The sequence below is a fragment of the Eschrichtius robustus genome, chromosome X (assembly GCF_028021215.1).
Source record: "Eschrichtius robustus isolate mEscRob2 chromosome X, mEscRob2.pri, whole genome shotgun sequence".
NCBI lineage: Eukaryota > Metazoa > Chordata > Mammalia > Artiodactyla > Eschrichtiidae > Eschrichtius > Eschrichtius robustus.
In genome coordinates, this window is record NC_090845.1 from 102,429,985 (window position 1) to 102,566,549 (window position 136,565).

General features: G+C 38.9%; 2 protein-coding genes and 1 pseudogene across 4 annotated transcripts in view; 1 reads left to right on the plus strand and 2 right to left on the minus strand.

Annotated features, from left to right (window-relative positions):
* The first annotated feature begins 348 nt into the window (after positions 1-348).
* Positions 349-89,308, plus strand: PLS3 (plastin 3). 3 transcript variants are annotated; one of them, XM_068532561.1, is made up of 16 exons: positions 349-458; positions 40,762-40,842; positions 58,135-58,298; positions 65,601-65,730; positions 66,525-66,657; positions 68,794-68,875; positions 69,911-70,076; positions 71,949-72,091; positions 74,548-74,643; positions 80,268-80,463; positions 81,540-81,618; positions 82,421-82,535; positions 82,724-82,857; positions 83,513-83,636; positions 83,857-83,981; positions 85,399-89,308. In XM_068532561.1, exons 2-16 carry the CDS (start codon positions 40,770-40,772, stop codon positions 85,529-85,531), a joined length of 1,893 nt encoding a protein of 630 aa, XP_068388662.1. In that variant the 5' UTR covers positions 349-458; positions 40,762-40,769; the 3' UTR covers positions 85,532-89,308. The 3 variants fall into 3 exon arrangements, with proteins under 3 accessions (XP_068388662.1, XP_068388663.1, XP_068388664.1); XM_068532562.1 differs by lacking the exon at positions 349-458 and adding an exon at positions 958-1,114; XM_068532563.1 differs by lacking the exon at positions 349-458 and adding an exon at positions 25,650-25,706.
* LOC137756411 (ferritin light chain pseudogene) lies at positions 20,207-20,649 on the minus strand (annotated as a pseudogene).
* Positions 89,309-119,282: 29,974 nt separating the features above from the next.
* LOC137757347 (uncharacterized) overlaps positions 119,283-136,565 on the minus strand; it is a 108,443-nt gene continuing 91,160 nt past the window's right edge. The window contains exons 8-9 of the mRNA XM_068534065.1: positions 128,639-128,754; positions 119,283-119,506 (exon numbers count right to left, since the gene is read on the minus strand). Coding sequence (XP_068390166.1) covers positions 119,499-119,506; positions 128,639-128,754 — 124 coding nt within the window. The 3' untranslated portion in view covers positions 119,283-119,498. The remainder of the gene's footprint in view (positions 119,507-128,638; positions 128,755-136,565) is intronic.

Consider the following 136,565-nt stretch of genomic DNA (forward strand, 5'->3'; position numbering starts at 1 on the left):
TAAATAGGGGCTTGGTGACGTTCAAACTCTCGCTCCAACATTCTCATCTCTTCGTTTATTCCACACGATTTTTTGGAACGTGGTCCCCGAGCCAGGCTGTGAGGACTTCTAATCTCTTCATAGCCAGGGAGGGGAAGAAACGAGAGCGGAGGACCAATCTCCGCTCCCAGCCGCTGAGTTACACTCCCCATCCCTCCAGGGCGCCCATCCCGGTGCCTATTCTCCCAACTCCCCACCCAGTTGATGTGACAGGTGCGTGGCCCAATCCGCTTCCTGGTTCCCAGCCGACGGCTAGCACCACCGGAGCCAATGGCGGCGGCCGAGGGGCGGAGGGGGCTGGCAGGAGGGGCGGGAGCGCTGGCTTTAGAACCACAGCCGCAAAAATTCCGAGCGGCAGAAGTTGTCTGAGTGCGTCGGTTGGAGGCTGTCTGGCCAGATCCGGTACTCTGCGACTTTATGTAAGTGCTCTGCAGGCGCGGGAGGGCACGAGGGGAGCGGGATCCCTGGGCGTGGGCATGAGTGGGTCCAGGAGAGAGCATCTCCGGGAACCTCGGCAGGAACGTGCCTGGCACGGGAGGCGGGGGACTGAGAGGGAGGCTGCAGAAATTTCTGTCCTAGACCTTGGGCGCCAAAGCGATCGTTCGCATCAAGGACGGGTGGGAGTGACCGAGTGTTCCCCACGACCACCGCCCGCCGCAAACACGTTTTCTGCTCTTCACTGGAGAGATGGTGCTTTCTCACTAGTTGCTCTTAACTTGTTGCCAAACTTGGGCTGGAGTCCTTGACGCCAGCCCTTGCCCTTCTCCCCTTCCGTGGCGGCGGCCCCGAAGTGGAAACCAAGCGCCTAACTTCCCTCTGTCGTCCTTCTTCAGCTACTGCCACCCTCCTCCCCCCTCCTCCGCCGGCTCCGGACTCAGGAAATCCCGGAGCCGGTCGCCGGCGACGCCTCCAGCCCCCGCTCGCCCTCCTCGGGTGACCTCACGGGCTCACCCCGGCCCCCGGGCTCCACGGGGTGCGGTGGCCCAGGGAAGGAACGAGGCTCCGGTTGCCTGCCTGCCGCCTGCTTCCCTTGCCATTAGCGAGCGAATCGCTATCGCACCGCGTCTCCCTATGAGTAAGCACTTTTTTCCTTTCTGTAGCAGGACATCTCCGGGCCATTAGGGCAGGACCTTTCCGTTCTCCTCTCCCCAGATCCCGCGCCGCCCGTCTTCTCCCTTCTCAGCTCCTCTGGCTCTGCAGCCTCGAGCGCGCGGTCGGGGCAGCGGCCGCCCAGCACCTCCCGGGGCTCCTCGGGAGGCAGAGCCGAAGGGGCGGGGGGCGAGGGCAACATCCCCCTCCTCCCACAGAGCTGCACTTGCCGGTGTTTACTTTTCCCCACTCGCAGTACTTAGCGGTCTAATGAGAGGCCGGGGGACGCCGACCACCCCCGCCCGGGCTTCTCGCCAGTCCCAGAGTTGCCGCCGCCGCTGCTGCTACTTGCTCTAATGTGCTGGCGGCTCCAACGGCCAGGCTCCAGGGCAGAAGATCCCAACCTGGGAGGTGGAGCGGGCTTAATGCATTCTGACATTTCCTGTACGCGACGCAAATTCTTGCTCCACACGCGATCTGCACAACATGCCGGGTGGTACTCAAGGTTGAGTTTAAAACTAACTGGGTTGGAGAGCCTCGCCGTTTAGGATCAGATAGACGGGATGCTCGGGGTGCCCGACCTGTTACCAGGGATGGGGGGTGGGGAAGAGAGCCTGGCTGGCTGCACAGTAGGTAGAAAACCTAGGTGAAATTAAAAACTACTGAGAGGTAAGCGCACACTCCGCTTTACAAGATGTCACAGTGTATTTGGGAGCTTAAACTTGATCCTGAAGATCCAATTTACAGTGAATTCCAACATAGTGGCCGAAGCCCCACATATGTCAATTGGCATCACGTGCCCCAAGTCTCTGATGCCCCTAGGGTAATGGTCACATGACTTCTTTTGACTTTAAAACTGGAATGTAATGGCTGAAGTTCATTTTCCCAAAACTACCGTGACAAAAAAGGGGAGGGGGCGGTGTGAACTAGCCTCTACTCAAGGGAGTTCTACTTGGATTTGGATGAGGGGAACAGAAAGGGAATTTGGTGCTCAGATTTTATCCAAAATAAAAAACAGAAGCTGTTTTTAAAATAAGGGCTTGAAATATGTTTGTGCTGGGGTATATATCTCCCCTGTGGCCCTTCAATCTAGTTATGGCTTTTCTAAATTTTAAAAATATCTTACTAATTATTTTCTAGAAAAACCGTCCATTTATTCATGCCCTATTTCATTCCTAAATGATAGATTTGAAGCCATATCCCATTAGATAGTGTTTTTAAAAAATTAGGCTTTGTCCATGTCCCTGGGTCTGGCCTATATTCCGGTTGAACTGTTCTCTATATTAGGCATCTGCTTGAAGGTGGTGGATAATCTCTTGGCTAAAATTAACCATCAGTTATTGTGGTTTGGAATTAATTGGATCAGAAATCAGGCAGGAAAACAGTGGACACTAAATTTAAGAAACCGAGCTAGTTGGGTTTTTACCTGTCAGTATTTTAGTAGAATAATGAGAGGCCACAGAAACAACTCCCATAATGACCAATACCCACCCAAGTGGCCCAAGTTAAGGTTGCTTTTGGAAAAACGTGGCAGTTTTTGCTATTCAGATTATATATTGCAGAGTGTAGAAATGGGCAGAGGAATCTCTGAGGTTGAGAGTTTAAAAGCTTTACTTATTTACAAAAATGGATCCAGTTGATACGTATTCAGTCTTGAAAACAACTAGGGCAGCTAAAAAGGAAACTGGGAATATTTAAGAGATTTTGGCTTTTGTATGCTTCAGCCAAAAATCCTTGTCTACTTACGGCAGCAACCTCTGAATGACTTGAGCACGACATTTTCATGCTGTGCATGGGTTTCTGAGCCTAAAAACTAGAACAACTTTAAAGCACATAGTTCTGACCACAAGGCTAGCCTTGCCTCACAGATTAGCTGGAAGTGGACTCAAACTGCACCTGAGTTAATTGGAGTTAACTACACTGGTAGATAGACCCCCCTAGTGGAAGAGAGGTGATAATATAATTTTAGATGGAACTCCTAACAAATATTTAACCTTAAAAAAAGAAGAGCACAACTATCCAACGAGGTTAAAGTGGTAGGGAGAGAAGTTCTTTTTAAGATAGTATTAACTCGTGTCAAAACAGGATTCTCCCTAGGCTCTACAACCACAGTCTTTCATTGTCTCGGTATGTCCACTCATTTACAACTACTGACTTCATTTTTTAGTCATATGATCTAATGAACCCAGGCTTTCATTAAAATTAGAGGATTATGAGTCTACTTCTTAATTTCTACAATTAGATCTAGAAAGTTATCAAACTCTTTACCTGGGGTGGGAGAGCCAAATAAATTATGCTCTGCCTTGATTTAACACAGACAATCTACACTGAGGTCCAAGGTCTCTAGTCTAGTCTGAGGCCATCATTTAGAGTCAATTGCTAAAAATGTCTAGGCTTAATGCATTTTGGGTAGAAGGATTAATTATGACTAGTGAGTAATATTTGGGTTGAGATTAAGTCTCTTCTACAAATGGTTACAAGCACATTAGACTTGACTGTGACTGTTTATACTGGCAGAATGTCAATATCCAGGGCACTATTAGGAACCCCATGAAATTTTGCTCCTAGGCAAACAACGTGACTGTTACAGAAAAGAAGGGGGTAGAAACTTGGCCGTGGTGCTTGAGCACTAAGGAGATTCTTTATGGTGAAACTGATGACAAAAGGAAGAAAATTCACTTGCCATTTTTCCATATTCTGTTTTAAGCATTTCTACTTACCTTTCCAAGAAATTTACTGACATAATATTCTTAGCACATATGATAAATTCATGAATTTGCTATTGCTATAATCTAGGTGGAATGAATATGCCAAACTGTTTGTTTTTGCTGTTTAGTACAGATTCCAAAAGTAGCTGGTATAAAATTGAAAACGAACATCTATCAGTACATGAAAACTTGGGTAACTGTTTTTGGAATCATTTCGTACTTGCTCATGCTCTTTTGGTGAAAAGTAATCCAGAGGGGGAAAGTTTAATCTGTGAAAATAATAAAACTCAGTTTAGAAGAAAACAGCTAGATCATGTTTTGAGTCTATAATTATTCTAGAGCGTGATGCACCGTATGATGTACGTTCATTGTGTTGGAGGTTTCAAACGTTTTTTGGATACATTATACTGTTGGAAGGTCTTTTAGATACCAGTGGTCACGACTAGCTGTTTTTAGTGATGAGAGAGAGCTTTGATTAAAATTATGACCTAGAAATATAAAAAACTGTCTGATCATGAAATGTCAGTCTCAGGAGAAGATCTGATAATACTTGGGCCAATGGTAGTTATGGAGGTGAGACAGTTTCCAAAAATTCAATATGCTTAATTAATAACACTGAATTTGCCCTATTCTTAGCACTTGAAAGACAAATATTGGTGAGTATAAACTGTTTTAGGGATGAAAAAGCATTGCTGTTAAATGAAAATTACAATGCTAAGGGGGACGTATGTTGGACTTGCTTCAGAAGAACTAGATTCTAGGCATGGCTCTGACACTGACTCATAGTTTGACCTTGAGAAAGTCACTTAAGATTATTATATTGATAACTAACATTGAGTACATACATGTGCCAGACACCACGCATTTTCTCATTTATAAAATGAGGGCATGGCTCAAGGATTTTGGTCTGCTGGGATTTCTTTTTCTTTTATAAGATATATCTTTTATATAGATATAGTCTGGCTTATTTCAGTTATATTTATCAGTTGATTTTTTTCCAATTTTAATGCAACTATATTGAACCAAGCTAAATACCTTGTAGGCAAATTGGTGACTATCCAGGAAGATGGTCACCAGTGGCTTATTCCGTGAGTAATGTTATTTCTTTAAAATATAGAGGTACCATTTATATCATTCCTTATCAAGGATTTTTGGCACATTAAACTTACTGATTTTATATTATGACAAAGCTTAATTTCTCTTAACAGTCTAGAAATTTGTTTGATGATAAGGAGGTAGTGTTGTTTATTGGAAAAGGCATTGAGTGTGGACTCCAGGATCTTTTAGGCCTCTACAGTTTGCACAGACAGGCCATCTTCAGTAAATCATGGAAGTTCTCTGTTTTCATATCTGGATTTTACTTTATTTGTAAGCCATCTGTTTTCAATCTGTATATTTCACAGGCATGCTGAAAGGATAAATGAGCTATGTAAGCCTTGGCTCTTCAGCAGACAGGTGCTATATAAATTCAAAGTACTGTAGTAGTATATCATAGAAACACTAAAGCTTTAATAAGAGTTTACAGAAATGGTAGAATTCTCATCACTTAAGTCTTGCCACATTTTTACTTGTCTGTAAATGTTCTCCAGCCATCCACTTTTACAAGCTAAGAAGAAATAAAGCCAGACATAATGTAATGAAAAATAAGAGAAATGGTTGATAACAAGAGAATAAAACCCTATATGTGTAATACTTTCTTATATTTTTTTCCCTCAAATATTGTGCCAAGTAGCCTGTAAAAGCCATTAATGTGGTGGTTGTTTTTTTTTTTTAACCTTTCCCAAGTAACTACTGAGCAGTATTTTGGCGTTCATTGGTAATGGTTACAAAATACTTTGGCTTATCATACTTCATTCTTAGTTTTGTGATTGCCCGTAATAGGAGGTTTTGTGTAAAATTACGCATGAAAAATCAAATGTTTCTCCTTATAATTGCACTCTAAATTGCATATGCAGGTATGGAAAAGTGCATAATGGAGGAGATAAACTTATGTTTAAGTGGTGTGCCATCATTAACACAGAAAAGGTGAGAAGTTAATGCAGGTCTTCATCTGAAAAACAAACATGTTGGGCTAGATGACTTCTGAGGGGTCATTTACTTTTCTTTTCTTTTTTTTTTTTTTTTTTTGGCTGCATCGGGTCTTCGTTGCTGTGCGCGGGCTTTCTCTAGTTGCAGCGAGCAGGGGCTACTCTTCGTTGCAGTGCGCAGGCTTCAGTAGTTGTGGCACGTAGGCTCAGTAGTCGTGGTTCGCAGGCTCTAGAGCACAGGCTCAGTAGTTGTGGCGCACGGGCTCAGTTGCTCCGTGGCATGTGGGATCTTCCCGGACCAGGGCTCGAACCCGTGTCCCCTGCATTGGCAGGCGGATTCTTAACCACTGCGCCACCAGGGAAGCCGCTGAGGGTCATTTTCAACCCCCACCCTCAAAACTATTAACTTGGAATTAATTTTCACTGTCTGTTGTCATCTTGACAATTACATGATTGTTCTTTAACTCTGTCATTCTTTGTGTTATTATGCATTTTTATTTTGTTAAAATTATGTTTGCTAACATTTGTTAAAATAGCATTTGTGAAGTGAGAGTACTTAATGAAAATGGAATAAGCAGAAAGCCTTGAGTTAAAGGACTTTTGAAATAACCTGATATCCTATGACTAGTTCTGAAGAGAAGTTTCTCTTTGCTAAAAGAAATCATTTTCTTTTATAAGATCTGATCTCTTATTTCTACCATCTCTGTTTTAAAAGATTAAATAGCAAATCATTTTTTTGTAATCTTGTAACCCATATATTGAAAATACAACTCTGATTCTCTTAAGCTGTTTTAAATTTGTATGTATATATAATACTTGTTTACATAAAAAGTATATATATAAAATTTTTACTTTCTATAAAATAGAATTTGAGAGGGCAGCATAATAGCTTTGAATATTCATATTATTGCATTCTACATTATATGCTCTAATTACATAGTGTTGCTCTCAGATTGACATTCTGCTATTGACACTGAATAATACATTGTCCTTTATAGATGAATGTAATTTTTAAGCTTTTTTTCCTGTATTTCTTTACTTGCTTGCATATTCCCATTTTTGCCATTTCTTATTGTTGTTTTTGACATCTTGGTGATTGTATTTCAGGTGAGGGAGAATTACCATTTAAGATTGTTTTCTCAGAGGTGAAAATGATAAGACATGATTCCTAGGGTATATCCTATTGCTATAATAGTCAATAGGTATATTTAGTTAATCTGCCGGAAAAGTGTCTTAAGCAGTGTGTACTTAGGATATTTTTTAATCAGTTTACTTTGGAATAAAAAAATACAAGACCACTTTAAAAATATGAGAAGAAAACAAAAGGGTTTATAAAGAAGAAAAATAAAAATTACTCATAATTGTACCACCTGTTCATATTTTTTCATGTTTCCTGTGTAGAACGTTAGATATTTTTAAAATTGGGATCATACTGTATATACTGTTTGTATCCCATTCTTTTAACTTATATTTTGAACATGTTTTAGTGTAATCAGATATTTTTGAAAATATTTAAAATTACTGCATGATATTCTATATAATGGATATTTCATAATTTATTTCACTAATTCCAGGTTGTTGGAAGTTTTTGTTCTTTCCATATCTTATAGATAACGCTTCAGTGAACACCCTGGGGCAAAAACCATTTCATGACTCTGATTATTTCTTTGAGATAAATATTTAGAAGAGAAATTGCAAAGATTTTTGTTTTAAAGATGAATTCCTTTGACAATCTCTGAAATTTAAACATTGGTGTAAGCAAAAAGAGCCTTGATTTCAAACAGCAGCACTCAAAAAAAAAAAAGCCATTCTTTATATAGTGTTTCGTATGGAGCTGGTTTAGGTAAAGTATATGTCTTGGAAATATTTTGGTTTCCTCTGATCTAGTTAGCAGGTGCAAAGGAGGATGAAGTAGAATCCTGTGGGGTGTACAATCATAGGAAGTTCTATTTTTTGAAACAGAACTGTTAATTGGGGAAGGGAGACAGGTTTGTATTTAATTAGCCTTTAGATTTCAGATTGCTGTAAAACTCAGTTCAAGTACAGAAAGCTTACTTGTGACCATAAACTTTCAGTATCATGAAGAGACTTTTAATCCTGAAGTTGGTTAAATGGCTGTATATATATAAAGATATATATTTATATATTCTTTTTCAGCTTCTTTGCCATTATAGGTTATTACAAGATATTGAGTGTAGTTCCCTGCGCTATACAGTAGGTCCTTGTTGGTTATCTATTTTATATATAGAGTGTGTATATGTTAATCCCAAGCTTCTAATTTAACCCCCCCTTCCCCTTTGGTAAGCATAAGTTTTTTTTCTATATCTGTGGAGTTACCATATTACCCAGCAATCCCACTCCTGGGCATATATCCGGAAAAGACGAAAACCCTAATTTGAAAAGATACATGCACCCCAATGTTCATAGCAGCTCTATATACAATAGCCAAGGCATGGAAGCTACCTAAATGTCCATCAGCAGATGAATGGATAAAGAAGATGTGGTACATATACACAAGGGAATATTACTCAGCCATAAAAAAGAATGAAATAATGCCATTTGCAGCAATATGGATGGACCTAGAGGTTATCATACTGAGTGAAGTAAGTCAGACAAAGACAAATGTCATATATCACTTATATGTGCAATCTAAAAAAATGATACAAATGAATTTATTTACAAAACAGAAATAGACTCACGGACATAGAAATGGCTGTGTTTGTTGATAGGCTTTTTTATCTCAGGCTGTCAGTCTCTTGAAGTACAGCCACGCCTCGGAGATACTTCAGTTGGTTCCAGACTATCGCAATAAAGTGAGTCACATCAATTTTTTTGGCTTCCCAGTGCATATAAAAGTTATGTTTACACTATACTGTAGTCTATTAAGTGTGTGATAGCATTACATCTAAAAACATGTACATAATTAAAAATACTTTATTGTTTAAAAAATGCCAATTATCATCTGAGGCTCCAGTGTGCCCTAGTAACGTCGAAGATCACTGATCACCAATCATTATAACAAATATAATGATAATGAAAAAGTTTGAAATGTGGTGAGAATTACCAAAATGTGACACATTTCCACATATTGGAAAATGGTGCCAGTAGACTCACTTGATGCAGCGTTAGCACAAACCTTCAATTTGTAGAAAGTTCAATATCTGGAAAGCGCAATAAAATGATGTGTACCTGTATGTTGACAATACTCAATAAACTCAAAGTTTTATGTTTCATTCAGGTTGCTTAAATAACTAAACGGAGATCCAATAGTGGTAAAACTGGTGCCACCAGTTAATTTGTGCCTGGTTTCAGTATATGGTGAATCCCCAAATTACATCACTTAACAAATATTTTGTATATTTAAATGGCTCATTGTACACTGCATATCTCTCTCTAAACTTATCCCATGCTGCTTCACAGACCCTTCCTGGATGTCTGTCTCCTTACGCCAGTTCACTGGTGGCACTAAGGACCATGTTGGTCCGGGCATCCCATGATGACCCGGAAGTGATGTAGAAAGTTTTGTCTGACTGGACAACTCGTTCTTATCACCTCCTTTTTTTGTTCTCAGAGGGATCATGTACATGCTATATTTCATAGTCAGAATGGATTTTAGCATAAAATATGGGTTCCCATGGTTTTGCTATTTTATATCTCCGTGACATTGGGGAAGTTCCTTAATTCCTCTAAACCTCAATTTCACTATCTATAAAATGGGGATAATATCACTTGTTTTCAGTGTTGTCTTTAAAATTAAAGGAGAACATTTATAAAGAAACTGGCGTATATTAGGTGCTCAATCAGTGTTCGCATTTACAGGTCAATTAATGTTGCCTTAGGTGATCTTTATCAGGTATCTGTAGCTACCTCTTCATTTTCCTCTAATTTAAACTTTTTTTTCCTTTAAGTATCACCATTGAAGATAAATAAGATAGTTTATTTTTTCTGTTTTATTTAATGGTATTGTGAAAATATGACTTTCCAATGCTTTTCATTATGAATGTGGAGGATTTTAACAATGTTTCAGGTTGAAGAAGCCTCTTGGCTTAGCTAAGAAACCCCTTTACCATTAATGTATCCTTTTATGAGGATATTCCATCCAACAGTCTAAATTCACCCTCAAAGGAAAATTGGAAACGTGACTCTTTTAATACATGACAGACACCATTATAAAGTCACTGCCACTAACAAATTTAGCTTAGAGCAGGGTGAAAGGTAATAGGTAATGTTGATGCCTGTTTTTGGGGGGAGGAAAAAAAAGCTTCAAGTTCTTCAGTGTTTCTACAATAGTAGAAATAGTATAAACATGAATGTTTAAAAGTTTACCTTTGAAAAAATAGGAGAAAAGAGAAAATAAGTTAGTGAAAACTTAAAATGCTGGGGAAGGCAGAGAGTTATAAATTAAATCCGTATCTTTCCGAGATGACATGTAGCCTTTAGACGTGGGTGAATCCAAAACATATTAATTTTAAATTTACGATGCCCATTATTTCCTCTAGTGGAAGTTTTCAAAAGCAAAAACCAGGAAATGATGAAGGACATTGACACATTCAACAAATATTTTGAGCAGTTTGTGGGTCTCCAGTTTAAAGCTACAGTTGAATCAGTTTTGCAAGTGGTTATGAATAATTAAAATTTTATATTTTGTCTTATGATAATTAAAAAACAAATATAGCCAAATTACCATGCAGTATAGATAACCAAAAAGTAATACTGATAGATTTACATGTTTAAAGATATAAGCCAACCCATACATTTGGTATCTTATCCTAAATCAAAGTTTTCCAGCATTAGTTGGGCCCCCAGCCCCGCGAAAAATAAAAGCAAACTAGAATATATTTATAGGTGCAAGCAGAAGGTGGCAAACTTCTCTAACCAGAGAAGGTTTGTGTAAAGATGAAGGAAGGATTGCTGTGTCAAGTACCTTGAAATGTGTAAAGATTATATAAAAGGTGGCCTATAAGGCATTTATAAAGAGATGTAACCCTCAGGAAAACTTTAAAATGTGCCCAGAGTTCTCAAGTATATATTGAGATAGTACAAACTATAGATGGAGTAATAGCCAAAGATAGTAACATGGACAATGCCTTAATTAGTCTATTTGTGGAATGGCTTCATCATTCAACTAAAATAAGTTTAATGAAGACTGTTAGGTGCTAGGCCTACAAAGATGGTAAGATACTCCTGCAGTCTGGAAGAAAAAACATAATATTGGATTTCATGAAACCTAAAAATATTCTTACATGTAGAAAAGGAACTTAAATATGGCCTTTTTTCTCAACATAAAATAATTTCTAAATTTAAACCTTGTGTGAACAAAGACATTCATGTATAACCCAATATAATCAAATCTAAACTAAGAACAAATCAAATTTAAACATTGTTATTTCTTTGCAATAATTATTGCATCCTAAAAAAAGTGCCCACCATGAGTTAATTTTACTTAAATAGAACATTGCTCAGCCTATAAATGAAGGTCAGCAGACACCAGTGTCTTGGAATAAAATAGCCCTTTGGCAAGAAAATGAGCCACACCCCATTTAGTTTTTACAAAAATAAAATTCCTTCCAGCTTTACTAAATTGTAGATGTTGTGCACAGCGTGTACTTCTGCAGTAGTTGGTTCTGCAGCTGTGGAAATATCCATGTATGTAGAAGCCCTAAAAAACATTGATTCGCCATTACTTGCACATGCAGCTCTCATACTTTCTGTAGTACAGCATTAGACTCACTGTCGCGGCCTCTCTTGTTGCGGAGCACAGGCTCCAGACGCGCAGGCTCAGTAGTTGTGGCGCACGGGCTTAGTTGCTCCGCGGCATGTGGGATCTTCCCAGACCAGGGCTCGAACCCGTGTCCCCTGCATTAGCAGGCAGATTCTCAACCACTGCGCCACCAGGGAAGCCCCTACCATAGTTTTTTTACCCATTCACACATTGAAGGACATCTGGGCCATTTCTCGTTTTGGCTGCTACAAATAAAGCTGCTACAAATATTTGTGTACAGGTTTTTCTGTGATTGTAAATTTTCATTTCTCTGGGATTAATGCCCAAAAAATGCAATCTCTGGGTCATATGAGAGTTGCATATTTAATTTTATAAGAAACTATCAAAATGTTTTTCTGTAGTGACTTGTACCATTTAATCTCCTACCAGCAACGTATGAGCGACCCAGTTTTTCTACATCCTTGCTAGCACTTAGTATTGTCACATTTTTATTCTAGCTATTCTGATAGGTGTGTAGTGATATCCCATTTTTGTTTCATTTTGCATTTCCCAGTGGTTAATGATGCTGAGCATCTTTTTATGTGTTTGTTTCCCATCTGTATATCCTCTTTGGTGAAATATCTGTTCATGTCTTTTGCCTATTTTCCAGTTGGATTGTTTTTTAATGTTGAGTTTTGAGAGGTCTTTATATATTCTAGATAACAATCCTTTGTCAGATATGTGGTATACAGCTATTTTCTCCTAGTCTGTAGCTTGTCTTTCCATCCTCCAAGCAAGGTCTTTCACAGAACAAAAGTATTATTTTGACAAGGCCAAGCTGATCAATGTTTCCTTTTATGGATTGTCTTTTTGGTGTCATGTCCAAGGCCCCTTCACCAAACATGGTTCCTGATGAATTTTTCAAAAAATTTTTTCTAAAGTTTTATGGTGTTATGTTTCACATTTAAGTCTGTGGCCCATTTTGAGTTAATTTTGGTGTAAATCTTTATACAAAATTACACAAAATGAGGTCTAGGTCAGAGTTCTTATTTTTTCCCCCTATGGTTGTCCAGTTGCTGTAGCACCATTCCTCCACTGATGAGCTTTTGCACGCTTATCAAAAATCAGTTGAGCTTATTTGTGTAGGTCTATTTCTGGGTTCTCTGGCCTGTTCCATTGTTCTGCATGTGTTGCTCTGTAACCACACTATCATGATTGCTGTAGCTACAAGAAATGACTTAACACCAGGCAGAGTGAGTCCACCCAGTCTATTTTTCAATAAGTTTTACCTGTTCTAAGACCTGTTTCTTTCCACATAAATTTTTAGAATAAGCTGGTCTATGACCACAAAAAACTGTGCTGTCAATAGGAATTACATTAATAAATTAGAATTTTGAGATTGCATATGTAATGTTAATTAAGTTAAAAATGATAATTCCATTAAGGAAGACAATTTAATTTCTTCTGTAGTCTCGTGCTAGGTCTTATTTTCTAAAGTGGTGCCTACTTTTATGATTTTTAAATCACTGAACAAATATTAATTGGTCATTTCTCTTCAGATAAAACTTGGATATCTTTTTTTTAATTACCAATATTGAAACTTTTCTTGATTTAGGTATATAACTTTCAAGTTCTAAATCACTGATATGTTTTTGAATTTTAAAATTATTTGAAGAGTTCTTTCCAGACTTTTTAAAGACTCCCCCCACCCCGCACCTTAGATTTCTCTTTGCAAGACTCCTAAACCTACTGCCTTAAGTATGGTTTACCTCTTCTGTTGTTTCAAACAAATGCATTAACCCACATAGCAAAACACAATATGCCACTAAATCATTGGGATTTAGGGTATTGGAGTTTAGGATGTGTTTGTTAGTCATGAATAGTAAATCAAAACATTTTAAATGAAAACTTTTGTGCATTCTCATGCTTTGATCTTTGATTCTGAAAAATAAAATCTTAAAAATTACAGAAAGAATCTGGTAAACCTCTTAATTTAAAAAGGGCACTTGGAAACTTACTATTAGGGATTAAAAAAAGAGAAGAGGACTGTTAAACTGATTAGGGCTGAAGAAGAAAGGAACAGAAAATGTCACCTTGTTTGGGTGCGGGAAAAGTGAATGAGATCATGCTTTCATTTCTGTCTTGCTTTCTCAAGATAAAGCTTTTCCACCCTTCTTTCTGCTTCATGATTCAGGGTGGAAGCACCAAAAAAACTTGGCTCTCTTTCCCATCCTGTTTATATTCTAAATTGGCTTTTATTGTTTTAATAAATATGTCACTGGCAGCCTGTAACATTCTGAATATGGCATTAAGTGGTTACACTCAGAAAGCAGGAATTTGAAAATCACAGTCCAGTTATACTACCTTAAACACAATTAACAGAATTACTTCTCAATAAGGAAAACTTACCTAAGTTATAGCATGTGGCTCATATAATTTTAGTATAATTATTACAGTGAAATTTACTACCACTAAGCATTGTGTACAGAGTTCTGAAAGGACAAAAGTGTGATCCAAGAATAGTAAGCCAAGATGTCATTCAAAAATGAAGGTACTAGGCAGTTCCCATGAATATAAAAGAACTCGTAGAAAAGAGAAATACTCGAAAGTGAAATTCAGCCAATTAAAAAATAGGACAAAATTAAGATTTTAAGAATAGAGCCTTGGTAAAAGGATGTATGATGATCACTGAATCCATTTAAATACAGAATTAATACTGAAAAAAAATTTACTACCACTAATATCAGTGATTTGTTTCTTCCCCATCTACTCCTAACTTTGTTTAGGTTAATAGTCACAGCTACAGCAAAACCTATCCTGTGGTGGAAAAAAAGTGTAATTTAAGGAAGAATGCAGTATAATGGTACTCATCAAACAGATACTCCAACTTCTTTCTTCACATATAGCTTATCTGCATTTTTGTATTTGGTCTAATGAGAGACTTTTAAAAGCTCATTCTCTAAAGCAGTGAATTCTCAGAGCCAGTGAGCCTACCATAGTCTACCCCATCAAAAGAACCCTGCTAATGGCTTAGCCAATTTCTGAGGTAAGAGTACCAGGGAGAGGGATAAACTGGGAGAAGGAAGAAGTTGCTCTTGCATGGATGACTTTTTGCTAACAATATGATTTTTAGCAAGCGAAGGCCACAAAAGTTGTTTGATTTGTGGCAGAATTAATTATGAGACTTTTTAGCTGTACCAGGTTAACAGATTGCCAAATAGAATACTGAGCAAGCAAGACTGGTCAGTTACAATTCAGTGTCTAGAAATCTGAGCCAGCATTAGTGTTATGTTTATGGATTCAACTCCATCCTCAGAGAAATACAATCAGGGTATCAGCAAAAATAAGAGTTATGGGGTATCTCCCAGACATTTGAATAGAAAGGGCACATAACACTGTGTGAGACCACAGTATTTTTGCAGCCAATCTTAAGGATAAATCTACATTGTATTCAGGATGCTGTGTTGGGCCAAAACTTAACAATGACCATTATGTGTAGAAAATAGCAACCATTGTTGTTGCGTTAAACTCTCTCTGGAGATTAAAAAACATTTTTAATTAACCTAATAAAACCCCAATGGCAACATAACCAAAGAAATTAACATAACCAGAGAAGAATGGGTAGAAGCAGAAAACCTAGTGCAATTGTTGAGTTATCCTGGCAAAGGAACCCTGAACTATGTGAAGCTGTTGACTGTTTACTGTTTGTCTAAAAAAGCAACTCCAAAAGTATACACATACACACAAACACACACACATTTGGATTTTTCAGCTAGATCTTTAAGCGGGCTGTTTCATGACAAACTCCCAAAGAAATGGAATTAATTTGTGGTGTGGTTTTTTTTTTTTGTTTTTTTAAATTTATTTATTTATTTTTGGCTGCGTTGGGTCTTCGTTGCTGCACGTGGGCTTTCTCTAGTTGCGGCGAGCGGGGGCTACTCTTTGTCGCGGTGCCCGGGCTTCTCATTGTGGTGGTGTCTCTTGTTGGGGAGCACGGGCTGTAGGCGCGTGGGCTTCAGTAGTTGTGGCTCGCGGGCTCAGTAGTTGTGGCTCACGGGCTCTAGAGCGCAGGCTCAGTAGCTGTAGCGCACGGGCTTAGTTGCTCTGCGGCAGGTGGGATCTTCCCGGACCAGGGCTCGAACCCGTGTGCTCTGCATTGGCAGGCAGATTCTTAACCACTGCGCCGCCAGGGAAGTTCCTGGGGTGTGTTTTGAAAGTGTTTATATATATATGTGCCTGCAAGAATTACACGGAAGAATTAGACGGACAGAGTACTTGGTGATTCTTGAAGTGAATATTGGCAACCTTAAAGATGTTTTATTAGACAACAAGGCAACAGTTTTCCTCTGTCTTCACAATAATAGCAGAAGTCAGAAAATATTCCACATGCAAATATATCTGAACCTCTTCATGAATGCATTTAACACTTTGAAGTGATGGCAACATCTGGTAACAAGTAGAAACCAGCATCTTATAAAAACTGCGGCTTCATGTTACCACTTCATCTGAATTAGTCATTTAAGGGAGTTTTATAAGTCTTCCTAAAAACTGACAAGGTTAATCTTGGACTAGGGCAGACAGGCAGGAAATGCTGAAGCGGCTGTTTCTTTTGAAGGTTTTGTGATTCCTTGTGAGGTCAAAAAGTAGTCGTTTTAAAGTTAAGAAAGCTAAAGCATTGAGATCTTGACAGCTTAAGTGCGATTTTTCTTTTTTGTGTGTGTGGCAATTTTGAAGGAAAACTTGATAAAATTCAGAGTTCTTTATACCTTCCATTCCACTTTTCTCTGAAATGCCTTTATTTTCGGAAAGTGGAGAATTAGAAAATCATTCAGCTGCCAAATATGATCATGGATTCGGTGCCACTAGAAAGATATAACCTACCGTTTCTTTGGCTGGATTACCTCTTTGGAATCACCCTATTTTGTAGGGTTACCCAATGGGACAAGAGTAGATGTCTTTTATGTTTATTTATGTGATTTGCATTAAAAGTGCTAAAAGTTTATTCTTTATTATGTAATAAACCACTATAGCACATGACAGTGAGTTTAATTCCTTTAGCATGCAATGTTATTATCACAAATTTATTTAACAGATACTTTTTTTCATTTGAAAGTAAATATTTGTTCCTGAATTTTTTTCTTCCATTTTGTTGAGACATAATTGGCGTACAGCATTAAGGTGTACAGTATAATGATTAGACTTACATACATCATGAAATGATTATCACAGTAAGTTTAGTGAATATCCATCATCTCATATAGATACAAAATAAAAGAGAAAGAAAAAAATTTTTTTCCTTGTGATGAGGACTCTTAGGATTTGCTCTCTTAACTTTCATATATAACATACAGCAGTGTTAATTTCTCATATTGTACATTACATCCCTAGTACTTATTTATCTTACAGCTGGAAGTTTGTACCTTTTGATTGCTTTCATCCAATCCCCCCGCCCCCACCCTCCTTAACAGATACTTATTGCCTGCCTACTGTGTGCCAGGCACTGTTCTAGATGCTTGAGATAGATTGGTGAAAAGACAAATCACTGCCCTCATAGAGCTTAATAAATATTAAAGATGAAAACAATGGAGCAATTTTAAATCCTTTAATCTATCACTCAGCTTTTAAAGACCTACATTGAATGAGTTTTGAGAACTCTTGCACATTTTACCTGAAGTTTGAATAGGGAAAAATAGATAATTTGTTTGGAATATATGGCAATAAGCTGGAAGATGATAGTTAAAGTAAATGTTTGATTTTTTTGATTCTCACTTTTATTTTTCATTTATCAGTGTTATAATTAGACCCCTTGAGTAACTGAGGAATGTTACTGACTTAACTTGTGGATTTATTCTTTAGGATGGTCTTAATTTATATGGGGGGGGGGGCGGGCGGTGTGAATGGACATAGTAGCCCTGAAAATTAAAATATGGAATCTGTAACTGCTGTCTTCTTTCATTGGAAGAATTATAGAATACTTAATGTATTTAATGTTCACCATGGAAAGTGAATGTATTGCTCAGTTATTTTTGCCTATGTGAGTAGTACAAGAGCTGACTCAAAGGAGATGACATGATGGTTCCTGTCCTGAAGTAAAATAAGATGATGGGGTTGTGGTGGAAAAATGATGTGGTCATGCCCATATTTGCTCACATCTCTTGTTGGTTTCCTTTTATAGAGGAAAACCAAAGAGAGTCTCATTTCTTATTTTTTAAGTTTCCTTTTTGTATTTTCTTTTCATGCCATTTTCCTTTTTTTTTTTCCTTAAAATTGCATTATCCTGATTTGCAGTTCAGTTGGCTCAAGCTGAGCTTTGTAATAGTATAAGTACCCCTTAGAATGGTCATAGTGGAGGCATTATACCCATTTTAGGGAATCAATTACATATATGGACACAGACACTCTGAGCTCCTTGAATGTAAAAGGCATATTTCATAAATCTTTCTATTTCCTGATGCCATCTAAGTACAGTGCCTTTTACAGAGTGGATGTTCATTCAGTGTTCGTGTAATGAATGAATATGAGCCAGGAATTTTATTTTTGCTTTCCAAAATACAAAATACTTTTTTCTAAGCTCATGGAATTTTTAAAAGCTTATTTTTATGGAAAATTTCGAACATATAAAGTAAAATAGCATAAGGAACCCCCCCACAGTTTCAATAGTTTATCAATATTTGATGTTCTTATATTTCATCTTTCCTCTCCCCTTTTTTGTTGTTTGGGATTTGCTTTCAAATAACCCGCATATTATTTTACACATAAATACTATAGTTCACTTCATTTTTAATATTTTAAAATAGTAATAATTCTGCATTTCATACAGAGTCTAACTTTCAAAACCTTTCTTTTCTAGTATCAGAGAAGGAAACTCTTACTGATTATCAGAAGAAAAATCTGATTTGCTACATATGAACTGGATATTTTTAAGTAGTTTTATAACAAATATATTGTCTTTCTTAATCTTTTAAAAAATGTATTAAAAGTTTCTAAAAACTACACTATCATGATAAATTCCCATCTCATGGACATGAACCTGATTCTGCAAAATGTTCTTTGGAGTAGATAACCTGTAGATTGGTCCCCTCAGAATTGATATTAATCAATTAATTTTTCTTTTCACAGTTCAACAGAACAGAACTCACGTTAAAACCTATTCTGGTAATTGCATTCTTAGTTTCGAAATTTCTTGTTAAAAGCCTATGGACCTTATGTTTTTTGTCTGTCTAAAATTAGATGACTCCATCATAAATATTACCAAATAAAGCACCAGTTCTCAATAGAGAAGTATGCCACATAGTCCCTTGGAGATCAAAATTACTTGTATAATAACACTAAGATGTTCTTTGCTTTTTCACTGTACTGACAGAAGCAATGGTGGGTAAAACTGCTAGTGCCTTAGCCCCACACTGTATTAGTAGTCTTTGTATTCAACACCATACCCTTCCTGTTAGAAAAAGACCTATAACATGCAGTTCATTAATGAATGTCCTTGATTAAGCAGGAAAAATTAATTTTATTAAATCTCAACTCTTGGGTATACATCTTTTCAATATTATGTGTGATGAAATGGGAAGTACATAAAAAACATTTCTGCTGCATATGGATTTACAGTGATTGTCTTGAGGAAAAGCACTTGTGCAGTTTTTTGATTTGCAAGCTAAACTAGCTGCACTTTTAGAAAATAGAAAACCATTTTTACTTGAAAGAGCAAATGACGTATTAACTGATAATTCAGACCTGAATATTTGGCAGATATGTTATCAAAAGTGAATCAAGTGTGCTAGTCACTGCAAGGAAAACGGCTGAGGGTATTTGTTGCCAATGATAAAGTTAGAGATTTCAAGCAAAAATTCAAATTCTTGAAAACTTGCGTCAGCCACCATGCATCAATACTTAGACTTTTCTACTGAGGTTGGTGGTGTTTTTAATGGAAGTGATTTGTTAGATATTGTAAAATGAAGTGTGACAACAGAGCTGTACTAGTCAAACAATATTGTTCCATATGATCAGTGCATGATGTTCTGAAATCAAGCATGGGTAAAAGGTCCATTTAAAGTGCAAGATAGACCAATGGATTTTAACGTAACAGAGTATGAAAACGTCATTGATCTGATATCAGATTCCACACTGCAACAACTATTTAAGAAACTAGCACTTACCCAGTTTTGGCGTGGTATTATAAAGAAGAATATCCATAATTATCCGAAAAGGCTCCTAAAATACTTCCTTTTTCCAAACAACGTATCTGTGGGAGGCCATGTTTTCTTCATATACTTGAATCAAAACAACATATTGCAACAGACAATGCAGAAGCAGATATGAAAATCCAGCTGTCACTGTATTTAGTTAAACAAAGATGTAAACAATATACTCTTCTATTTTTTTTTTTTTCCTGCAAAAACCTTTGTTTCCATTTGGCCCACGGCTTAGGTTAGGGCCCCAGGGTGGTCAAAAAGCTGCCTAGTGGCTGCAGAGAGGGGCTCAGGCAGAAGCCCTGACACCGGAGGGATGCAGAGGGGCCCCTCAAAGGCCGCTGGGCTCCAGAGGCCCCCGTCGTACTTGAGGGTGAGCCTTTGGAAGAGCTACTGGCTCAGCCCCCCACTCCAACCCCGGCGGCAGCCTGCGCCAGTGGGAGGTGGGGTCAGTCAGGTGGTCGCCATCTGCTTGATGAGTTTCAGCTGCTCCTCCAGGAAGCGGCTCTCCAGGAAGTCATGGGTGGGTGTCTGTGCGGCCAGAGCCCAGGGGTGCAGGTCCACAAGGGCCTGGCTCAGGTTCTTCTCCAGGGCCGTGGCAGCTTCCTTATTGTCCAGAGTTTTACCCCATTCATCTTGGGACGGCTTCTGCGCTCCTGGAAGAGGGCACAGCCGCTTTGCTGGTTTTGCATCTTCAAGAGACGCTGGGCGCCCTTGCCCTTCTCCATGGCGGACTCACAAAAGAAGTGGCCCACGCTCTCCAGAGCCACATCCTCGCGGGAGAAATAGAAGCCCAGAGGGAGGTAGGTGTAGGAGGGCCCAGATGCAGGTTGACCCCTGTGGTTGACGGCTGCCCCCACCTGGGTGGAATAATTCTGACAAATCTGGGAGCTCATGGTTGATCAGCAGTAAGGAGCTAAGCTCCGAAAAAACGGTGTTGGCTGGTTTCGGAGGCCGAGGACGGCAGAGTGGTTGGTTCCTAAGGATGCGACAGGAAAAGAGGTTCCAGGGTGATTGGAGGCTGGAAAAGGGGGCGTCCCTGGGTCTGTTCCATTCAAACACTGTTGAAGCAAGAGACATCCGGAGGAGCGAGGCGTGCCCTGCCTCTTCCCATTAAATTTTTTTAAAATATAGTTTTCATTTTTAAATGTTATTTATATTAGCATGAGGTGGGTTTAGTTTTTTTTTTTTTAATAAATTTATTTATTTATTTATTTTTGGGTGTGTTGGGTCTTCGTTTCTGTGCGAGGGCTTTCTCTAGTTGCGGCGAGTGGGGGCCACTCTTCATCGCGGTGCGCGGGCCTCTCACTATCGCGGCCTCTCTTGTTGCGGAGCACAGGCTCCAGACGTGCAGGCTCAGTAGTTGTGGCTCACGGGCCTAGTTGCTCCGCGGCATGTGGGATCTTCCCAGACCGGGGCTCGAACCCGTGTCCCCTGCATTGGCAGGCAGATTCTCAACCACTGCGCCACCAGGGAAGCCCGGGTTTAGTTTTGTTTTAAATAAATATCTTTAAAATGTCCTAGTTGTAATTTCTAATATGATAAAGACACTGATCTAACCCACATATCAAAAAGCTTTTTGGGGTCCTCAGGTCCTGAGGCCAAAAAGTTTAGGAGCTGCTGGGTTAGTTGGGTTTTTTTGTTTGTTTCTTTTCCTTCCCTATCCTTTTTTTGAATGAGAGACCCTCAGGATAGGAAGGTGTAGAGCATATGAGTTATTTCTTTGTATGATTTTATTAGCTATGAACAGAACACAGATGTCTCCCCCCCAGTTTCATTGAGACATAATTGACACATAACATTGTATTAGTTTAAGGTGTACAACGAGATGGTTTAATATATGTATGTATTGTGAAATGATTAATACAATAAGTCTAGTTAACATCCACCACCCCACGGTTACTTTTTTATTCTTGTGATGAGAACTTGTAAGATTTACTCTCTTAGCAACTTTGAAATATGCAGTTCAGTGTTGTTAACTGTATATAGTCACCACAGATGTCTTCCAAATCACTTCCTTATCCCATGTGTAGTTCAACTGATAATTTTTGGAGGGCCCATGCTTTAAATCCTTCTATTTATTTCAGCCTTTTGTTTTAGGGCATTAGGACAAGGTATATAATTTAATATATAATAAGACATCCTGTTTTAAAAGGTTGATTACTTTGTTATGTAAAAACAGAGCTCACAAATATTTACTGTTGGGGAGACAGCCCTTGGAATATTGAAATTAAAATGTTCTTGTGGCTTATTTACCCGCCCCCCCCAATCATCACGTAAACCAGATCTACTTGATTGTTAAAACTGACACAGCCACGCAACAGGAAGTTTGTGTACCTAATACTGTTCCTGGCATAAATTTCCCAAACTTTCCAATATAGACCAAAATTACAGTAGCAATATCCTCCGTGTTAATTTGGTACCTGTTTTATGTTAGATCCCTTTGCTTTGATGTTTCACTCACTGTGAGTGTTATTTGTTTGTTTACTTTATATGTCATGAAGATGGGTAAAATCCTGTTCCATTAAAGGATGATAGATCAGTGTTATTGAGGTGTGGCATTAAGCACAGTGGGAGAGGCCTCCATTGTACGTGTCACACATGGAAAGAATATAACCCGTACTGGGTGTGGTGGGGAGGGGATGATGTTTGAATGAAAGTTACAAGAGACTTTAAAAATACTATGCCTAGGTCTTGTGTCCTAACTGCAGATTACACCCATACGTCTATGAAATTCTCATGCAGCTTTGGGTGTGCCTCTTTCCTTCCTTCCCACCCTGAAGGGTGTATGTGTCCACAGGTGCGTGTGTGAACTTTTAACTTTATGGATTTGTTTGTAACATTTGAGAGAGAGTGAGAGCTTGTGCACTTTACGTGTACAGATAAAACATAGGTTGGTTTCTATTGACTTTCCCCAGCATTCATCATGATGAATTTGGAATGTAAAAGTTGTTTTCATTCCGTGGCCTGCTTATAAAAATGTGCAATGGATTACATAACCCTTGCCACCATCTTCTGTTCCCAAAGCAATTTTCATTACCCATAGGAAAAACAGAGATGCTGTTCACACACATACTCACACACATGCACATACACAAACGCCAATACCCCCCCTTGGCCCTGCACACCTGCACATATGTCATATGATGAGACATTTAGAAGGTTACAGAATGGGCCGCAGGCCGAAACTGGCTGAACTACTGATGTGATACAACAGTCTTTTAGGAAATGTCCTGGTATTTACTAGGTAGAAGATGTCCATTTTTAAAGGGAGTATCCATTCCTAGAACTTTCACCACAATATTTTGCAGTTGAAGTGAATTCTATCATGTTATGGTGAATGGACTTTAAAATCAACAACTGGGTGTTGACAGATTTCACTGTGATCAAAGATTAGCCTTAGAGTTCAGAAAGCTAGAAAGCATATACATTCCAGATGACCAAGAAAGGGAAAGACAAGGAAGCTGTTTCTGGGTAGCATGATCATTGAGGAAGTTAATTTTTTAAAATTTTTGTCTGCATTGGGTCTTCGTTGCGGCGAGCGGGGGCTACCCTTTGTTGCGGTGAGCGGGGGCTACCCTTTGTTGCGGTGTATGGGCTTCTCATTGCCGTGGCTTCTCTTGTTGCGGAGCACAGGCTCTAGGCACGCGGGCTTCAGTAGTTGTGGCACGCGGGCTCAGTAGTTGTGGCTCGCGGGCTCTAGAGTGCAGGATCAGTAGTTGTGGCGCACGGGCTTAGTTGCTCCACGGCATGTGGGATCTTCCCGGACCAGGGCTCAAACCTGTGTCCCCTGCATTGGCAGGCGGATTCTTAACCACTGCGCCACCAGGGAAGCGCGAGGAAGTTAATTTAATAGCACTTGGGACAGACCCATCTAAGTGTTGTGAAGTGACAAGTGTGGCTAAAGAAAAGTAAGGCTGGGGAAACTCAACATTGCTGGCCTGTCACTGATACTGCCTTCTTACCGGAGGCAATTGCCTGTGCCCCAGTTTTCCCTGGAAATGCATGATAATACATACACATATACCCTTTCTTCCAGTTAGCTCAAGGTGCTTGAGTGTTCCTTACTACCCCACATATTCCCTGACTGGCCACAGGCAGCTAGGGCTATGCTTGTTTCACAGATGGTGAAACTGAGACTCGGGAAAGTTGAAGAGGCTTCACATAGTGAGTCAGCAATGAAAACAGGTGGAAAAACACGTCCTCTGACTCCTGACGCTCTATTCCTTCTGTTCGGGATTGTGTTGCCTTTTGATGGTTCACGCAGTTTTTGTGATTGATGAAATAAAGTGCTTCCATTAAGGAGACGAAATGTAATCCAGTGTCTGCTAATGGTGGTTAGTGATGAGGACAGGAGAACACTCTGCCTCCTGATGTGGGCTGTCCTGATCCTTTTTACAGGTGACTGCAATGTGAGTCGCCTCCTTATTCTGAGATTTCAATGTTAGCATAAAACGCTTCACTTTGTTTTATATTATTTATAAAGGACTGGAGGATCTATTATCTCACTTTCATACTTATTAGGTAGGTAGAGCAGATTAGGTGGGTAGAGCAGATGGTATTATGCATATTATATCCCAGACAGATTATAACAATGGCCGCCACTTACTGAGCACCTTGCTGGAGCCAGACCCTCTTATGCATTTATCTCACTTAATCATCATCGCAACCCTCTGAAGTATGTGGAATTAGTTCCACTTTTATAGATAGGAACCTGGGGCTCAGAGAAGCTAAGTGATGTGTTCAAGGTCACACAGACTTGAAGTCAGTCAGATTCCTAAGACCCTGATGCTCCCATTGCACTCCATTTCCTTTCAAATGATTGACTTGCCCTATGTCAGTATTAGAAATGGTCTCCTGAGCCTAGCACAGTACTCCTATTGATTTATTGTTCTCTCCCATAAAGGGCGAGAACTCAGCTAACCAGTTGCTTCATTTAACAATTAACTGATTAGAGTTGCTAGACCAGTTAAAAAACAAATTTCAATAATAAGAATATAGCAGTTATCACATACCTAGTGCTTAGAATTTGCCAGGCTATGATCTAAAATTTGAATGCACATTAAATCATTTAAGCATCACAACAATGTACAAAATAGTTATCATTATGTGATGTAGTTACTATTATCATCCCTGGATGAGAAAACAGGCACAAGAGCTTAAGCAGTTTGTCCAAAGACAACCTAGAAAATTGTGGAGACAGGATTTGAACCCAGTCTGGCTCCAGAACTCTAAACTACTCAGCAGTACTGCCTCTCAATAGAAAACTCAGTTCAGCAAGTATTGGCTTCGTTCCTGTATGCTAGGCTGGTAGAAAATATAGTTCCTACACTTAACAGCTTATGTATTCAACAGAAAACAAGATATAGATATTCACAGTTAATGCTCTGACACCTAGCATATGGAGTGTAAGTGTTGTATGAAGACGTGAGTAAGTATGGATCGAGATGAATAATAGAACGTAAGTGGTCTGGGACAGTTAATTTGCCTTTCTAAGTAATGCACTTTCCTATGGACGAGTGACTTGGCCTCTGGGGAGAAGCTGGTTCCATGTGTTCTAAAATAAGCAGGTTACTTGGCTAATGTTCAAACTTTAAATAGGTATGTGGGTTGTAGCTATTTGACCTGAACCAACTTTAAATTCCCTTGTGTTCTTGCATGATTTCAGTGGAGCTGGAATGAAAAAATTCACTTTTCTCTAAATGTTGTGAAGTTCGAATTTGTTAATACTTGGCAAAATACTGTGAGGCTGACAGGAAGGGAATTTGTAAGTATTGTATCATTGCTGTGTCAGGGTGCTCTCTCTCTCTAGCAGGAAGTGTTATGACTTGCTCTCTAAAGTTGCAATTGTAAGAAGAATGTTGGGTTTCCAGATTGGCGTTCTGGGCGTGGGAGGTTCCTTCTGTTTAGTGCTGCGAGAAAGAAACAACAGGTTTGCTCTCATCCCAGAAGGGTAACGATTTTAATATTATTTCGTTAGGCTCTAACTTTTATATTATGGAATATTTAAGCAGAAATTTACTTTAAACATCTTGAAATCCTTATTATGTGTTTGGGTAGTTACACATTTGGAGACGCTTTCTAAATCTTATGTATTCAAGTAGAAGCAAATTTGTTTTCAGAGAAAATTTTGAAGCTTAGAATCTGACTTGTTCTCTCTCTATATATTGTCTTTATTTGGGGAATATTTTAGGGACTTTGTACTTTTTAAAAATTGGTTTTGTAATCCTAATTATATAGCTGTATCTATCAAGTCAGATGCCAAAGGTTTAAATGACAGAAACTCTTACTTTATATCTGGGGGATGGGGCGAAGGGGAACGGAATTTCAAATACTTTTGATCCCTGTTAAATGGTTTTTCAAAATTCTGTGAAATAGAAGTTGAGGGTAGCTGTTATGACAGAATATGGCAAGCCGATTGATATTCTACTCTTACAAAATAACTTATGACAAACAGTTGTCCTGGTGTTTATTCATACTTTCCAAAATACATGAAAATCATTGGTGATGAGATTTTGGTGGTGTTACTGTAATATGGTAGTGATAGTGATTTCTGATGCTCACAAACTCACCAGAGTTTTCTATCACATAGTGATCATATGTTTTATTTCTCCTATTTCAATATAGCTGATTATAGAAATCTCGACTCCGAATCAAGGGTAACCTCTCAAATTAGTTGTACTTAACTACACCTGTATGAGGTAAAAAGTGAAGTATGAAACAAAAGAGTCTAGTTTTCTCAATTAACAAGTACCATATTTGAGAACATATAAGCAGGGTATGTTACACTGCAGGAGGCCATTTTAGTGACTAATAGATAAACTTCCAGCTTAGCTCAAAGTCTAAGCTGAAACTTTATCTCTAGTGATTTCTGAGTTGTACATCATAATATTTTTGTCTTGAGTTAACTGGTCTGATCTTGCCTTGTGAGAGATATGTACCTGAAGGTTGCCCTTGGCTTCTGTGTTATTTTTCACAGGAAAGGAGAATGGAAATACTCCTCAGGTGTGAAGGTTAATTAATTTCATTAGCAGCAGATATGTTTTTTTCATAAATTATTCAGATTATTTTTGGAAAGTGTCAGAGTTTACTTAGGAAATAAAGGGATTGGACCTTTTAAAAGAAGAATGTGCTATTTCAATCCAAGGAGTTAATACTTCTTAGCTTTGTAAAGATGGGGAAGCAGAGGTATAACTTTGTTGTGTCTTTGGGTTTGATATAGTATTCTTCATAACAGGAAAGGGGGCTTTTAGAATATGGTTAAGATGTATATTAAATATCTACAAAACTCTTGTCTAGCAAGAATTTAAAGAATGTCTTCAGTCTGACTTAATTGATGTGAATGTTTCTATGGGAAAAATTATTAACTTATTTTACAATAGCCATTGCTTAAAGATCTTATCTTTATTAAGACAAAAAGAGGAAAGTAAACTTTTACTTAAAATGGAAGTATTTGATATTCCTGCAGGAAATGACACAGGATTGGACACCCTTTGGGGTTTAAGTGACTCATAGATATTGGTACTTGAAAAAAAGATCAATTAGAATCTAGCTTATGCTAGATCCTAGAACAGAATAGAGGTGTTTCCAGGAAATGAACTCATTTAATAGCTAAGTAGGGTGAAATCACTCATGGGATGTCTGGGGTTTGCTTTACAATAATTCAGGAGGTGGGGGGGGAGAGAGAGGGGTGGGGGAGAGGGAGAGGGGGAAGGGGAGTCGAGAAGGGAAGGAGGGAGGAAGCAGGGGAAAAGAAGAAAGAGGACAGGAAGAGAGAATCAGTGGGGAAATCCTGATAAATCTGATAAATGTAGAATCTGGATGATGGGATTATGGGTGTTTGCTGTACCATTTTCTCTTTTGTATACATTGAAAATTTTCATAATAAAAAGTTTAAGTACAGCTTTAGTTTGCAGCAATTTACATTTATTTCTAAATGATACATTTATCTATAAATTGCAGGTTTGTCAAAACATGATGTGTGCGTGATGTATATTATTGTGAAGGTGAAATGTGCTGCTTGATTGACAAAATTGTTGCCAAGTAAAAACTGTTTCTTAAAGAAAAAAAAAAAACTTTGTTTGACTTTCAGCTAAATTCAAAGAACAGGTTGCAAACATCTTGAAGAGTTTTGTAGTATCTTGAAGTATTAAAGAGCAGTAGATAGTTAAAGCATGCCAGCAGGCCAAGTGCCTGTGAAGAATGTGGGAACATTATTATGTCTTGACTATTTTGTTCCCAGCTTTCTCTATATCGTATGCATGTTGAAAACCACGCGTGACAACTACTTAGCCTGCAGTATGTTTAAGTCTGTTCACTTTCCCTACTTATGAACATCAGTTCATTCAACAAACATTTAGTAGGGGCTTATTGTGAGCCAAGATACAAAGTCATATAAGGTACCAGCCCTGCTTTCAAGGAGCTCACAGCCTAGCGGAGGAGATAGAGAGGTAGATGGTCGGACACGCTGGGGGGTGGGGAGCTACCGGAATTGGGGAAGGGGCGTCACTGGTTAGCAGCCAGAACCCTATGCTGCATCTCCTTTAAAACAACACAGACAGAACATCTGAGGTGGTTTAATTGGTTGTAGGTATTAGGGAAGTAGGAAGAGGGCTAAGATAGCTTAGTTTAACTCTGTGCTCATTACTTGGCAAATAACAGCCGCCTCTGCCCCCTTGCCCTTCTTAATAAACCTTCACCCTCTCTCATGCATCCATGGGCATTGTTGGAGCAGCATACACGCAGGAGATAGCAATCCCTTCTTCACATTAAATATAGTGAGCTAATGTTTAAGTCTCCTTAATGTTTTTGGGTACATCCAAAGCAAAATTGCGCTTATAGGCAGGCAGCTACTTGGGGTTGGATAAGAGGGAGAGTTAGCCTTCAGTCACTGATAGAAACTTCCAGAGTTCATTGCTCAATTGATTTGGAATTTGAAACGTATTTTGTCATGTAAATAGTAAGTAAGGTTTTTTAGGTCATTTCACAAATGTCCCTGAAATGGTATGCCATGTTACCAAAATGATATGTTTTTGTGTTCCTATTATTTTAATCTAAATGAATTGTAGAAGCATAGTTGCTAAATGTATCCAGATGTGTGTTCCATCAGCCAGCTGCTTTATTCTCTAGTCCCGAATCCTGTACAGCCTAACAGCATGTATAACAATGCCTCATGGGAAAATACTGTCTGTTCTATTGGGGGTTATCTATCAATGTCCTCTGTGTAGTTTTACCAATTTGCAGCTGAAATGTCAAGTAGAATTACCAGAGGATCTAGGCCTGAAAAACAACCTCGTTAAGTAAAGTGTGTTCTACGTGTTGAATGTTGCTTTCATCACAGAAGTCTGCTCTCCACGTTGACTATAACGAACAATTTTTAATAATGCTGAGGTGCTGGAATAATAAACAGTAAACTCCTTCACCACTTCTTCTGTCTGCTTTTACCTTTCCTAAACTTTCAGGACTAGAAACCTGTGACACAGGTGAGACCAGTTAGAGTTTGACTCACTTGTGACTTTCAGAGCAACAGATCATTAAATTGAGAAAGAGGCATATAACCTCTTAAACTATTACAGTTGGTCCTTTACCAAGATTCCATTAAAGTTTTCTAAAAGTAAGCAAACAAAACTCCAAGCTGCTTGCCCCTGGAGAAAAATCAGCTGTAAGGTAAAAAACTAATCACTAAAAAAACTAGGAGTACCACAGTGATGGCTTATGTATGAAAAAAGAAATCCTAAACTCAAAATCAAATCGTCACATTGATACTTGAGTGTTTGCTTACATTTGTACTAAGTTATTAGCACTGATACAAGGGGAATGGTTGTTTACAGTAGTTAGCATGTAAGAGGCTGAAATTAAGGGATATTAAATACAGGGAAGCAGAAACATGTCATATATAGGAATGAATGTGCCACAAGAGAAGGTCAGCATTCATGTCCTTCTTTTTAAAAAGTATGGCCTGTTTTATTGTCAGTACTCACTTAACACCAGTATTTTGAAGAAAGAACTTTTAGAACTCTATAATATATAGTATCTACTGAACCCGTTGCCAATATTCTATATATTTTACACAGTTACAATTTTGGTGATTGCAGTTCAAGGATTAAGTGAATCCCTCCTTTAAGTAATAAAAACAAATTAGCTGAAAGGAACTGCATTTTCTGGCAACCGTCCATATTTCTCAATATGCTGGTCACATTTGTTAGGAGGTTTTTTTGTTTTTGTTGTTTCGTTTTTTGGCTGTGCCATGCAGCATGCGGGATCTTAGTTCCCTGATTAGGGATCGAACCGGTGCCCCCTGCAGTGGAAGCACAGAGTCCTAACCACTGGACTGCCAGGGAATTCCTGGTTAGGAGTTTTTAAATTATCTTCCATAGGGTATAATAGGCATGGGCCTTCTTTCCACAAAGCAGTGTGTAGCCTCTTTGTTTTTATTTTTACGGTAAGAGTAATTAATTACCTTTTCTCTCACATACTCTTTATTTTTTTAAATTTTACATTTGCTGCACAGCTCTTTGTCTTGGGCAAAGTCACTCAACTACCCTAGGCTCTTGTTTCTTCCCTAATATAATTTCAGTAATCATTGAATATTGGGCATGTTGCAGATTATCACCACCCTCAAAACATTGCAGTCAACTGGAATATTTTTTGAGCCATACCTCTGTACCCAGCATCCAGCAATGGATTATCATTGTGGGAGTATCCGAGAGGAAGACGAAGTTTAGACTCTGTTCTTGAGAAACAAACAATCTTGAAATAAGACTTGCAGAGCAAGTAATTAGACAAGTATTTGTGTGCTGTTGGTGAAAGAATGGTTGTCTTTGGTTGGGGAAGATTATTCTCTTGGACCAAGTTTGAGGATCTGTGTGGAGGAGGCAGATGAACTGAATCTAGTAGGGATGATGGATGTCCCAGCCAGGCTGTACTCACATCCACTTATATAACTATAGGAGGAAGTCTATAATTAAATTGCTAAATTTTGTGGCAAGATTCTAAATCCTGTGGGAGTTGAAGAGAAAGATCAGCAGGGGTGTGGAGTCACTGGGCAATGTGGTTTGGGAGAGGATGAGGCTTCTGCTGAAACTTGAAGGACGAGTAGGATTTGGATAAGAAGATAAGAGGAGTAAAGCGGACGGCGTTATAAGTGTGAAAGGTAGATACAGAGAGAGGGAGTTCTTACTAGCAGGGAGGGAAAGAGGTAGTGGGGGCAGGGTAAAAGATGCTGATGTAGGAGTTAATAGGACGGGTATCGTTCAGGAGGATGGTTGTGATCAAAAAGCTAATTCTGAGCGTTGTTGAAAGGTTAAACTGGTTAAATGTGACTAGGAGGAACACTAGAGGACCAGGAATACCAGGCAAAGTTTAGACCAGCTGTTTAGGCATAAGAAATTATAGCTTCCTGAAATGGGACTGACATGATCAAAATGGTTGTGGGTACTAGATGTGGACCTTTTTTGATTCAAGATATTTACTGAGAATGCATTGTCTCTGCGTAAAGTGCTGTGGTGAATACAGAGATGAGTAAGCTGTGTTTCTACTTTAATAAGTTTATAGTCTGTGGGGAGATAAATTCATTCCCTAAGCCGTGGTTGAGGAAGCTATGCAGTACAGCATAACGATTGAGAATGCTGACTTTGGTGTCAGGTGGAGTTGGGTTTGAGACCTGGCTCTACCCCTCTCTAGCCGTGTGACTTTGGGCAAGTTACTCAACTTCTCTAATCCTGTTTGCTTTTCTGTAAAATGGAAATAACAATATTACGTGGTTCATAGAGTTTTGCTGAGAAATAACTTACATAATGTATATAAAGCATTTAGCACAGTCCATGTAAACAATTGGTCCTCCAAGAATGTTAGCTGCTATAGTATAAACTTACAATGATATGTTATTATATTAATTAGTTATATTACCTACTCTGTAGGCACAGTGAGAGGGGCTGGGAATATGAAGATGAATGGGAAACGGTCCCTTCCATCCCATCAAAGAGCTTATGTATAGTAGTATTAAATGCTATCCTTGTGGTGACTATATTTTCCCATTCAAAAATTAGTACATATGGTCTGACAGTAAGATATTTAAAATTGGAGCTGTCTGAAAGGATCCAGCACTGGCTGTAACAGAAGAAAGCATGCAGTTCTGTGAGAGTCCTGGGAACAGAGAATTTTTCTCTCAGGTGGGGACAGACACTCCAAAGAGACTTTCTCAAAGATGCTTTTGAAAAGTACATAGGAGACAGGTGAAGAGCATTCCACTGGAGAGAAGCACAGAGGAGAAGGAACAGAGGTGGGAAAATACATGGCCTGTTTGGGGAATAGGGTGTGAAAAGAGTGTGATTCCAGGGTGTGCAGTGCGTGTAATGGGAAAAAACATTGGAAAGATAGACAGGCATCAATACAGAAAAGTGTAGGGCTTAGGATCTTGTGCTTAAAAGTTGGGACTTGCTTTCGTAGGAAGTATACCTTTGATCTGCTCTTCAGGAGGTTAGCAACGTAGAGATTACATTGGAGGGAGACAGGACCATAGATAGATCAGCTAAAAGGCCTTTGGAAAAGGCCAGGCATGAGGTGATAAAGGGGTATGATAGAAGAATCCAGAGAGCTTAGTGATTTATTTCAATCTCCCTTTGTTTCTTGTGGCCAAACTTCTCAAATTTGTAAACCTGGAGACTGAGGAAAGTAGGGAAGTTGAAAAGGAGACCTGATTTGACAGGAGAGATATTTGAAAAGGGGAGAAATAATGTGGCGATAAGTTCAAATGTAGACACTTAGACTCTCCTGACTGGAATTTTCCTCACTGACCTTCCCTCTCCCTTGGCCAGAGGGTCAAGTCCAGATTTTGAGTGTGGCCCTTCTAAATTAGACCCTGACCTTCTGCTCCAATTGTGTCTCTCTCAAACCCTAGGCACAGTGCTCCAACCACACTATCTTTCTACAGCTCTAGAATATCATCTTCCTCTAGAATATCATCTTCTCTCTGCCTGGAATGCCTTTACCAGTGATATCTGTCTGAGGAAGCCCTACTTATGTTTTAAGATAAAGTTCAAAAGTCACCTTCTCTGGAAAACTTTTCCTGAAGCCCACCACTGTCACCCCACCACTCAGTGAATAGCATGATGGCATTAATATTATGTCTTTGTTTTTCCATCTTTCTCCCCACTGGACAGTAAGGTCTTTGAGGGGAGCCTTTGGGTCCTAAATCTCTATATCTGCAGCACCCAGCACAGTGCCTGGTACATATTAAGCCTTCAATTAAGTCTTGAATATAAATGAATAAGTGGGTGAATATGATAGGCATTCAAGTTGAAATCTTCTCAAGTCATTTGGAAACGTGGCACTAGAGCTTGAGTAATCATAGTGAGAGTGGGTGAGCTTTAGCTCAGCGTGTTGCACGCCCATCTGACCTGGAGACTAGTGCTGTTGACTTACCTACTAGTGACGAGGCAGGGTGGCAGTTTCTGTTGGTACAGGTAGGTATGTGAAGTGTGGCTGCTCCAAAGCGCTGCCTGTTTTGGACAGAGGAAGGTGACAAATACACAAATACAAATAATGTATTCTTCCATGTTTTGTCCACCCTCTCTTCTTCATGATTCGAGCTTACCAGCTTAAGTGTGTGTGGCCAAATCTCTGATTTTAAGTCATCAGCCTCACTTTACCAATTCTGTTTACCTGGCATACAAGTGGCTGGATAATGTCTATGGTGAATATGCCCTGCTTTTATCTTTTAGTTCCTCTCAACTTCAAGAAAAAAATATAAAATTCGTAATCAACTCTTGATTATCCATGGTTAAGTTTCCCATTGTGTGCCCTGCTTCCTGACCAGCATGGTTCTGAATGACACAGATTAGTAAATAGATTATTTAGTCAGCAGCATTCCTAAAGTGAATCGCCTTAGGGGATGAAAACAGACACCCCCCTCCCCTTTCCTCATCTCCATCAAATACCTTTTAGAATTTGAGTAATAGTTTCAGGTAGGTAGTTGTAGGTACATCTTTCTCAGCAAAGATTTGTGTTGAGGGTTTAAGTATAGTTAAAGGAGCCAGTGGAGTGGTTTCATAATTGCTGTATTGTTAGTCAAACTCTGTAATTAGGGATGACTTCATAGGCATAAGATTCCTCTATGGGTGACGCCCTGAGTTCAGACCCAGTTGTACACCATATCCTTTTATGACAAAACAAACAAACAAGGTTTTGTTTGCTTTTCTTTCATTCCCTTATTTGAAAATCTGTTTTCCTGTGTCTCAGATGTTTAGGGAGAGGGTTTGCTTTTCTCCTGATGCTTTCCCTTTATAGCGAAGGCAGGCATAGGAGCTAGGGAGGAAACAGAATTTGGGACAGATCAAAGTGCTCTGCAGATGAGAGAATTCAGAAAAATGCAGAGACCCTGGAAACTTTTACTTTTGATTGGTATTTCATTTGGCTAAATTTAAATGGAGGGAAAATATATTTCTTTTCTTTCTTTCTTTCTTTTTTTTTTTAATATCGGTGCCTGCTCTCTCCATGTAAATAAAGTTCACTTTTGTGGGAAGACAGACTGGGGAAAAGGACACGTTTCAACATATTTCAAAAGTCAGACTTTCTTTTTACCTACCAATCACATACTGTGAAATTGAGGTTAAACTTTTATTCAGCAATAATATTTACTTTTTACCTCTTCACCTTTTATTTTGCATTGCTTATAAAAAAATGTGCAAAGTAGGAGGAATGTGACAATATTGACAAGCTGTCAGCTGTTTTTTTAAGTGGTCCTGATAAAAAGTAAAAATTGTATTTAAAAAAAAAATCTCCTGGCCGTTCTTCAAGTTGTGTTTAGAAACTGGTCTTAGGCAGGAGCCAAACTGAGTCATGGGTAAAAAATGGCTGACAGATTTTTGTTAGTCCCATCCTTCTTAAATTACTTCGACTTAAAGGCTTATAATTTTTATATATGAAGGAGATCTATTATACTCTGTAGTCAATAATTATAGGGCAAATGACATAACTTTTCGTACATTCCATTTAAAAGGTTTAGTAGAACTTATGCCTTATATTTATATAGCCTCTCACAATTACTTAGGCATTGATTTGTTCACCATTTTCTTTCATTAAGGATTTGAAGTTGCTGTATAATACTTTATAGTTTACAGAGTGCCTTCACATGCCATCTTTAATCTTCACGAGGACCCGAGGGAAGTAGTTATTATGGCTATTTTCAAAAGAGGAAACTGAGACTTAGCAGGATTAAATAAACTTGCTCATAGACATGTGCTAGGAAGTAGCAGAGCCGGGGAACTAATTGATGTCTTCTGATTCCACATCTCACAGTCTTCCTGTCATAACATACTGCATTTTGGGTGGGGAACAGCAGTTTGCCGCAAGTGTTCAGGATTGAATCAACGTGTCTTTAGGGCAATAATGATGTCAGATCATCTATTTTGCTTCCTAAACCCCAGTCTGGGATGTTTTACTTGCTTTGAGAGAAAAAATTCAATGAATGCCTGATAAAGAGGGATAGAGCTTTCAGTAATTTTAATTTGCAAGTTTTCTAAAAATCTGATGTTCCTGGGAGTCTTCCCTAAAGTATTTAAATGTGATATTTTCTCCCAAGATAGTATTTAATTGATTGATTTCCTTAAAGATTCCATCAAGTACCTTTGAGTAGTCTTAAGGACAAAGTTTTTTTATTCATAGTGGGAAAAAAAGTCTGCATTAAATAGCTAATTTAAATATTGTGATTTTTGTCAACTGAAGTGTATATTGTGAGCCTTTTAAACTTTACGTTGGATTTCTTAGTTTTAGCTCAGGTGCTTCAGGGTAGCATTTATTTATTTACTTTCAAATAATTGTAAATAAATGAAATTGAACTTATTCAAGTGAGAGACTCCTAAATTAAACTATTTTGTTATCCTGGATCAAACAAATGTTGTTTTGGGAATATAGGTGTGTTGCAATTCCTTTTTACTCTTACTCAGTTGTGCCTCTTCATGTCTCCTGTAGATGAAAAATCTGAGTTATAGGTGTAAAAGGGGACACTTTAAGCTTTCACTATGATAATTAGACGGGAAAAAGAAATTAGAAAACTTGAAAGTATATTTTGGGGACTTCCCTAGTGGTCCAGTGGTTAAGACTCCACTGCTCCCAATGCAGGGGGCCCAGGTTTGATCCCTGGTCGGGGAACTAGAGCCCGCATGCCGCAACTAAGACCCAGTGCAGATATATAAACAAAGAAAGAAAGAACAGAAAGTGTATTTTGGGTTTTTTAAATGCTGCATTGTGTTAATATTTTTTTAAGTAAACAGGTGCCTCGAAATCATTTCTGTGAGATCTGTGTATTTCCTAATTTTGCACGAAGAACAAAAGTACTACTTTCTTGGCCTGCCTGAGATGGAATTAATAATCCTTAAGGCCTCCAGAGTCTTTCTCCTTCTCTACCTTTTATTACAACCACTAATTCAGTTTATGTCAAAGTATAATTATCTACATTTTTTTGTCTCCCCCAGATTGTAGATTCCTTGAGGGCAGGAACTAGGCATATAACAGACGCCTGGGTAAATTGTGTGAGGGTAGAGGTGTGTGTTGGGGGAGGTGTATAAAAAGAGGGAAGAGATTTCTACCCTGTTCAGCCCCACTGCTTGCAAAGGGGAGAAGTGGGAGGGAAGGATTGAGTCAGAACCCACTGTTCAGCAGGGATAAAGGGTGCGGTGGGGCGGGGGTTATGTCCAGAACCATCTTTGTCTAATTTTCTCTTTTATAGAAGTGATATAGTAGTATGAGAATAAAATCGTCTTTAAAAAAAAAAAAAAAAGACTAACTAATTTAGATTATTATTGACTCACGAATTGCCCAAACTGGAAAGGACCCTTAGAAGTAAAGGAGAGGGGCTTCCCTGGTGGCGCAGTGGTTAAGACTCTGCCTGCCAATGCAGGAGACACGGGTTCGAGCCCTGGCCTGGGAAGATCCCACGTGCCGCGGAGCAACTAAGCCCGTGCGCCACAGCTACTGAGCCTGCGCTCTAGAGCCTTCGAGCCGCAGCTACTGAAGCCCGTGAGCCTAGAGCCCATGCTCCGCAATAAGAGAAGCCACTGCAATGAGAAGCCCATACACCGCAACAAAGAGTGGCCCCCGATTGCCGACAACGAGAGGAAGTCTGCGCACAGCAACGAAGACCCAACGCAGCCAAAAATAAATAAATACATTTATTTAAAAAAAAAAAGAAGTAAAGGAGAGGCCACATGTTTTGGATTTTCTGAGACAGTCTCACTTTCAAACTTTCTGTGCCATTGTTCTGTGTGGTATTATTACGGGAGATGGGCAATAATTTCGTATTGAAAACATCATTACTTAAAATATACATGAAGAAAATTGGAGTAAATCCTATATAGTATTTTTGTAATGAGAGGTGTTGAACACCATGTTAATAAAATATAGAATATTTTTTTTTGGCCGTGCCGCGGGGCATGTGGGATCTTAGTTCCCCAACCAGGGATCAAATCTGCAGCCCCTGCCGTGGAAGCGCAGAGTCTTAACCACTGGACCGCCAGGGAAGTCCCTAGAATACTTTTTAAAAGTACTGTCATCACGTTGCAGCTTAACTTATGCAAAATCACTTTTTACTCTTAATCTTTAAAATGTCTGCCTTCGTATCCAACTGAAGGTCTTTACCTTATAAATCCCGAGACTGCTCTGAAAGGTGTTTTTATTCAACCTTCTACTGAGAAGTTGTCCCTCTTTAGTGACATTTTAACACCATAGGTAAGAAAAGTTTATGAACAGGCAAGTTCTGTTTTATGTTTTTAAAAAGTCTGTTTTTATTTAATTTTTTAAAAATATGAGTCATTATAAATGTGTGTTACATTATGGTGGAAACTTAGCTAATAGTACCATATGGTCATTTTAAAACTTCCCAGGATTTGAGAAACCTGAGTTTGAATTCCAGGTCCATGGTCTCTCTGAGCCTAGGTTATCTCTAATAAGAGAAAAGGGAGTAAGAATATTTACCTCAAAAGGCTGTTATGAGGGTTCAGGGAATTAGTAGGAATATGAATTTGTCTAATGTAGGGCTTGACACAAGTTGTTGAATGGATGAATTTATGAAAATACTATTTTATTGAGTGCCTTACTACCTTCCTGGGACTGTGATAAGTTCTAGAAGTGACAACTGTGGGTGTGCAGAAGACAGATGTGGCCCAGCTCTCTCTTGAGCGTCTCTGTACTAAGTATTAGTCATCGTGGCAAAAAAGATGAGTTGGCGAGTAATTTTTTAACTTTTAATAAAGATGTCTAAAAGGGGGAATTCCTTGGTGGTCCAGTGGTTAGGGCTGCATGCTTCCACTGCAGGGGGCACGGGTTCAATTCCTGGTCTGGAAACTAAGATCCCGCATGCCGCGGTGCGGCCATAAATAAAGAAGTAAATAAATAAATCCCACAAATACATATGAAAGGCTATTCAAAAATTATTTTTGAAATGTCTAAAAGGGGTAAATATAAGATCTCTAATTTGCATTTCACATAGTTTGTGAAATTTTACACAGACTACTTTTTTGAAAAGGCGACACATTCAGAACAGTGAAGCTATTCTGTATGATACTATAATGGTGTCAAAATGCGTAATATGTATTACAATGGCAAGAGTGAGCCTAATGTAAACTGTGGACTTTAGGTAACAATGATGTATCAAAGAAGGTTCATCAATTGTAACAAATGTACCCCTCTGATGGAGGATGTTCATAATGAGGGAGGCGGTGCGAGTGTGAGGGCAGGGGGTATGTGGGAACTGAATTCTCTGTGCTTTTTGCTCAATTTTGCCGTGAACTATTCTAAAAAGTAAAGTTCTTTAAAAAGATTTAAAAGACAGAAAAAAAACAAAGCCAAAAAAAAAAAGGACAACACATAATCATTTTCATTTCCTTCTGTCTAAAAATTGTTAATAGGTTGGTATGTGGGAATTTTCCATTGTGGTACAGACCTCCTTTCTCTGTTGCAGGGCTCAGTCAAGTTTTTCTGTAAAGGTCCACATCATGAATATTGTACGCCAAGAGGCAAAATCAGAATATTACATTATTAATATCAAGGGTTTAAATATTATTTCCACAAATTTTTACTGACAAAAGTCAAAATATAATAAATATTTGAGTACTTTGTTTGGTAATACAACTCTACTGATGAGAAGAATGGAATTTTTTTTTCCCCCCTGGGGTAACATTTCACTTAATTGAGGTTCAAACATTTGACAGCAAATGTTTATCTGTAAAAACCATACTTAGCTTGGGGACGGTACAGAAATAAGCAGTGGTCCAGATTTGGCCAACAGGCCATAGTTTGCCAAGCCCTGACTATTGGTTAAATAGGTAAAATAGGGCCAAATCAGAAAGAGTATAAACTCAAATAATATTAATAAGTTGTGTACACAAAGATGTGTTGATTAGCCTGCTCTTGTGTGTGTGTTTCTGTATCAAAGCCAAAAATAATTTGTTTTAGTTGACTCCTCCTTTAATGGGGATGATTGATAGCTGTTTTTATGCTATCTGAAAATCAGTTTTTTCACAGTGAAAGATTTTTAAATGGCTTAACGGAAAAAATGGTGATATATGGAAATGGTGATATATAAATGGAAAAAATGGTGATAACTATGTGAGGTGATAGATGTGTTAACTTTTATTGTGGTAATCATTTTACAATATATATGTATATCAAATCATTATGATATACACCTTAAACTTACACAGTATTATATGTCACATATCTCAATAAAGATGGGAAAAATGGAAATAGCCAGTAAGATAGATACATAAATGCTAAATGAAAAAGTTAGGGTTTTTTTAACATTTATTCATTCATTTATTTATTTACTGGCCACACCACATGGCATTCGGGATATTAGTTCCCCAATCAGGGATCGAACCCGTGCCCCCTGAAGTGGAAGCGTGGAGTCCTAACTACTGGACCGCCAGGGAAGCCCCCAAAAAGTTATATTTTACACAAATCTTTGGTCACATAATTTTGACTTAGTTTTGGCACATATAACCAAGAATTTCTGTCATTGCTCGGTACCTTCCCCTTCCTTACATTCTTTGAACGTAATGTAAGATTTTGTCCTTGAAAGAAAGATTCACAAGTATTTTTTTCTGAATAACTTTTGGTAAATGATAAGTTCTCATTTGTTTGTTTTCTTTATTATGGCTGTAGCTAGAAATATGGGGACCTATTCAGATGTTTTTAGTAGTTTGCATTTCTAGAAAGTCTAAATTATCCCTAAAATCAGAGTTTGCAGGAGTGCTTATAATCATCACAAAATTTTTTTAAGTCTTAAAAAATGTTTTTCTTCCAGTTTCATTGAGATATAATTGACATACAGCACTGTATAAAGTTTAAGGTGAACAGCAAAATGATTTGATTTCTATACATCATGAAATAATTATCATAATAAATTTAGTAAACATGCATTATCTCATATAGATACAAAATAAAATAGAAAAAAATTGTTTTCCTTGTGATGAGAACTCTTAGGATTTCCTCTCAACAACTTTCATGTATAACACACAGCAGTTTTAATTATATTTGTCGTGTTGTACATTACATCCCTAGTACTTATTTATCTTATCGCTGGAAGTTTGTACCTTTTGATCACCTTCATCCAATTCCCCCTCCCCTTACCTCTGCCTCTGGTAACCGCAAATCTGATCTCTTTTTCTATGAGTTTGTTTTTGAAGTATAATTGACCCACAGCACTGTTAGTTCCTGTTACTCAACATGGTGATTCGATACTTCTGTACATTTCAAACTGATCACCATGATAAGTCTAGTTGTCATGTGTCACCACACAAAGATATTACATAGTTATTAACTATGTTCCCCACACTGTACATTTCATACCTGTGACTTATTTATTTTCCAATTTATAATTGGAAGTTTGTACCTCTTAAGCTCCCTCACATTTCTTTCCTCCCCCTCCCCCCTCCCCTCTGGCAACTACCTGTTCTCTGTATCTATGACTCTGTTTCTGTTTAAAGTCTTAAACCCTTCTGGTTTCTCTTTAGATCTTTAAATGGATGAGATGGCTACCACTCAGATTTCCAAAGATGAGCTTGATGAACTCAAAGAGGCCTTTGCAAAAGTCGGTAAGTGTTTTTTGTAGAGTAACTATAGTAAAGCAATCTTTATTTGGTACTAATCAAAGTTATTTCTCTGAAAAGTTATATGAATGGTTAATCATGAAACTTAGGGCAAGGTAGTTAAAACCAATGGAATAAAGTTTTAGAAGCTACACTTTAAACTGTGTTATTGCTAATTATATCTAGTATCTGATATGGTCAAAGGTTTTTAGTCCAGGGTCCCAGTCTTTAACTGGGGGCTGCTGTGGCTCCTGAAATTTTTAGACAAATTTTGTGTTGTTATCGTATTTTGTGTATCATATTTTTCTGAGGAGAGGATTTGGAGCTTTCACCATATTCTTAAAGGGCCAGGTGACCCCTGAAGATGTTAAGAACCATTAGATGATGTTTTACCTTTCCCTAATTAGCGTGGCTTTCCTGCCTTTTTCATGGATCTTATGTGCCTTTGGAGAATGCACACTGTTCGACCTTCTTAAATTGAATTAGCATCAGTATAAGATGGGAGGGATTAGCATGCCACTTGGTTTATCCTTAAACATCACATAACATGTCTTCGAATTCAGCAGCTATGGAAGCAATTTATAGTATTTACATTCCAAATTTCAGTGCTCAGGTCAAGTCAGTGAAGATAATGAGAAAACAAGGTAAGACCTGATTATTGATGTGTGTGCTCACATGAGTCAACATGTGCTTTGAGAGGGAGACTAATACTATTTGGTATCTCCTTGATTAAAGGGTATGAAGTTAAATCAAAATGATTTGTTATTTAAATCAGAATCTACTCTTTGACCTGTGTTGGGAACCCCATCAGTGAAAAGTGAGGAAATACACATCCCTATTCCCATACATTTATGAGCAACATTTTCTATGAAGTCATTTAGTAATAACAACATGCCTTGGGAAAAATAATGACTCCCCCAGCCAGCGTGACTATTCATAATCCCATCAGAATTCTAACTAGGAAAAAATAAGTCCTGGATCTAACACTATTGTGTGTGTGTGTGTGTGTGTGTGTGTGTGTGTGTACGAAAAAAAGGCAGTCAATTAACTTGGCATATATATCACTTACTGGAAGAAGTGTGCTACTCAGTTGAATATAGATTGATCATGAAAAAACAGCAGGTGAATTCTTGGCTGCAAGACTTTTTAAATCACATTATTCTGTAGAAATTGTTCTTATCATAATTGTTTCCTTCAAGCCTTCTGTTTTATTTATATTCATCTTTCAGTGTTTGGGACAGCCTGATTTGTTTTTTTTATGAATAGGATTTTGGGGTGGGGACCTTATTGCTATTGCTTAACCTGCAAGGCCTCACCTCCTCAAATCAATGTTTATTGTTGAATACAAGCCTTGTTCTCATGTGCAGCATCTTGGAAATATTTGTGTGCAATATTTTTTAAAAATTAAAGCTAATTTGAATATGGCTTACCTGATGGCACTGGGATACTTTTATCAGTAAAAGAGCTTAATTGCTCTTTTAAAGCTTAATGATATAAAGAGGGTTGACCAGTTATCTCCAAGGAGGAAACAGGGCTAAATTGAACTGAGAGATCAATTAGAGCTTGGACTGCAAGAAAGGGTCATTGTGGAACTACTGTCTTACTTTAAATCATACATCTTGGAGGGTTTAGGGTAGGCAAACACCTTCCCAAAGGCGGGAGATTGAGCCGTGTGTCTTATCGAAGCCCTACCAGGCATGTATTTCTATGATATGTAGACTCTTATTACTCTATATGCTGTAAATAGGGATTCTGGAGTCCAAAATTTCTGTCTGTTCCACATATTATTATTTTGTATTCCCCCTCAGTATCTAGCTTACTGTTGCACACGTTAGGTTTTCAATACATAAATAGTTAATTGATTGAATTCCAAGGAATTATAGGTAGTCTTTTCATGTACTGGGACTTTGTCATTATCACAAGCGGTCTTTGTTATGAAGATTTTCATCATGGCGGAATTTATTCTGAAGGCTTTGGCCATTACAATGTAACACATAAAATTTATATTTTTCAGCATATTTTTAATATGCTTGTGTATAGTCTGTCTTTTAGAAAAGTGTTTAAAGACCCAGCTGAATCTTTTGATTTTCCTTTAAAATATTTGTAGTTTTTAGTTATTCTTATTTGCAGAGCCCTTAGGCAACTGTCAAAGGTGTTATGGAAATCCTTTTTTTTTTTTCATTCAGGGAAACTTGATTTTAAAAGCAAGCTCTATAACCTATTTTCCTGACAGTTCTTTCTTATGGGGAGGGGAGGGGAGGGAGGACTACTTTGTCTCAGTTCAATTGTGACACAGTATGGAAATCATTATATGATTTTTCCCATCTATTAAAAATAATAGCCTTGATTATCTCTTTAGAAATTCAGCAAAATAATAGTGTGTGGAGAAAATCTCTGTAATTACCACTAATCATGGGTTTTGTTCAATCAATTAATAGTGCTTTGAAACTCTCTTTACTAGCAATAAAAATCGAGTATTAAGATTTACAATTCTCCTTTCACTCACTTTCTGCACCTGCTTAGTGTTAAGTTCCAAGCAGTATATTTTCATTTAATTATTTTCGTTTTCTCAACATTTGTTTCCAGTATTTTCCACTGGGATAGCAGAAGCCTTGGCTCTCATTTTTTCCTACCTCATAATGTTTCTGTTTTAATTTAAAATGCTGCAATGCTGTATAAGTTCATTCTAAAGAAGAATAAATAAAACTTTTCAGAACACTTAGGAAGTAAATATTTTACCAAGGAGAAAATGTCTTTTACACTCTGGGACTTTAATCTTGTTATGGAAGCTAAAGGTCATTTGAATGATGCCTTGTCATAAAGATAAATTCATGTAATGTAGATCTTCTCAGATTGTCTTTAGTCCTGCAAACGCTTTTTTCTCTCCTAAGCAATAGCCGCTCAGGTTTTTTTTTCCAAACAGGAATTCAGCACTTTTGAAATAAAATAATGGGGTTTCATAAATGACTAGGAAGAGTGTGGGTATATTCCTTTGAGGCTGCCCACCAAACTAAGACAAAAATTTTTGGTTATGGTGATTGTAGCTGTACCAGATTTTCTCATCTCAGGAAGTTGAGTTATTTCAAATTACTTGATATTCTCTAGTATATAAAAACCACATCAGGATGATGCCACAAAAAGCATGGTGGTTTCTTTTAATTTACTTTTAGTATTCAATAAGACGGCACCAGTGCATATTTGTTTAATTATGGCTTAAAAAATTAAAACTACAGCCCAACCAAAAAAAAAAATAAACCAGTGCTCTTTCACTGTGCCATCTGGTTAATTATTGATGGAATATTAGAAATGAAGGTCTCAGGATAGTCTGAAAACCATGTTTTGACTGTGTGGAAGATAGGAGCACAGATTGGGGGTGTGCGAGAATGCGCTCGTGTGGGTGTGTGTATTTTTTAAGTGGGGAAGTGGCAGCAGGTGGAAAATGATGGCCAAACTGCTGGAAGTTTTGAGTTGGAAAACAATTGATAGACAGCATTTTTGATTGCCTGGTCTCAGACCTCTAACCTTGTCCAGCCTTCAGCTGTAATTGACCTCCACCTTTGGGGATCCACTATTAGGATGAACTCTTTGGTAGCGACCTCTATTCTATCCTTAGCTGGGACTCATTAAACTGCCTCTTATATGTATTCGCTGGAATGAGCTACCTCAAAAGGTATAAGCTGTGAAAGGCAAAACCCGTGTTTAAGCATCTGGAGATGTTTAGCAGCTGCCTTTTCTAAAGTTTTAATGCCTAATGAAAGCTCGACTTTATTGCTTAGATCTGAGGGTGGAATATAATATAAATTCTTCTGCACAAGTCTTTTGGCTGAGTCTTTTAAATTAATATTTTGTGTGCTTTCATAGGCAATCAGGATCGTGTGTGTGTGTGTGTTTAAATCCATTATTGTTAAATATATAGATTCCTTTTGTCATTTTTTTAGTGCAAAAAATTTGTGGAATATATTGGTTAAACTAAATGGAACTTTTAAACACAGCTTTTCTGAAAGGATGTGCATCTGCACTTGATTGGTTTTCTTCTTTAAGTCCTAATGAGTACTGTCCGTAGTGGGTTTGTAAAGAGGTTGCATATGTGTTGCAGATGAGGACACACATACGTGACCTGTTTATAAAGAAAGACACTAGATTTAACAGATTCAAGGATGAATAAAGCAACACACAGTTACACACAAAACCCAGGGGTCAAGGGAAATCCCGGTCTTTCTCACTGTCAGATTTATAAGACAAAGTAGCACCCCCAAAAGATGCATTTGAAGTGATAGATTGTACCACATACCACCTGGACATGGGCAGTGTAAAACAGCAGCTAAAATCAAAACCACTTGAATTCTGGCTCAGCTTTCTCCAGACAAGTACTTAAAATAGCTTAAATAACAGGATGCAAGGGGAGGGAAAACATTTCCTTTTAAGGATATGCATTCTTGGTGTGATCCAAACTTCTGCAGGAACATGGCTGTATAATAAGTTTATTTACTTTAAGGTTACTTGGGGGGAGGGTTTTGGGAGAGTTAACTGGCATCTAAAATAATACTTGGTAAGATAGCATAATGAGGTTTCTTTCAAAACAATGCAGATGTGAACCTACATGTGTCATCATAGAGACAGACAGACAGAGAGGATCTGTTGTTAAAAACATTTGGTTCCTTTCTGATGAATTCAGCAGCCAGTTTGAAAGATACTGAGACACTGGCATCTCTGGTACAGCACTGGGAGTGTCTTAGTGATTTTTTTTTTCAAGTATAGCTATCTTTCTTTAAAAATAGAACACTTGATCCATTTCTTGAAGTTCAGCTCTGGACTCCATGCGGGAACTTTGTTCATTGGGTAGGTGGAGTTTCTTCTTTTTGCCTGCAGCCCGTCAGTGTCTGCCCACACTGACCATATTTTCTGAACCTGACAGTTGAGACCTGTGTTTGCAGAAACATTGAGAATGCTGTAGATAATACAGGCTGTATGATAATATCTACTTTATCGGGTGGTCGAAAATATGATGCTGGAACAGAAGAGTCTTCGAAATGCAGAACCTGTTCCACCCCACACCAATCTGTAGTTAACAAGGAAGGGGCAAATGAGCCAGAAGGGGCAAATGAGCCAGAAAGGGCCTTCAGAATACTGGCAGCTTTAATGAGAAAATAAAGGACTGCCATCATGCCAGGAGGTTGTGATTTCCAGCTGTTAAAACTGCTTTCAATCTAGAGCTGTGTTTTGGGGTCCATTTGTTATTAAATTCTCATGTTTATGTCAAAACTCAGAATAGGAAAAGTTCACCATCAAACATAGTCTCGAGCTCCTGGTTAATAACGTCACTGAAGAGGGGGAAGCTTTCTAAAATGCCTTTGTGCTGTCACATATTCTAGCCTTCCGAAGCGCAGCACATTAGATCTCTGATATTGTTTAAGGGTGTGTGTGTGTGTGTGTGTGTGTGTGTGTGTGTGTGTGTGTGTGTGTGTGTGTGTGTGTGTGTGTGTGTGTTTTGGCTGGGGATTGGAAATAAAATTAGCATAAAACTCTTTTAAAATAATTGCACCCTGTTTTGTCTTTCAAGTACTTTAGCAGCTGGGAGATTTTCCAAAATTAATTGCAAGCTGCCTTTTTAGGCTCCCTCTGCCTTATTGAAATTAAAATTGTTTTCTTCAAAAGGTATGATTTAGGGACTCTAAGAAAACCTTGCAGTAATTTACTAGTACTAACACTAAAATGCCTTTGATCTCGGGAGGTATTACAAGCCAGATCTGCTGTTAAAAATATGGAGAAACAGAGTAGATAAAACTTTACAAATATGTAAAAGTAGATGACACATGGTCAATGATTCTTTTCCCATATCAGGAAAGATACAGGAAAGAGATTCAAAGTGACTCCAAATTTTTATAAGTATTTTGAAGCCACAGTTTCAAGTAAGAGCCACAGATTCTGTCTGATTAATTCTGTTATCTTTGGTGTCTAGCGCTGTGCCTGCCACAGAGTAGGTACTCAGTTTGCTCTGGAGGTTGACTCCTGCTATACAAATGCACAGGTATTTCTTAATAAAGTCAAAGCAGGTTTCTACATTTAGAATGAGAGAGAGGTCCTGACCTGACAGCCATCACTGGTAGTCTACTTGGAGACTCCTTGGTGGGTGTGTTCACTTAGAAAACCAAATTACAGATGTGAAGGCTGCTGGGTGGGGACAGAATTAGAACAAAGGGAATGAGATTGAATGTTATTTAAGAGATATTTCTGTCCTCAGGGTTTCCTGATGAATTGCCATTCAGTTTTTCAGTGCTATTTCTGCATTTTTTGGTCATTGTTGTTTGCTTAGTTCTGTTTTTTAAATGCTCATTAGATTAGAGCATTCTTTTCCTGGTTTAATACTTGAGGATCCTAATAAGAACCTACTGTATGGCACAGGGAACTCTACTCAATACTCTGTAATGAGTACTGTGACCTATATGGGAACAGAATCTAAAAAAGGGTGGATATATGTATATGTATAACTGATTCACTTTGCTGTACAGCAGAAACTAATACATCATTGTAAAGCAACTGTACTCCAATAAAAATTAACTAAAAAATACTTGAGGATCAATGATTCTACAAAAATTATTTTTCCCTCTGCTTATTCTATGCAAGGTACTGTGCTACATATTGGGGTGGGAGATAAAAAGGTTTAGAAGAATCTTCATCAAGAGATTTACAGTCTCATAAGATTGTCAGGTAATGACAAATTCTTATTCCTCCAACCGCCCTTTAAAACGTTCCTGTCCATTACTAAAAGCATCTGTTACTACTACACTTACTTCAAAATGGTATTTCCACATATGGTTATTTTATGTTAGTTATATTTTAGGGTGGCTACTTCCTGGCATCTTTTAATCACATCAGTGAGCTTCTAATTAATGCTCAAGAGAGGTTATTTCAGAGAGGGTGCACACAAGTGGTAGTTCCCTCATTGCCTGTACCTCTCTTCTACCTAAAGCAAAGAAACTGCCAGATAGACTAGACTCTCAGGGCCTTTATTAGTTTCATGTAGCCCTGAATTCATTATAGTTCTCCAATATTTATTTTTAAACATCTCTACCTTCCACTTCTGTTGTATCCCTGAGAATACAAAAAGAACAACACTCTAGCTCTAAACTGGAGTAAATAACATGCTTAAATTTTGCTCAGATATGTCATTTCAGAAGTCAGAGAAAAGTAGAATACATTTAAAAATATCTTTCTATCAGAAATTGCTGGCGTGGAAACAGTTTTTTTTTTTTTAATTTAATTTTCTTCTTGGTAACTCATTTTTTTTAACATCTTTATTGGAGTATAATTGCTTTACAATGGTGTGTTAGTTTCTGCTTTATAACAAAGTGAATCAGCTATACATATATCCCCATATCTCCTCCCTCTTGCGTCTCCCTCCCACCCTCCCTATGCCACCCCTCTAGGTGGTCGCAAAGCACCGAGCTGATCTCCCTGTGCTATGCGGCTGCTTCCCACTAGCTATCTATTTTACGTTTGGTAGTGTATTTACGTCCATGCCACTCTCTCACTTCGTCCCAGCTTACTCTTCCCCCTCCCCGTGTCCTCAAATCCATTCTCTACGTCTGCGTCTTTATTCCTGTCCTGCCCCTAGGTTCTTCAGAACCATTTCTTTTTTTTAAATTCCATGTATATGTGTTAGCATACAAGACTTGTTTTTCTCTTTCTGACTTACTTCACTCAGTATGACAGTCTCTACGTCCATCCACCTCACTACAAATAACTCAATTTCGTTTCTTTTTATGGCTGAGTAATATTCCATTGTATATATGTGCCACATCTTCTTTATCCATTCATCTGTCGATGGACACTTAGGTTGCTTCCATGTCCTGGCTGTTGTAAATAGAGCTGCAGTGAACATTTTGGTACATGACTCTTTTTGAATTATGGTTTTCTCAGGGTATATGCCCAGTAGTGGGATTGCTGGGTCGTATGGTAGTTCTATTTTTAGTTTTTTAAGGAACCTCCATACTGTTCTCCATAGTGGCTGTATCAATTTACATTCCCACCAACAGTGCAAGAGGGTTCCCTTTTCTCCACATCCTCTCCAACATTTATTGTTTGTAGAGTTTTTGATGATGGCCATTCTGACTGGTGTGAGGTGATACCTCATTGTGGTTTTGATTTGCATTTCTCTAATGGTTAATGATGTTGAGCATTCCTTCATGTGTTTGTTGGCAATCTGTATATCTTCCTTGGAGAAATGTCTATTTAGGTCTTCTGCCCATTTTTGGATTGGGTTGTTTGTTTTTTTGATATGGAGCTGCATGAGCTGCTTGGAAATTTTGGAGATTAATCCTTTGTCAGTTACTTCATTTGCAAATATTTTCTCCCATTCTGTGGGTTGTCTTTTCGTCTTGTTTATGGTTTCCTTTGCTGTGCAAAAGCTTTTAAGTTTCATTAGGTCCCGTTGATTTATTTTTGTTTTTATTTCCATTTCTCTAGGAGGTGGGTCAAAAAGGATCTTGCTGTGATTTATGTCATAGTGTTCTGCCTATATTTTCCTCTAAGAGTTTGATAGTGTCTGGCTTTACATTTAGGTCTTTAATCCATTTTGAGTTTATTTTTGTGTGTGGTGTTAGGGAGTGTCTAATTTCATTCTTTTACATGTACCTGTCCAGTTTTCCCAGCACCACTTATTGAAGAGGCTGTCTTTTCTCCATTGTATATTCTTGCCTCCTTCCTCAAAGGTAAGATGACCATATGTGCATGGGTTTATCTCTGAGCTTTCTGTCCTGTTCCATTGATCTATATTTCTGTTTTTGTGCCAGTACCATACTGTCTTGATTACTGTAGCTTTGTAGTACAGTCCGAAGTCTGGAAGCCTGATTCCTCCAGCTCCGTTTTTCTTTCTCAAGATTACTGTGGCTATTTGGGGTCTTTTGTGTTTCCATACAAATTGTGCGATTTTTTCTTCTAGTTCTGTGAAAAATGCCATTGGTAGTTTGATAGGGATTGCATAGAATCTGTAGATTGTTTTGGGTAGTAGAGTCATTTTCACAATGTTGGTTCTTCCAATCCGAGAACATGGTGTATCTCTCCATCTGTTTGTATCATCTTTAATTTCTTTCATCAGTGTCTTATAGTTTTCTGCATACAGGTCTTTTGTCTCCTTAGGTAGGTTTATTCCTAGGTATTTTATTCTTTTTGTTGCAATGGTATATGGCAGTGTTTCCTTAATTTCTCTTTCAGATTTTTCATCATTAGGGTATAGGAATGCAAGAGATTTCTGTGCCTTAATTTTGTATCCTGCTACTTTACCAAATTCATTGATTTGCTCTAGTAGTTTTCTGGTAGCATCTTTAGGATTCTCTATGTATACTATCATGTCATCTGCAAACAGTGACAGCTTTACTTCTTCTTTTCCAATTTGGATTCCCTTTATTTCTTTTTCTTCTCTGATTGCTGTGGCTAAAACTTCCAAAACTATGTTGAATAATAATGGTGAGAGTGGGCAACCTTGTCTTGTTCCTGATCTTAGTGGAAAAGGTTTCAGTTTTTCACCATTGAGAATGATGTTGGCTGTGGGTTTGTCATATATGCCCTTTATTATGTTGAGGAAAGTTCCCTCTATGCCTACTTTCTGGAGGGTTTTTATCATAAATGGGTGTTGAATTTTGTCGAAAGCTTTTTCTGCATCTATTGAGATGATCATATGCTTTTTATCCTTCAATTTATTAATATGGTATATCACATTGATTGATTTGCGTATATTGAAGAATCCTTGCATTCCTGGGATAAACCCCACTTGATCATGGTGTATGATCCTTTGAATGTGCTGTTGGATTCTGTTTGCTAGTATTTTGTTGAGGATTTTTGCATCTGTGTTCAACAGTGATATTGGCCTGTAGTTTTCTTTCTTTGTGACATCTTTGTCTGGTTTTGGTATCAGACTGATGGTGGCCTTGTAGAATGAGTTTGGGAGTGTTCCTCCCTCTGCTATGTTTTGGGCGAGTTTGAGAAGAATAGGTGTTAGCTCTTCTCTAAATGTTTGATAGAATTCTCCTGTGAAGCCGTCTGGTCCTGGGCTTTTGTTGTTGGAAGATTTTTAATCACAGTCTCAGTTTCAGTGCTTGTGATTGGACTGTTCATATTTTCTATTTCTTTCTGGTTCAGTCTCAGAAGGTTGTGCTTTTCTAAGAATGTGTCCATTTCTTCCAGGTTGTCCATTTTATTGGCATAGAGTTGCTTGTAGTAATCTCTCATGAGCCTTTGTATTTCTGCAGTGTCAGTTGTTACTTCTCCTTTTCATTTCTAATTCTGTTGATTTTAGTCTTCTCCCTTTTTTTCTTGATGAGTCTGGCTAATGGTTTATCAATTTTGTTTATCTTCTCAAAGAACCAGCTTTTAGTTTTATTGATATTTGCTATTGTTTCCTTCATTTCTTTTTCATTTATTTCTGATCTGATCTTTATGATTTCATTCCTTCTGCTAACTTTCGTATTTTTTGTTCTTCTTTCTCTAATGGCTTTAGCTGTAAGGTTAGGTTGTTTATTTGAGATGTTTTTTGTTTCGAGGTAGGATTGTATTGCTATAACCTTCCCTCTTAGAACTGCTTTTGCTGCATCTCATAGGTTTTGGGTCGTCGTGTTTTCATTGTCATTTGTTTCTAGGTATTTTTTGATTTCCTCTTTGATTTCTTCAGTGATCTCTTGGTTATTAAGTAGTGTATTGTTTAGCTTCCATGTGTTTGTATTTTTTACAGATTTTTTCCTGCAATTGATATCTAGTCTCATAGCGTTGTGGTTGGAAAAGATGCTTGATACGATTTCAGTTTTCTTAAATTTACCAAGACTTGATTTGTGACCCAAGTTATGATCTATCCTGGAGAATGTTCCCTGAGCACTTGAGAAGAAGGTGTATTCTGTTGTTTTTGGATGGAATGTCCTAAAAATATCAATTAAGTCCATCTTGTTTAATGTACCATTTAAAGCTTGTGTTTCCTTATTTATTTTCATTTTGGATGATCTGTCCATTGGTGAAAGTGGGGTATTAAAATCCCCCACTATGATTGTGTTAATGTCAATTTCCCCTTTTATGGATGTTAGTATTTGCCTTATGTATTGAGGTGCTCCTATGTTGGGTGCATAAATATTTACAATTGTTATACCTTCTTCTTGGATTGATCCCTTGATCATTATGTAGTGTCCTTCTTTGTCTCTTGTAATAGTCTTTATTTTAAAGTCTATTTGTCTGATATGAGAATTGCTGCTCCAGCTTCCTTTTGATTTCCATTTGCATGGAATATCTTTTTCCATCCCCTCACTTTCAGTCTGTATGTGTCCCTAGGTCTGAAGTGGGTCTCTTGTAGACAGCATATATATGCGTCTTGTTTTTGTATCCAATCAGCCAGTCTGTGTCTTTTGATTGGAGCATTTAATCCATTTACATTTAAGGTAATTATCAATACATATGTTCCTATTACCATTTTCTTAATTGTTTTGGGTTTGTTATTGTAGGTCTTTTCCTTCTCCTGTGTTTCCTGCCTAGAGAAGTTCCTTTAGCATTTGTTGTAGAGCTGGTTTGGTGGTGCTGAATTCTCTTAGTTTTTGCTTGTCTGTAAAGGTTTTAATTTCTCCATCGAATCTGAATGAGATCCTTGATGCGTAGAGTAATCTTGGTTGTAGGTTTTTCCCTTTCATCACTTTAAATATGTCCTGCCACTCCCTTCTGGCTTGCAGAGTTTCTGCTGAAAGATCAGCTGTTAACCTTATGGGGGATTCCCTTGTATGTTATTTGTTGTTTTTCCCTTGCTGCTTTGAATATTTTTTCTTTGTATTGAATTTTTCATAGTTTCATTAATACGTGTCTTGGCGTGTTTCTCCTTGGATTTATCCTGTATGGGACTCTCTGTGCTTCCTGGACTTGATTAACTATTTCCTTTCCCATATTAGGGAAGTTTTCAATATAATCTCTTCAAATATTTTCTCAGTCCGTTTCTTTTTCTCTTCTTCTTCTGGGACCCCTATAATTCGAATGTTGGTGCATTTAGTGTTGTCCGAGAGGTCTCTGAGACTGTCCTCTATTCTTTTCATCCTTTTTTCTTTATTCTGCTCTGCAGTAGTTATTTTCACTATTTTATCTTCCAGGTTACTTATCCGTTCTTCTGCCTCAGTTATTCTGCTATTGATTCCTTCTAGAGAATTCTTCATTTCACTTATTGTGCTGGTCATCATTGTTTGTTTGCTCTTTAGTTCTTCTAGGTCCTTGTTAAACGTTTCTTGTATTTTCTCCATTCTATTTCCAAGATTTTGGATCATCTTTACTATCATTACTCTGAATTCTTTTTCAGTAGACTGCCTACTTCCTCTTCATTAGTTTGGTCTGGTGGGTGTTTACCTTGCTCCTTCATCTGCTGTGTGTTTCTCTGTCTTCTCATTTTGCTTAACTTACTGTTTGGGGTCTCCTTTTCGCAGGCTGCAGGTTTGTAGTTCCCATTGTTTTTGGTGTCTGTCCCCAGTGGCTAAGGTTGGTTCAGTGGGTTGTGTAGGCTTCCTGGTGGAGGGGACTAGTGCCTGTGTTCTGGTGGATGAGGCTGGATCTTGTCTTTTTGGTGGGCAGGATCGCGTTTGCTGGTGTGTTTTGGGGTGTCTGTGACCTTATTATGATTTTAGGTAGCCTCTCTGCTAATGGGTGAGGTTGTGTTCCTGTCTTGCTAGTTGTTTGGCATAGGGTGTCCAGCACTGTAGCTTACTGGTCGTTGAGTGGAGCTGGGTCTTAGCATTGATATGGAGATCTCTGGGAGGGCTTTCGCCTTTTGATATTACGTGGAGCCGGGAGGTCTCTGGTGGACCAATGTCCTGAACTCGGCTCTCCCACCTCAGAGGCATAGGCCTGACACCTGGTCGGAGCACCAAGACCCTGTCAGCCACACAGCTCAGAAAAAAAGGGAGAAAAAAAGAAAGAAAGAAAAAAATAAAATAAAGTTATTAAAATAAAAAATAATTATTAAAAATTTTAAAAAATTAAAAAGTAATAAAAAAAGAAAAAAAAAAGAAAGAAAGAAGAGAGCACCCAAACCAAAAAACAAATCCACCAATGATAACAAGTGCTAAAAGCTATACTTAAAAAAAAAAAAACAATACGGACATACAGTACCCTAGGACAAATGGTAAAAGCAAAGCTATACAGACAAAATCACACAAAGAAGCATACACATACACACTCACAAAAAGAGAAAATATAAACACACACACATATATATATATATGTAAAGGAAGAGAGCAACCAAATCAGTAAATAAATATATATATTTCACTGCTCTCAAAGTCCACTGACTCAATTTTGGGATGATTCGTTGTCTATTCATGTATGCCGCAGATGCAGGGTACATCAAGTTGACTGTGGAGATTTAATCCACTGCTCCTGAGGCTGCTGGGAGAGATTTCCCTTTCTCTTCTTTGTTCGCACAGCTCCTGAGGTTCAGCTTTGGATTTGGCCCTGCCTCTGCGTGCAGGTGGCCTGAGGGCGTCTGTTCTTCACTCAGACAGGATGGGGTTAAAGTAGCAGCTGATTAGGGGGCTCTGGTTCACTCAGGCCGGGGGGAGGGAGGGGTACGGAATGCGGGGAGAGCCTGCGGCGGCAGAGGCCAGCGTGACATTGCAACAGCCTGAAGCACGCGGTGTGTTCTCCAGGGGAAGTTGTTCCTGGATCACGGGACCCTGGCAGTGGCGGGCTGCACAGGCTCCCGGGAGGGGCGGTGTGGATAGTGACCTGTGCTTGTTCATAGGCTTCTTGGTGGCTGCAGGAGCAGCCTTAGCGTCTCATGCCCATCTCTGGGGTCCACGCTGATAGCCGCGGCTCGCACCCGTCTCTGGAGCTCATTTTGGTGGCACTCTGTATCCCCTCTCCTCGTGCACCCTGACACAATGGTCTCTTGCCTCTTAGGCAGGTCCAGACTTTTTCCCGGACTCCCTCCCAGCTAGCTGTGGCGCACTAGCCCCCTTCAGGCTGTGTTCACGCAGCCAACCCCAGTCCTCTCCCTGGGATCTGACCTCCGAAGCCCGAGCCTCAGCTCCCAGCCCCCGCCCGCCCGGGCGGGTGAGCAGACAGGCCTCTCAGGCTGGTGAGTGCTGGTCGGCACTGATCCTCTGTGCGGGAATCTCTCTGCTTTGCCCTCCACACTCCTGTTGCTGCGCTCTCCTCCGTGGCTCCAAAGCTCCCCCACTCCCATCCCTGCCAGTGAGGGGGCTTCCTAGTGTGCAGAAATTTTTCCTCCTTCACAGCTCCCTCCCCGTGGTGCAGGTCCCGTCCCTATTCTCTTGTCTCTGGTTTTTCTTTTTTCTTTTGCCCTACCCAGGTACGTGGGGAGTTTCTTGCCTTTTGGGAAGTCTGAGGTCTTCTGCCAGCGTTCAGTAGGTGTTCTGTAGGAGTTGTTCCACATGTAGATGTATTTCTGATGTATTTGTGGGGAGGAAGGTGATCTCCATGGCTTACTCTTCTGCCATCTTGTAGGTCTCTCAGAAAGAGTTTTGATAGTTGCAAGGAATAAGCTATCTCCTTTTCTAAAGATATCATAAAATGAAGGAATATAGTATTTAGATACTGAGGTATAGTAGTGATCAGAATGTTATTGCTCTGTATTTTTCCTGTGTATGATGGTTTTTATCTCCAGTTTTTTGAGCTAAAAGGGGACCTTAGAGATCATTTGATCTAAAGCCCTCCTTTTACAGATGAGAAAACTAAGATCTGGAGAGATGACTTGGGCAAATTAGTAGCCAAGATGAAATTAGATCCGGTGTCCTATTAATCTCTCTTGTGTCCCTTCATCTATGCTGTGTATCTTTCACTTTGTCACACTTAACTCTGTAGTACTGAGCTCTCTTTTAACTTTTTAAAGAAAATGGGAGAAATAGACTGGTATATGCATAGGAGAAGGTGTATTGAAACCCAAGAATTTCACTCATCAAAAATTGCTAAAATCCTGCCACAGTGCCACGTGGATTACTTTGTTCTTTTTAGCAGCTGCAGATGTTGTTGCTGGATTGATTTCTGCATATAAACACTTTACTAATCAAGTGTTTGATGTATGGCCTTTTATAAGTTCAAAGCAAAAAAACTTGAAGATGTGCCCTAGGGGAATCAAGTGCTTTACCTCAAAGGAAATATTAGTGCTTTTCAGAAGTGTTGGGTAGTTTGGTGATGATGCTTTAAAAGTATAGATATTTTAATTGATAGATTAAAAATATGGTAATCTATGTTTAAGAATATTTGACTCTAAAATCATATACTTCATTAAAAGTAAACATAACAATATCATTAGCTTTCAATGTATTGGTTTCATACAGGGCATTTAATATTTTGAATAAGAGCTTTTATGATCAGTTTCCTGACCTCATCTCTCATTTTCTCCTTTGCTCACTCTGCTGAAGTCATACTGGATCTTTGCCGTCCCCAAAACACACCAGACACTCTTCCACATCAGAGACTTGGCATTTGCTGTTTGCTCTACCTAAAACTCCCCCCCCCCCCGATAGCCATATGATGTGCTTTCTTACCTCACATAAGTCTTCATTCAAATATAACCTCATCAAAGTGGCTGTCCTTGAGCATTCTATGTAAATAGCACCCCCACCACCACCCACATCCCCACCTGTCACTATAATGCAGGGTTCCTCAACTTCAACGTTGACATATCGGGCCGCACAGTTCTGTGGAAGGGGGGTCATATGCATTGTAGGATATTTAGCTGCATCTTCCCCACCCCCAGCTGTGTGTGCTAATCAAAAATGTCTCCAGACATTTCTGAATATTCCCTGGGGGGCAAAATAGCCCCTAGTCTAACCCCTAACCCCTCTTTATTTTTCTTCATAGCACTTACGCCATATTACATTATGTTTATAATCATACCTTATGTTATATGTTATTTGCTTATTAGTTGTCATTAGAATGTGAGCTTTTGTACAGCAAGACTTTCTTTCATTGATTGCAGTATCCCCAATCCCAGGAACAGTATCTGGTACAGTTTTTGGGTTTTTTTTTTTTAATAATTTTGCTTGTGGCCTTTTTTTTTCAAGTTTATTTATTTTATTTATTTATTTTTGGCTGTGTTGGGTCTTCGTTTCTGTGCAAGGGCTTTCTCTAGTTGCGGCAAGCGGGGGCCGCTCTTCATCGCGGTGTGCGGGCCTCTCACTATCGCGGCCTCTCTTGTTGTGGAGCACAGGCTCCAGACGTGCAGGCTCAGTAGTTGTGGCTCACGGGCCTAGTTGCTCCGCGGCATGTGGGATCTTCCCAGACCGGGGCTCGAACCCGTGTCCCCTGCATTGGCAGGCAGATTCTCAACCACTGCGCCACCAGGGAAGCCCTCTGGTACAGTTTTTAAGCAGTAATATATCAAATACATTAACTTCATAGTACATTTTCTTGAATGGTGTTGTGGTCATCTTGAGTCATTTCTCTATTCAGATTGCTTCCCTTTATTATAATTAAATTTATATATGAAAATCAGTGGAGGACCTAAGGAATAAAAAGCATTTTTGAACAACAAGTATTTGAGATTGCTGTTGAAAGTCCAACTTTCTTTACTAAAAAAATATACCCAAGTGATTATAACCCTCAGGACATTAGCCCTCTTTTCCAATAAATTAACTTTTCGTCATTGATCAGGTTTTTTTCCCATTTTTAACAGTTTCAGAATAAGCCTCATTAGCACTTAGATACAGTGTTAAGTTATGAAAGCACAAAAATTTAGAAGTTATTTATACATTTGCATTACTCATGACTGCATTTATTTTTATGAACTCCATATTTGTTTTGGCTTAACGTTTATTTACATTAACTCTTGAAAAAATTGGCACTGAAGATGGTATTGTAATTTCAGGTGTGCTGTGTAATATAATCAGCATTAATTCATAAACTGTTCTATTAGACTAAGGGGAGAATAAGGGGCATAAAACTTCTAAATAGCTACAGTAGAAATTGTTTTATACCATGGCAGTGTTTTATTGGTGTATAATCTATTAATTCTTTAATTTTTAAAGTCCTGTCAGCTTTATGATTTAATAATAATTTTGTTAAACAACTATGCTTTCTTAATATTAGGGATGCTATTTTTAAGTAAAGCTACTTATACACTGTTTAGAACATAAAAAAACATGATGTAAACCATGCCCTTTTCGGTTAAAATTTGCATTTCCCTTTCAAACAGCCTTAGGTACCAAACAATAAGAAAGAAAAACATTGTATTTAGGTGAGCTTATGAACTGAGCCTAAAATGAAGAAAAATACTCTAATAGGTTAATTTGTTTCCATTTTTGCTTGGTCTCCCTTTTTACAAAGATCTCAAGAGCAATGGATTCATCTGTGACTATGAACTTCATGAGCTTTTCAAGGAAGCTAATATGCCATTACCGGGATATAAAGTGAGAGAAATTATTCAAAAACTCATGCTGGATGGTGACAGGTATAAAGATGGGAAGATAAGTTTTGACGAATTTGTTTATGTAAGTATGTGAAAACCTACCATTATTAGAAGTGATGATTGCTCCTTTGTCTTGTGGGGTCTTTTAGTAGTAAGTCCTATTAAGTTCCTAAATATATCATAGTAGTACTGTTATAACTAATAAAATTTCTCTCATCCCACCCACTACATTTAGTTCATTCTTTTAGCCATTAGAATATCTTAACAAAAGAATCAAGAAAAGAACACTGACAGAATCAAAGATATAACGCTCTGCTCACTGTGTAAGGTGAACAGTCTCCTTTGGGGGCATCAATAAAGGGCATTTTTCAAGGTGTGGAATGACATCCTCGAAGTGCTTTTTCTATCGGGAACAGTGTACTCCCAAATTTTAATGATACACCCTGACTCACAGTCTTGGACGCTTCCTGAGTTGAACTTTCTGATAAAAAGATGTTTGCTACTCTTGTGGTAGTAGTATTTAACTGTACCGTTTTCCCTAGGATGATGATTTTGATAATTAAAAGTTAGAAGCACATCTTTTCGGTCCATTGGAAGAGGCACTTAAAATTCTTCTTGCTTCTCTAGTATCATCAAATACTCTTCAAGGTTAGGGGCTGATTTCTTAATTCTTCTACCCCCAAGCACCTAGTGTTCCATACTCAGTGCTTAGAGAGTGTATGTGTGGTACTCACTATTGAAGCCTAATGCTTTTAGCTGCTAGCTAGCAGGGTCAAGATTTTTCTAGACATATGGCATTTTCCATCCATATTCATTAACAAAGTATTTGAGATATATATTAAAGAATAGCTGTTGCCTCTCCCCTCAATTAAGAACACTTAAGATTTTATTGTTTTTATTTATTATTCATTTAAGGCTGAGTTTGACTAGATCGAATTTGGCATTCCTTACATATATTGCAGATAGGTAATTAGTGCCTAATACTTATCACAAACTTCTTAGCGCTCCTATCCTTTTCCACGGTTTGTTTTTGCCCCAAGACACCTGAAATGATAGCATATACTCCCATCAGTAACCATAGCTCAGTAAAGGAGGTGAAATTCTGATATGTTTTTTCCGATTAGAATTAACCCCTTTAGAACACCTTGAGAGTTCCAGAAGCAAACTGACTAAGTAATGGTGTCTACTCAACTGATAGCATTTGCCTGGGGGTGGGGCGGGGCAGGGCGTGGCTGGGAGGAGGGGAGTGTTACTTTTTTTAAAATGTAGACATATTTCATAACTATAATGCTATAGTTCTTGCCATCTTCTCTTGAAATACTGATCTCCTCCCCACCATTTTTTGTCTCCAGTTATTGCCAAAGCCTTTTGTTTCGAATCCTATGTTCAATAGTAAGTTGCAATTGACTTGCAGTATGAGCGCTTGCATGTCCTCTGATGTATAACTTGCCTCCCTTGTAACTGCATGTTTAATTGTGAGTTTAAAGCAGCTTACAGTGGTAGATAACTATGATCACTTATTTTTGATATAATTTTCTGCTCAGAATTTTTTAATCTACTAGGAAGAACAGACTTAAATAATCAAGATTTGCAGTGTGCCAGTATTTTTGAGGACACAGTTATGAAATTGTCTTTGAGAAAAATCATCTTAGGGAAATATTTAATTTTGTATATTTTGGAACGTTGCTGATTCCACACAGCTGTTTGTGGCTTTTAAGTGAAGGCTGTGATTACCCTAGTATTTTCTTAAAAAGTGAATAACAGGCATAATAATTTTGGCATCACCAGGGATTTTTTTAAAAAATAAAATACTAATGAGGACCTTGTTGGTTAAAATGTATATTTTAGAATTGGAAGAAATCAATATGTTTATACTCCTTCATTTTTCAAATTAAAAAAAAAAGCCTGGGTTCCTGAAAAAGGAAGTGACTTGCCCAACATTACACAGGGGACTAGTGGCTTTTTCCGGTTACCTCCCTTCTATTCAAGAAATTTGAAATCTGAAGGACGGTAAAATAACCCAGCTGAAGTTTCAGAATGATACCACCATGACTGTGCTGAAAGAAAGATGGGTATGTAACCAACCAAATGTCTGTCCGCTCCCATCTGCCTTGTCATCAATGAAACATCTTACAAATTGTCAGACAAAATATGGGTAGATCCTAGTTATCTGAGAAAGAGGAAGCACATTATTCCTGTCAGGGATTAACATAAGGAAATAGAAATAAACATGTTCTTGCATGTTAGATTTTTGGTTTTTATTTTAAATTGCTACTTAAGAGGTGTTAATTGCAAACCAGGCTACAAACAACATGTTTATATTAATTTTGGAGAATATATATATATGGCAGAAGAGAGCCCCCAAATTATATGTAAACTTCACGTGTTAAAATTAAATATATTAACTGATCTTATTTCTTCTACGTATTTCAAAACTAAATTACTGGATTTTTATACTTCCGCGGTAATAGTGGGGCTTTTTTACTTCATCTGTAAAAAGACTGGTATGGCGATGAGTTCTTTCAGCAGAGAAATCTGCATTAAACTCTTTTTTTTTTTTTTTAAATGTAGATTTGTCAGATTCTTCCGGCAGGTCTAACAATTTTTTTTTTAAGACTTTATTTTTTTATTTTTTTTATTAACCCATTAACTTTTTAATTAATTAATTTATTTATTTATTTTATTTTTGGCTGTGTTGGGTCTTCGTTTTTTCTGTGCGAGGGCTTTCTCTAGTTGCGGCAAGCGGGGGCCACTCTTCATCATGGTGCGCGGGCCTCTCACTATCGCGGCCTCTCTTGTTGCGGAGCACAGGCTCCAGACGCGCAGGCTCAGTAATTGTGGCTCACGGGCCCAGTCGCTCCGCGGCATGTGGGATCTTCCCAGACCAGGGCTCGAACCCGTGTCCCCTAGCATTAGCAGGCAGACTCTCAACCACTGCGCCACCAGGGAAGCCCTGCATTAAACTCTTATTTTCACAGTGAGAACCTTGCTCTTACATAATGGGAATAAGTTATTGACCTGTTTTAGAACTTTTACTAATATTACCGACCTCATAGGATTAAGTAACTTCATATAAGTAAAGTGCTTAGAACCATACCCGGTATATAGCAAATGCTATACAGGTGTTAGTTGTTGGTAGTTATTTCTATTTATTACAAAGGCAGTGTTCTTTTCCTATTATTACTAAGTTTAGGCCTACAACAGATTCCCCGAAAAGTAAAAATTCAAACTGCTGCGTTGGAAACAAGCCTCAAACACTGGAAGCCAGTCAGTATTTTTTTGCAATTCATTCTAAAATCTTTCCTTCTTAAGTCCTGTGCCTCTGCGTTGCTTTGGTTTGGCCACTAGTGCTGATCTAGGAAGGTGATGACACTTTTGAAAGGAATAAGAAACGTATACGTTTCATAAAAGAGACTGGAAAAGATGTATAGAACCAGAGTGAACAGTGTACACCAGGAGTTTGTTCACACATGATAAAAGCAAGTCCCTCATCATGGAGGGAAAACAGCATGAAACAGCGAGCTCATTAGTATCACCACGGGCAGCTTTGAAAAGATTCATTGACAACTCTCCAGCACAGTAGTTGGCCTGGTGCTATCTCTGATTTCAGAGATTCTTGTTAAGCCAAGGCTTATACTCAAATTGCTTTATCATCCACTCGAGTGATTTCTTTACTAAAGTAGAAAATAAAATGCAAATTCTCACGTAGTGAATCAATTTAACAGATACATAAATCTTCAACTATCACTTATGTTTTAACATTTTTTTAAATCTAAAGAACAGAGGAAAATACTATGAAACTGAAAATTTGAGCCTGGCTGGAAGAATTTATTTTAAAATATTTAGAAAAGGAAGGTCATGTAACTTTTGTAAGACAATTGAAAATTAACTCATTTAATTGCAACTTTGCATTCAACATGTTATTCCCAAGCATCAAGAGTTTAAGTAGAGCTATGTAAGTAATTGCGTTAGAATATTGTACAGTAGACATTCTTCTTTAAAAGTTATTATTATTTGTATTATTCTTCTTTTCCATGATGTTTACAAAGTTTTTCAGCTGAAATAGTGATCATGGAAACAACCTAATTTTTAGAAGCTAATGATCCTTAAGGCAAAAATAGTCGTGATAAGAAAAATAACTTTGCATATGTCATTCTGAGGGCAGTAGCTTTGAGGCAATCACATTTTGGAGATTTTTGTCGTTCCAGTGATTTATGGTATCTCGGTCAGGAGAAGCACACATTTTATATTTTAATTTACTACACAGTGTTATCTAAATGAAGTAAAGTTCAGAGTGAGGTAGAATAGTAAATATTGTTTTTTCACTGAGCAGATACATATAGTTATCAAAGAGGGAGCTGTGGGAACAAAATGCATCACAGTTAAGATGCTACATTCCCAAGTAACCATTTTGTTGTCTAATCTTGGCTTGGAAGGTAAGGTAAATTAAATGAAATTACAGGTGGAATCAGAGTGTGAGTAAAAATAATTTTAATAATTTGAAATTACCCAGGGTACATGAGTCAGTTCCACACTGTTGATACTTAACAGGAGTCAGTATAATGGCCAGAGAGGAGGAAGAGTGATTTCATTGGTTGTGTGTAATATTTAGAGTAGTCAGTGTGTGTGTGTCTATATACATATACAGACATAGACGCGCGCACACACATTCTGAGTCTACCTCTGAAATTACAGGTATAGCACAAAATCACAGCTATGGAAATTGAGTAAGCTTGATTTTGTAAAACTTACTGCTTACTAACTATTTTCCTAAATAAAATTGGGTTTATAAGTCCAAGGAAGACCAGGATTTCAGGACGGTAACAGGAAAAGATGACTTTGTGATGGGGCTACAGCAACTTTCCTACCAGTTAGAAAGAGTCTGTCTCGACAACCCTCAGAATGGGAGAAAATATTTGCAAATGAAGCAACTGACAAAGGATTAATCTCCAAAATTTACAAGCCACTCATGCAGCTCCATATCAAAAAAACAAACAACCCCATCCAAAAATGGGCAGAAGACCTAAATAGACATTTCTCCAAAGAAGATGTACAGATTGCCAACAAACACATGAAAGAATGCTCAACATCATTAATCATTATAGAAATGCAAATAAAACTACAATGAGATATCATCTCACACCGGTCAGAATGGCCATCATCAAAAAATCTAGAAACAATAAATGCTGGAGAGGGTGTGGAGAAAAGGGAACCCTCTTGCACTGTTGGTGGGAATGTATATTGATACAGCCACTATGGAGAACAGTATGGAGGTTCCTTAAAAAACTAAAACTAGAACTACCATACGACCCAGCAATCCCACTACTGGGCATATACCCTGAGAAAACCATAATTCAAAAAGAGTCATGTACCACAATATTCACTGCAGCTCTATTTACAATAGCCAGGACATGGAAGCAACCTAAGTGTCCATCATCGGATGAATGGATAAAGAAGATGTGGCACATATATACAATGGAATATTACTCAGCCATAAAAAGAAACGAAATGGAGGTATTTGTAGTGAGGTGGATGGAGTTAGAGTCTGTCATACAGAGTGAAGTAAGTCAGAAAGAGAAAAACAAATACAGTATGCTAACATATATATGGAATCTAAGGAAAAAAAAAAGGTCATGAAGAATCTAGGGGCAAGACGGGAATAAAGACACAGACCTACTAGAGAATGGACTTGAGGATATGGGGAGGGGGAGGGGTAAGATGTGACAGGGTGAGAGAGTGGCATGGACATATATACACTACCAAACGTAAAATAGATAGCCAGTGGGAAGCAACCGCATAGCACAGGGAGATCAGCTCTGTGCTTTGTGACCACCTAGAGGGGTGGGATAGGGAGGGTGGGAGGGAGGGAGATGCAAGAGGGAAGAGATATGGGAACATACGTATATGTATAACTGATTCACTTTGTTATAAAGCAGAAACTAACACACTATTGTAAAGCAATTATATTCCAATAAAGATGTTAAAAAAAAAAAAAGAGTCTGTCTCAGTTGATTAATTACAAAAAGACGCTCTCCTGGAGAGACTAAATGTAAAACGGCACTCCTCTTTCTGCCTGCCACAGTCTTGCACAAGACACCAGGCCTGCTTAGGGGAGCATGGGCTGGATTTCAGCTTCTACTCATGCCTGCTCTCATAGACACAGCCTGAACTGCTAAATACGGTGACCCTGTTCTATGACCTTCAAACATAGGCTACCCCTCCTGAGGTGTGTTTGTGAGTATGTACTTGTCAGTAATGCTAAAGGCCTTTGGGTTATCTTCTGTTTGCTCAGCAACTTTTCCATTAGGGCCGTAAGTTTCTTTCGATAGGTCTATTGTGTTCTAAACACCTTTTAAAGAAGTTTTTATGAAAATGCTACATCTTGCTCTTGTTTTTCTGGCGGTGGCTAATTTAGCCATGCACATTGGTAGCTCAGGAACAAATTGGAGGTTAGGTAAGTTTCAGTATTTCAGACATGTATGGGCAGACCTTTGGAATGTCCAGTCATTCAGTCAAGCGGTTAGAGTAGGGTATGAAATTTGCTTTGTTACTGCCTGCTTTTGTACAATTAGAATGTACAGGTTAATTTCATTAGCCATGTGCCTTATTGTGAAGAAGCTCGATCACTGAAAAGCCTCTTTTCTGGGTTTATTCTTTTTTTTTTTTTTTTTTTTTGTCTGCGTTGGGTCTTAGTTGCTGTGCACAGGCTTTCTCTAGATGCAGCGAGTGGGGGCTACTCTTCGTTGCAGCGCGCGGGCTTCTCATTGCAGTGGCTTCTCTTGTTGCGGAGCACAGGCTCTGGGCACACAGGCTTCAGTAGTTGTGGCTCTTGGGCTCAGTAGTTGTGGCTTGTGGGCTCTAGAGTGCAGGCTCAGTAGTTGTGGCGCACGGGCTTAGTTGCTCCGCGGCATGTGGGATCTTCCCAGACCAGGGCTCAAACCCGTGTCCCCTGCATTGGCAGGCGGATACTTAACCACTGCGCCACCAGGAAAGTCCCAACATTTTCATCTTTCTTTGCACTGTGAATCATGCTTAAAGAAGGGGGAAGCCTTCAGTCGTTTCTCTCCAGGAAAGGAACAAAGCCTTCCTTGTTCTAGAAAATTAACAGATTTACCTGTGCCTTTGAACTACACTAGTTTTTGGCTTAAAACGTATTCAACGCATGTGGCGCTTGATGTTTTTGACAAGTGTGTGCAGTTGACTTCTGGCACTTCATTTTTGGTAGCAGTATTGAAGTACTTGTTTAGCATTTTAAAACTCAAGCCTAGTTTGCCTTATCACCTATGGGGGAAAATGTAGGTTACCAGAGTATAAAAGAAGATAAATATGCTTATGGTTGTGACTGATTGAAAATTGTGAATCAACAACATATTTTCGTTAATAGATTTTCCAAGAGGTAAAAAGCAGCGATATTGCCAAAACCTTCCGCAAAGCAATCAACAGGAAAGAAGGGATCTGTGCTCTGGGAGGAACTTCAGAGCTGTCCAGTGAAGGAACGCAGCATTCTTACTCAGGTAAATAGTTTCACATGTGTTAGGTGAACACAGTGAACTAAGTAGGTTGCCTGCTATAATGTCAAGGAGAGGCTCTAGAAACACATTGCCTCCTAATTAAGAATACAGTCGAAGTCGTTGTGACCTATATTTGGACTTGGGACTTAATACTTCCCATAAAGGCATTACAGGTATTTATTGTACGGCTTTATTAGCTTGTAAGAGCCATGATACAATACGTGCACAGATAGGCTTTATTACAGCAGAGCCCTACAATAATATAAATAGAATTTTTTTTTAAAGATTGATTGATTGATTGATTGATTGATTGATTGCTATGTTGGGTCTTCGTTTCTGTGCTAGGGCTTTCTCTAGTTGCGGCAAGCGGGGGCCACTCTTCATCGCAGTGCGTGGGCCTCTCACTATCGTGGCCTCTCTTATTGGGGAGCACAGGCTCCAGACGCGCAGGCTCAGTAGCTGTGGCTCACGGGCCCAGTTGCTCCGCGGCATGTGGGATCTTCCCAGACCAGGACTCGAACCCGTGTCCCCTGCATTAGCAGGCAGATTCTCAACTATAAATAGAATTTTGTAACTAACTTCTAAGGATCAGTTAACCCTGCTCTATTCTTTTTGTTTATTTTATATAGCTCCTAACAGCCACTGTGTTGCATTCACTTGTCTGGGTTTCCAAAGAGGATAACAGCAGGCTTGTGAAACATTAACGTACAGCTCTCCTGAACAACTATTTCAGGCTTTAGAGTCAAATATTTAACTTAGAGTATGAACTAATGTCTTCTTATTCCACATAATTTTAGAGGAAGAAAAATATGCTTTCGTTAACTGGATAAACAAAGCTTTGGAAAATGATCCAGATTGCCGACATGTCATACCAATGAACCCAAATACTGATGACCTGTTCAAAGCTGTTGGTGATGGAATTGTGCTTTGGTAAGATTTCCAAAAATAGTCTTCCATGTAATTGACATAGTTGTTTCTGGATGCTTGACGGATTCATCTCGGGGAATAGCTAGAATCGAAAATTGTCTAGGTTCTGCCCATTTCATCTCTAGGTCTGTCCGTGAAAGTACCACTAAAGGTGAATCTAAAACTCAGTCATTTAGACCAGAGACCTCTTCCTAGAGAAGCTCTCAGCTTCCAATTTCTTCTCATCACTGAGTAAGCTAAACATTACAACTTAGTTGAACTTTTTATGTCAGCATCTCTTTATTCTCAAGTACCATCGGTCCCAAAAGAGAAAAACAGGCCACTCATCACTTTTCACTCTCCAATTACTTATTTCTGAAAAATGCATTCGTCACTCCTGCTGCCCCAGACCCAACAGTGTCTTGGCAGAAATGATATAAGATTATCAACAGTTTGTCAGTGAATGCAACTCTTTTTTGAGGCAGTGGCGTACAGTGGTTAAGACCCCTTTGAACCTTCCTACACTGTTGGTGGGAATGTAAATTGGTACAGCCACTATGGAAAATACTATGGAGGTTCCTTAAAAAACTACAAATAGAGTTGCCATGTGATCCAGCAGCCCCACTCCTGGGCATATGTCTGGAGAAAACTGTAAGTCAAAAAGATAGATGCGCCCCAATGTTCACAGCAGCACTATTTACAATAGCCAAGACATGGAAGCAACCTAAATGTCCATCAACAGAGGAATGGATACAGAAGATGTGGTACATATACACACTGGAATACTACTCAGCCATAAAAAAGAATGAAATTATGCCATTTGCAGCAACATGGATGGACCTAGAGATTGTCATACTGAGTGAAGTAAGTCAGACAGAGAAAGTCAGATACCACATGATATCACTTATATGTGGAATCTTAAAAAAAAATGATACAAATGAACTTATTTACAAAATAGAAACAGACTCACAGACATAGAAAATAAACTTATGGTTACCAAAGGGGAAAGGGGGAGAAAGAGATAAATTAGGAGTTTTGCATTAGCAGATACACACTGTATATAAAACATACTATATATAAAATAGATAAACAATAAGGTCCTACCATATAGCACAGGGAACTATATTTAATATCCTGTAATAAACCGTAATAGGGAAGAATTTTTTAAATAAATAAAAGGTACTTGACCACTTTGCATTTCAGGATCCATCCATTATGATCCCCATATTATTGTACTTGCCTCACAGGGCTGTTGTGAGCTTTAAGTGACTATATATAGACCACTTAGAACAGTGCAATGGGTATATTTCTGATGACAGTGTACAATATATGAAATTCTTTTTTCTTTCAATAAGGTCATTTTGGTTGTTTGAAAAGCTGATTTTAAAAATGTGAAATATCCCCTTACTTGCCACTTATAGGCTGTAAAGAGATATTCCCGATATGTTTTAATATAGGGACTCATATGGTACTCTTTATTTAATATTTAAATTTTGCATGGAAAGAAGCATGGTTTTCCCTATGCAGAATAACTTGTTTTAGGGCAGTATTATAAACATCTAAAATGTTAGAGTCTAACTCCAAATTTTACCAAATGAGATTCTTCCTAAGTCAGATTCTAACCTAATTAATATAACTTTTCTTTCTCTCTGTATTATCACTGTATTTCCAGCACCAAATATAGTACCTGGTACATCATCTAGGCACTCACTCAATAAGTATTTGGTGAATGAAAGAATCTCATGCTCAACTAATTTTACCTCTTTGTAGATAAATGGTCATTTTAATTGTGCATTGTATAATCTAGAAGAGAGATTCAGTTTCAATGTGCGATATTATCTGTTTTTAACATTTATTCAATAAAGTTTTTTTTTAATATCCGAGTAATTCATTTTTCTAAAAGAATGTGGAAGTTACAAAAAATTAAATAAGACAGTATGCCCTAATGCCCAACTCAGAAATACTCAACTACTGTAAATACTTTGGTCTTTTTTATTTGCATTTTTATATGTATAGTTTTTTGAGATCAACATGATAAAAGTCATATGTTGCATTTTTTTTTCAGATTACATGAGAGACATGTTATAATAAGCCTTACAGTATTTGTGTATATTAAAGATTATTTTAAAATAAGTCAACTCATTTCAAAATTTGTTTCAGTAAAATGATCAACCTTTCAGTTCCTGATACAATTGATGAGAGAGCAATCAACAAGAAGAAACTTACACCCTTCATCATTCAGGTATGTACCATTCTCCCCTCCTTCCATGAAACTACTATTTGAGGACCTGTTTTACAGACCATAGGATCTGCACTTTTCATCTTCGCATTTAATTCTTATAACAAGTCTGAGTTGAGGATTATTTTCCAGATTTCATAGAAAAGAGAAACTGAGACTCAGAAAGGTTTTTGAGCTGTACTGACGTTACTGCTGGAAGTAAAGTTCAAATCCAGGTCTAACTGCAAAGCCCTGTGTTCTTTTCATTACATTTTGTGTTCAAACATACAGAAATAAGCAAAAACATTTAAGCTCTTAATTAATTAACATGCTTAAAGAACAAAGGGCTTTTATTTTCCATTTAGTGAGTATTAGACTGTTAGATAGCAAAATTCCCTCAAGCAAGAGCATCTCTTGGGATGTGGAGATTGAGAACGTCTAGAAGTCTCAGGTGTATTCAATAGACCTCTCATTTAGGCATTTTTAGAAATACGACACTTAACCCATATGGATATACTTACTCTAGTAACTCAGCCTTTCCCTTTAGTGTCAGTGTCCTTAAGAAGGGACCAAATAAAAATACTGAGTTAACTTCCCCTGTAAATCTGAAAAAGACAATAACAATGAGGCTAGATTTGTTTTAGCTATGCTTTTTTAAAAAAAAAAATTTATTTATTTATTTATTTATTTAGGCGGCGCCAGGTCTTAGTTGCGGCACGTAGGATCTTCATTGAGGCATGTTTAGTTGTGGCACGTGGGCTTCTTAGTTGTGGCATGCGGACTCGTAGTTGTGGCATGCATGTGGGATCTAGTTCCCCAACCAGGGATCAAACCCGGGCCCCCTACATTGGGAGCGCGGAGTCTTACCCACTGGACCACCAGGGAAGTCCCTAGCTATGCTTTTAACACCAAAGCCTGGATATTGCTTTTTGTGCATCACGTGTGGGTAAAATTAAGACATAATTTCCTTGCTGAGTGTTATTTTCAGTGAAGGGAGAAATAGACTGCAAAAAACCAGAAAGGTCAAGAAGCAAGTGTTGTAAATTGGCTGTCTTGCAGGAAAACTTGAACTTGGCACTGAACTCTGCTTCTGCCATTGGGTGTCACGTTGTGAACATTGGTGCAGAAGATTTGCGGGCTGGGAAACCTCATCTGGTTTTGGGACTGCTTTGGCAGATCATTAAGATCGGTTTGTTTGCTGACATTGAATTAAGCAGGAATGAAGGTAATGGAACACAGTCATAATTTTGAAAGTCGTTTATTGGTTATTTTTTCTAGTCATGCAGACTGTCATGCTTTCACTTAATTGAGGTGATTAGATGATAACTAGAATTAAACATAAGGTAATGTTATAGTGTTATTCAGGAAAACAGCCTAATTATAACTTTCTTCTTTAGTAGTAATTAACATTTGTCTGGCACTTTAGAATTCATTTCACAGTAAAGGCACGGAAGCACAGAGAGTTTAAGGAACTTGCCCAAAGTCCCCAAACTTGATATGTATTCTTTTCTGCTCTGACCACACAGTCCCCACCCCATCACCACCCTCAGCTCCACTGCTGCACACCATCTCCTATTATTTTCCATACCTTTTCTATTCTATCATAGATTTAGGCCTCTTCAAAACTATTCTAAATTGCCCCTGGTGGTCTCATGTTTCCTGAATTAGCAGAAGCATCATTCTTATAGGATAGGTTTTGATATCACATCATAGACTTCTAGGATGTATAAGCATATGCAATACAATTGTCCTGGGGTGCTCGGAAGTACTACATTATCCTCTCCTTTTGAAGTTTACAATATTAAGCATCACTCCAAATATTCACATTTTCTTCTGGAACTCACCATATCAATCCTCAGTTACTTTGGGGGAAGAATATATACTGGGGGTTCTCAGTATTTCAGGGTCTCACAATGCCTGTCAACAGTCTTATTTTGCACATTTATCCAAGACTTTATTACACTTACACTTTCAATCCACTCAAAGGGGCCCATATTTAAACAAATAAAATTTTTCTAATTGCTGGCCTCTTCAGAGCAGTGTTTGTCATGTTAAAGGAGTTGAAGTCCATTGAAAAGGAAAGGAAGACAACAAAATTAAATTACATTGGCTCATGTAATAAATAAATCAAATGATTTATCTTTGACAAGGTCTCAGGTGCATAGATACCAGGCTGTTTAATCCTTTCCAGCCTTTGACTTGGAGATAGGGAGCAGAAAGAGGCTTCTGTACAAGTAAGAATGTTGCCTCTGCCCTTGCTTAAATCCCTCAGTGCCAGAGTGACATGGCATGAAGCAGAGTCCATGAAAGATGAAATTTGCCTGTTAGAGGTATTGCTTAGACCTCTTTGGAAGTCAGGCAGTTTCAGTCTTCTTGTTCAATATAAATCTCCTTTTATCTTATGGGAGGTAATTATTGCATAAGGACTACACAACTTCTTCATAAAACAGTGCTTGAATTTAGACAGTGCTCTGTACAGACACCCAAGCTTCTACCTGTTACCTCTGGGAATATTTATCAAAAAACCCTTGGCTTCTTCTAGGCATTCAGTTCAACAACAAAAAATTATTGAGCAGCCTTTACATGTTAGATGCTATAGAAAATGCAAAGTTGAATTCTGTTCCTTTAAAAATAGGTTTAACACTTCAAGAGTTAATTAGTTATACTTAAATATATATACCATGGGGTTTGTATACTCATTTAATCAAAAGGTTAAGTAAAAGGCTCCAAAATTTTAAACATACTCCCCCAAGTCTCTGATTTTCATATTACTTAAGAACAATTTATGTAAATATATGACATAATGTGAAAATGTTCAACTTAAAAGCTAGAACTTAATTGGTATTTGGAATGTGAAGAATAATAAAGAATATGTTATATGTTTGCTGCGTATTCTCATAATACAATGTTTCTATCTGGATCATAATTATCTACTTTTATTTATCTTTGTTATTAGACTGTGAGTACCTGAAAACCAGGCACTAGGTCACAGTACTTTTAGTATCTCTATTACTTACTTAATAGAGTGTCAAAAGACTCAATAAACTTGTAATAACTGTTACATGGAATATATTGGTTGTGGCTTTTTTCCTTGTAGCCTTGGCTGCTTTACTTCGAGACGGTGAGACCTTGGAGGAGCTTATGAAATTATCTCCAGAAGAGCTTCTGCTTAGATGGGCAAACTTTCATTTGGAAAACTCAGGCTGGCAGAAAATCAACAATTTTAGTGCTGACATCAAGGTAACTGTGCAGTTATCGACACTTTGGGGGATATAATGACTCGGGAGATTTCATGCCAGCTTAAAGGAGGGGTCATTCCTATGAGTTTATCACACAGCCTTGTTGCCTCTTGGCCCTGATGGTAGATTTCAGTAGAGAGATGGAGCCAAGTAAGGAGAACTACACCAAGTCTAGCTTTCATTTTGCAGAAAGGGGTAAAAAGTATCATATTATAGTCCTAACATTTTCTATTCTGCCTACTGTTCGACATGGAGTATGAAAGGACAGGCAGTCATGACTCTTCTGTTGCTAACTGCCTTTCCCAGGCCTCAGTGTACCTGTTAGTAAAGACCTAGAAGAGAAAGGGCCTCAGGATTCCCTGTCCCCTTTCTTATTTGGCTCCTCTTCTGTCATGTGCTCCCTCCTTCAGGCGCTGAGTTCTTGAGGGTAGTTACATACTTTTATTTATGTCTGTGTCTCCTACCTCAGCCCCCGCCCTTGCATTACTGCCCTCCTACTAAAGCCCACCTCTAACACAACACCTGGCACATAAAAGACCCACAAAGATTTCTTGCGTTGAGTTTAATTTTGGCACTCACTGCTCATCATGAGCACTAGGGAAAACTCGCAAGGGCGGGAGACATCGGTAGCATTCATTTACCACACGTTGCCTTTGGCATCTCGGGGAGAGAGGGCCAAAATCACCACAGCAGATATCTTGGCATTCTCATTAACCAACTTGGCTCTCCAAAATCCAGATGTTGGAACACAGGGAACAAATTCAAGGATCTTCATCAGATGTCACTGGCCAATAGGGCTATGAAAATAGTCTGTGACCACATCAGTTTATTCAGTGGTGAAAGTAATGGGATATATTTGCATTACTGATTTCATCAGTGAAAATTAAGGATGGCCCCAAAATTATAAAACCAACTGACCCCCTCTTCTTTTAATTTATGCAACATGCTTAGCCAGCTATATTTTGCTTTACACATTAGATACATTCCCGAAAACCATTCATAAATGTATCTTATGTTCAGAGCACATAATTTAAATGTATAAAAGGGAATCTTATTTACAAATGAATATTTTTTTAAAAAATATTCTGCTTTGAATATTTTTAAAAAGCAGAGGATTGTTAGGTAATGTATGTTCAAGTTCAAATTTTCACCTGTACAGCCCCTTTTCAGGGTAGTAAGTACAGACTCTGTGGGGTCTGCTCTTTACCCGTCTTTCTCAAGTACATAGGGTTAGATTACGAATTGTTTCTGCACCTTTAGTAGGTAATTGTAAGCGAAAGCACTTTCACAACTGTAATGCACTACTCCTTGGAAGGAGATAACCCCTATGCCTACTAATGGTATGATCTGGGTTTGCATTCCATGAATTGCTCTGAAGTGGCTTTCACTCACCTGATTCTCCCCAGTCTTAGAATCGTTTCTGGCGAGTGTATCAAACTTATTGGGGTGGCTCATTTAAGATGCAGCTTTCTGGGCAGCTCCCAGAGATCTGTGCTTGGTAGGTCTGAGGTTGGATCCAGCAATCTCCATATTGAACAACTTCTCCAGGGGATTAGGGTGCACATAATCCATAGGGTTTACACAAGAAACATTCCTTTATAATCTTTCTGGACTGTCAAGGCCCAGTAATGGAAAACTATCATGGCTGGGAAGGTGATCTTCAAATATAACATGATTAAGGAATCTTCACTCCAGTTCCTGTCCTCTGGTACAATTTGACATGTGTGTTGAAGACCCTCATAAGTGTTTGCACTTGGTACAGTGGTTTTCACGTTTTGTTCTGGGCAGTGTCCACACAGCCTGAATTCACCCAGCGCACACCCCGTATGAGCAATGCCATTTTGTTTTAGGTATTGGGATTCCAAGTGAAAGTGTTCAAGTGATGAAAGAGTTCAGAAGCTTAAAACAAAGAGAAGCTTGTTTGGTTAAATATATTCAGATAATTAAGGGTTTAATGTTATTTCACCACCTCAAGTGTTACTCGTTGTAAAATTTTTGTCATTTAAATACATCTTTAACACAGCTAATCTCTTCTCCATACGTTATGGTATATACATATTGTGCTTTGTAATGATGTAACCTGTTTATTTTTTCTTTCCCTATGCTTCCTGGATTTCTCCTGTCCTACTTTTCTCCTGCTTGTTTTATCTATCAAGCTTATTGACTTCGGTAACTCAGTGAAGGTACAGAACTAGTTATGTGTTTACTAGCATTATTGTATTGATGACTTCAATAAATTGTAAAGTCATGACAAAATCCAGTTCATCCATATTCAAGGCAGACCTAAGGCCAGATAAGTGGACTTTTCTGGGGAAAGGAGCCGTTAAATTAGAAGATAGAGATTTGTGTCGTACATTCTCACAAAATCCAACGCGAGTATCCTTCCAAACATGGGACAATAGGATACATTCATTCTTTGTAAATGTGGTCTCACTGACATTTTCAATTCATTTGTAGGATTCCAAAGCCTATTTTCATCTTCTCAATCAAATTGCACCAAAAGGACAAAAGGAAGGTGAACCACGGATAGATATTAACATGTCAGGTTTCAATGTAAGTATAGGTGTTCTTTTGAATTCTATAAGCTTACAAAGTTGTTGTCAATTTCTTATAAATAACAAGAATTTTTATAATTGCATGTTATGGTGTTGGCAATTTTAAGCATTATTTTAAAATTTATTACTGTAGGTGTAATTCAGAGGCAGAAAGATGCTTTGATTTATGTTAATAGTTTATTAGTGAGTTCTGTAATTATGGTGGCATTGGTTCATATGGATGGCATAAAATATTCAAAGCAAGTGTGGGGAAATAAGCACTAGAGACTCACCTTTTCCAAGTATTTGGATTATAATCACAGTGATAGATTTAATGACTACATATTCATATATGCATCTGTAATATTCCTGTGTTGAGAGTAACGTGAATATGTTTACAAACTCCTGATCCCTGAAATCCAGTTTGGGGAATTACTGTCACGGAACACGTTCCCTGATTACATCACTTATTTGTTCAATGACCTTGGACAAGTTCCTTCCCGAAATTGGATTTCACTTTGTTCATACATGAAGTAAAGAGTTGGCCTAGACTATTTAGTCCCAACTTTCTAGGATCCTGTTGTTGTTAGTACTCATTGGATATGGAATGTATTCTACTGGTTTTTAAAAATCCACATTTCTAGCATATTTCACAGTAGGATTGAGTGGATTACACTGGCTAAACCATTTATGCTGTCCTTATCAGAACTGAATTTGTAACTGACTTGTAGTGCTTATATTTCTGTCTGTTTTTAACTGTGAAATTCTTCAGTTCAGGTCACTCTTGGCATGAATGAGGGGCCCTCTTGTGCACCAAGGGAGCTGTCTGGGATGGCTAGCCAGGTGATTTTATGCCTGGGTAGATGGCACCAGTATACTGATTCTGATTCTGGTACAGCTCTTCTCCAGTCACTCCTCCCTAGTTGATCTTAAAGCACTCCCTTCACTGTCTCTTACCTCCTCAGAATCCTTCAAGGTTTCCCCATTGACTCTAGAGTTCAATCCGAAAATGTTCTGCTGATCATGTAAGGCCCTGCTATACCATCTTGCTCCATCTCTTCCGGCCAGTGCAATTTCCCACTACTCTGTACCCACCACACACACACTCATTTTACCTCTGAGCCTTTCCTCTTGCTTTTCCCCTTGTTTTTCAGTGTCCTTCATCTTTTTCAGTCTTACATCTTCTTTAGGGATATATATCAAGTTTCCTCATGATCCTTTGTAATTCCTCCCTGCCCCCATACTCCTCCATCCCAGGCAACCACTGATTTGCTTCCTTTCAGTTTAGTTTGAATTTTTGAGAATTTTATGGAATTGTACAGTATGTACTCTTATTTTATCTAGCTTCTTTCACTCTGCGTAATTATTTTGAGATTCATCCATGTTGTTGCGTGTATCGTAAATTCATTCCTATTTTATTGCTGAATAATAGTCCAGTGAATGGATATACTATAATTTGTTATCCATTCACCTGTTGATGAACATTTGGATTGTTTCCAGTTTGGGGCTATTACAAATACAGCTGCTCTGAACATTCATATACAAGTCTTTGTATGCATATACGCATTCATTTATCTTGGGTAAATACCTAGGAGTGGAATGGCTGGGTAGTATGGTATGTGTGTGTTTAACTTTTTAAAGCAGCTGCCAAGTTGTTTTCCAAAGTGGTTGTACCTTTGCACATTGCCGCCAGCAGTGCGTGAAAGTACCAGTACGTCCACATGCTCACTGACACCTTAGTGTCGTTAAACATGAATCATTTTAACAGGTGTAGAGGTGTCTCATTGTGATTTTAATTTGCATTTCCCTAATGGCTAAATGATGTTGAACATCTTTTCACGTAGTTATTTGCCATCCATATATCTTTGTTTAAACACTTCACCCATTTTTTTTTAAACATCTTTATTGGAGTATAATTGCTTTACAATGGTGTGTTAGTTTCTGCTTTATAACAAAGTGAATCAGTTATACATATACATATGTTCCCATATCTCTTCCCTCTTGCATCTCCCTCCCTCCCAGCCTCCCTATCCCACCCCTCTGGGTGGTCACAAAGCACCGAGCTAATCTCCCTGTGCTATGCGGCTGCTTCCCACTAGCTATCTATTTTACATTTGGTAGTATATATATGTCCATGCCACTCTCTCACCCTGTCACATCTCACCCCTCCCCCTCCCCATATCCTCAAGTCCATTCTCTAGTAGGTCTGTGTCTTTATTCCCGTCTTGCCCCTAGATTCTTCATGACCTTTTTTTTTTTCCTTAGATTCCATATATATGTGTTAGCATACTGTATTTGTTTTTCTCTTTCTGACTTACTTCACTCTGTATGACAGACTCTAACTCCATCCACCTCACTACAAATACCTCCATTTCATTTCTTTTTATGGCTGAGTAATATTCCATTGTATATATGTGCCACATCTTCTTTATCCATTCATCCGATGATGGACACTTAGGTTGCTTCCATGTCCTGGCTATTGTAAATAGAGCTGCAATGAACATTTTGGTACATGACTCTTTTTGAATTATGGTTTTCTCAGGGTATATGCCCAGTAGTGGGATTGCTGGGTCGTATGGTAGTTCTAGTTTTAGTTTTTTAAGGAACCTCCATACTGTTCTCCATAGTGGCTGTATCAATATACATTCCCACCAACAGTGCAAGAGGGTTCCCTTTTCTCCACACCCTCTCCAGCATTTATTGTTTCTAGATTTTTTGATGATGGCCATTCTGACCGGTGTGAGATGATATCTCATTGTAGTTTTGATTTGCATTTCTCTGATGATTAATGATGTTGAGCATTCTTTCATGTGTTTGTTGGCAATCTGTATATCTTCTTTGGAGAAATGTCTATTTAGGTCTTCTGCCCATTTGTGGATTGGGTTGTTTTTTTTTTGTTATTGAGCTGCATGAGCTGTTTGTAAATTTTGGAGATTAATCCTCTGTCAGTTACTTCATTTGCAAATATTTTCTCCCATTCTGAGGGTTGTCTTTTGGTCTTGTTTATGGTTTCCTTTGCTGTGCAAAAGCTTTTAAGTTTCATTAGGTCCCATTTGTTTATTTGTGTTTTTATTTCCATTTCTCTAGGAGCTGGGTCAAAAAGGATCTTGCTTTGATTTATGTCATAGAGTGTTCTACCTATGTTTTCCTCTAAGAGTTTGATAGTGTCTGGCCTTACACTTAGGTCTTTAATCCATTTTGAGTTTACTTTTGTGTATGGTGTCAGGGAGTGTTCTAATTTCATACTTTTACATGTACCTGTCCAATTTTCCCAGCACCACTTATTGAAGAGGCTGTCTTTTCTTCACTGTATATGCTTGCCTCCTTTATCAAAGATAAGGTGACCATATGTGCGTGGGTTTATCTCTGGGCTTTCTATCCTGTTCCATTGATCTATATTTCTGTTTTTGTGCCAGTACCAAACTGTCTCGATTACTGTAGCTTTGTAATATAGTCTGAAGTCAGGGAGCCTGATTCCTCCAGCTCCCTTTTTCGTTCTCAAGATTGCTTTGGCTATTCGGGGTCTTTTGTGTTTCCATACAAATTGTGAAATTTTTTGTTCTAGTTCTGTGAAAAATGCCAGTGGTAGTTTGATAGGGATTGCATTGAATCTGTAGATTGTGTTGGGTAGTAGAGTCATTTTCACAATGTTGATTCTTCCAATCCAAGAACATGGTATATCTCTCCATCTATTTGTATCATCTTTAATTTCTTTCATCAGTGTCCTATAAATTTCTGCATACAGGTCTTTTGTCTCCTTAGGTAGGTTTATTCCTAGATATTTTATTCTTTTTGTTGCAATTGTAAACGGGAGTAAACACTTTACCCATTTTAATTGCATTGTTTGTTTTCTTCTTGTCAAGTTTTGAGTATTTTATATATTTTGATTGAATACAAGTCCTTTATTGGATATGTGATTTGCAAATATTTAGTCCCGGTGTTTTTCACAGAACAGACGTTGTTAATTTTGACAAAGTCAGATTTAGTTATTTTTTTCTCTTATGAATCATGCTTTTGGTGTTGTATCTAAGAACTTTTAGCCTAACACAAGGTCACAAGCATTTCTCCGTATGTTTTCTCCTAGAGGTTTTATAGTTTGGGGTTTTACATTTAGTTTTACATTTGGGTTTTAGATTTATAGTGTTGGGTTTATACATTTGTGTGTGTGTGTGTTTGGGGTTAATTCTGAATATGATGTGAGGTATGGGCTGAAGTTCTTTTTTGCATATGTATATTTTTTATTTGATTATTTTTTGTTTCACTATTCTACAGTATATTTATTTGAATTTTTTAAATTTTTGGCTATTTTAAAGCTTCCTTCTATTCCAATATTATCAATGCTTTTTGTTTAGGAATGCCAAGATGATCAATAAATAAGGGATTTTAAAATAAAGATGGTAAATAGCATAAACCAGAGGCATTGAAGTAACAACTGATAGGTTACAAGAAATAAAATAGGCTCTATGAGAGGAAGTCACTAGGCTCACAGAGAGTCCTGAAGGAAGGCTGAATCCCACTCAATTGCCCATCTGCTCATGGTTACTGATTGCTCTGCAGATGGTAACAGAGAAGGGTAACACAATAAATACACATTGTCCTGGAGTCCCAGACAGTCAAGGCACCTCACTGGAGATTAAAAAACTAAAGATACCATCACCCATTAAAGACAGAGTTAAGACTCTCAAAGTATACAATCTGCATGCACCATGTTGGTTTAGAAGTAACATTCCTCAAGTTCCCTTTCTCTCTTTTTTCCTCCCAGTTATAAAATCCCTTTTCACATGACACTGTTTTCCAGAAGAGCTACTTTTGCCCTGGGGTAGACTGGGGTGGAGATGTCTGTTGTAGCTGCCAAGAGCAGTCTGGAGGGCAGGTCACTAGAAACGAATAATCCAAAAGCAACTGTTTCTCCTGCAGCTCCAGGAGGAGGAACTTTTATTGGTGGGAGGTGGGAATGGTGAGCACCTGGGAAACTATTTTTACATTGGTCTGAAATCATCGGATCTAAAACTTTAAAATCTTCACCAAACCGTATGTTAGTCAAGAGATCAGCGTGCACCTTTCCAGAAGAAAAAAAAGGCAAAATGGAGAAGAAAAGTTAGGAGTCCTAGGAATTAGTTGAAAGTAAGTATTTTTTTACAGAAATGGAAAACTTTGCTTCCCGGGTGGAAAAGTAAAATAAAACAAACAAAAAATAGTTGAAGAGAAAAACTGCAATTTAAAATATGCAATTTAAACCTGAAATAAAATTATCGGAACCTGGTATCCCTGATTATTATTTTTAAAATATTTTCTCATAATTCCATCATCTTTTTCAGCCTTACACCTTCTTTAGGGCTTAATTTAAAAATCTGAACAGGTTTTGCTTTTTTCTTGATGAATTTTGCCATGAGAGATGTAATCTCAATTGAGTTAAATGTATTCTGTCCTTAGATATATGATCTGGTGCCATCTAGGGTATTTTCAAGGTACTGCATATCCAGCACAGCCAACTTTTTTTTTTGCATTCAAAACAATAATATAAGTACCATATATTGACTAAGAGAAAACAGAATTGTATACCCAACCTATCATTGTAGGAAAACATTTCTGTATTTTTAGTATGGTCTTTTAAAAAAATGTCTTCTTATTTTACTTCAACAGGAAACAGATGATTTGAAGAGAGCTGAGAGCATGCTTCAACAAGCAGACAAATTAGGTTGCAGACAGTTTGTTACCCCTGCTGATGTTGTCAGTGGAAACCCCAAACTGAACTTAGCCTTTGTGGCTAACCTGTTTAATAAATACCCAGCACTAACTAAGCCAGAGAACCAGGATATTGACTGGACTCTATTAGAAGGTAACTAAAGGTTTCTTAAATTATGTTTGGGACTACAGAGTAGAAATACGTAGGCCACAGTGATTTCATAATCTTGACTTTAATAAGTTTCCTTATCCCCCTTAGCAACTGTCTGCTAGAAGTAGTCCCAAGGGCTGAGTAAAAAGTGGCAGCTGATAGAAAGGAATGATACAAGGGAACTTTTAAAGTAAGCTAGCCTAGGGTCACTTAGTTTAAGGCCACTTAGTAAACCAATGTTTTATTTTAATATTTTAGAATTAGGCCACTTTTTAAATCTCTCACCAGAAAAATGCCTATATGCATAAAATTTACACACATTTCCATAAAATTTATAAATTTACAATATTTATGTTTCATTCTTCCAGTCAGACTAACTGGCCCCAGTTCCTTTCACACTTAACCTACTCAAAAAATAATAATAATGCACGGTAATTATTCGTTTAAGTTCGGGAAAGGCAGAGTTTACCTTTGCCAGATTATATACGCATGAAGTATAGTACTTAAAAATTAACAAATGTAAATAGTAGTTCATTGCATGTCTACTATCATTACTATAAAATCTTTAAATTTTGTGCTTTTGAAGTTTCAAATAATTTGTTGCTCTAATATAGGCATGTAAAAGGAGTACATATATGTAGCTTAGTATTTGTTAAATGGGTAGAGGGAAGATGTAGATTAATATGAGTACAGAGGTTTATACGATACGACCCTAGCAAAATTTTAAAATAAAAACTAAACTGATAACATCAGTTACTTTAGAGGTATGGGGATTTGGGGAGATACTGGAGAAGGATTAGACAGAGGAGGAGATTATAAAAACTTCATACACCTCTAAATTGCTTAACTGGTTATTAATAAGGTTGTATTCTTTACTTTTAAAATAAATTCATCCAGTTTAAAAAAGAAGCATGTATCTAGAGAGAATGTATTTAGAGAGGCTGCTTAGAGACTCACAATGGAGAAAAAGCTCTAGATCTGTAAAGAAGAAATAAAATAATCTTATATGTGGGTTGATGTTATATGCACATATACAAGGTATTTAATGAATATATAAACATTGTGAATATTTTTAATAGGAGAAACTCGTGAAGAAAGAACCTTCCGTAACTGGATGAACTCTCTTGGTGTTAATCCTCATGTAAACCATCTCTATGCGTAAGCCTTCCTACTGCTATTGTAAACAGTTATGAACATCATGAATGGACGCTACACAAATAATTACAGCTCTAAACCTTTCCTAAATGTTAGTTTGTAGCATTTACTTATATTGGAAAATGTTGAGTGGTGACTCCCATTTTCATTTCCAAATACACAAAAGCCCAGATTATTTCTTTACATGATCATTAACATTAAATGAAAGAATGTATAAATGTCTTTCTAACACCGTAGGGAACAGATACTTTATATTTTGAAACAGACCAGAGAGTGCCTTAAGCAGACCATCCATGATGCCTTGAAGCCTTTGTACTCACTGTTCTCTCAGCCCGGAATGTTCTTTTCCACATCTAATGCCTTATTCCCTTGCTGTATTCAAGCCACTGATTCAGATCTTGACCACCACCTACCACTACCTAACCCCTAACCTCGTTCTTTTTTTTTTTATAGCAATTAAATACACCCCAAATCATATTATCCATATACTTGTTTATTCCCTCCCTCTTTCTCCCTCTCTCTCTTTCTCTCTCTCTCTCTCTCTGACTTTAAAGGCTAGGGATTTTTGTCCTATGTGCCCAGCTTCTAGAACAGTACTTTTCAAACAATAAGCTCTCAATAAATATTTTTAAGAGAATTGGATGGTGTTAGCTCTATTTTCAGCACAGATTGATTAAAAATATAGGAGTCTTGGGTATTATATATGGTTTTATATATCTTGTTTGACAGTGTAGTGTTATTGTTTTTAAGGAAACATAGGCCCAGCTGTCTGAAAGCATTGATCAAATTCTTTTTAAATCATTAGTGACCTGCAAGATGCCCTGGTAATCTTACAGTTATACGAACGAATTAAAGTTCCTGTTGACTGGAGTAAGGTGAATAAACCTCCATACCCGAAACTTGGAGCCAACATGAAAAAGGTAGATAATTAGGTTGCTGCACATACTTCTTACAGACTTTTAATTCTCAATTTGTTTCTTTTGTTTGGGAAACTCGTTGGCTCTGAGCTTCTTAAGGAAAGGAACTGTGTCTTAGTTTTGTGCACATGTGCATATACAGATTAAACAAGTGAAAAATCTTTTAAGCATTTGCTTTTGTGTGTTTGCAGCTAGAAAACTGCAACTATGCTGTTGAATTAGGGAAGCATCCTGCCAAATTCTCCCTGGTTGGCATTGGAGGGCAAGACCTGAATGATGGGAACCAAACCCTGACTTTAGCTTTAGTCTGGCAGCTGATGAGAAGGTATGGTGCACAATTTTAGCTGTTTAAGCTTCACTATAATACAGGTCTGTGATCTAGTCCTTATTATTTTTAAGCAAATGTATCAATGACTACATCTTTGAAATTTCTGTGTTTAGACTCTGAAGCGAGCTTAAGTAATGAATATATGTTGGATGGCCAATGAGAGATGGCTTCTTGAAAGTGAGGCAGCAGAACTGTGACTATTTCCCTTTTTTCATAGGAAGCCTGACAGACAGACTTGAGCCTCATTTAGTGTCGGTGAATAAAAATAGCAAAAATTATGAATATCCCATGTATATATTTGAGAAAGATCTCTTAACTGTAATGCTGAAAAGCATTCATTATAACTGGGTACCAGCCAAAGCACAGCTTATTTTAAGTCCTTACCATGGTTGGACTAGTACAAAATGAGACTGCAGTAGACTGTTGGGCTTACTCATTAAAGGACTGAGAATCTTCCCCCAACCAGTGCAAAAGGCAGCTCAATGGCAAGCCACTACTACTTGAAATGTTGGTGTTTTTTTTTTTCATACAGTGCAACTCTCTTTCCATGAAATCTAAACCTAAGGAGAAGAAATTAAAGATAAAGCATCTTTCTAATTGAATTTTTTCTCATGAAGTAGATCGGGACCTTTTCTTCTGCTTCTTCTTTTAGATATACCCTCAATGTCCTGGAAGATCTTGGAGATGGTCAGAAAGCTAATGACGACATCATTGTAAGCTGGGTGAACAGAACATTGAGTGAAGCTGGAAAATTAACTTCCATTCAGAGTTTTAAGGTAAGAATTCCATGTTTGACTATTGAACATTGTTTGCTCTAGAAAGTATCTATAATTTGGAAGGCTAGCTTTTGGTTTCTTTGTGAGTGAGAATCATTGTTGGGCTAATGGCGTGATTCTTTTTTAATTCACTGGACTTTGTTTCTGGCAGCTGTATATAGGTAATCCACGTTAATTTGTACCCATTGAAATTCTCAGATGTATTGTCCTTTTACCCTAGGACAAGACGATCAGCTCCAGTTTGGCAGTTGTGGATTTAATTGATGCCATCCAGCCAGGCTGCATAAACTATGACCTTGTTAAGAGTGGCAATCTAACAGAAGATGACAAGCACAATAATGCCAAGTAAGGGTTGCTGCATAATATCCTGGCAAGAGCACAGATCTGCATTCTCATTCAGGTTCTGCCACTTGAGAATGATGTCACCTGGGGGAAACCTCTTCTAGCCTCAGATTCCTCATCAGTAAAATGCGATCAATAATACTTACCTTGGAGATTTTGAAATGAATAAAATCTGTAAGAGCCTAGCATTGCACCTGACCTAGTAGGTAGGTGCTCAGTCAGTCGTTGCTTTAGTAGATTACAGAAATAATGTATGTTTTAATGCAACTTAGCTGCAAACTCACAAGGGAAAGATGAGCTAAGAATAACCATGCCTTTGATAAGAGTATTCTTCTGTCACACTCTTTTAACACACATTATCTAGTGATGTCTCTCTTACTGTGCATAGACCACTTTACTATGTATGTTGAGTTTATTATCTTGGTCCCTTAAGTGGGTAGGATGCTAAACCCTCAGGTGGAACTGTGCCTTGAAAGTTTCCTGCATTTCAACAGTATTGAGAAGGTCTTTTCCACCTGTCTCTTCCCTTCTCCAAAGACCTAGACTGTGGTCTGGTTTCACGGGTAACCCATGAAAAGTTTCCCAGTACACACTGAAAATCAGCCCCCAGCAGGGCTTCACAGGATAGCTAAGAAACATTACTGCAAAACTTCATGGTTAAGCACGTCATTTCTGTTCTGCCCTCCTTAAAAAAATATTTGTAGCGTAATATGATAAAGATTTAATATCCATAATTTATAGAGAACTCCTGAGGCTTCTTTTTCCAGATGCTTGATCATCTTTAAAGATTCCTGTTACAGAACACCTAGAAATGCCTTGTGTATTAATTGAGGAGAGCGCCTGCAAATTTCCCCAGCTGGACACGTCAGTTCTTTTCTCCCTTCCTTTCTCTACACTTCCCATTCCTTGCTTCGGCCACTCTGGCCATGTACCATGTAGACTCTCTCCCCTCCCTTGAATATTTGGAAGTATTCGCTGCATCTACCAACTTGTATTTTGCATCTGGCATAATTTTTTCCACCCCAAGTCTCTAAGATCTCATGAGAGTTACTATTATCTTATTACATGCTCAACGAGAATATCAATCTGGGTAATTATATATATATTCTAGCAAAATAGTTTTTTCATATCAAATCAGTGCTCCAAAATTATTTCTCATTTTATATTGTAGAAAAGGAGTGAATAAATATTATCAGCCCCAAATAGTAGAGCTTAAAAATCTGGTGTCACTTATGAGTGACCTCACAAACAAAATAAAACAGAAAACAAAATAACGAAAAATGAAATCATTCTGATTTGAACTTCCGCTATAGAAGTTTTGTGTCCCAGATAAATGATTATGTAAGAGGAAATAGATGTCTCATGTTGTGCCCTTGACAGACCAGAATTTCACCTTAATTTTTGTTTCTTCCAAAAATAGGTACGCAGTGTCAATGGCTAGAAGAATTGGAGCCAGGGTGTACGCTCTCCCGGAAGACCTTGTGGAAGTAAAGCCCAAGATGGTCATGACCGTGTTTGCATGCTTGATGGGCAGGGGAATGAAGAGAGTGTAAAATAACCAATTTGAATAAAAACAACCTTGCTCCCAAGTGCATGATTAGCAGGTGAGCAATTTCCAGGTGAAGTGCTCATGGCTTAAGGAACCGTTGGTTACTTAAAGGACTTTTAACAAGACTAAGCTCATCATGGGAGCCCTCAGGGGAAAGAGTTTTAATAACAGCAACTCCTCTTTCCCTTAGTCAGGGTGGATTTGTCAGGCCCACCTGAAATGTGCTCATAGCCAGATCATTTACTCGCTCCTCCTAGATCGCTGCCCTTGACGTTTCCCATTGCTGTATGTATTTCTCTCTGTATCTGTTTCCCTCTTAGAATGTCCACCTCCTGGGACTTGCTTAGATGATTGGATATGACTATTATTAGACAGTAATTCTGCTTTTCATTCAGTATGCTAGTTCTTATTCAAGAACTGTGGTCAGAGGGTATTTGGATATGAGTATCCTTTGCTTATCTCTCTAGTACTGAAAATTTACAGAAGTAACTGGCTGTGTAGAATGTAATAGAAGCTTTTCATATTCTTTTATTCTTAAAAATCAGTATCTTTTTACAGTATTCTTTCTACATGATCCTTTTTTGTACATTTAAGAATATTTTGATTACATTAAATAAGACTGCTGATTTTGCTACTTTTTTTAAGGGGTCTTCAAGTAAGTAAAAAACATACATTATAGGTAGAAGAAAAATGTACCTTGAATTTCCATCTTCCCTCTCACACCGAAGCTGTAAACATTTGACATATCTTGTCTTAAAACACTTGGTTCAATATATGCTTATTTGTTTTAAAACCTGTATCATCAAACTCTCTCTTTAGATTTAAAATGCTGTTGAATATGACACTTTTGAGGAGAGAGTGGGCTCAGAATTTAGGCAGGATACGGTAGGCCAAGTATGCTAAGTGTATAATAAATTTTCTAGTTTTACACCTAAGACAAGGAGATGTGGTCACTAAAAAATAAACATATATGTAGGACTTAATGTACTCTTGCTTTGTCAAGCTGTTTGCTATAGTTTTCAAGATCACAATGTTACTCTAACTCTGAAAAGTGATGTAATCTGGTAGCAATGTATTAGTTCAAATAAAAGCATTTACATAATAATTAGTCTCTTCATGCTTCTGTCCCTTAGTAGTATGCCAGTAATGTTTGCCAGGTTTTTTTCTCCAATATTCTAACTCTTTTTCTGGTGTACTTTATAAAATGATGTTTATTAAATTTAAGCTTTTGGAGCTGAATTACAGGGGCTGACTGAGTTAAGGATACGATCAGTGGGGTAAGATGGTTTTCTCCAACTTAGCAAAATTTCCTTATCCAATTTCTCCCTTTTTCTTTCTTTTCCATCTCATTCACTCTTTTCAATGTTTGATTTTATACAGAAGATCGAAACAGTGGGTATCAGAACAGCCAGGGAAGAGAGATGGCTTATGTTAGGTTTTCTCAACCTCATCACTATATGGACATTTTGAGCTGGATAATTCTTCATTGGAGGTGGGAGGGAGCTGTCCTGTGCATTGCAGGGGTTTAGCTCTATCCCTGGCCTCTACCCACAGATGTCAGTAGCACACCCCCAGTGTGTAGATCAAATATGTCTCCAGACCTGGCCAGATGTTCCATGGTGGGAGCAAAATCATCCCTAGTTGACAACCTGTTGTTTATGGTACCATTTCAAGGTTTTGTGTGAATGAGTAATATGAAATGTCCTTTGAGGAAGTGCATGGTGATACTATAAAATATTTTGTATTTATAGTCTAAGAATAAGAAAGACCTCTCTTAGTATGATACAAACCCCAGAGACATAAAATGAAAGAGTGATAAATGTGACAATTCTGCTTTTGCAATAAATAAATAAATATAATAAACAAAGTCAAAATATAGGTGACCAAGGAAAAAAGTTTAGTCCCATGTGTTAGTCCATTCATAGACTGGGTGACATAAATAACAGAAATTTATTTCTCACAGTTAGGCAGTCTGGAAGTCCAAGATCAAGGCACTGGCAGATTCACTGTCTGCTGAAGGCCCACTTCCTAGTTCATAGATGGCTGTCTTTTAGCTGTAACCTCACATGGTGGCAGGGGCAAGGAAGCTCTCTGGAGTCTCTTTAATAAGGGCACTAATCCCATTCATGACTCCACCCTTATAATTTAAGGCCCCACCTCCTAATACCATCACACTGGGAGATTAGGTTTCAATATATGAATTTTGGAGGAGACCCAAACATTTGGTCTATGGTGCCCATAACATGGATTTTCTTAATATAAGGACACCTTTTATGAATAAATAAAAGACAAGTCTTCTGCAAACATATGCCAGGGTAACTGATGAGATAGGATGAGACTGTATCTTATGACCTATCTTCTACCTTATATTTCCTATGCTTATCTACATTGTTTCCTTCCAAGTACAAAAGTTCTTCTCTGTAAGTAACTATGTCCAAAATGCCTTGAAATGCCTTTGAAGCAAGAGAAAAGGCTTACTCCATCTTGCCCTTTATTCAAAAAAGAGCTGGTTTCTTGGGTGGTTCACTGTACAAGGCCCACAGTCTGTAGGAATGCACCTTTGGTCTGTTAAGTGTTCACATAAAGCAATTGGCCTGAACACACCATTTCTTCTTTCCTCCAAATAAAGGGCTAAAATCACTAATCAATTAAAAGGACTAACAAATCTATGAAAGAGAAAGTTCCTTTAGAAAAATGGGCAAAGGAGGTAAATATCCAACTTAAAACCTATAATTAACCAATGAACATAAAAAGCAAATGCTGATTCTCAAAAAGTAATGAAACCAACAAAGAATTGTCTTTTTTAGTAGACTTTCTTTTTTTTCTTTTTTTTTTTTTACAGCCAGGGAATTCCTGTAGACTTTATTTTTAGAGCAATTTTAGGTTCATAGCGTGAGTTTATTTCTGGGCTTTCTGTCCTGTTCCGTTGATCTATATTTCTGCTTTTGTGCCAGTACCATACTGTTTTGATTACTGTAGCTTTGTAGTATAGTCTGAAGTCAGGGAGTGTGAATCCTCCAGCTCTGTTCTTCTTTCTCAAGATTGTTTTGGCTACCCAAGGTCTTTTTTGTTTCCATACAAAATTTTAAAAATTTTATGTTCCAGTTCTGTGAAAAATGCTGTTGGTAATTTCATAGGGATTGCCTTGAATCTATAGACTGCCTTGGGCAGTATAGTCATTTTAACAATATTGATTCTTCCAGTCCAAGAACACAGTATATCTTTCCATCTGTTTGTGTGGTCTTCAGTTTCTTTCATCAGCATCTTATATTGTTCAGACTACAGGTCTTTTGCCGCCTTAGGTAGGTTTATTCCTAGGTATTTTATTCTTTTTGATATGATGGTAAATGGGATTGTTTCCTTAATTTCTCTTTCTGATCTTTCATTGTTAGTGTATAGGAATGCAAGAGATTTCTGTGTATTAATTTTGTATCCTGCAACTTTACCGAATTAATTGATGAGCTCTAGTAGTTTTCTGGTAGCATCTTTAGGATTTTCTTTTGTATAGTATCATGTCATCTGCAAACAGTGACAGTTTTACTTCTTCTTTTCCAATTTGGATTCCCTTTATTTCTTTTTCTTCTCTGATTGCCGTGGCTAGAACTTCCAAAGCTATGTTGAATAAAAGTGGTGACAATGGAATCCTTGCCTTGTTCCTTAGAGGGAATGCTTTCAGCTTTTGACCACTGAGAATGATGATACCTGTGGGTTTGTTATATGCAAAAGTATCTTTAAAGATGTTCTTTTTAATCCAGGATACAATAAAAATTTACACATTGCATTTGATTGTCAAGTTCTGCCTTTAAAATGTAAGACACAGGAACAATCTGTTGCTTTTTTTCGTCTTTTGTGCCGTTGACATTTGTTAAGAGTTTAGGCCAGTTTTGTAGTAGGATGACCCACATCTGAATTTGATTGTGAAAAGAAGGAAAAAAAATTATTTGCCTTTTAGACAAAATAATATTTACAAAACCTGGGATAAATGAGCTTATGGTATGAGTTTGTAGCATTTGTTTTAGGTGGGTACAGTTGAATAAGTGACATGGCTTTTTTGGGGGAGGGGTCACTTAAAATTTTTATTTTGAAATGATTATAAGTTAAGAGGAAGTGTCAAAAAGTGAACAAGTGGTCCCATGCACCCTTCATCCAGTTTCACCCAGTAATAATGTCCTATATAGCAATAAAGCCATACCTTGGAGAGATTGTGGGTTCAGTTCCAGACCCCCGCAATAAAGTGAACTTTTTGGTTTCCCAGTACGTATAAAAGTTATGTTTACACTATACTGTAGTCAGTTAAGTTTGCATCAGCATTATGTCTAAAAAAAACTGTACATACCTTAATTAAAAAATACTTTATTGCCAAAAAACGCTAACCATCATCTGAGCCTTCAGCAAGTCACGGTAGTGACATCATTGATCAGATATCATAACAAATATAATAATAATGGAAAAGTTTGAAATATTATGAGAACTACCAAAATGTGACACAGAGACCTGAAGTGAGTAAATGCTGTTGGACAAATGGTGCTGATAGACTTGCTTGGTGCAGGGTTGCCACAAACCCTCAATTTGTAAAAAATGCACTATCTGTGAAGTGCAATAAAATGAGGTGTATATGTATATAGTACAATATCAAACACCAGGTGGGTGAAATGGGTAAAGGGGGTCCAAAGGTACAAACTTCCAGTTACAAAATAAACATGTCCTGGGGATGTAATGTACAGCACAGTGACTATAGTTAATAACACTGTATTGTATATTTGAAAGGTGCTAAGAGAGTAAATCCTAAAAGTTCTCATCACAAGAAAACAATTTGTAACTACGTGTGGTGACAAATGTTAATTAGATTTATTGTGGTGATTATTTTGCAATATATACAAATACTGAATCATTAGGCTGTACACCTAAAACAAACACAATATTATATGTCAGTTATTACTGCAATTTAAAGAATAAAAAACAGGAACTGGAAAAGAGTAAAAAAAAAAAACGGAAATTGACTTTGATACAATCCATAGAGCTTATTCATATTTCACCAGTTTTACATGCACTCATTTGCATGTGTATGTGTATATATATATAGCTCTGTGCAATTGTATCTTGTAGAGTCATGGAACAACCACCACAATCAATGCTCCTTAGTGCTACCCCTTTAATAACCACACCCACCAGCCTTCATCCTTAACCCTTGGGTCTATCTGTGGGTTCTCTATTAATTTCCACTGATCTATGTATCTAGCCCTTTGCCAATAAATACCACACCGTCTTTATGACTATAGCTGCATAATAAGCCTTAACATCAAGTCAAGTGATTCCTCCCACTTTTATTTTTCTTTTTCAAAATTGTTTTAGCCATCCTAGGTCCTTTGCTTTTCCACACACATTTTATTTTATTTTTTATTCTCTTTTTAAAAATCTTTTTTTAATTAATTTATTTATTTATTTATTTGGCTATGCTGGGTCCTAGTTGCAGCACACGGGATCTTTAGTTGCGGCATGTGAACTCTTTTTTTTTTTTTTTTAAAGAAGGTCTTTTTTTTTTTTTAATTAATTTATTTATTTATGGCTGTGTTGGGTCTTCGTTTCTATGCGAGGGCTTTCCCCAGTTGCGGCAAGCAGGGGCCACTCCTTATCGCGGTGCGCGGACCTCTCACCACCACGGCCCCTCCCGTCGCGGAGCACAGGCGCCAGACGCGCAGGCTCAGTAATCGTGGCTCACGGGCCCAGCCGCTCCGCGGCATGTGGGATCCTCCCAGACCAGGGCCCGAACCCGCGTCCCCTGCATTGGCAGGCAGACCCTCAACCGCTGCGCCACCAGGGAAGCCCCATGTGAACTCTTAGTTGCAGCATGTGGGATATAGTTCCCTGACCCAAGATTGAACCCAGGCCCCCTGCATTGGGAGTGCAGGGTCTTAGCCACTGGATCGCCAGGGAAGTCCCTCCACACACATTTTAGAATAAGCTTTTCTATGTCTACAAAAAATTTTTTTTGCTGGAATTTTGCTGGGAATTGTGTGAAATCTATAGATCAATTTGGGGGAGAACTGACATCTTTATTATAACTCTTCCAATCCATGAATATAGTGTATCTCATTTATTTAGGTCTTCTCTGATTTCTTTAATCAGCATTTAAAATTTCTTTGTATACAGAGTCTGTACAGTTTTTGAAGTTTATACCTAAGTATTTCATTCTATTTTGAGTTTTTGGGTAAGTTCTTTGGGATTTTCTACATAGACAATCATGTCATCTTCAAAAATTTGTTAAGAGAGTAGATCCCCTGTTAAATGTTCTTAAAGATAAAAACAAATCATTTCGAATTTAATGGGAAGTGGTCCTCTGTCCTTCATATACCTTCCCAGAAACACTTCATGGGAAGGTGTGTTTTAAGGATCAACAAGATGGAAGATGACAACGACTTACTGGGAAATAAATAGTATTGGCGAAAGGCTTTAAAACAAAACCATTGGGGCTTCCCTGCTGGTGCAGTGGCTGAGAGTCCGCCTGCCAATGCAGGGGACACAGGTTCTATCCCTGGTCTGGGAGGATCCCACATGCCCCAGAGCAGCTAGGCCCGTGTGCCACGGCTACTGAGCCTGCACTCTAGAGCCCACGAGCCACAACTACTGAGCCCGCGAGCCACAATTACTGAAGCCTGTGCACCTGGAGCCTGTGCTCCGCAGCAAGACAAGCCACCTGCAATGAGAAGCCCATGCATGGCAATGAAGAGTAGACCCCACTCGCCACAACTGGAGAGAGCCCGCGCGCAGCAACGAAGACCTAATGCAGCCAAAAATAAATAAATAAATTTTTTTAAAAAATTAAAAACCAGGTAAAGGAACTTGCAGCGACTCCTGAGGAATTGATCAGATTTTGTCCACTTTGTGAAATGTCCCCAGGGAAGAACTTAGGACTTCAGTCTTCCTCTTTTGTTGCTTTTTACTCAACATACTTCCTGTGGATAGAGAAGTTTTCAAAGTTACATTTTATGTTGAGTCTTCTGTTAAAATGTTTTTCATTAATAATTCACTAATCGATTAAACAATATTGAGCACCTGCTTAATTTCAGGCTTTTTTGTCTAAGGCCTGAATAAGATGAATGAGAGACGTTCTTTTGCTTGAGCTGTATAGTTGCGGATCCAGGACATAAACACTTATCACTAAGTAAAGTGTCTATGGAAGTTTGTATCAGGAGCACAAAGTCCAAAATGGTAAATTTGGATGGGAGTAAACAAAATGTGTGTGGGTTGGGGTCGTGGTGGTCAGCAAAATCCCCAACGCAAAGTGATACTTTAGCTGCTGATTTATTTCTTACAAATTTGGCTGGAGATAAAGGGGCCCAGATGAGTTTTTTAAAACCCTGCAGGCTTCTTCTTGAGGGCCAGGTTTGACCCATACTTACTCCCGGGTTTCAAAATCTTATTTCAAAACTGCTACACTCAGATTTCATGGAAGGGGCTCCTTGTAAGGCTTGACAGTTGACACTTAAAATATAGATAAGACAGTCCTCTCAGAGTCTATGTCACTGATGAGAAAGAGGAAAACAGCCCCTGGCATATGGAAGTTGGCCTGGCACTCAAGGCTCAGCCTGTTCTCCTGTGAGCATAGAGAAATTCACACACCAACGTCTGACAAGGCCCCTCTATGATGGTGACGAAGTGAGACAAAACCAAGACCACTGTGTAATCATGTCTGAACACAGACAAAATATGAACGTCGTCCAAGTCTCAGAAATGAACAAACATCCTCCTCTACTGGCTTATATGAGGCCCTGCTGCTGTCTTTTTTCCCCCAATACAGCTTTAGCCTTGGTATAATCTAGTGTAGTTTTACAGTGTTGATTATAAATATTTCATGTCTTTAGATACTTATGACTTACACCTTGTCTCCTCTGACAGCTAGCTTTGATTTCGCCTCTCCCAAATCTAGGCTCCAAATTCAGAATAATAAAATTATTAAAATGTCTTTTATGCCTAAACTATCTTTGGGTTTCCTGAAATGGCCACTAGGGAATATGAAGATTTGCTTCTCAATTCTATACAAGAAAGAACAATAAGAATAAATTTTTCTACCTTTTAATTAAGTCCAAACTGTAAAAATAATGGTGATAAACTTAACAAATTAAGAGTTTATCTTCCTATGTTAGTTATGCATAATTAAATATGGTAATTATATCTTTCAATGATTGAATACATTTCAAGTTAAAAGAAACATACATTTAAGCACAAAGACTGATGCAATGACTCTCTTCCAAACATTTTTCCAGGATTCTGGATTCACAAACCATTTTTCTTTTTTGTTCAAAATATCTGTGGACAGGCACTTCGGGTACTGACTCAGTTACACAGGACTCATGAAAGGCCTATTGCTTAGATCCAATAACCAAAACATATCCACTTTGCAAGCTGTAACAGCAACAGCAAAATATGTAAAAACTTCATTAAGCTTAGTTCTAAGGTCTTCAGTAAACTTAATGGCTCTCATGCTGTATACACTCTTCTATGGAAGAAAAGCACTCACCACTTTTCAGCTGGTCACCTAAGAAATATTATTGCAATACTCCAAAGCCAGTCACGCTCCTTCCTTCACCTGAAACAGAAAACCCCCATGGTTGCTTATACCTTTTAGGAGATTATCTATGCCCTGGACAGACCTTCTGGAGACTCTTAAATAACTATGATTTCATTGTATTTGTTAATGGTTCAAACAGGAAAAGTAAAACTAAAAAATTGCTAAATAGGGTATGATATTACAGATTTAAATGTCCCCTTGAAATATAAGCTTCTCATAGAAATTAAATCAGTTCTGATAGCTAACTTAATTGCCCTTGCTCAGACTAACTGACAAAATATAAAGGAGGATATTTCATACTGATAGTAAATATGTGATTTTAGGTTAATTCCATGATATCCTCATGGTTTAGAAGCAGATTTCCTGACCCCTCTAGGAACCTCTATAAAATAAATGGTGACTTAAAAGACCTTGAGATGCTTTGCCATTATCTAAGATAGCCATGATAAGAACAGATTTTAGCAAAAACACTTCATGGTATCACCCTTAATAGCAGAGATGGTTTGGCCACAGCACTGAACAAACAGTAGTGGGGAAATGGTAAGAGGTATTGCTGAGGCATGTCCTACCTGTAATCTCACAAATCCTGAAAGTCTATAAAGGTAGGAAATAGGAACCAGAGCCTCGAGGTCCCTTTAAACATCTCCAAATGGGCAATGAGTATGTTCTGGTTATTGTCGTGTATTCTTAGGGTGGGTTGAGGCCTCTCCTTGCTGGAGAGCTGAGGGAAATGGTTTCCCACTCCTGATATGGGAAATCCCAAGGTATCTCTCCAGTAACAGGGACACACATTTTGCTGGTACTGCCATTTTTAAATCCTTTAAAATATTACATTTTACTCAGAAATCCCTCTGTACATACCATATTCAAACTCAGAAAAAAATAAAGAAAACTAACAGAATTCTAAAATTTTAATTATTAAAGCTCTCAAAAACCCTCAGACTTCCCAGGCCCAAAGTACTGCCATTAGCCCGATGATGATAAACCACTCAAGGATCCACAAGTTTCCTCCTTATGTGTTAATAAAAAACTGCCTCATGCATTTGGGAATTTCACTTCCAATCCCAAGTTCTACTCTATTACAAGCTAATGTGACTGAATATTCCAGGAGATTTATAAAATATCTCCAACTTTATGACCAGTGGGTTTAAGGTACATCTTCAAAATATGCACCTAAACATCTTCCGTGTGATCTGCCACCTGGAGGTTTGGTCTTCTGAAATAAACAGAAATAAAACTTCCATTGACCCTTAGTGAAAACTTTCTTGTTGGTACTATTAACAACTGATATATCAGTAAAGCTCTGAGGTATTGATACTTAGATTTTTTTTCAGTATATAAAATGTTTAACTTAAAAGATACACATCACTTCCTCCCACACTACTGGACATTTATTTCATCAGAAGACCTTAGACTGAGGATTGTTAGGAATCTTCCAGAAGCCACTAACAGCGGAAGTAGGCAACTTCTCCCTGAGACAACAAAAGCTGCTGTCTTCGGAAGGGGATAGGTTCCACCCAAGATGACAGAGTGAGATTAATTTTCTCATTTTTCAACACTTTTTTTCTGTCCCTTTGCCCTTCTACTAATATTACCTATTACAACACTTTTACACCCTCCAGAACGCTATGTGATCTCCCTTATCTTCATCCTATTATTTTTGAACCCCTATTGCCCTCTTCTGCCACTTCAGGGAAAAGAAAACTCTCCTATATGTTTTTCCCAGTCATAGCTGCTGCTCTGAATTTAACTGATTGCTGGATCTAGTATCCTCCACCAGACCCTGCTGACACTAATTTAATATCACTTCCTTTAAACATCTCGGAAGACAGATTCCCTTTTATAGGCCCCTTCTGGCACTTAAGCTTCCCTCATATCATTAATCCCAACCTTCAGCCTTATAAAAATGGACCTTGACGTCACATTATCAGAACGCTTTTGCTAAGGTTGTTATAATACCATCAGCGAGACCTGCCAATCAGGAGTAGACAACAATATTGAGGCTTTCTTGACCACGACAGTCAGTTCATCCTCTTCAGAAAACACCCTGCTTTGCTGAACTATGTAGTTCCACTCAAAAATTTGTCTGCCTTGAAGGACACCAAACTGGCTTACCCCTGTTGTGATAAATGATACTTATACTTCCAGTACAGTTTACTTCCAACTAGAGTACTCCATTTTATGTGGATAGGCTTACACCGATCTGCCACACACTGATTTATCCTGTGTATTCGGGATAATTGTGAGACACTTTTACATATTTAGAGTTACCCTCCCTCCTGTGGATCCTGTTTCTCTGGAAAAAATACGACCCAGAAACCTTCAAAATGCAGTGCACCCAAGCTTATTAAAAAACAAAACAAAACTCCCAGAAGATATAAGTAACTCTGTTTTCATGCATACTATGTAACTGGCAATTCCCCCATTAGGGATAATATCACTGACAAGCACGGCCCAAAACTTGCCTTAGACCCTAACAAAAATCATAAGTAACACAAATTCAACTTCGAAAGACAAACTAGGCTAAACCCATTAGTTAGGATTGTTATGGACAATCATGCAGTCCTTGATTCCCTCTTAACCAGCCAAAGGGGAAGTTATGCGATGGCAAACACTATTGCTGTACCTATTGATACAGGTGATTCAGATATCAGGACCCATATAGTGAAGCCCACCCCAGTGGCCAGGCCCACATCACAAACCTAAACCTAAATCAGCCAGCACTTATAGGAAACACCTGTCAAGGAATTTTATCATACACCAATCACTATCCTCCAGCTCAGCTTTAGCGATTTATCTTAGAAAACAGGACTTGCTAGCCTTATAAGGAAATCCCCGACCTCGTAGCCAATCATGCCCTGTTTTGGCACTGCCTCTTCCAACTCTGTAAAACTCGCTCTTCATAAAATCCCTCAGGAAGAGCGCTTCACTACTTGTGAGGCATTGTACTCCCCCAATCCATGGATTGTTTTCCCGTAAATAAAGGACATCAAGCGCATTACTAAGTTGTTTTGTTTTGTCAACTGACGGTTTTGGCAATGAGTTGGGACCTGAAGACGGCTACTGAAGATCCCATGAACTGCTGCAAAACACAGGTGAAGTTACCCACAGAGCCCTTTTGGTTTGCTGCCTCTTCAGCCACTCTCCGGGATCTCTGGTAAGCTTCTCTTGGGTTTATCCCTGCTTATTTTGTGTTCTGAGCCCTTTGAGTTTGTTTGTCCTCATCCTTCTGAGTGGAAAATTGGGATGTGAAAGACTCCAGATTGTTCTGGGTGAGACTTACTGCACCACAACATTTGATTTTGTTGCCAGCTTCATCTACAAGGTAAGCTGCCTTCAGGAGGTCCTCATAGGTCTCAAAAACTGGGCACAGGCAGCCAGAAACAGTAAGTCTCATTGAATTAGGGAGGATTATTTCGACAGGGGAAAATAATGGGTACTCTTCAATCTAAGAAAGCAAGATGGCAGCTGTTAGGGGAGTCACAAAGCCTCAAGGTAAGTCCACAGCATAAACCAGAGAGGGACTTGGGGGAACAAATTAAGACAAGAAATTAGACTGTTTTGACCAATTGCACATCAAAATCTAAGTAGGCACAAGTCAGACTATTAAAAACCATTAGGATGTCTGCTACTGTAAAGAAATCTTCTCATGAAAGGAATAATAGATCTATCGCTAACAGGAATCTCAGAAGCCACAGCCACAAAATTGGTGGGTACAGGTCAAGCACTTAAAAGCTGTTAGAGTGCTTGCCACCTAACTCTAACCTTACCCACCAACCTCAAGAAGAGTTCTATGCAAACAGGTATGCTGTAAAACACCACAAAATCCCCAACCCAGTGGCACATTCCTCTTAGGTATTAATTTCGCTCTGAGAGACCCAAGACTTAGCTAAAGAAATGGGATCCTCAAGTTTCAAAGAATTAAGCACACCACCTTGTGGCACACCTGCTAATTCTGTGTCTAAGAACTGTGGTCCCAGAAGCTGTCGATATCTACAAAAATGGCAAAATCTTACTAAGACCATCTAGAATCACAGTGGTCACTATGTGGTACATTCCAATTAGACAAGATCATTCATTTAAGAAGTGTATTTGAGGGACTTCCCTGGTGGTGCAGTGGTTAAGAATCCGCCTGCCAATTCAGGGGACACGGGTTCGAGCCCTGGTCCAGGAAGAGCCCACACGCGGTGGAGCAACAAAGTCCGTGTGCCACAGCTACTGAGCCTGCGCTCTGGAGCCTGAGAGCCACGACTACTGAGCCCGCGTGCTACAACTACCGAAGCCCGCGCGCCTAGAGCCCGTGCTCCGCAACAAGAGAAGCCCCCGCAACGAGAAGCCCGCGCACCGCAACGAAGACCCGATGCAGCCAATAAATAAATAAGTAAATAAAATTTATTTTAAAAAAGTCTTCTTCACAAATATTGAGTACTAGTAAAAAGCTTTAGCCATCTGAGCAGGTAAACTTAACTTATTCCATCTGCGAGAAACACAATTTCGATCCAACTATTCTTTCATGAACTAGTGAATTTTACATGATCATACATTTCTCATGGCTAAAAATTTTTTAACAAAAGCTGTAAGATCTCTGCTTGCATCTGTCTTTATGTGTATGTATGTCTATGTATTGTAAAACAAAGAATGTTTCCCCGCATCCAATTCTACAAGGATCAAGTCATTAGCTGCTGCAGACCCTGACATTCAGCATACCCTGAAAGGAATTCAGGATGAAAAACAGGATGAAGTATCTGTGTTTTGGATATATGGGCCCCTAGATAGTTAAGATGCATATCTCAGGAAGAATTTTAATGACCCCAGATTCTTGCATCTTCCCATACATAGATTAGCACCAAAATCATTAACTTGAGAGATCTGTTTTTGTGATTAGTGGTAATCTTTTACCAAGATATATACTTGACTACATGTATTCCCCAGCGCCCGAAATTCATATATATCCTGGTGCCCCCCCTACCACTTCACAGCAGTTCCTAAGAGCTATCTGAGAGGCTGTCTCCTGGGCTCTAGTCTTCAGTAAATCCCTGAATAAAATTGAAACTCACAGCTTTCATGTTCTGCATTTTTTATTTCAGTTGACAGTTTTGGTGACCATGAGAGAACCCAGAGCAGACATCTCTCTTTTGCCTGAATTCTAGGAGGATCTGGAGCCTTGGTACCAACAAGGGCACCTTGTGCCCATCCTCCTCCCCAGCAAGTCCACACAAATTTGGGTGACTTTCTCTTGGTCTTGGATCACCCATCTTGGTTGATGACCCTGAGTTTTTGGTGGTGTGTTAAAAAGGAACCAGACTTATCAGTTGAAAGATACTGAAATTTTGTTCGGTTGAAAGATACTTAGGGGTTCTCCAGTTGAAAGACACTGGGAAGATTTTGCTCAGTTGGAAGACACTGAGTGCCCATGGTGGTTTTAGGCTGCTGGGGAGAGAAACTGAGACATGTGAAAGAGCTGAAATGACTCTGGGGTGACACCTAGAAGAGTTAATCTTACCAACAGCCCATCTACCCACCACACAGTTTTCAAAAGTGATTTTATCCCAGCAAAAAAACAACTTTAAATTGAGTACTATACTGGAGTCTCCCAAACAGAAGTAAAAGGAGCACCAGATAACCTCTGACTTAATACCCCAGCCGGGTTTATGTACACACAAAACGTATACTTGCAAGTACTTACTTAATTGGTTTCCATTTGCGTGGAATAACTTCTTCTATCCCCTCATTTTCAGAATGTATGTGTCTCTAGATCTGAAGTGAGTCTCTTGTAGGCAGCATATATACGGGTCTTGTTTTTAATATCCAGTCAGCCAGTCTATGTCTTTGGTTGGCGTTTACATATAAGGCAATTATTGATATGTATGTTCCTATTGTCATTTTGTTAATTGTTTTGGATTTGTTTTTATAGGTCTTTTTTCCCCCTTTCTTCTTTTGTTCTCTGGTGATCTGATAAATATCTTTAGTATTACGTTTGGATTTGTTTTTCTTTTTTGTGTGTACGTCTATTATAGAGTTTTGGTTTACAATTACCATGAGGTTTTTGTATAGCAGTCTATAAATACATATTAATATTATTGTTTTAAGCTGCTGAGCTCTTGATTTCAAATGCATTTTAGATACTCTGCATTTGTACTCTCCTCCCCTCATGATGACTGTTTTTGACATCATATTTTACATACACCTAATTGTATGTAAAATACAATACAATCATACATCTAATTGCTTTGTGTATCCCTTAACTGCTTATTGTGGATAGAGATGATTTTACTACTTTTGTCTTTTATCCTACATACTAGGTTTTTGTGTGCATGACTTCCTGCCTTTACTGTATGTTTGCCTTTACCAGTGAACTTTTTCATTTTGTAATTTTCTTGTTTCTAGTTATGGCCTTTTCTTTTTCACCTAGACAATTCCTTTAACATTTATTGTAAAGCTGGTTTGGTGGTGCTGAATTCTTTTAGCTTTTGCTTATCTGTAAAGCTTTTGATTTCTTCATCAAATCTGAATGAGAGCCTTGCTGGATGAGTATTCTTGGTCGTAGGTTTTTCCCTTTCATCACTTTAAATATATCATGACACTCCCTTCTGGCCTGCTGAGTTCCTGCTGAAAAATCAGCTGACAGCCTTATGGGAGTTCCCTTTTATGTTATTTGTTGCTTTTCCATTGCTGCTTTTAATATTCTCACTTTTTTTAATCCTTATATCTGGCATAAATTTTTAATAATTTAATATTTAAAAATTGAAGTATAGTTGATTTACAATGATTCAGGTATACAGCAAGTGATTCAGTAATACACACACACACACATATATTCTTTTTCAGATAATTTTCCAATATAGGTTGTTACAAGATATTGGCTATAGTTCCATGTGCTATACAGTAGGTCCTTATTGTTTACCTATTTTATATATAATAGTGTGTATCTGTTAATCCCAAATTCCCAATTTATCCCTCTTGCCCTTTCCCCTTTGGTAACCATAAATTTGTTGTTTATGTCTGTGAATCTATTTCTGTTTTGTAAATAAGTTCATTTGTATCATTCTTTTAGATTCCACATACAAGTGATATCATATAATGTTTATCTTTCTCTGACTTACTTAGTCTGATAATCTCCAGGTCCATCCATGTTGCCGCAAATGGCATTATTTCATTCTTTTTAATGGCTGAGTAATATTCCACTGTATATATGTACCACATCTTCTTTATCCATCCATCTGTCAGTGGACATTTAGGTTGCTTCCATGTCTTGGCTATTGTAAATAGTGCTGCAATGAACATTGGGGTGCATGTATCTATTTGAATTATAGTTTTGTCCATATATATGCCCAGGAGTAGGATTGCTGGATCATAAGGTGACTCTATTTTAGCTTTTTAGGAACCTCCATATTGTTCTCCACAGTGGCTGCACCAATTTACATTCCCACGAACAGTGTAGGAGGGTTCCCCTTTCTCTACACCCTCTCCAGCATTTATTATTTGTAGACTTTTTGATGATGGCCATTCTGACTGGAGTGAGGTGATATCTCATTGTAGTTTTGATTTGCATTTCTCTAATAATTAGTGATGCTGAGCATCTTTTCATATGCCTGTTGACCATCTGTACGTCATCTTTGGAGAAGTGTGTACTTAGATCTTCTGCCCATTTTTTGATAGGGTTGTTCGTTTTATTGCTATTGAGCTGTATGAGTGGTTTATATATTTTGGAAATTAAGCCCTTGTCAGTTGCATTGTTTGCAAATATTTTCTCCCATTCCGTAGGTTTTCTTTTTGTTTTATTTATGGTTTCCTTTGCTGTGCAAAAGCTTTTAAGTTTCATTAGACCCCATTTGTTTATTTTTGCTTTTGTTTCCATTAATCTAGGAAATGGATCAAAAAAAATATTGCTGTGATTTATGTCAAAGACTGTTCTGCCTATGCTTTCCTCTAGGAGTTTTATAGTATGTGGTCTTACATTTAGGTCTTTAATCCATTTTGAGTTTATTTTTGTATGTGGTATTAGAGAATGTTCTAATTTCATTTTTTACATGTAGCTGTCCAGTTTTCCCAGCACCACTTATTGCAGAGATAGTCTTTTCGCCATTGTATATTCTTGCCTCCTTTGCAGGAGATGAATTGACCATAAGTGCTTGAGTTTGTTTCTGGGATTTCTGTTCTGTTCCATTGATCTATAGTTCTATTTTTGTGCCAGTACCATACTGTTTTGATTACTGTAGCTTTGTAGTATAGTCTGAAGTCAGGGAGCGTGATTTCTCCAGCTCTGTTCTTTCTCAAGATTGTTTTGGCTATTTGTGGTCTTTTGTGGTTCCATAAAAAATTTAAAAAATTCTTTTGTTCCAGTTCTGTGAAAAATGCCATTGGTAATTTGATAGGGATTGCTTTGAATCTATAGATTGCCTTGGGTGGTATAGTCATTTTAACAATATTGATTCTTCCAATCCAAAAACACAGTATACCTTTCTATCTGTTTGTGTGGTCTTTCATCAGCATCTTATATTTTTCAGAGTACAGGTCTTTTGCCTCCTTAGGTAGGTTTATTCCTAGGTATTTTATTCTTTTGGATGCGATGGTAAATGGGATTGTTTCATCAGTTTCTCTTTCTGATAGTTCGTTGTTAGTGCATAGAAATGCAGCAGATTTCTGTATATTAATTTTGTATCTTGCAACTTTTCCAGTTTCATTGATGAGCTCTTTTACTTGTCTGGTAGCATCTTTAGGATTTTCTATGTGTAGTATCATGTCATCTGCAAACAGTGACAGTTTTACTACTTTCTTTCCAATTTTGATTCCTTTTGTTTCTTTTTTCTTCTCTGATTGCTGTGGCTAGGACTTCCAAAACTATGTTGATTAAAAGTGGAGAGAGTGGGAATTCTTGTCTTGTTCCTGATCTTAGAGGGAATGTTTTCAGCTTTTCACCCTTGAGTATGATATCAGCTGTGGGTTTGTCATATATGGCCTTTATTATGTTGAGGTATGTTCCCTCTATGCCCACTTTCTGGAGAGTTTTTTTTGTTTTGTTTTGTTTTTTACCATAAGTGGATGTTGAATTTTATCAAAAGATTTTACTGCATCTATTGAGATGATCATATGATTTTTATTCTTCAATTTGTTAATGTGGTGTATCACATTGATTGATTTGTGGATATTAAAAAATCCTTGCATCCCTGGGAAAAATTCCACTTGATCATTGTGTGTGATCCTTTTAATGTATTGTTGGATTCAGTTTGCTAGTATTTTGTTGAGGATTTTTGCATCTATATTCACCAGTAATATTGGCCTGTAATTTTTTTTTTTTTGTGGTATCTTTGTCTGGTTTTGGTATCAGGGTGATGCTGGCCTCATAGAATGAGTTTGAAAGTATTCCTTTCTCTGAAATTTTTTGGAATAGTTTCAGAAGAATAGGTGTTAACCCTTCTCTAAGTGTTTGATAGAATTCACCTGTGAAGCCATCTGATCCTAGACTTTTGTTTGTTGGGAGTTCTTAAATTACTGATTTCAGTATTGGTAATTGGTCTGTTCATATTTTCTATTTCTTCCTGGTTCAGTCTTGGGAGATTGTACCTTTCTAAGAATTTGTCCATTTCTTCTAGGTTGTCCACTTTATTGGCATATAGTTGCTCATAGTAGTCTCTTATGATCCTTTGTATTTCTGTGGTGTCGGTTGTAACTCCTCATTTTCATTTCTGATTTTATTGATTTGGGCCCTCTCCCTTTTTTTCTTGATGAGTGTAGCTTAAGGTTTATCAATTTTGTTTATCTTTTGAAAGAACCAGCTTTTAGTTTCATTGTTCTTTTCTGTTATTTTTTTAGTGTCTTTCATTTATTTCTTCTCTGATCTTTATGATTTCTTTCCTTCTACTAACTTTGGGTTTTGTTTGTTTTTCTTTCTCTAGCTCCTTCACATGCAAGGTTAGGTTGTTTATTTGAGATTTTTCTTGTTTCCTGAGGTAATCTTGCATAGCTATAAACTTCTCTCTTAGCACTGCTTTTGCTGCATCCTATAGGTTTTGGGTTGTTGTGTTTTTGTTTTCATTTGTCTCTAGGTATTTTTTATTTCCATTTGTCTCTAGGTATTTTTTATTTCCATTTGTCTCTAGACATTTTTAAATTTCCTCTTTGATTTCTTCAGTGATCCACTGTTGTTTAGTAGCGTATTGTTTAGCCTCCACATGTTTGTGTTTTTTGCAGTTTTTTTCTTGTAGTTGATGTCTAGTCTCATAGTGTTGTGGTCTGAAAAGATGCTTGATATGATTTCAATTTTCTTAAATTTACTGAGGCTTGCTTTGTGGCCCAGCATGTGATCTATCCTGGAGAATGTTCCATGTGCACTTGAGAAGAATGTGTTTTCTGCTTTCAGGTGGAATGCTCTATAAATATCAATTAAGTCTATTTGTTCTAATGTGTTATTTAAGGCCCGTGTTTCCTCATTGATTTTCTGTCTGGATGATCTGTCCATTGATGTAAGTGTGGTGGTAAAGTCCCCCACTATTACTGTGTTACTGTTGATTTCTCCTTTTATGTCTGTTAATATTTACCTTGTATGTTGAGGTGCTCCTATGTTGGGTGCATATATATTTACAGTTACTAGTTAATATTCTCTCTTTATCTTTAATTTTGTCATTTAGATTACAATGTGTCTTGGTGTGTTCCTCTTTGGGTTAACCCTGTATGGGACTCTCTGTGCTTCCTGGACTTGTGTGACTGTTCTCTTTCCCAGGTTTAGGAAGTTTGCAGCTATTATCTATTCAAATATTTTCTCAGGCCCTTTCTCTCTTCTCCTTCTTGGACCTCCATAATGTGAATATTAGTGTGCTTGAGGTTGTTCCAGAGGTCTCTTAAACTATCCTCATTTCTTTTCATTCTTTTTTGTGTTCAGTGGCAGTGATTTTAACTAGTGTCTTCCAGCTCACTGATCTATTCTTCTGTATCTTTTATTCCACTATTTGATTACTTGTAGTGTGTTTTTTATTTCAGTTATTGTATTCTTCATCTCTGATTGTTCTCTAACTCTTTGTTAAAAACTTCTAACTTCTCACTCCCAATCCATTCTCCTCCCGATTTCTTGGACCATCTTTATGAGCACTACTCTGAACTCTTTCTTGGGTAGACTGCCTATCTCCACTTCACTTAGTTGTTCTGGGGTTTTGTTCCTTCGTCTGGAACATATTCCTCTGCCGCCACATTTTTTCTAGTTGCTATTTGTACTTTTATGTACGTGGTAGGTTAGTTACATTTCTTGACCTTGGAGAAGTGACCCTCTGTAGGAGATGTCCTGTGCATACCAGCAGTACACTCCCTCTCGTCACCCAAGCCATATGCCCTAGGGACTGACCCAAGAGGGCTGCGTGGGCCCTTCTCTTGTGGCTGGCTGACCATGTGGATGGTCTGGTAGGCTTGGTTGGCCCCTAGTCTGGTTGGTTGCCAGGCTCTGCCTTGTGCAGATGCTGCTGGCTGTATAGTGGGGCCTCGTCCGGAGGTGGCTGATTGCAGAACCCTAGGGGACCCCAGGGTTAGAGCTGGCTCACTGGTGGTCAGGTTCAGGGTCCTGAAGACTCTGGAGCTGTTGCCCACCCACTAGCAGGTGAAGCCAGATCCTGGGGTTAGTGCTGGATTACTGGCAGGCAGAGCTTATTCCTGGAGTCTGGCTGCAGGGCCCAGAGATCCCAGAGCTTGTTTCAGACTGTTGGGGTGGGGGCCGGTTCCTTACACAATTGATTATGGGGCGTGGGGTGTCCCAAAAATTGCATTGGCCTGCTAGTGGGCAGGGCCAGGTCCCAGCTGGTCCTAGGGTAGGGTCTAACCTGCTGTTAGCAGACTCATTCCACAGTCTGTGGGGTCATAGTTTTCTGGCTTCTGGTATCTGCCCCCTGGTAGGTGAGGCTGGTTTAGAGGCTTATACAGGCTTCATGGTGGGAAAGGCCGGTGCCTACCCACTGGTGGGTGGACCTGGGTCTTGGCCCTCTGGTGGGCAGGGCCATGTCTTGGGGCATGTCTAGAGGTGGCTGTGGGCTCAGGAAGTCTTTAGGAAGCCTCTCTGCTGATGGGTGGGGCCGTGTCCCCTTCCAGTTAGTTGTTTGGCCTGAGGCGTCCCAGTACTAGAGCCTTCAGACTGTTGGGTGGGGCCACATCTTGGTGCTAATGAGCCAAGATGGCAGCAACCAGGAGTGTTCATGCAGTTGAATGTTCCCAAATATGTCTGACACTCATGTCTTTGTCCCCATTGTGAGCTACAGCCACCACCACCACCCCTGCCTCTCCAAGAGAGTCTCCAAAACCAGCAGATAAGTCTGCCCCAGGCTCCTATCAAATTACTGCTTTTGCCCTGGGACCCGGTGCACATGAGATTTTATGTATGCCCTTTAGGAGTGAAGTCTCTATTTCCCCCAGTCCTGTGGGGCTCCTGCAATTAAGCCCCACTAGCCTTCAAAGCCAAATGCTCTGGGGGCTCCTCTTCCCCATGCTGGACCCACAGGCTGGGGAGCCTGATGTGGGGCTCAGAACTCTCACTCCTGTGGGAGAACCTCTGCAATATAATTATTCTCCAGTTTGTGGGTCCCCACACAGGGGGTTATGGGATTTGATTACATCGTGAGTCCACCCCTCCTACCCATCTTACTGTGATTCTTTCTTTATGTCTTTAGTTGTAGAAGCTCTTTTCCTGTAGGTTCCAGTCTTTTTCACTGATGGTTGTTCTGCAGATAGTTGTGATTTTGGTGTGCTCGTGAGAGGAGGTGAGCTCAGGTTCTTTACTCAACCATCTTGGCCACTCTCCACAAGTACATACTTAGTTGGGAACTAAGGAAATTCTGCCCTGAAATGGCCAAGATGAGGCTCTTTTTTGACATTCCAAAACTGGTTTTTGCATATGCAATTAGAGAAAGCCAGCTTGATGAAACATCTTTTCGAAATTCTGACCCTAAAGGAACAAAGCCCTTCTAGGAGGAGCTCAAATTTCTCTCCCTGTGCCTTTGAGATGTAAATGTTCTACCAAGGCTCTCAGGAACTCTTATCTTTCTCTTATCTAGACCATCTCTAATTCCTGAGAGTGAGGGGAAAAAAGGGAGAAACTTTTTAAACTCAAGCAAGTAAACTTAACTTACTTCAACTGTTATTTATAAACTAGTGAGTTTTATATTGTAATATCTGATTTATGACTAAGTTTCAAAACAAAGCTATGAGATCTCTAGTTGTGTCTGTCTATATGTCTGTGTGTACATTATAGATATGATATGTCTCTATCCCCAAATGGTATTGACAAAATTAATTTGTAAATGAGCTCTATTTAATTGGCTTAAAGGAAATTAAGTGCTTAAGTAAGCTCTCAGAAATATAAAAGAAACTAAACCAAATGAATTTCAGGTTCACGTGATCTTGGAAATATTTAGTATTAAAGTAATATTTGGTATTAAATTTAGTTAAAGTTTGTTGGTTTAATTAGTACAGACATGTCTTTAGAGTCATCAACATTAAATATAATACTTTTATTATACCTAGGTTTAATAGAAGTCAAATAAGATATTATTTCTATTATGTAATTTGTCAGCAAGAAAAATAACTTGGTATGATATTTTCATAAGTAAATTAAATGTAAATGAGATAAGAGTTTTTAGGTGAACTCTTTAAGAATAATTATGTTTTATGGTATGTCTATTTAAAAATAGTTTCTCCAGATTTTTTAGTAACTTGAAACTTTAGAGTTTTGCTAAATTAAGTTAAATGATGGAAGTTTATTGAATATCTAGATCATTCCAGAATAAAATAAGATACTGAAACATTAAATACTGAACATAGGCTTCCTTTTACAGAGAAAGTAAAGATATTTAGGACTCTTAATAAATATGTTGCATGCCACGTTACATTTTCTATAAGAAAGCACACACGTTTTAGGAATTGTAAATAGTATTTATAAGTTTGTCAATCTACAGAATGCTAATGTAAAAGACAGAATGCTAATGTAAAAGACTGCCCCTAATTCAGACACCAGTCATGAGTCCCAGGTTGCCACTTGTACTTTTGACCAATTGGCTATAAATCAGGGGTTCCCATGACCCCCTCCTCAGGTTTGATGATTTACTAGAACAGGTCACAGAACTCTGTGAAATGCTTATACTTACCAGTTTAGGATAAAGGATACAACTCAGGAATAGCCAAATGGAAGACATGCATTTGGGGGGAGGGAGGTGCAGACCTTCCATGACCTCTCCAAGCATGCCACCCTCCCAGCACCCTGATGTGTTCACCAACCCAGAAGCTCTCTGAACCCCACTGTTGAGGGATTTTTATGAAGATTTTATTATGTAGGCACAGTTGATTAAATCATTGGCCATTGGTGATTATATTACTCAGGGTTCTCCAGAGAAACAGAACCAATGGGAAATATATATATGTATATATATTATAATGAATTGGTGGTGGCTCATGTGATTATGGAGACCAAGAAATCCCACTAATTACCATCTGCAGGCTGGAGACCCAGGAAAGCCAGTGGTGGTACAATTCAGTCAAAGTCTGAAGGCCTGAGGACCAGGGGAGGCAATAGTGTAACTCCTAGTCCAAAGGCCTAAGAAACCAGGGTGGGGGTTGATACCGAAAATCATGCTCTACACACTGGCACCAAACTGAATCTTGGAGACAGAGTGTGGGTGAAGTAGAAAAGAATAGCTTTATTGCTTTGCTAGGCAAAGGGGGCCACAGTGGGCTGATGCCTTCAAAACTGTGTCCCAACCTGGGGTGGGGGCAGGGGGGTTGTGAGGAGTCTTATAGTCAAGGGATTGGGTTGCTGATACGGGTCAGGGTGCATGCAGGGCCTGCATTTCTTCAATCCAGAGATCATCTGGTATCAGATGGTCTCGTGATGGGCTTCTGTGGTTATCGAGGTTATTGAACTGTGACCTTCTCTCTGGAATAAAGAATGCTCCATCAAGTAGTTAACATCTTCCATTTGGTGGGGATTTTTAGTTCTGCAGAAGAGCTCAAGGATATTGTTATGTGTATCCCTTGAGGAGAACACTGCCCCAAGGCTGCACTGTTGTTTCTTGGCTTCTCCTCCCTTGTCTCTGCATCCCCCTCCCTTCCCTGATTAGCAACTCTTTGAACCTGCCCTTTGGAACTCAGGGAAGGTCGTGGAGGCTGAATGAAGCCTATTTCCTACAAACAAGAAACAGAGGACACAGAAAGATTTTTGTGCCCGGGACCCCACAGGGTCCTGCTCGGTTTCAGTGTGAGAGGTGGTTTACTGGTGTAAGTCCTGGAGTCCAAAGTCCCAAGAACCAGGAGCTCTGATGTCTGATGGCAGGATTAGATGGATGTCCTACCTCAAGAAGAGAGAGAGAGAATTCACCATTTCTCTTCCTTTTTGTTCTATTTGGGCCCTCAACAGATTGGATGATGCCAGCTTACACTGGTGAGGGTGATTGAACTCAATCTCCAGTCCCTTTCCCCTCCCTGGAGGTCAGAGGATGGGGCTGAAAGTTTAACCTTTTAATCATGCCTTGGTCCTTCTGGGAGCAGCCCCAAGGCACCAGTCATCTAATTAGCATACAAAACACACTCTTATTATCTGGGAGATTCCAAGGGTTTTAGAATCTGTGTGCCAGCAACCAGGGACAAAGACTAAATATTTATTTCTTATTATATCACAGCATCCAATCTAGACCAAAGCACTAATTCTTTAAACCCTCTCTAAAACCACCTAATACAAATTAAAACCCCAAGTTAAGTACTTTCTTCAACCTTTTATGGAGACAATCCATGGTTCATTCAGTAAGCCATAAATCCCACTTGTTTCACTACAGGGATGGATGGTCCTAGTGTTCTTTAATGCTGGAAACAACAGCCTCCATCTTCAGGTTGTTTGCAAAGAGAGTGAGAAAATACATTCAAGTTTCACCTCTACTCACATGCCCAGAACTGGTCTCCTTGCCTCCAGTTTTCCTTCAGCCCACTCTCTCGTCTCCTCTGGCTTCCTTTTCTTTTCTTTTCTTTTTTTTTTTATAGGGGTGGGTGCATATATGTTTTTGAAATAGTGTTTTGTTTTCCTTGGATAAATACCCAGCAATGGAATTGCTGGATCATATGGTAGTTTTATTTGTAAATGTTTGAGGAGTCTCCATACTGTTTTCTATAGTGGTTGCACCAATTTACATTCCCACCAACAGTGCATGAGGGTTCTGTTTTCTCTATATCCTCACCAATACTTGTTATTTATTGTCTCTGATATTGGCCTTCTGACAGGTGTAAGATGGTATCTCATTGTGGTTTAGATTTGCATTTCCCTTCTGATTAGTGATGTTGAGCATCTTTTCATGTTCCTGTTAGCTATCTGTATGTCTTCTTTGTAAAAATGTCATTCAGGTCCTCAGACCTTTTTTTTTTTTTTTAATTTCTTTCTTTCTCTATTTTTTGGCTACGTTGGGTTTTTGTTGGTGGGCGCGGGCTTTCTCTAGTTGTGGCGAGCTGGGTCTACTCTTCGTTGCAGTGCATGGGCTTCTCTTGTTGTGGAGCACGGACTCTAGGCACGTGGGCTTCAGTAGTTGTGGCATGCGGGCTGAGTAGTTGTGGCTTGCGGGCTCTAGAGCGCAGGCTCAGTAGTTGTGGTGCACAGGCTTAGTTGCTCCAAGGCATGTGGGATCTTCCCGGACCAGGGCTCAAACCCGTGTCCCCCTGCATTGGCAGGCAGATTCTTAACCACTGTGCCACCAGGGAAGTCCCTCTGCCCATTTTTTAATTGGGTTGTTTGTTTGTTTTTGATATTGACTTGCATGAGTTCTTTATGTATTTCGGATATTAACCCCTTATCAGATATTTTGCTTGCAAATATCTTCTCCCATTCAGTAAGCGGTCTTTTTGTTTTGTTGATAGTTTCCTTTGCTGTGCAAAAATTTTTTAGTTTGATATAGTCCCGTTTGTTTATTTTTGCTTTTGTTTCCCTGGCCTGAAGAGACATCCGAAAAAATATTGCTAAGACCACTGTCAAAGAGTGTACTGCCTATGTATTCTTCTAGAAGTTTTATGGTTTCAAGTCATATTTATTTTATTTTTTTGGCTGCGCTGCGTGGCATGTGGGATCTTAGTTCCCTGACCAGGGATTGAACCCGCGCCCCCTGCATTGGAAGTGCGGAGTCTTAACCATTGGACTGCCAGGGAAGTCCCTCAAGTCTTATATTTAAATCTTTAATCCATTTTGAGTTTATTTTTGTATATGGTGTGAGAAACCTTGTTAAATTCTTAATCTGTAGTTTTTAGAATCTGGTCTTTTGTTTATCATTTGAAATTGAGAAAATTGCAATAGAATTTTCTTGTTTCTAGTCTTTTAGTGTCTCTTGTATTTTCCGTGAGATATCATGGAGATCTCAATGTCTTAGGCTATAATTTATCTGGTCATAGAGATTTGAACACTAAAAAGCTACTAGATGCTCTTTTATTATCTTTTCTTCTATCTCAGGCTTCAGTTTCCTCTTAACCATACGTGTTCTGCTCTTTCCAATATGGAGGATTATTCTTGATAAAGAAAATGGAAGCAAAATAAGAGTGGAATAGATTAGATTTTTTGTATTATCTTTTTTTTTTTTAAAGAAGATTTTTTTTTAAAATTTTTATTTATTTATTTATTTATTTATTTATTTATTTATGGCTGTGTTGGGTCTTCATTTCTGTGCGAGGGCTTTCTCTAGCTGTGGCAAGCGGGGTCCACTCTTCATCGCGGTGCGCGGGCCTCTCACTGTCGCGGCCTCTCTTGTTGCGGAGCACAGGCTCCAGACGCGCAGGCTCAGTAGTTGTGGCTCACGGGCCCAGCCGCTCTGCGGCATGTGGGATCTTCCCAGACCAGGGCTCGAACCCGCGTCCCCTGCATTGGCAGGCAGACTCTCAACCACTGCGCCACCAGGGAAGCCCTGTATTATCTTTTAACATGGTAGAAGGGCCTGTCTCATCTTTTTGTATACAACTTTGCTGGAAAAAGACTGTATGTTAGCACTTTTCATAAACTTATATTGATCCTCTATTATGTGCCAAGCACTGCATTAGATTCTTGGACTCCAAAGATGAATAAGACAAGGTCTTTTCTTTCAAGAAAAGTTGGAAAGATAAATGTAAATTTTTACAGAATAGCAAGGTAAGGGCTGCTAGAGGATGTTCAATATCCTGTGGTGCAGGAAAGAGCAACCAATTGTGTTTAATGGAGGCAGGTTTATATGAGCCTCCACAGAGCAAATTCTGTTTAAGTGGATTCTTGAAGGAAGTATAGACATTTTGGGTTGATTGGGGTGGGATAGGAAGAATAACATTCTTTTTATGAAGACCAGCATGTACAAATACATGAAGTTAAAGGCCAACATTATGCGTTGAGAAATCTTAAAATAGGCCAGTATGGTTAGAATATGGAATATAAAGGGGAGTCCCAGGAAATGAGGCTGGAGAGACAAGTAGGACCATATCAGAAAGGACCTTTATAACTACTACATGCTGGAATTTGGACTCCAGTAGGCACATGAGTGTCCTTGAAGGGTTTTAAGCAGAGCATGTCATCAAAACCAGGCCAGAGTCCTTCCTATGATATACTGTATAAATCAGTTTAGGCTAGATTATGTTGTGGTAACACATAATTCCCCAATTTCAGTGGCTTATAATAACAAGAGATTAGTTTTTGCTCATGCTGTGTATCTGTCATGTGGCTCTGTTCCAGGACCAAGGCTAGAGATGCAGCTCTTATCTGAGACACTGCCCTTGTGGTAGAGGAAAATGAGACTTGGTGGAACCATACCATTGCTCTGAAAGCTTCTGTTCAGAGCTGGCTTTATTTTCTAAAGAGAGGAAAATAATTTTGCAACACACCTACTTCACCCTTGGAAAGAGCTCAAAGTACTTAGCATGAAACTAATTTTAAAGATCTGTGAATAATTGAGTGAAATTTGGATCAGTTTTTCTGTGTTTGAAAGGATCTGTGCTCAGAGCAAGCTTGCTGAGGATTCCTAGAGACTTCCTTTGAAATACATTTTCAACAAAAGTGGAGCCTCTGTGTGTGCCCTGTATTTCCATAAAAAGTCTCAGATTTTCTTTCCTGATTAAAGTGGTTTTCCTTAAAAGAGTTCCTAAATGTGGAGAGAGGATGTAAAGAGGAGAGATTTATCAATGTGGAAACAAAGTAGGTGATCAAAATTATACTTGCTAACATCATTATCAAGATAAAGATACGCTTGGAAAGAGCTTCTTTCACCAAAACCTGGTAAATTCCTCTTGCTTTGTCTGGGGCTCCCCCTTGTGACCACCTGGAGATGTTCTGAGCAGTTAGTGTTATACTCAGGTTGAAGAGGTCCTGCCATCTAGTGGCTAAATTGCATAATGCAACTTGCTTATTTAAAATTGAACTGAAGGCAAGGAACGCTTTAAACTTTTGGGAAATGGTCTGCCTTTAGTAGGAAAATAAAAGTCTTCATCTGGGAAGGATTTTGACTTGATCTTGAAGCTGAGGTTCCCTTTAATCCTAACTACATATGACCATGTGTGTGGGTATTTGTCTTGAAATGGTGATGGGATACATTTCAGGCAGCAGGATTCTGAGAGCAGAATTGGTGAGCACGTAGATTTCAGGAACAGTATTTGTCAGCCTAGGCCTCCCCTGCCTCCTACAAGGGTGCAGCAAAGCATGAAGGGGCCAGGATTTGTATCCCAGTGATTTCGGGGAGACAGCAATGAGCAGCAACTTGGAGTGAGACCTTAGTTCCCTGACCAGAGATAGAACTCTAGTCGTGACGGTGAGAGTGCCGAATCCTAACCACTAGACCACGAGGGCCAAGGGCTAGGGTCTGTGCCCCAGTTCTTGTCTGCCTTGAAAAAAATTTTTACAAAAAGACAGAAGGTAGAGAGGAAAGTAAGGTATTTATTACAAAAGCAGAGTACATGCTGACAGACACACAGGTGAGCTCAGAGAAAGTCACGCCTTTGGCAAGTTTAAATCGTTTATAAGGGGGCAGTCTTCCAGGTCTTTGTTTTCCTCTGGCCATTCGTCTTGTTTTGACCCAATAGCTGATTTGTCTCAGGCCCCTCCCTTATGTGCACGTGCATCCTTTAGCCAAGATGGATTTCAGCGCGAGGACCTTTGGGAAGTTAGCAAAACTTATTATTGATCTGGTGTCCCCTCCCTTTCTGACCCCCGAGGAGCCTTTCTGTGCATGCGCAGTCAAGGTCTCCCTGACCCCAAGGATGAGAAATATGTGACCTCTTGACCTTTTGCCCAAGCAGGGCTTAGCCCCTCTCTGCCCCTGCCATTACTGTTATCTTAAAGTGTCCACAGGAGACACAGTCTAGCTATTTACCCTGTTCCTGTTGTTATTTCTATCTCGAAGTATAAACAGGAGGCTGATTATAAATGTCTAACCTGGAGCCCATCTCTCTCCTGCCTTACCAGAAGGCCAGAGAGAATTGTGGAGTTCCAGGAGATGTAGGGGCCAAGGGAGTGAGCTTGATGCACTGAGTATTTGATCTCGGGTGGCCTCAGCCTGCAGCGGCTTGAAGCGGGGTTTTGGTTCCCAGCCAGAGATTGGGCCCATTGGTTGGGCCGCGGCAGAGAGCACTGAATCCTAGCCGCTAGACCAGTGGCCAGTGACAAGGCCCTGGCCCTTCGGCTTTGCCGAAAAGAATTCCCACAAAGATAGAAAGTAGTGAAACGAAGTGTTTAATAGGAGGAAAAAGAGTACTGTACATGTGGATAGACACACGGGTGGACTCAGAGAGAATCGTGCCCTCGTGGTAGTTTAAATCACTTATATGGGGTATTCCTTCCGGGTTTCCTTTGGCCCATCATTTTGATTTGTCTGGTTCTGAGTCCATATTTGGTATATCTCAGGATCCTCCCGTGTGTGCATGCATCTCTTAGCCAAGATGGATTCCAGCGAAGAGGCCTATTGGTAGCTTGACATCACTCCCCTTTTGACCTCCAAGGAGCTTCATAGTCAGGAAGGTCTCCTTGACTTCGAGAATGAGAAATATGTGGTCTTTTATCTCTTATCTGGGGTCAGCCTCTCTTCATCTTGGAGTATCGGTCCACAGGGAACAAATTCCAGCTGCTCACCCTGGGCCCATCTATCTCCTGCCTCATATTGAGCTTGTAAATCAAAATCCATCCACAGGCAGGGGTGGAGACACTGAGTGGAAGTAATCTTCAAGAACCTGAGCCAAACACTTTTCCGTCCTCATCAGGTACATGCAATCTACATATCCTATTATCTGCTTATTAACCAGAGTGTCTTGTAACAATGGCAGATTGTGAAATAGGCACAAACGGGCAGTTGAACACAAGCTCTGAGGGGTTCATCCTGCGATTACATCCCTGTAATGAAGAGGCAAAAGGTGAGGATGTGACAATGGGATATTCGGTAACGTAATAAAATCAGGATTTGATCTAATGCAACATGACTTGCTCACAGCACAGGTAGAATATCAAATGATCCATGTGAAATTCAATCCTTGTATAATTTTCTTATTATATCCATTGTTCTCCTATTAATCTGAATGCCATACAGAACAGTATGTAAATTAGGTTTTCATTAACTTGATGCTTCCTTTTATCTTCAAAAAAAGAAGAAAAAAGAACCTGAGCCAAGGCAAAACTGGAGCGAACAGAAGCAAGTCAGAAAGCAGGTCATGATGGTCCTGGCCTGTGGCTGAGAAAGGAATTAGAGTATACTGAGCTCGCCTTTATTGGCATTGAAACTGGCCCAGCCCAGAGAAGGGTAGCTGGAGCTGGAGCTGAGGCTGGGAGTCTAGAGGCATCAAGTGTTATGAAGGTTTGCAGGTCAAGTTGGTTTCCACTCTGTAGGGGAACAAAATTTGTCACCCCAAAATGTCTCTTTGGCATGCAGATTATTTCGAGCTGAAAACAATCAAGACGAAAAGACTCAGGAAGAAGCTTTGACCTTCCCCTAAAGAATGTGGATAGAGGACCTATTCCAGGAAGGGAGCTATCACCATAGATAACTATAATATGAACTAGGTGTGTAGACAGGGAGGAACCTAGCAAAGTCTGTTTGTTACAATTCCTCTCTGTCTCCCACTGTCTCTGCCTGGCCCAGCATACATTTGTTTACCAAACATTTGCTTTTCCATCTCCATGTGAATTGCCTTCCTCCCCTTTGAAGTCCCAAACCACTACCCCTAACAGCCTCTTTTGTCTTTAGCTGAAGATGGTATTAAAGGTGAGTGTTTCAGCCATTTTTGTGAATTACTCAGTTTTCCTGGATCCCTCCCATGAATACGTTATTAAACTTTGATTTTCTCCTATTAATCTGTCTCATGCCAATTTAATTCTTAGACCAGCCAGAAAAACCTAGAAGAGTAGAAGAAAATGTCTTCCTCCCTGACAACCCTAAGATGAAATCAGAAAGTCCATGTATAGCAAGGAGAGAGCAATGGATTTGTAGCATGAGAGCCCCATGTGTGTGAATTTGTCATGTGAAACCCTGGCTCATAACGGCAAAAGCAATTAGCCTCTTTGGACCTTGGTTTCCTGGCACACTTGCTTATATCACCTTTCATACTGTCCACTGCTGTCCCTTTTATCAAGGAAGTCTTTCTTCTGATGCAGGTCAACCCCTTGTTCATTACCTTGTCTCTTGGTTTGTTTCTACTCTCAGTGGGCCACATTCATTGCCCCCTTTCTGTTTCGACACGTACACTGACCACCATGTACAGGCCAATGGCTACATGAAGTTCCAGATGAATACTTTTTGCTGTTTTGGGGTTCCTATATTTGAGCATTTCCTTATCACCAAGCCTATATCCTTTGGTAGGCTCTCGAAACAAAGGCAGCTGTCTTTTGTTGGTACAACATTTGATCTTGGATATGGTCTTTCCACTGTCTATTTGGAACCTTATTGACCATAAGTGATTTCTCTATCTCTGGCTTCATATCCAAATATTTACTTGTAGTCTGGTTTCATTTTATTGATTACTAGTTTAGAAGGTCCATGTGGCTGTTTGATTAATTGTATATCCTCTAGAAGTTGACACTTTTTTAAAAAAGTTTTATTTATTTTTGGCTGCGGTGGGTCTTCATTGCTGCGCGCAGGCTTTCTCTAGTGGTGAGCAGGGGCTACTCTTTGTTGCGGTGCGCGGGTTTCTCATTGCAGCGGCTTCTCTTGCTGTGGAGCACGGGCTCTAGGTGTGCGGGCTTCAGTAGTTGCAGCACGCGGGCTCAGTAGTTGTGGCTCAGGGGCTTCTAGAGTGCAGGCTCAGTAGTTGTGGCGCACGGGCTCAGTTGCTCTGCGGCATGTGGGATCTTCCTGGACCAGGGCTCGAACCTGTGTCCCCTGCATTGGCAGGTGGATTCTTAACCACTGCGCCACCAGGGAAGTCCCCTAGAAGTTGACTCTTAAGTTGGTTTGTTAGTGTTATGGCTCAGAGTCAAATGATATCCAGTCCTCATGTAGCACCTAGCCCTGGGCTTGAATAAGTACTTATGCTAAGTGAAATAAGCCAGACAAAAAGGACAAACATTATTAAATATTATATGATTCCACTTATATGAGGTACTTAGAATAGGCAAATTCATAGAGACAGAAAGTAGAGTGGTGGTTACCAGGGGCTTGAGTGGAGGAGTAAATGGGGAGTTACTGTTTAATGAGTAAAGAGTTTCTGTTCAGGATGATGAACATGTTCAGAAAATGGATAGTGGTGATGGTTGCACAATACTGTGAAAGTATTCAATGCCACTGAATTATACACTTAAAAACTGGTTAAAATGGTAAATTTTGTTATATTATTTGACGATGATTAAGTAAAATAATATTCAGGAGAAAGATAGTTTCAATCACCATATCTAAAAGCAATTAGGGGGCTTCCCTGGTGGCGCAGTGGTTAGGAATCCACCTGCCAATGCAGGGGACACGGGTTCGATCCCTGGCCCGAGAAGATCCCACATGCCACGGAGCAACTAAGCCCGAGTGCCACAACTACTGAGCCTGCGCTCTAGAGCCCGCGAGCCACAACTACTGAGCCCGCATACCTAGAGCCCGTGCTCCACAATAAGAGAAGCCACGACAATGAGAAGCCTGCGCACCACAACGAAGAGTAGCCCCTGCTCGCCACAACTAGAGAAAGCCCGCGCACAGCAACAAAGTCCCAACACAGCCAAAAATAAAAACAAATAAATAAATAAATGTATAAAAATAAATAAATAAACGCAATTAGGTTTTTGTCACCACAGAATGTTATCACCTACTCCACACTATCTGAAAGTTTAAAAATAAATAGAAACATTCTCTAAGTACAAAAATAACTAAGATAATAAGGCTCAATTACAAAAAATATTTATGTTCATATCTAAGAATGTTATACCATTTGAAGTTAAAGATGGTAAAAAGAAACAAAATTGCTCTTAATTTGAGAATGTATTTCCTGTATTATTGTAGTGGGATGAATGGTGGTCTCCAAAAGGACATGGCCATGTCCTAATCCATAGAACCTGTGAATATTACCTTATATGGCAAAAGATGTGATTAACTTAAGGATCTTAAGAGGAGGGGCTTATCCTTGATTATCTGAGTGGGCTCTAAGTGCAGTCACATGTATCCTTATAAAAGAGAGGAAGAAGTGTACAGACACACAGAGGGGATCGTCATGTGAATATGAAGCAGAGAGAGATGTGGCCACAGGCCAAGGAATGCCAACAGCCATCAGAAGCTGGAAGAGGCAAGGAACAGAGCCTCTAGAGGGAGTGTGGCCCTGCCAACACCTTGATTTTGGACTACTGGCCTTCAGAATTGACAGAAAACTTTGTTTTTTGAAGCCATCTAGTTTGTAGGAATTTATTATGGCAGGCTTAGGAAACTAATACAATTATCTTTACATCACTTTATTAATTCTACTTTGCCTTCTAGATGAATTTCATATTCTCTATGGAGTTTTCAATTATTGAGAGACTGTACTGAAAGAGGAACATAAGATGGTGAGCTCACAAAGGAAAGTTAAAGAGTCAAGAGTCATATTCTCTAAAATTATACCATACTTGTACACAGCTATGCAGTTTTCACACACTAATGACCACCAATGGCCAGAAGATACTGAAAAACTCTAGTTAAAAGTTTTCCCTTTGACGAGTTGATTTCTCTCAAAGGAGAATCAAGTCATGCAGTTCAAGACTCAATATATAGAGTTCAAGTTTATACATTTATTTCTGCTTCATTCCATGAGACAGAGCAGGTGGTAATCCTGGAGGAAGAGATCCTCCAACAAAAGTGATGGTGGTGGTGATGGTTTACTACTTATTCTAGGTAAAGTAGTTGGAGGAGGAGGAGCAACTCTTCTAGGTAGAGGTGGCGCTGGTAGAGCTGTTGATGAGGATGACCCTCTATCTGCCTGTGGATGCAGGAGAAGAGGTCCTGAAATTTATGAGCAAGCTGAGGGCTCATGCTCCTGTAATATAAATAATTCAGTGTTTAAGTGCCTGTAATAAAATATACGGTAAACAATTCATAACAGTAGACATTTGTGTTTTTTTATAGATTATACATTGCTTATTTATCAACATTCAAAGGCTTAATAGTACATGCATAAGTCAGATATTTGATAGGTCAGATATTTCATAAGCATTTTAAGCTCTACACAATGACTACTTCTGCTAACACCCTAATGTGAGGACAGTTGGCACCCTCATCAAAGGCTTTCTGAAATACTTCCCCAAAATGATGAAAAATTATATTTCATGATAAACATATGCAAAGAAGAATTATTCTATATGGCTAGCCAACTATCCTATAAGTTGGTTCAAACATGGATAATTAATACAAGGTCATGGGTTTGAGGTCCTTGAGGGTCAATTAGCTTTATACAAAGAGTCTGTCTCACAGTGCCAATGACCTACCTGTCTTCTAATAACATAATTAATATTCATTTGCATAGTAATATATTATCAAAGTTTTTACATGTATTATCCTTTTTGATTCTTATTATCACCTTGTAATATAGATAGGGCAAGTTTTATCTCACTTCTTGTGAACAAGGAAAATGAAACTCCAAGATTTAAGTGACTGAACAAAGCTTATGCAGGTAGTGTGAAACATGAGTAAGATTTTAATGCAGTTCCCACACCTAATTTAGTTCCCTTACTACTATAGCAGACTATCTCCTCATGAATGCATATTATTTGTCATGAGCTGAGGACAGAACCTTGGAGAATGCCACACTGGGAAGTAAAAGGGAGAGTAAATGACTTCTCAGAGATGTGAAAAGGGAAGTAGGAGGACAGGAAAAAATGAAACCTTTATTAAAATTATAAAACATTATAAATACAATGAAACAGAAAAAGGCTAGGAAAAGGCCACTAGATTGGGTCATTTGGGGTTCACTGGTGACTTTTGACATAACTTTTAAGTCGAATGTGGAAACAGACCAATTTAAGAAACAAATACGTATTGAGGACAGTACTTAATCAGCTGTAAAATTCAGACACTGATGAAAATTTTAAGTATACATGGGAGCTTTTGTCAAAGGTGGATATATAAAGTTTATAGGTTATTAAATTATGGTAGTCCAGATTCTCAGAGGTCTACAGAGGGTTTTGGGAAATCATTAAAATGGGGATTTTCTTCTTGAAAGGAAATACCATGGCTCAATTATTCACACCATCATGAAAATTTCCTCTCAAAAGTTTTGCTTGTGTAATACATTCTATCACAAAACATTCAGGGTAGTTTAAGAAACTAATGCCTGAATGTTTATTGTCTTAGAAAATAAAATCTGTAGAGTTATTTAAACTAAAGTGTTAATTTGCCAGAAAGTCTGCTACTGGTCACATTTTTCTTCCATCTAACAAAATAATTTTCTACCATAGAACTTACTGTAACATGACACAATATATAGTTTCATCACCTGGGTTCAGTGCTTAAGCTTAGGATTGAGCTCTGAATTCTTCATTTCCCTGCAGTGATCACCACCATAGATGTTCACTTAATAATATCATTTCACGAAAGCTCAAAACAATATTATGTATGAAATAGAGCGTTAAATCTCAGACCCTCAGTCATGATTATTATCATGACAATTGGGGGTAGAGCTAGTACTAGTGGTGGTAATAATGAAGAAATAGGTCACCAACCAAAGGCAAACAAACCCATTTTCACTCCTGGGAAAAAAAAGAAAAAGAAAAAATGGGTGGACCAAGGAGTTTTTCTTGATTTATCATGGACATTTTTAATGTTTTTCTGTTGAAATGTAGATCTTAGAAATTAGTATGGTTTTTTAATATTTCATACCATACATTTAAATTTAATGAATAAGAAAATGGGACCTAAAAAAGATGTCCTCCAATAGGTGCATGGATAAACTGTGGTACATCCATACAATAGAGTAAAAGAAATCACTGATTAAAAGAAATGAGCTATGAAGACAAGAAAAGATATGGAGAAAACTTAAATGCATATTGCTAAGTGAAAGAAACCAAACTGAAAAAGCTACATAGTGTAGGATTCCAAGTATATAACATTCTGGAAAAGGCAAACTTATTCAGATTGTTCAAAGGCCAGTGATTGTGAGGGGTTCAGGGTTGGGGAGAGAGGGGTGAATAAGTGGAGCACAGAGGATTTTTAGGGAAGTAAAACTATTGTGTGTGAGTCTATAATGGTAGATACATGCCACCATGTATTTGTTAAAACCCATAGAATGTACAACACGAAGAGTGAACCTAATGCACCCTATGGACTTTAGTTAAAAATAATGTATTTAAATTGGCTCATCAACTGTAACAAATGAATCATACTAATTCAATATATTTACTGGGAGCAGGGTGAGAGGGTATATCAGAAATCTCTGTACTTTTTAAAAAAAAAATCATAAAGTTCTCAAGCAATTCAACTTCTTAACTATATTTAACCTTGAAAAGAGATTGCACTTGTAGAATGTTCAAATTGATGCATATTAATACAAATTAGAATCTTTCTACCACACCGTGAATTGTCTAGCATGCAAAAAGAGGTGTTCTGCAAAATTGGACATCAAAAATGCATTCTTCTTAAGATGGCTAACCAAAACACTTATATAAAATGTTAAAAGTAGGAATGTGAGAAGTTAAACTGTAGTGCTAAGTCAGAGAGATCATCTGAATGGTGGACATCCTTCCATTGTATCTTGTCCAAGGCCCTGCCTCAGTCAGGACTCTAAACAGATTCAAACAAGCCTGAAGTTGTAGAATGAACACTGCTCAAGTCCAGCTATAGAAAAGGTAATATTTATCTTACTTGACCTTTGTTGCCAATGTCACTTCAGGTCATTTTAGAAGGTTGCACGCTCATCCAAATGATGCTAATTCTGTTTCCAAAAGTGGTTTATCTTCTTATCTAGAATTGTCTTTAGAGTTTGTAGAACAATAAAAACTACTTTCACTATTACTAAATATTAATCCACAGAGTATATTTGACTTTTGGAAATTATAAAAAGTCATTCATATCCAAGTTTGAGGAAAGAGCAGGTGAGCAATCTGGATAATGATAGTGTTTGGGGGGGTCAAACCTGAAATACTACTTAATAATTTTTTTATTCATCCCTACCTGAGTCCTGGACCCCACAGAGGCTGATCCAAAACTTTTCTAGTCTATTTAAATTTCAAAACTACCAAAGAGCCTTCATGGACAGTAAATAAACTTATTTGCTAGTTCACTGAGAAGATGGAGGTCCTCCAATGTGAGCTTGTTCAACTTGATTATTATCCACGTTTTCTCTGAATCCACACTCTCATCTCCCCTCCTAAAGTTTTCTCCACATTATTTTTTAGTTTGGTAACTGCACAAACACACTGTCCACAATTTCCTTTTGTAAATGTTTCATTGGTACATTTGCAGAGAGGCACTCAATCTTCCTGCTTGAAATTTAAATTAGCTAAACAATCTGTAACCACACATAGAATCAGAATCACGCAGATCTGAAATATATGAACTGGAAGCAGTCTTCTTAGAAGTCCACTAATCTTATCCTCCCCTGTTGATAATGAAGAAACTAAGATCCAAGGAGTATAAATGACATACTTAAAGCTATAGCCAATTAATGACAAAACTGAGACTTTTAAAAAAAATTTATTTATTCTATTTATTATTTTTGGCTGCATTGGGTCTTCGTTGCTGCATGCAGGCTTCCTCTAGTTGCAGTGAGCAAGGGCTACTCTTCGTTGCGGGTCGCGGGCTTCTCACTGCGGTGGCTTCTCCTGTTGCAGAGCACGGGCTCTAGGCTCATGGGTTTCAGTAGTTGTGGCATGCGGGCTTCAGTAGTTGTGGCTCGCGGCCTCTGGGGCGCAGGCTCAGTAGTTGTGGCACACGGGTTTAGTTGCTCCGCAGCATGTGGGATCTTCCCGGACCAGGGATCGAACCCGTGTCCCCTGTATTGGCAGGCAGATTCTTAACCACTGTGCCACCAGGGAAGCCCAAAACTGAAACTTTTTAATGACTTCTTTTAACTATTTTATACTACTACTTTAAATGGCTCACAAAAAGAGAAGGCATGCAGGCAGCCACTGGGAGAACATAAATGCTTGCATTTTAATTTTAAATGTTGGTTATCAGAATAAAACATCAAGCACTGAAATTTCTTTGTTATTTTTCAGTGCTCCTTTTCCCAAAATACACAAATACAGAAATCTAGGGCAGATACATAGTCATCATTTGCTCCATTCTTGTGATATCTGCTAACAATGCAAGCCCCAAACTAAGTGGATTCTAAGATTCTCAAAGGGAATTTTGAATGTGCTACTTAAAACAAGAATGCACAATATATGCAAGAGTGCATATATTAGATGCATAAAGATCTATTAATCAAAAAGCATGAAATTTCTTTCATCAATAAACTTGACAACTTCATGCAAACATTATATACTCATGCTCTTAGAATTTTCTCTAGCAGAGAAAAAAGCAAAAAAAAAAAATCCTGAAGTTACTTCAACGATATTCTATAATTTATGGAATGATAGAAAACTTGGTTATCTCCAAGACAAGGCAAACTCTAGAGAGACAGAGTATGTAAGCACTTTACCTTACTATCAGAGGCTGAAAACAAGAGAGCTTTTAGTCTTGTGCTTCTCTCTTCCACCAGCAGGAGAGAAATACTATACTAAGGTTTCACAGGATCTAGGAGAAAAAGGAATGAAACTTTTGGTAGAACCTAATAGAATTGCAGCTATGCTTTCATGAAAGTGAAAGAAAATCTAGATATAAATAACATTAAGATATTAATAAAGCTGGCATTTGTTCAAAAGCATTTGCGTAAGTCATTCACATGGAAAGAAAAGGCAAACTCAAATTTCAGCAAGTCTGCATGAAGTAGCAGTATCATTTGAAATTTTCTAATTAGAAAATTGAAAGAAGCCAAGTGGGGTCGCTCTAAGCAGAGACAGAGAAAGGAGGAGAGGTTATACCATTTTGTTGCTATCAAAAAGAGTGACTTTAGAGATCACAGCAGATAGAACTAGGTAACTATCTCACAGTTCTACAAGGAACTACCTATTGAAGAAAGAGAAATGTGAAGGAATGAAATGGAAATTATTTAGGTTGCTTATTTCTAAACATATCCTTTGAGCAATCTAATTTCCTTTCATTTATCACTTTAATATAAAAAGGCTAGTGTTTTTCTTCTACATCTGTTAAAGGTGATAAGGAAGGAACAGTAGATTATAGTAACCTTATTTTATTAGGAAAAACAAATGACAGAATCTGAGGAATAGAAAGAAAAAGGAATAAAGAAAAGTAAACAGAGCTTAAATGACTTATCAGATATCATTAAGTAGACCAATATATGCATTATGGCAGTCCCAGAAAAATAGCAAGCTAAAAGGGCAGAGAGATTATTTGAAGAAATAATGGCTGAAAATTTCCAAAATTTGATAAAAGATTTTAGCCTACAAATCCAACAAGTTTAATGAACTTTGAAGTAGGATAAAACAAAAGAAAATCATATTGAGACACACTGTAATCAAACTGTCTAAAGTCAATGACAGAATCTTGAAAGCAGCAAGAGAAAAGCAACTTGTCACTTAAAAGGGATACGATTATCAGCAGATTTGCCAGCAGAAATCTAGCAAGCCGAAAGGAAGTGGGATGATATGTTTAAGTTGTTGAAAGAAAAAAACTGTCAACCGAGATTTCTATATCTGGTAAAAACTGTCCTTCAAAAATGAGAGAGAAATTAACACATTCTAAGACAAACGACAGCTGAGAGAGTTCATTACCACTATATCTGCCCTACGAGAAATGTTAAAAGGAATCCTTTAGGTTGAAATAGATGGATTCTATTCTGTAACTCAAATCTATATGAAGATATAAAATTTTCCTGTAACGATTTTCAGAAACACCAAATCCTTCAAACAATCCAAATGTCCAGCAACTGATGAATAAACAAATTGTCATATATCAGTACATTAGAATACTTCTCAACAATAAAAATGAATGAACCACTGATATATGCAATGCCATGGATGAATCTCAAAAGCATTGTGCTAAGTGAAAGAAGCCAGAAACAAAAGGATCATTACGTTATGATTCCATGTATATTATTTTAAAAAAAGACAGAACTACATGAAATTAGATCAGTAGTTCCAAGGGATGGAAGTAGAGTGAGATCACTGACTAGAAAGGAACCAGAGAACTTTCTGGGGTCATAGAAATATTTCATATCTTGATTGTGATAGTGGTTACATGACTATATACATTTATCAAAACTCAATTTTGTACACTTTGAAAGTGAGTTTTACAATAGTAAATTATACGTCAATAGAAATGAAGGCATATGTTCACAAAGAAACCCAAACACATATTTCACAGTTTGTCAGGCTGTATAATATATTTCTTTAACCACTTGCCAATTGATAGACATTTCACTTGTTTACAGCGCTTCACTATTGCACTACCAAAAAATCAATATCTACCAATAATTCAATATATGTGGTTATGGATCCAGAAAGGTAAAGTACTGTATAACTGAAAAAACATTTTGAAAGTCTCACAAAAGATAGAGGAGAGTATATGTAATGTGATTAAATTGAGTAAAATAATCATATCAATATTTAATAAGCCTTAAACATTTTTGGAAATTTCCATTGCTGTTGTTAACAATTTTCCTCAACTTTTGCCCAGTCCACAAAACAATCAATTAAGGTTAAACACAAGCAATTAGAGATTATTATGTCAGTTCCCTCAGGCAAAAGGTGGCAAGCCTATAATTTTACTATGCCGACTATCATTTTTACGTCAATTGACACTAAACAGAAACTGACATGTACACATATAGAGCATAAGCTACTACATACACTTCGCTTAGCTAACTGAATGAATTTAACACTAGGTTTGTCGAGGACCATAACCAAGTATTCATGAATATATTTTGACCACATTCTCACCATTTTTAAAGGATTCCAAATACTTTTTAACTTTTATGATTACAGAAATTAAAATTTGTTTCATGATTCATTATGGGTGGAAATGTGCCAATGAATCCACATTTGTAATGACGAAGACTCAAAATGACCCTTAAACCAAAAGCAGCAATGGGAGGATATACAATAACACCCATTAACTCAAGATTTCTGTGAAAACTTTCACTTCAGTAACATTTGATCTACGGCAGAAAATATCAACTACATAAAGAAAGGAACTTCTCAGGAACATTCAAACACTTTGGGTACATGTTTCTTAATATATATGAAATTGTCTTAATAATAAATTACCCCTAGTTAAGGATGAAATAAATAACTAGAGAACCTCTTTGGAGCAAAATGTAGTTGTCATTACTATACACACCAAGGAAGCAAAAACTTTTTTGGGTGTGATGGATGTGTTCATTATTCTGAGTGTGGTGATCATCTCTCAGGTGGAACATATGTCAATAGTTATCAAGGTGTACACTGTAAACAGGGCAGTTTATCTTCTGCCTATTACACTCCTGTTAATAAAGCTCAGAAGGAACATACCTGTGTGTCTAGGGCAAAGTAACCAAGGAGAAAAGAGGTTGAGTGATCAGGGCAAAGAGCAGCCCGATCTTGTTCATTGCTGGCCATGCTTGGTAAATATTTTCATTCTAATTTCAATGGGAAATTATTGGAGAGCTTCAGGCAGGGGCCTGATATGATTTGAATGGTGGGAGGCACTAGAACCACAGATGTGTGAAATTGGAAGAGACAGTGAACTCCCTAAGTCTAGGTGCTCTTAAGAGAGGTCCATAGGTTTCCTTAAACTTCCTGAAGTAGCTGCTAATTTGTGTATGTATGTACAGATATGCATTTTTAAAAAATTAATTTCCACAGTATTCATCAGCTTCTCGAAAAGGTCCTTGACCATAAATATGTAGGAACTTTTCATGGATTTACCCAGAAATTAGTTAGAGATATCAAAACCTGGAGAAGTACAAGGATGTGTTCAAGATCAGAGGTGGCAGGTTGATGAGGTCATGAGGGGGTTATGATGCTGACTACCGTCTCTGGTCCCCTCCTCTCTCCCTGCCCCAAATGCTGATTCACAGAACACAGTCGTCATAAAAAGCTGGCATACAGCACACGAAGCCAATGTCTGCTGAACCCTGACCCGCTCACCCACATCAACAGGAGAGCGTGCCAATGGTATGGTCCATAAGAGGTGATCAGCCAGCACAACTACTGGAAACAGTCCCTTATGACTCCCCCATCAAACCTGTATAACTTTCTAAATCACCTATGGGTGTATTACTGTTAAAATCACAAAAGAACAACACATCATAAACAATAATAAGCTATTCCTCTTTCATTATTACTGAGCCTGCCCTGTGCTGTAGACCAGAAGAATACTATAGAATTGGCGTTTGACAGCTCTAGTTTTCCTCCTGTAAAGAAACGACAAATGAGTGTATGCTGGATCCTTACCAATGGAGATTTCAATACGGTATAAAAAAAACTTCTTAAACTAGGAGGCGCTATATAGCAAGGTACGTTTCACATGAGAAGCTTCACATCATCCTTCTCAGAGATTCCAGTGTAGGATGACAGAAGGTCCTTTTCTCAGCAATCCAGGGGACAAACAGGATCCCCTCAAATTCTTTCCTAGCTCTAGGGTTTATGAAAATGTCGGGCTATTTTTTATAGCTTTAAAAGGTCCCAGGTTACTGAAATAACCCTGCCTTTGCTCAGTCTTGAGCGTGAAGAACGTGCCTCCATGGCACCAGTATAAACTGGATTAAAACATTTCAGAAAGTCACCTTTGTAAAAAGCAAGGGGGTAAAACACAAAGTACACCTGGGAGTTATGTTCCATACCTATCAGATGTGTGAAATCGGCTCTAGTAAAATAATGGCCTTTTCTGGGCTTCGAGTTTCAACTGAGTTCAGGGGTGTTGGAACTTACCAGATAGGTTGATATTTGAATCGCACAGGCAGAACTCTCCTGATCATCACGATGAACAATTACAGGGACTGAGTATACCTGGACGTGGTGCTAGCCAGACACTAACAAGAGGAAGTTCGGTGAGAGACCTGCCTTGAGAGGGGAGCCTATTGTACAGAAGGGGGAAACAGAATCAAAGCACAGCTGAGGGCTGTACTGCGTACCTATCAGAAGTGTGAAGTCAGTGTCTGATCTTCGTCTGTGCTTGAACTCTGGGTCCACACCAAGGCAGTGCACGAGCTGTTGATCGTGCCCTTTGATCTTCTTACCAAACTGTGACCTGAAAAGGAAAGAAAGTATTGTTGAATACCTTGGCCACAGATACAGATTAATTTCCCTAAGTAAGAATTCAGCATGAAAAAAGTAAAAAACAAAAGAACAAAACAAAACAAAAACACACCAGCCTTTTCCTAGTTCTGCAAAAGAAACCCATCCAGCCACTGCCTACCCTTAGGAGAAATAAGCCTACAGCTACAGATGGTCTGGACTTTATACTGCAAACCCACTGTGATGTAATCCACTGTGACCATTTGGTCACTTCATATGGTAATTTGCTGGCATTGAGGCTTGTGGTCAGAGATACCGGATCAGCCTTTCTGCTTCCCTAACCTACTGTCCCTGAGGTTAGTGAAATAAATAAATAAACTGTCAGCCCTGCAGCCACAGATACAGAAATGTTCTCCCACTTATAACTGATTGATTTCCACGAGGGATGAGCGTCCTGGCCCAAGGGGCAAATGACAGTTTGGGTTTTGTTCAGCACTGTCAGTCACGTAGCTATAAACAACTTACAGAAGTGGACCGAGCCACTTCAGCAAGATGCTCTGTAGGGACCAATCTCTACACGTATTCCAAAAAGATCCATTTTATAGGAGCACACACTTAGTATGCATGGCTAGAACCTCGATTTATTCAAAGTGGCTAAGGTCTTCAACCATATCCTCATCAAGGTAATTGTGGCCCTAACCCTGACCAATTCCAAACGGACAGAATACACCACAGCGCCTCCTGCTTCAAAACTGGAGGGTCAATGACTATTTGTAAGTATCTAAATGATTTAACAGCATAACATTAGTAAGAGGCACACAGGATATGATCCTCAGAGGATCATCCCCCAGATGTCCACAGGGTCCCCCCCACCCCACCCCGTCTCTTCCTTCAGGTCTTTATGTCCCCTTCTCAGTGAGGCCTTCTCCATACAACCTACCTGCAGGTGCAGATCCCTCCCCCAGACCTATTCCCCTTCCCTGCCTTCGTGTGCTGCACAGCACGCGTCATTATAATACACGTGGGTCTTATTGAGCTTACCTTTCAGTCTCCCCCACTAGAATGTGAGCCCCATGTGAGCAAGGACTTTAGGTCTCCTTCGTGTCTGTATGTCCAGCACGAAGAACAGTAGTATCTGGCACATAGTAGGTGCTCAGCAAATGATGAAGGTCACCTTTGGCCACCAGCCTTAATGTTCATGCCATTCCCAGAGCTGACCCTGTCACCTGTAGAGTGTGCGTCTTTCAGAATCTCCTCCCCGTATTTACATTCTCACACAAGAGATCATTAAAAATAGACACCCTACGCTTTAATGAAGTGGTTGGATAATTCTACAGTACTTAAAACAAAAACCACCTGTTTCCAGTCCTAACTGGAGACACAACCGATTACAGCTCTGTAAATGCAACCAGAATCAACTCTTTTAGGTTGGTGTTTTCACCCATATTACTCAATAACATACTCAAAACACGATTACTTTATCAGTGTTGGTTGGCACAGTTGCTTTTGTGGATATTTTTAGCTCTGTATCACGGATCATTTCAAACAAAGCCGATAGAACAATATATCCAGAATTCTGTATGTCGGTCAAGGAGCTTCAACAATCAACGTTTTGCCACTTAAGATTTATTTGTTTTTTCTTTTTTCTAGCATATTCCAAAGCATATTCCAGATATCCTACGACTTCGTGTGTAAACCCAAAGAAGTTATTTCCTCCACATACTCTGCGGTCACATAAACTATAACAAACAGGGCTTTAAAAAAACATAACCAAAATACCGTCATTACATCTAAGAAAAATTACAATTATTCCCTAATGCCACAGGAAACCATCCATGTCCAATGTATCTATTTGACCTAAATATCTCTCTTAAATTTGATTTGTTCTTATTAGGATCCAAAGAAGTATCTTACATAGCATTCGCTGAAATAGGACTTAGTCCTCTTTTCATCTATAACAGCCCTTCCCCGTTTTTTCTTTGCTATTCCTTTGATGAAAAGACTAGATTATTTGTCCTGTGGAATTACTCACATTCAGTGTTACTCTATATGCATCCTGTCCTGAACATGTTCCAGTAGAAACAGAATAACCCGTAGTGAGATCTCTGGATATGGTTAGATTCAGGCTCAGTTATTTTAGCAGGAACATTTTATAAATTTATTTATTTATCTATTTATTGGCTGCGTTGGGTCTTCGCCGCTGCGTGCAGGCCCTCTCTAGTTGCGGCGTGCGGTGGCTTCTCTTTGTTGCAGAGCACGCGCTGTAGGTGCGCGGGCTTCGGTAGTTGTGGCACGCGGGCTCAGCAGTTGTGGCTCGCGGGCTCTAGAGCGCAGTCTCAGTAGTTGTGGCGCACGGGCTTAGTTGCTCCGCGGCATGTGCGATCTTCCCGGACCAGGGCTCGAACCCGTGTCCCCTGGGTTGGCAGGCGGATTCTTAACCCACTGCGCCACCAGGGAAATGTCCCTTAGCAGGCACATTTTAGACTTGATGCTTTGTACTCCTATATGATACAACAGGAGTATCAGATTGCACTGTACTGTACAGTGTCAATTGTATCACATCAGAACACCCGCGCTGTTTCCCACACTTTTGATGGGAAACAAAAAGTTTCCCCTGGCCGGGGAGACGGGGGTTGATCGGTGGGTTGTACTATTCTCACCTTGATTCACCCACATTATAAAATGTACCATCTACCTTTTACTGAAATTTTATTAAATGTATGTGTTGGCTTGCTTTTTAAATTTCTGATATGCTATTCATGTACCATATAATCCACAATGTTAAAATGTACTAGTCACTGATTTTTACTATATTCAGACAGTTGTGGGCCCGTGACCACAATAAATTTTAGGACATTTTCATCACCCCCAAAAGGAAGTCCATACTTATTATCTGCCGTTCCCTATTCTCGGGATGGGACTGAAACCGGCCTGAATGGCACAAAGATTACTTCAAATTGAAAACATCTGAGCTACAACAGAGGCAGAAATAAGTCTTCTCTGAACTGCCCTTATCTGGCTAAAGCAGAACTTTATAAGAGACAGCTGCCACAACCCCACCCACATGGGGGGGGGGCGTGTCTCTAATCAGGGAGGCCTGATCTTGGACATGAGAACATTCCAGAAGATGGTGTAAATAAGCCTCATCAGACCCTTCCATCCTTTGAAGTCCTGATCCACCAAGCCCCCTTGCGAAGTTGGTATATAAACCCCTATCTCTAGCCGTCTAGGGAGCCTCTTCATCTGAAAGCTCCTTCACGGTAAATAAACTTTTCTCCTATTAATTTACCGATAATTAACTTTCAGGCCCCTAGCCAGTTGAACCTAAGACGGTAGAGAAAAAGTTTTCCTCCTAACGTTCCCTTCTCACTAGCCCTATGGCAACCACGCGTGGATTTTTTCTCTCTGTAGATCTGCCTGTTCTGGGTACTTCACGTGAATCAGATCTTACAATGTGTGTTCTTTGGTGTCTAGCTTTTTTCATGTATCATAATGTTTCCAAGATTCATCCGTATTTCAGCACGTATCACTACTTCATTCCATATTATGGCTAAATAAAAACTCACGGTAAGGGTATAGCATATTTTGTTTAAAAATTCATCAGTCGATGGACATTTGGGTTGCTTCCCCCATTTTGGCTTTGTGAATAAGGCTGCCGTAAACATTGACGTACAAGTTTTTGTTTGAATGTTTTCAGTTCTCTGGGATACGTGTCTAGGAGTGGACTTGCTGGTCATGTGGTCACTCTATGTTTAACTTTTGGTGGAAGTGCCGAACTGCTTTACACGGTGTCCGCACCATTTTACATTCCCACCAGCCAGTGTATGAGGGGTTCAATTCCTGCACATCCTTATTACACTTCTTATTTTCCATTTTTAAAATTACAGCTGCCCTGGTAGACGTCAAGTGGTATCTCTTGTGATTTTGATGTTGGTCTCCCTAATGACTAATGACGTTGAACATCTTCTCTTGCCCTCAGTGGCCATTTGCATGGAGAGAGCAATGGATTTGCAGCATGAGACGCCCCCATCCCCACCCCACCCCACCCCTCGCCCCTTGTGTGTGTGAACCACTCCTGGTTCACATTGGCAAAGCCACGTAGCCTCTTTGGACCTCGATTTCCTGGCACAATGAGTAGTTATTGCATCTGTGTTCATCCAGGGAATGGAGACAGAAAAAAGACTTTGACTCGGATCTCTGCATGGAGAAACAGCCACTACTCCCTAGAGTGAAGGAAAAGAAACTCACAGAGGAATCCAGAGGGGCAGCTGAGATCCAGAGCCCAGGGACTGGTCAGGTAATTCCGCGTGGCGAGGAGGTGGAAGCGCTCTTCACTTTCCACCCTCAACAAGGCGGGCAAGTTGTAGCAGAGCATGAAGCCCTCCCCTCACTCCCTAGGAGTTGAAGGCAGCTGCGCTTTGTGAGATTTCCTGTGGTGACCTGAAATGCAAAAAGGCAGCTGCCTGGCCAGAACTAAGCACCTCAGGGTCCTCACTGTCCTCCTCCCTTCTGCCCTGGAAATTCCCACCAGCTCTGCCCAAACAGCAGGGAATGGGTGAGAAAAGGCGCTGTGAGTCAGAGCCTGAGCCAAGGCTGGGACTAGCCGGACAGCAGGCGGTCTTGGGGGGCCTGGGCCTGTGCAGGTGCTCAGTGGGGGAGCAGAATGGAGGCAGGAAATCCTGAGGAGTTAGGGGCAGTCAGCAGGCCAGTTGTGCTGCCCTGGGGTCGTTGCAGAGCCCATGGATTTCTTTTAAGTGTTTCTTGGAAGGGTGGTTACACTGGGGAGTGGATAGGGGCAGGGGTGACTTCGGTTCTCCCTTGAAAAACTTCTGTATTTCTGGAGATGTTTTTTCTTAAGAAATAACCAAGCAATAATTACATTTGTCAATGGAAAGAAAGAGTTAACAAAAACATCTTCACAGTCTCGACTGTTTTAGTCACCAGAAAGCTGCCGGTTACCCACGATCCTAGAGACAGTTGTTTCTAAAGGTCTGTCTTTGAATCTCTCTCCCGTGCTCTCTCTCCTCCGCTGCACCCCTCTGCAGGGAACAAGCTACTGGGTGGATACAAGCCCCAGTTTAACACCCCTCGTCTCTGAGTGGCGGCATCACCTGTCATCTTCCTTTTCCTCTCTATGCTACATGTGTCTCCTTGATGTGAAGGTTATTTCTCTAGAGGAGCGTGTTCCTTTTCTCAACAGGAAACAACAAGTCAAGGCGCCCGCCAGGCAGGAGAAACCTGCGAGTCGCTGCGACTCCTTCGGACGCAGCACATCCCCACCCACCTAGGCGGTGTGGACACCACCTGCAGCAGCCCCGGGAAAACCGCTTCAGAGGCGCTGGCTCCCTAGCAGGTCCTTGGCAAAGAGCGGGAGGTGACGGGGCGCAGGGAGTGCCTGCTCTTGGGACTCTGCCTCTCACCTGAGGAGGGAGCAATTCAAGTATTAGTAACCTCAAGCATAAGAAGGATACAAACTCGTCACATCGTTTGCAAGTGTACTTACACTTTTTTCCTCTAAATAGTCTTGCGACCGTTGAACGGTAAAATTTCCGTTTTACTGTTCCTTCGCATACATCGTTGGCGGCAAGGCCCCTACAAGGGGGACAAGTTGGTCCTCCCGAGCAGAGAGCGAAACACGGGAGGTTTCCTCTCAGACTTTCCCAAGCTCCCCTCTCCCACCTCTCGGCACCTGGGACCAATTGAGGATGTCCCACCCCTCCCCTGGGCGGGGCCATCACCGAGGAACCCGGATTCCCAACCCCTCCTCTCCCCCTCGCCCTCCCCCCCGCCGCGCCCCACCTCCCGGGCTTCTCCGAGGAGACGCCGACGACAGGGGGCGGGGTGGGGGTGGGGGTGGGGGTGGGGTCGTCTACGCGGGGCCACGCAGGCGCCGCTTTACGGCAGGGGTGGGCGTGGGGCGCCGTCGAGTCCCGCCGGCCCTCGCGCAAGGTTCAGAGCTGACCGGGTTTGTCCCGCCGGAGCGTGGCTTCAGCCAGGTGGGTCCCCTCAGCCTCCTTCGTTTCCTTTCCCTGACGCGGGGCGACGCGGGGCCGGGGGCTGGGCTCCGTCCGGCAGCCTTTCTGATCCCGGGGACCCTCCCCGTCCTCTAGCGTCTGGGCAGCGTATGCCTGGCGTGCGCCGTAGGCCAATGGTCGCTGCATCCTGGCCGGCTCGGGGGGAGGCGGGGACGGGCCGAGGGGGCGCCGCGTGGGCCCGGCCGGGGTCTGGCGTTTAGGCGAGGCTGGCTGAGCGTGGGCGCCGGGATTGTACCGCCGCCTGAGTTCTGTGCCCTGGCGCCAGTAGGGAGAGCGTCCAAGTAGAGCCCCTAGGGAAGCGGTTCCCTGTGGCCAGAGGGCGGGGAGGGCAGGAGGAGAGCGCGGGGCCGCCAGCTCCTTCTTCCTTCCCTCCCCATTTACGTGGCCGCAGGAGGGTCGGCTTGGTTGGGTGGGATTGAGTGCGCTGCCGACAGGGACTGGGCTCCCCGGAATGTATCCCTAGAGAAGTAACATTTCCTTTCATGAATTTTTGACCTAAAAAAGTTATAGCTCCATTTTCACGTATGCATTTAACCACATGGAAGATTAAACCCCCAGATTTTCAGGGTCTCTGCAAGTGATGGGAATACTGGTGGTTAATGTTTTTTATCTATTTACAGTTCTGTGCAGTAACAGGAGGCCTTTTATTAATGAAAGAAGCAATGAAGCTTTTTAAAGAAATAATTTCAGGTTATCAAAGATAAAAGTTCATGGTAATAATACAAAATATGAATAAGGGGAGCAAATTATATGTGGACAAAAAACTCCAAAAGGAAAAAAAACCACAGTTTTTTTTATGACACTGTTAAGGGTGCGTGTTCGTGCAAATGCTTGTTTCTTGTTACTGATAATTGGCAGAAGATTGGCCTTATTACCAAAATTTAAAAATTCGAAGAACTTCTGTAGACATTTGATGGCATGAGAGGGCAATCGAAATTAAAGGGTCAGGGATTTTCATATAAAGGACTGTACTTTGTTTACAGTGGGATTATAACCATTTCATGGGTAAAGGGGATTTGAGACAAGTCAGACTCAAGAGAGGTGAGGAAATGGCAGGTAATACAGGCCCCTCTGAAAGGGCAGGTCTTGGTTGGGAACTCATACTTTGTATGAAGTTATAGTGTAGTTTTTGTTTGTATTTCCTTTATATGTGCGGCTGGGGAATCTTTTGGTATATTTAAGAGCCTTTTGTGGCTCTTTTTCTGTGAACTAGTAATGTCTTTTTCTCTTGGTTGTTACTCTTAAACGATATCTAGAAGCTTGTTCTCTATGTTAGGAAGACTACTGATGTGAATTAAATACTTTTTTCCCGTTTATCAATGCTTTTCTAACTTCGATTATGCTTTTTTCGTTAGCATGGTAAATTTTAGGTGTTCACATTTATCCTTTTTGTTTTTTTAATGGATTTCTGGGTCAGGCGTACAAAAGGCTTTTCCTGCTCCCGAGCTATAAAGGAATCTTGCCCATTACTTCTTCTAGTAGTTGTATGGTTCTGTGCATTGTACCTTTAATTCTTGGATGCCTGTACAGTTCATCGTGGTTTATTGTGAGAGGTGTGGAACTATGAGCCTATTCTAGATGGGTGTCACTTTGTCCCAAGGCTGTCGGTACTCTCATTGATTTGGGAGGCTGCCTCAGTGTATACTAAATTCTTGTATGTCTTCAGGTCTATTCTTGAACTTTGTGTTCTACTATATATTTTCACATGTGGTATGACTAGTTCTCTCACAACATGGCTATTCATTGTCATAACTCTCCTGGATATCTCTGCCTGTTTGTTTTCCCTTAT

Coding starts and splice junctions, on each gene's coding strand:
- PLS3 (XM_068532561.1), top strand. CDS start 40,770: ATGGATGAGATGGCTACCACTCAGATTTCCAAAGATGAGCTTGATGAA. Junction 81,619..82,420: donor CATGTAAACCATCTCTATGC/GTAAGCCTTCCT, acceptor TTAAATCATTAG/TGACCTGCAAGATGCCCTGG. Junction 83,637..83,856: donor CTTCCATTCAGAGTTTTAAG/GTAAGAATTCCA, acceptor CTTTTACCCTAG/GACAAGACGATCAGCTCCAG.